Source organism: Mizuhopecten yessoensis, unplaced genomic scaffold (genome assembly GCF_002113885.1).
Source record: "Mizuhopecten yessoensis strain PY_sf001 unplaced genomic scaffold, ASM211388v2 scaffold10867, whole genome shotgun sequence".
Classification (NCBI taxonomy): Eukaryota; Metazoa; Mollusca; class Bivalvia; order Pectinida; family Pectinidae; genus Mizuhopecten; species Mizuhopecten yessoensis.
In genome coordinates this window covers 962,213-1,106,391 of record NW_018408761.1, presented here as the reverse complement: position 1 = coordinate 1,106,391, position 144,179 = coordinate 962,213, and the positions used below count along the sequence as shown (strand labels likewise).

At 36.2% G+C, this 144,179-nt stretch overlaps 7 protein-coding genes across 12 annotated transcripts in view; 4 read left to right on the top strand and 3 right to left on the bottom strand.

Annotated features, from left to right (window-relative positions):
* Positions 1 to 10,147, bottom strand: part of LOC110463088 (DEP domain-containing protein 5-like) — a 60,436-nt gene extending 50,289 nt beyond the window's left edge. For all 3 annotated transcript variants that reach the window (XM_021517430.1, XM_021517432.1, XM_021517433.1), the window contains exons 1-2: positions 9,991 to 10,147; positions 6,415 to 6,502 (exon numbers count right to left, since the gene is read on the bottom strand). In XM_021517430.1, coding sequence (XP_021373105.1) covers positions 6,415 to 6,502; positions 9,991 to 10,039 — 137 coding nt within the window. In that variant the 5' untranslated portion in view covers positions 10,040 to 10,147. The remainder of the gene's footprint in view (positions 1 to 6,414; positions 6,503 to 9,990) is intronic.
* A 133-nt stretch (positions 10,148 to 10,280) lies between these two features.
* LOC110463095 (INO80 complex subunit E-like) lies at positions 10,281 to 17,870 on the top strand. The gene is made up of 8 exons (XM_021517440.1): positions 10,281 to 10,392; positions 10,984 to 11,072; positions 12,001 to 12,071; positions 12,750 to 12,857; positions 13,409 to 13,520; positions 14,909 to 14,975; positions 15,591 to 15,747; positions 16,408 to 17,870. Exons 1-8 carry the CDS (start codon positions 10,377 to 10,379, stop codon positions 16,472 to 16,474), a joined length of 687 nt encoding a protein of 228 aa, XP_021373115.1. The 5' UTR covers positions 10,281 to 10,376; the 3' UTR covers positions 16,475 to 17,870.
* A 3,150-nt stretch (positions 17,871 to 21,020) lies between these two features.
* On the bottom strand, positions 21,021 to 30,084 carry LOC110463104. The gene is made up of 7 exons (XM_021517451.1): positions 29,934 to 30,084; positions 28,958 to 29,150; positions 28,509 to 28,699; positions 27,247 to 27,367; positions 26,633 to 26,823; positions 25,859 to 26,011; positions 21,021 to 24,283 (listed from the first exon to the last, which is right to left on the bottom strand). The coding sequence occupies exons 1-7, from the start codon at positions 29,949 to 29,951 to the stop codon at positions 23,528 to 23,530; spliced, it is 1,623 nt and encodes a 540-aa protein (XP_021373126.1). The 5' UTR covers positions 29,952 to 30,084; the 3' UTR covers positions 21,021 to 23,527.
* An 11-nt stretch (positions 30,085 to 30,095) lies between these two features.
* LOC110463105 (probable NADH dehydrogenase) lies at positions 30,096 to 38,146 on the top strand. Its single transcript, XM_021517452.1, has 10 exons — positions 30,096 to 30,170; positions 31,751 to 31,917; positions 32,095 to 32,620; positions 33,146 to 33,371; positions 34,046 to 34,216; positions 34,619 to 34,778; positions 35,250 to 35,380; positions 36,190 to 36,297; positions 36,644 to 36,791; positions 37,366 to 38,146. The coding sequence occupies exons 3-10, from the start codon at positions 32,277 to 32,279 to the stop codon at positions 37,494 to 37,496; spliced, it is 1,419 nt and encodes a 472-aa protein (XP_021373127.1). The 5' UTR covers positions 30,096 to 30,170; positions 31,751 to 31,917; positions 32,095 to 32,276; the 3' UTR covers positions 37,497 to 38,146.
* On the top strand, positions 30,117 to 31,738 carry LOC110463106 (tRNA-specific adenosine deaminase 2-like). Its single transcript, XM_021517453.1, has 2 exons — positions 30,117 to 30,151; positions 31,083 to 31,738. The coding sequence occupies exon 2, from the start codon at positions 31,084 to 31,086 to the stop codon at positions 31,603 to 31,605; it is 522 nt and encodes a 173-aa protein (XP_021373128.1). The 5' UTR covers positions 30,117 to 30,151; position 31,083; the 3' UTR covers positions 31,606 to 31,738.
* A 7,333-nt stretch (positions 38,147 to 45,479) lies between the features above and the next one.
* LOC110463085 lies at positions 45,480 to 105,725 on the bottom strand. 4 transcript variants are annotated; one of them, XM_021517429.1, is made up of 38 exons: positions 105,492 to 105,725; positions 103,899 to 104,056; positions 103,082 to 103,280; positions 102,618 to 102,760; positions 101,181 to 101,282; positions 100,618 to 100,788; positions 98,908 to 99,045; positions 97,506 to 97,682; positions 96,649 to 96,809; positions 95,799 to 95,927; positions 95,515 to 95,613; positions 94,784 to 94,967; positions 94,250 to 94,409; positions 90,380 to 90,507; positions 89,078 to 89,204; positions 88,691 to 88,782; positions 86,694 to 86,858; positions 86,043 to 86,165; positions 85,704 to 85,838; positions 84,973 to 85,092; positions 84,514 to 84,654; positions 77,291 to 77,478; positions 76,325 to 76,424; positions 75,135 to 75,305; positions 71,392 to 71,472; positions 70,929 to 71,009; positions 69,174 to 69,275; positions 68,231 to 68,338; positions 67,431 to 67,577; positions 66,726 to 66,813; positions 66,087 to 66,263; positions 62,119 to 62,219; positions 56,216 to 57,580; positions 54,586 to 56,146; positions 53,177 to 53,207; positions 51,421 to 51,508; positions 49,800 to 49,899; positions 45,480 to 48,337 (listed from the first exon to the last, which is right to left on the bottom strand). In XM_021517429.1, exons 1-38 carry the CDS (start codon positions 105,652 to 105,654, stop codon positions 47,970 to 47,972), a joined length of 7,872 nt encoding a protein of 2,623 aa, XP_021373104.1. In that variant the 5' UTR covers positions 105,655 to 105,725; the 3' UTR covers positions 45,480 to 47,969. The 4 variants fall into 4 exon arrangements, with proteins under 4 accessions (XP_021373104.1, XP_021373102.1, XP_021373101.1 ...); XM_021517427.1 differs by adding an exon at positions 74,221 to 74,348 and having other exon boundaries at positions 54,586 to 57,580; positions 75,263 to 75,305; XM_021517426.1 differs by having other exon boundaries at positions 54,586 to 57,580.
* Positions 105,726 to 106,209: 484 nt separating this feature from the next.
* LOC110463131 (caldesmon-like) lies at positions 106,210 to 107,737 on the top strand. Its single transcript, XM_021517497.1, has one exon. It carries the CDS (start codon positions 106,294 to 106,296, stop codon positions 107,584 to 107,586), a length of 1,293 nt encoding a protein of 430 aa, XP_021373172.1. The 5' UTR covers positions 106,210 to 106,293; the 3' UTR covers positions 107,587 to 107,737.
* The last annotated feature ends 36,442 nt before the right edge of the window (positions 107,738 to 144,179 follow it).

The window sequence follows — 144,179 nt, the reverse complement described above, 5'->3', positions numbered from 1 at the left end:
ATGTTGATCTCCTACATAATTGTAAGTTATACTCCGCCTTATATTTCGTTAAATTATCAAGTTTACGTAACAAGTGCAAGCGAAATCCTAATTGACTGCCATGTTGGAAACTTCCTCAATCTTTCCGATATAGGTCAGACGTCTAAATATGGGTGTCATGACCAAATATGGAAATTGTAGTAAACATGACCGCATCAGTAGTAATACTATATTTGGCCGTGAAGGCCATATAAGGAAACGGATAACATCACGCGTGATCTAACATGGCCGTCGTTTCTTTTTTTAGAGTTTTTAGTAAGGATTTGTTATTTTAACGATGAACGAATATGCAATATTTTGATAACATTATAATCATATGAAGCGTGAATCAGATATATTATTACTGATTAGCACTTTTGATTATCCTCAGTTAGTTGGAACAGGACCGCTTCATAGCTCTGACCACGCAATATATAATTGTAAACAGGGACGTAAATGTCACCAATTTTAGCCAATCACAGGACAATATTTCCGTGTAAAGGGTTAATCCAGCGACAGTTCCAAGAGTAAATACGAAGTTTTAGAAGGATACTTAGTTCTAACTAAGAATAAGATTATATCCAATGACGTTTGAGTGAACTTGAGTCCGTGGTAATGGATTTTATTTGCAGTTTGTTTAGTATTACTAGAAGGTGACGTTATGTCTCGTTTATGAATATCTGAGCTCATTAACTGAAGTATTTTTACCGGAAGTTGCGTGTAGCATGCATGACCTACATTCAAGTAGCAGTTCCCGATTGAGATAAACAGGGTGCATTTTCAATAAGAATACGACGTTGTGATAAGATCATATGTTCTATAAAGAAAAGTAATGATATTTACAAGCCATTCAAGTGCATTTGAGTCCAAAGTTACGCATAATAAAGACAGTAGGTCCGGTATATGATTCAATTTAGTACCAGTGACTACCGCTAGAGGCCGTCTGTGTGAAATCGACATTTATGAATATCTGAGCTCATTAACTAAAGTAATACCAATAGCTGGCGGCTAACGCCTTAGCTAAAAATAGCTACGACCGAAATAGCGCAATATCCGGGCCTTTCAGCGAGAAGTAAACATGTACAGCATTATGCTGTTGACCGACAACACATGTCAGTTACATGAGTCTGAGTTCACACATAACACATTCTTGAATTTACACTATACATCGGGAGTAAGAATTATAAGTGTCATAATATATACCTCTAATCAGATATTTCTGATCACATTTGGATTTGAATAAAAATGAACAGGTTCAATTAGAGCATGCACGCATTGAGAGGGTGCCGCAGGGAGAATTTCAAACCGCAGAAAGTATGATATTAATAGGTTTAAACGTAAAATAGATCACTCATTTAGAACGATGTTGTAGATGCTGTTGGAAGATGATTTTGATCCAGAATAGATGCATATACTTGTATTCAGAGAGGCTAGGCGCATAAAACAAGAAGTTACCTATCTCTCCTCAGCTGGAAAGACATTTTTGTTAGCTAGAAATTCAACGACAGCTGCCACTAACAAGAGGCCCAATGGGCCTGCATCGCTCACCTGTTATTAATCTAACACTTGTAATCTTAAGATTTCATAAGAACCTATTAAAAGATTTAAACATATGACGCCTCTGACCTTGATTGTTGAACAAGGACATTAGGTTGAAAGTGGATCAAGGTCAATCATTTGAACTAAAATGGTAGTCCTTCATCCCAGCATGCTACAGGCCCAATTTCAGTACCCTGGCCCTTTTGCTTATTGAAAAGAAGTCGCTTGAAGATTTTACGACATTTGACCCCTGTGACCTTGAAAGTTGGTCAAGGTCATTCAGTTGAACAAACTTGATAGTCCTTCATCCCAGCATGCTACAGGCCCAATATCAGTACCCTGGGCCTTTTGGTTATTGAGAAGAAGTTGTTTGAAGATTTTAAGACATCTGACCCCAGTGACCTTGAAAGTGGGTCAATGTCATTCATTTAAACAAACTTGGTAGCCCTTCATCCCAGCATGCTACAGGCCCAATATCAGTACCCTGGGCCTTTTGGTTATTGAGAAGAAGTCGTTTGAAGATTTTATGACATTTGACCCCTTTGACCTTTGAAAGTTGGTCAAGGTCATTCATTTGAACTAACTTGGTAATCCTTCATCCCAGCATGCTACAGGCCCAATTTCAGTACCCTGGCCCTTTTGCTTATTGAAAAGAAGTCGCTTGAAGATTTTACGACATTTGACCCCTGTGACCTTGAAAGTTGGTCAAGGTCATTCAGTTGAACAAACTTGATAGTCCTTCATCCCAGCATGCTACAGGCCCAATATCAGTACCCTGGGCCTTTTGGTTATTGAGAAGAAGTTGTTTGAAGATTTTAAGACATCTGACCCCAGTGACCTTGAAAGTGGGTCAATGTCATTCATTTAAACAAACTTGGTAGCCCTTCATCCCAGCATGCTACAGGCCCAATATCAGTACCCTGGGCCTTTTGGTTATTGAGAAGAAGTCGTTTGAAGATTTTATGACATTTGACCCCTTTGACCTTTGAAAGTTGGTCAAGGTCATTCATTTGAACTAACTTGGTAATCCTTCATCCCAGCATGCTACAGGCCCAATTTCAGTACCCTGGCCCTTTTGCTTATTGAAAAGAAGTCGCTTGAAGATTTTACGACATTTGACCCCTGTGACCTTGAAAGTTGGTCAAGGTCATTCAGTTGAACAAACTTGATAGTCCTTCATCCCAGCATGCTACAGGCCCAATATCAGTACCCTGGGCCTTTTGGTTATTGAGAAGAAGTTGTTTGAAGATTTTAAGACATCTGACCCCAGTGACCTTGAAAGTGGGTCAATGTCATTCATTTAAACAAACTTGGTAGCCCTTCATCCCAGCATGCTACAGGCCCAATATCAGTACCCTGGGCCTTTTGGTTATTGAGAAGAAGTCGTTTGAAGATTTTATGACATTTGACCCCTTTGACCTTTGAAAGTTGGTCAAGGTCATTCATTTGAACTAACTTGGTAATCCTTCATCCCAGCATGCTACAGGCCCAATTTCAGTACCCTGGCCCTTTTGCTTATTGAAAAGAAGTCGCTTGAAGATTTTACGACATTTGACCCCTGTGACCTTGAAAGTTGGTCAAGGTCATTCAGTTGAACAAACTTGATAGTCCTTCATCCCAGCATGCTACAGGCCCAATATCAGTACCCTGGGCCTTTTGGTTATTGAGAAGAAGTTGTTTGAAGATTTTAAGACATCTGACCCCAGTGACCTTGAAAGTGGGTCAATGTCATTCATTTAAACAAACTTGGTAGCCCTTCATCCCAGCATGCTACAGGCCCAATATCAGTACCCTGGGCCTTTTGGTTATTGAGAAGAAGTCGTTTGAAGATTTTATGACATTTGACCCCTTTGACCTTTGAAAGTTGGTCAAGGTCATTCATTTGAACTAACTTGGTAATCCTTCATCCCAGCATGCTACAGGCCCAATTTCAGTACCCTGGCCCTTTTGCTTATTGAAAAGAAGTCGCTTGAAGATTTTACGACATTTGACCCCTGTGACCTTGAAAGTTGGTCAAGGTCATTCAGTTGAACAAACTTGATAGTCCTTCATCCCAGCATGCTACAGGCCCAATATCAGTACCCTGGGCCTTTTGGTTATTGAGAAGAAGTTGTTTGAAGATTTTAAGACATCTGACCCCAGTGACCTTGAAAGTGGGTCAATGTCATTCATTTAAACAAACTTGGTAGCCCTTCATCCCAGCATGCTACAGGCCCAATATCAGTACCCTGGGCCTTTTGGTTATTGAGAAGAAGTCGTTTGAAGATTTTATGACATTTGACCCCTTTGACCTTTGAAAGTTGGTCAAGGTCATTCATTTGAACTAACTTGGTAATCCTTCATCCCAGCATGCTACAGGCCCAATTTCAGTACCCTGGCCCTTTTGCTTATTGAAAAGAAGTCGCTTGAAGATTTTACGACATTTGACCCCTGTGACCTTGAAAGTTGGTCAAGGTCATTCAGTTGAACAAACTTGATAGTCCTTCATCCCAGCATGCTACAGGCCCAATATCAGTACCCTGGGCCTTTTGGTTATTGAGAAGAAGTTGTTTGAAGATTTTAAGACATCTGACCCCAGTGACCTTGAAAGTGGGTCAATGTCATTCATTTAAACAAACTTGGTAGCCCTTCATCCCAGCATGCTACAGGCCCAATATCAGTACCCTGGGCCTTTTGGTTATTGAGAAGAAGTCGTTTGAAGATTTTATGACATTTGACCCCTTTGACCTTTGAAAGTTGGTCAAGGTCATTCATTTGAACTAACTTGGTAATCCTTCATCCCAGCATGCTACAGGCCCAATTTCAGTACCCTGGCCCTTTTGCTTATTGAAAAGAAGTCGCTTGAAGATTTTACGACATTTGACCCCTGTGACCTTGAAAGTTGGTCAAGGTCATTCAGTTGAACAAACTTGATAGTCCTTCATCCCAGCATGCTACAGGCCCAATATCAGTACCCTGGGCCTTTTGGTTATTGAGAAGAAGTTGTTTGAAGATTTTAAGACATCTGACCCCAGTGACCTTGAAAGTGGGTCAATGTCATTCATTTAAACAAACTTGGTAGCCCTTCATCCCAGCATGCTACAGGCCCAATATCAGTACCCTGGGCCTTTTGGTTATTGAGAAGAAGTCGTTTGAAGATTTTATGACATTTGACCCCTTTGACCTTTGAAAGTTGGTCAAGGTCATTCATTTGAACTAACTTGGTAATCCTTCATCCCAGCATGCTACAGGCCCAATTTCAGTACCCTGGCCCTTTTGCTTATTGAAAAGAAGTCGCTTGAAGATTTTACGACATTTGACCCCTGTGACCTTGAAAGTTGGTCAAGGTCATTCAGTTGAACAAACTTGATAGTCCTTCATCCCAGCATGCTACAGGCCCAATATCAGTACCCTGGGCCTTTTGGTTATTGAGAAGAAGTTGTTTGAAGATTTTAAGACATCTGACCCCAGTGACCTTGAAAGTGGGTCAATGTCATTCATTTAAACAAACTTGGTAGCCCTTCATCCCAGCATGCTACAGGCCCAATATCAGTACCCTGGGCCTTTTGGTTATTGAGAAGAAGTCGTTTGAAGATTTTATGACATTTGACCCCTTTGACCTTTGAAAGTTGGTCAAGGTCATTCATTTGAACTAACTTGGTAATCCTTCATCCCAGCATGCTACAGGCCCAATTTCAGTACCCTGGCCCTTTTGCTTATTGAAAAGAAGTCGCTTGAAGATTTTACGACATTTGACCCCTGTGACCTTGAAAGTTGGTCAAGGTCATTCAGTTGAACAAACTTGATAGTCCTTCATCCCAGCATGCTACAGGCCCAATATCAGTACCCTGGGCCTTTTGGTTATTGAGAAGAAGTTGTTTGAAGATTTTAAGACATCTGACCCCAGTGACCTTGAAAGTGGGTCAATGTCATTCATTTAAACAAACTTGGTAGCCCTTCATCCCAGCATGCTACAGGCCCAATATCAGTACCCTGGGCCTTTTGGTTATTGAGAAGAAGTCGTTTGAAGATTTTATGACATTTGACCCCTTTGACCTTTGAAAGTTGGTCAAGGTCATTCATTTGAACTAACTTGGTAATCCTTCATCCCAGCATGCTACAGGCCCAATTTCAGTACCCTGGCCCTTTTGCTTATTGAAAAGAAGTCGCTTGAAGATTTTACGACATTTGACCCCTGTGACCTTGAAAGTTGGTCAAGGTCATTCAGTTGAACAAACTTGATAGTCCTTCATCCCAGCATGCTACAGGCCCAATATCAGTACCCTGGGCCTTTTGGTTATTGAGAAGAAGTTGTTTGAAGATTTTAAAGACATCTGACACCAGTGACCTTGAAAGTGGGTCAAGGTCATTCATTTGAACAAACTTGACGCCGGACAGACGGACGACGGACGACGGATGCCGCACCATAACATAAGCTCACTTGCCCTTCGGGCATGTGAGCTAAAAAGTACGGCTGTACAGTTAAGGATTTCTCCGTTACCGATTAAAAACATTGTCTCTTTGTCAATTTCCCGACATGAATTGTTCATAGGGAGTATTAAACTATATAATCATGAAGAGTTTTGTAGCAAGGTTATACAAAAACTTACTTCACTAAGTTGTCCCTTTAAAGTTATATATATGGTATGAATTTTTCAAATTATTTGTTCATGTACATTCACAACATGCTGCAATAGTCACAGATAACTGCATTTAAATATTACACTTAAAGTTGAAACAATACCTGTTTCATTGAAATAACCTAAGTTCATGCAAGAGAAACAATAAAGCATATATGCACATCGTCAAAGTGACAGATCATATGTCCTTATACCATTTTGCTAACCTTTGTAAAATTATATACATCTATTGCGTTACCTATATTCATCTTCAGGGTGATAGATTTCCAAGACGTCTCCCTTGCCGACGTCAGGAAACTCTTTTGGGTTGATAAGGATGTCATCACCTGAAAGCAGACGTAATAAGTTAACGTCGTCTCCTGTCCTAATATGACCACTTACATAATTAATGGTTTTCATTTTGTAAGACTTTCAACATGTACAGTGCAAGGCCTATGTTCTTTTTGAATTTTGAGAGATTTTAATTGCCCCATCCCACAGTACCGTAGAAAGCTCTCCATATCTTTCTATTTTAGATTTCAGTTTCTCCGTTTTGGTTAACAGCTGTATTATTTAGAAATATTTGCTCCAGACTTGTTTGGAAATTTTCCAATTTGAAAATTTTGATACACACATTTCCAATTCAACAAAACATGAAAACGAATCAGGAAGAGGATTGTCTTTCCCATCTCCAAATCTCATTCAAACAAGATTGTGCAGCTAAAATGGGACTGCATCGCTCACCTGGTAATGATCTCACAATTGTAACCTTAAAAGTCATTCAAAATAATCTGTTAAAAGATTTAAACACATTTGACCCATGTGACCTCGAAAGTCAAACAAGGACATTGTTGAATTTTTTGTATAGCCCTTCGTCCCAGAATGAAACTTGCAAAATATTATAACTTAGTTAACCCTATACTTTTTGCCCTGACTGTAACATTGTGGTCCGACATTTTGGTGCTTACCAAATAAGAACTGGTCATTTTATAAATATACATCGTACATAACTGTTATGTTTCATATAGCAAATAAAACAGAAATTAATAAATATACATGTATGGGAACTTTCTGTTTGGTATTTACATGGCCAAAGCTTCCGATACTAGGGACTTGAACTGGTGTTACATTTGCATGTTAAGCTTAGTGGTAGGAGTAAATGAAGCGGAACTGAACTGGGTTGATCATCGGCGACTAGGCAACTCAATTGGTAGAGTATTTTTCCGTTCCTATTACATGTACATATAATTTAATCAGGGTGATCATATTGTGGGGAAACTGGTTGCTCATCTAAGTGTTTATTTTACTGTTATCCTTGTGTATCCCTTTATCGCCATCCTAGCTAGTACATGTGTAAACAAGAGGCCCAGAGGGCCTGTATTGCTCACCTGGCTATCAAAAGTAATCATGGCAAAATATTCTCCAAATAAGATCAAAGGGAATGGGCCAGACCCCAAGGCCAATCCTTGTATCATATCTGTATTAGATTTTTCATACCCAGCAATTTTATGTATGGTTATGGGGTGGGGATCTCAACTGTTTCCAAGGTGTGACTCAGAAATTAGGTCCCTAGGGTTGTGGCCAGACCCTAGGATCAGTAATAATATCATGACTGCATTAGTCTCTTAATGCCCAGCATTTGTATACATAGTTTTGGGGTGGGGATCTCAACCGTTTCAAAGTTATGACTCAGGGACTTAATTTCTGACTATGTCTTCAAGGGTGGGGACAGACCCCTTGGCAATCCTGGAAGCCTATGTGCATTCTTCTCTTCATACTCAGCAATTGTATATATGGTAATAGGGTGGGGATCTCAACCATTTCCAAACAATAAACTATTTTTGGCCCCACCCTTTAGCCAAGGGGGTCAGCCCCACTACTTGTACAATTTTAATCCCTGCCTCCCATGAATGCTTCCAACCAAATATGATTGATATCCAGTGCATAGTTCCACAGAAGTCATTTATAGCAATATAGCCAAATTGACCCCTTTTGGCCATGCCCCTCCGCCCCCTGGGGGTCAGCTGCACCATTTGTACAATTATGAATCCCCACTACCTAGGGATGCTTCCAACCAAATATGGTTTATATACATCTCTTAGTTCCAGAGGAAAAGTTGCTTAAAGCAATATAGCCAAATAACCCTTTTTGGCCCTGCCCCTCAGCCCCACCATTTGTACAACTTTGAATCCCCGCCACCCATGAATGCTTCTGACCAAATATGATTGATATCCATTGCACAGTTCTACAGAAGAAGTCGTTTATAGCAATATAGCCAAATTGTCCCCTTTTGACCCCACCCCTCAGCCCCCTGGGAGGTTAACCCTACCATTTGTACAATTTTGAATCTCCACCACCTAGGGATGCTTCCAGTCAAATTTAGTTAAATTCTAATCAGTGGTTAAGGAGAAGAATTCATTTGAAGAAATTGTTGACGTACAGATGACGGACTAACAACACGGTATGGCATAAGTTCACCTTGGTCCTTTGGACCAGGTGAGCTAATAAAAGTGCAGTACACGATTCTATCAGCATATGTAGCGGCTATCACTGGTGCATTTGTTTACATCGGTCTTTATTTTTGAGACAAACAGATTTGGTGAGTAGCTGGAAGAGGTTCCGAGCTGAATGCACATATGCCATAGATTTGACCATTCAGAATGGGTGTGTGGTGCAGGTTACGTACGGTCTGGAGGCTGGGGTGTAAAATGAGATGCACAGAGATGATCAGTGACTTGCATGACCAGAAATTAAAGCTGGCTATACTTCTCCAACCAGGCACTGAGCAGCAGTTCTACCCAGTGTACTGACAGCAGTACAACCATGTTAGGATAAGCTCAAGGCTTGTTAGCTTAATGTAGGTCAGTGTGCTTGGAAGGGGTTGATTATCATTAAATAGTTAAAGGTACCTACAGGCCTAGCCCGAGTTTCCTCTGGCCCCGACACCAGACTTAGACATATGTCTGGTGTGGGGCCAGAGCGCACTGCTATATGAAAACATGGAATTCTCCGACAGCGTTTGGTATCCGAGAGTTGTTCAAAATTTCCATTCTGAGCGAACACCATTTTTGTAGGTCTTGGGGAGACTAATTAACAAACCGTACTGATCCGGAATATATAATTGTTTAGAAGATTTCCGGACCGCTCTTTTTGTTGATTAGTCACTCCCCGATACCAGGGGTATCGGAGAATTCCATGTTTTCATATAGCAGTGTGCTCTGGCCCCACACCAGACATCTATCTGTCAAAATGTCTAAGTCTGGTGTCGGGGCCAGAGGAAACTCGGGCTACTACAGGCCTAATTTTGGGGGCTAATATATAGGTTTACTGAACTTCACCTTTTCCTTTACAATGTTTAAAACGGCTACTTAGCCGTGTGATATCAAATAGACATAAGTACACTTTGAACAAGGTGTTGATTGGTTTATGACTCAGATACCCCTCCACATCTGACAGAGCTGTGTCCGACTGTACACCGACACACTGTGACAGCAGTAGATCCTTAGGGATTGCGACAGGTCAGTTTGTCCACAGGTGTCTAAAATTCTGTCAAATACTTTTAAGCAAATTATAGATATTTTTTTGTATTAATTACTGTTATTATTATTTTTTGACAGAACCTCAGGCTCCTGAGCTTATTTCACATATAACAGCTCTAAATAAAACATGGTAACTAAACAGGCGACCGATGGTAATTTTGACCACTAAATTTTAGCGGACTACAGTAGGCCTAGTATTAGACCGAAAAGCACGGCACAGAAGGACGGTACTGTGAACTGCAGCGCAGTTCTAGGATATAGCACCTTCGAAACCCCTATTTCCACGTCTAACAAACCTGTGTCATTGTAACTCCTGTTATGGACCCATAACTTCAATGTCCTCATCGTCGATTCGACTCAAACAGTAACGTATTCTAAGCTCATTTTTAGTTTTGGACGTGAACTTTGCAGAGTTGCAGACAAACTCGCATCATTTTTTACAGCTGACTGAAAGTTTTCTCTAGCACTCTTACATGGATTTTGATTGGACAAGATATATGTGTAAAAAGTTTTCATTGGATGATATACATAAAATGTCAGAATCAGCATTATGCTTGTCATAGATCTTTCGAATATACTGATTGGAACAAGCATTTTATTAACACGGAAGGGAATCAAAACCACTAGACCCCAATCAATGGAAATGAGGAACCCTTGAAAATTCTAGCAAACAAAAGCGACAATGATGCCAATCGCAGGTTAATTTATTTTAACAAATCATTTCTAGGGAAATTTTAGACGCCTAGGCATCTTGTTAGTGGTGTCCTATGGAAGAATGTCCTATATCTGTGACAAAATAGAACTCGGTTTCAACGATACATTTACATGTGCCTGTGTGAGTCTTTGCTGCGTATCATCGATTGCGATATATTTTAAGGACGAACGTTAGTGTCACAGTAACAGTAAATTTTTTTGATTGTAATTAAATTATTCATAATAATATTATGAGCATATATAGAATCATCTTGATTGGAGTGTAAATCAAATTAATTTTGTCATAGTTAGTAGATAGTCAGATAGTATCGTATATACATGCTTTTATTAGGACTAGGAACTTTATATAGCCCTTAGCTGAAGGATCACGGACTTTACCTTTGTAGATAGGAAATAGGTCAGAGGAAATAACCTTAGGTTTTTCCCAGTCAATTGTGTTACTGCCTAATCAGCATACCTCTGGTATTTCCCTCTCCTGCTTGAACGAATAATGTCTTTTCTCTTATGAAGTGTTTCAGCTATAATATTGTTGGTTTAAATACCTGGTAACCCTGATGATATTGTTGTTATTTCAGATAACCAGATTCCACAACCGGAACAGCATCAAGTGGACTACAAACAAAAATACAAGGCGTTGAAGAAAAAGCTTAAGTTTCTTGTTTATGTAAGTGGTAATGTTATTGTAATTAAAGTCAATAAACTCATAATATACAGTAAAGATGATTCAAAAGGAAGATATCATGGTGACACAAAGTTTAAATCACCCAATAGATTAAATGACCAAGATGATTGTTTATTTGACTTTATGTGTTAATAATCAACTGAAAGCAGTGAAATTTCATTATAAACATTAGTGGATATGGACTGAATCCATCATCAATGACCAGATAGCTAATTTTGTCCAGTGTTTGTCAGAGGTTCATGGTTAAAGTCTAGGTGTGGTTGTTGCATTTTTTTAAAAATATTCTGTAATAAGTTGGTACACTTAACAAACTTGTTACAGTTAACGATGTGTAATAAAATCCCACCAACACTGTTGGGTTCATTCTTGAGTTTAATTCTGATGTCGTTTTAAAGAAAACACTATAAGTACAAACAAATGACACATTACACGCTCACTCAAACCTATCATTATAGTCTATTTAAATCAAGGGACATAACTCTTACATATACTATAACACACAAGTGCTATAACATATAAGATAGATACATCATATTTTATCATTTGTATTTGTTAAAATGAACTTCATATTATACTATTGTAAAAGGAAAGAGAATAGTTTGCTTCCACTGGGGATCAAATCCAGGTTCCTAGTCGGACGCTCTACCACTGAGCTAAAAGGAAATTCCTCTAGCTTGAAGCTAGAAGGCGACCGTAATCCCATGTACAATTGAAATCTGTCGCACTATCCAATCTGCAGTTCAATTTGCAATTGACATGCATGGAATTGCATTACATAAACATAAATAAATATTTTCCTGTTACATACTTGTACAAATAACCCTGAAATTATGACAGCCTTCATTGTGCTAGGAAAATCATGTGGCCTTGTTACTTTCATGGTGTTTCTATTTTTTTATTTTTTTTTCAGGAGCAAGAATGCTTCCTGGAGGAGTTAAGAAAAGCACAGAGGAAATTGTTAAAGATATCTAGAGACAGAAGGTAGTAATTTCCATACATTGTGGATAAAAGAAACAGATAATTCTCAGTTCAATTTGAAAGCATGTAGTGAGCTTCAGCTGGGTTCAAAAATAAATACTGCATTTATTAATGTATTTTTTTTAGAGGCAAATGCAAATGCAATTTTATGATTCATTCTTCCAATTTGATAGATGTGTTTGTTGGAGATGTAATGATGTTCGCAGAGTTAAATTCTGTATATTGGGAATGTTGACAAAAAAAATTCATTGATATATATTGGTATGGAGTATAGGAAAATTCAGCCAATAATCTGTGGCTGTTTTGACCCAGGGAAGATGAATGTCAGTGTTTCAGTGCAGTGGGTGGTTTCAGTTGTGTGGTTGTTACGGTCTCTGATAAGAGTGTAGGTATGAATTAGAGTAAAATCTTAGACTTGGTATATCATCCATTGTTTTAGTATCAAAACTGTGTTTCTTGCTTATCCTTTCAAGGCTAGGGAAATTTAACTTTTCCATGAAGTATATTATCAATGCCAGACTCCATTGTATGAGTTATAAATTCATTGTGACATCACAATTATGACCACACAGCTAGTGGATTCATTTATCTCGCACTACATTCTTAATTGGATTACTCTGTATCAAATATTTATATATGTTGTCTTAGATACCAGGCTTTGACGATCTATGTTTGTTGTAGCTTTCTGTTGGATAGACTCTTGCAACATGAGAAAATAGACGAATCTTCAGGGGATTCCGATGCTACTGCTTCCAGTGACAGTGAAGCAGAAGGTCAAAGTTCAAGAAAGTAAGCAGAAAGTGTACTGCTTATTCAGATTCACATACAGTTTAAACCCACTTGTATCATAATCGGATGTGTTAAAAACCTTTGTAACCTGGAATTTGAATTGTTTTGTCATATGAACTATGGATGTTTAACAGATGTGTATGAGGAGTCAACCTTGCAGAATAAAAATGAAACATTTGAAGAAAGATGATAATACATAGAGTGGTAAACATGTTGAAACCATAATTATGTTAATGTCAGATGTTTCAGTTGGCTGATATTGTTGTATATTCTATACGACTATAGTATATAAGTGTATTGAGTCAGAGTGTTATTTATTTATTAACCCAAGAATTTATCTTTAATGGTTATTGTTAGCTGTGTTTCATCCTGTAGTCCTTAACAATTATTCTTATATTACATTATATAATATATTTCGATAATTGAGACTATCGGTATGCATATCAATCCATATATATCTCAAAATGTAAAAATATTCATCAAAGAAACAGATATGAAGAAATGAAAAAGTGTTTTTACTTTTATTCATTTTGTGTAATTTGATGTTGTAGAAGGAAAGCTGGTCTGAGTCCAGGTCAGATTGCCCAGTATGGTGGAGACCCTGCAGCCATATTGGGGAGCCTTGGGGCAACTGGAACTCCTTCTGGTGCATCTAGTCTGCTGGTATGCTATTAGTCTTAATGGTCATCATTATAATGTTTCAAAAGTATAGTGCTATAGTAATAGATATTACCTCAAAAGTGTGAATGCTTTAAATTGTTTTTAACCTCACCTGGTCCAAGGACCAGTGAGTTTATGCCATGGTGCATTTGTCAATACACGTGTACTTTCCTTTAAAACCTCTGTATGACTGATAGTATTTCATCAAAAGTTACTGTAATGCATTCTTTGGACCATAGAATTGAACTTGTAAAGGACAGGCATTGCTCCACATTGGGGCAGGAACCAATAGGGGGAAGTTTGCAGACTGAAGCTTTCAAAAACTGTTTTCCTTTAGAGCTTAATTGATTTTAACCAAAGTTTGCATTTGACACCAGTAGGACAAGTGACAGCTGTAACCCTCTATGGGTCAAAAAGAGGCACTTTAATCTTCAAAAGCTTACCTTTCCTAAAGTGTACAGACTGTTACTGTGCTTGGTCTGAAACATCACTGGATAAGGCTATCATGTGTTGTGAAGTTTGTGTGTTCTCTGGGGTTAGGGGCGAGGCTTAAAGTGTGTTTTTTTTCTTTTCTTTTTTTTCTCTCAATACATTTTTGCCTTGCCTGTGACAGATGTCGAGTAGGCGGGACTTAGGTGTTACTTTTCCGGCGGCAGTGGCGTCAACATTAAGTGTTTGAGTTTAGCTCAGTTACTCAAAAAGTATAAGTGCTAGACCAACCAAACTTGGACTATAGATGCGTCTTATATACTTCATCTCAATCCATGTATCATATGCTGAACGTGTGCTATATTTCACGGTCCAGTGACTTTCAAAGCATCTATCTGTGTGTTTCATGCTGTATCTCAAAAAGTTAAAATGTTGGACTAAATAAACTTGGACTGTAGTTGTTTTAGACCTAGTGCATTTCAAACCATGCATCATATGCTGAATGTGTGCCCTATATTTCGCGACATCGACATGAAAATTCCGAACTTTGGGTCGAACTAACAATGCATCACACATTGAATGTTATGATCAAAGCGGGGACAGGCGTTACTTTTAAATACGTGTAATTCTTGTTTTGCTATTTGACTTGTGGCTTGTTGGAATGAATAGCTATCAAATGAATTATTTTTTAACTATAGAAGATCTGATTACCTAGCTAATGTGCTACAAAGACCAGAATACTACTTAAAATTCTAATTATATTACATATATAATCAAGTGAGCAATACAACCAAGTGGACCTCTTCTTTGTATTCTTCAAAGTTTAAAATCCTTTCCTCAGGAAAAACTTTTAAAACAAAGGAATCTTTTAAATATCCATAAAAATTGTTATTTGACATCTTTGTTATACATGTTCTTTACTGTGTACCATTTAACAGTAGTGTCATTATTTGTTGTGATAGGTAGCAGCTGAACCTGCCAAGAAGAAGTCTAAATCAAGTGCTAAGAAAGGAGTGCTTTCTAAGGGAGGTAAGGCACTAAATGATACACACTGGATATTTACTGTACAATAGTAATTTGTTGCTTGACTTAAGCTCACACTATTCATATCAGTGGAGGAGTGATAATCTGTTATAATTTAATATTTGGTTTGTCTTTAACCTATTAAAGCTTAAAACTATAACCCTGATGATATGCATCTGTATAATAGCTACTTAATCCTACATACCTGGAACTGCAAGATCATGTATGGTATGTCAGGGAGCACTGGAAAGTCTGTCTACAAGAAAACCTGAGTCAATATAATTGTACATGATCAGTCTGTAATTTGAGTATATACTTCACCAACACATTACCCACATTTGAGGCATGAACCCTGTACATGGTACTTCAAAATGAATTATACATCGTAGCCTGGGTAGTTTCAGCTGTACTCATGACACATACAACTTTATTTTCTTAGTGTTAGATAGGTCGAAGTGAAGGTCACTGTGACTCTCTGGATCATAACTAGTGCATATGATCAACTTTCTGTTTAAGCTTTCCTTGAACACTACACATGCTAGGGTCAATAACCTGAAATCAGTTGCCAGCAGGCATAGATTGCTTTTGATTTGACAAATGTTTATTTCTTTGTTGTTAAAGGTAAGGTATCTCAAGGTAAAGAAAAAGTAGCAAGTCATATGACCAGGGAGGAGCTGGAGCGCCACCTAGAGTCACGACAGAATGTGTTTGGGATAGAAAAAGCCCCCATGATGTTGCCAATGGAAATCTTCAGTAATGATAACTCAAATCCAGACAGGTAAGAAAAAAACTGTCAATTCAAGAAAGGTCACTAACTATGTCCTTTCAAGACAGATTGGTAACAACTGCAATGCCATTACAGAGAATATTTTTTTGCTTGTTTAAGAAACGTATTCAACCCTGATAGCACAACTGTACTTATCTAAAATTTTAGCTCAATTGGCCCTTCTGTGATATGGCACAGCATCTGTCGCCAGCTTTTCCTTTAAATCCTACTAGTCCAGAAAGGCTATAAGGAGGTTTGACTCAATTTGATTTGGAACATTCTTGGGCAAGGGAGACTTAACTTTGTATAAAACAAAGGGTGTGTCCCCTTTGGGTCAGTTCTTAAATATAAGTAGTTGCAATAGTTGGACATTTTTGCTTCCAGATCCTAACTTCCTAAACAAGAAAATATTTGGTTTGAAGTTTCATATGAATGAGGGATGTTTTGTGTGTACAGCTATACCATATATGTAAACAATGTAAGATCCCCAAATATATAACCAAATACACATATAGTAGGCAAAATAATTTATGCTCCCAGGATTAGTCCTGGGGTCAAGCGCAATCACAGGGATTTAATCTGAACTGAAAAGTTGTCAGTGTTATAGTTAAAAATGAATCCTTGGTTTTGATACTACAATGTACAAGACTTGTTTACTTTATTGGTTTGTAGTGAATCTGCTCTGGAAAATCTGAAAGAGGAAGATGAGTGTGACCTTCTTGTTGATTCTGGACAGTGAAGAGTCCTGGACACATACAGATGGTATATCGGGTACATTACCACAGGAGTACATTACTGTGGTAATGTAAAGTAACTTGCGGATGAACAAGTGACGGGGCCAGACAAATTTACAAACACGACTCAGAATCTCAGGGGGAACTGCTAGAACTAGGGTTTTCACGCCAGAGGTATTTTTGTGTTTTTCTGTGAATTTGCTAAAGCAAGGAACATTTCTAAAACATATCATACAATATACCTATCAATATCGAAGCTTATACTAAAATACAGCACAAAAAGATATTGATGTAGAGTGAAATATAGCAATATTGTGTCTTCATAATAAAGTAAGAAGATACTTCTGTGATCTAATGAACACAATGCGCCTTATGGAATTGCATTGTTTTGAAGACCAACCCCAATGGAACGGATTTATTGTGAATTTGCCAGCTATGTAATAAAACTATGCTGTTGGACATCTATTATTTACAATAAGCAAATTCTGGTTCTGTGCCTGATGTGACTTGTATTAAATCAGTACTAAACTGTATTTATACCTATTTTGGTGTTATATGTGTGTTAAGGTGCTGGACCACAAGATGTCATAGTATTTGATATTGTGCAGAAGTAAAAACGCTGTTAAAGTTGCATGGTCAACTCATAGGCATGTGAGATTTATGTTGTGAAATAGAAATGAAACAGCAAAATTGTAATATGCCCTTGATCACTGAGTGTGGAAAGTCTGCCAAATAAATAACAAAATTGATTCTCTTCTTTCAACAAAATGTACTACACTGTCTATTTGAGAAAGAGTTAAAAAGAAATTCTTTATATTGTACCAGATACTCATGTGAATACAACTTACCATTTAGTCCCGAGAGAATATTAGGAGCATATATACTAACAGGAAAAAATAGTTTCAACTATTCACTGGTAAAAATCCCATTTTCACAAAAATTTACCTATGAGTATATGCTGTTGTTTCTTTATATTATTGTTAGAGTACTTATTTTAGTGGTCACAGAAGTATTCTATCTGCAATAGAAAAATATAGAAACTTCAAATAGTGCAGTCATAATTTAGCACAATGTTTCAAGTGTGAAAAAAAGCACTAAGATTAGAATATGGCTAAAATATGTATGCTAACAGTATGTTGATTTTGTGATGGGGTACAGTTGAATTTGCATGGTTACTTCTCAAACACATTAATGCTCCACTTAGGTCAGGTTTTCACTTTGACATAGCAAGGTACAATTCTGTGGAACTATCTCTCAAATTTTCTGTCAAGTCACATACGATTTAGATGGATGCAACACGATAGCACCTGGCCAAGTAAATGAAATAACAAGAGTTGGAGTAATTTAATATTGTAAACTTCTACTCACTGAGTAGTTACTGAATAAATGTATACATAAAAATTAAATATATTTGTGTTTTTTTTTAAAGTGGGATTAAACAAGTGTCGGTGTGTATTTACCAACTCATAAATTTGAATCCTGGTCACGAAGCCATTAAAGAGGAATAAGAGTACCGCGGGGCGGAAACATTATACGCCAGTCGAATGCCATATAGTGTTATACACTTTCTTACATTGAAATAAGATCTGCATCATTCTAAGAGTGGTAAGCTGACATGCTATAAATAAGAGGCCCAAGAGGGCCTGTATTGCTCACCTAATATTTAAGCAGTCATAGCAAAATATTCTCATTAAATATTATATTGCACTAAAAATATTTCCCTCGCAAATTTTGTTTGCTCCATCTGTTGAAACTACCAGCAAAATATTATTATAAGATTCTATGCTTTTTGATTCTTCTTCAGAAGTCATGCTGTGAGCTTGTAAGTAGGTCAATGTCATTTTCCTTCTCAAATTGGTTAGCTCTATTCCAAAATGCTACCAGCCAAATCTTATGAATCCATTCCTTTTAGTTCTTGAGAACAAATCCTTTAAAATGTTGTTGACCTCTGTGACCTCTAAAGTAGGTTGAGATCATTTTCATTCGCAAACTTTGGTGAGCTCTATCCCAGGAAGTCACCAGACAAATATTATAATTTTTTGCCTTTTAATTCTTCAGGAGAAGTAGTTTGAACCGTTTGACATATTTGAACGCTGTGACCTTGAAAGTAAGTCAAGGTCATTTGCATTCACAAACTTTGTTTGGCTCTTTCCCAGGAAATAACCAGCCAAATATTCAGAAGAATCTTTTCTAAGCGTTAGACATATCTGACTCCTGTGACCTTGAAAGTAGGTCAAGGTCATTTACGTTCTCAAACTTTGTTGGGCTCCTACCAACAAAGCTTTCAGTTAAATATCATCACTTTAGGCCTGTCTGTTCTTCAGAAGAAGTTGTTTAAAGGAAAAGTTGACGGACGATGGACGCCGCACCATAACATAAGCTCACTTGCCCTTCGGGTAGGTAAGCTTAAACTGAAGAAGAAAATCTCTGGACAAAAAATCAAATACTGAAATGAACAAAGGGCAATAACTTTTGAAAAATTTGTAAGATCAAAATTCTTTTTAGGGAGACACAACTTCATATCATTATTATAATGTATACCAAGTTTCAAAGAGATCCGTTAAAAAATGTAGGAGGAGATTGCCAGACAAAAATCAAATACTGAAATAAACGACGGGCAATAGCTTTTGCAAAAATTGTTGAATCAAAATTCTTTTCAAGGAAACACAACAACATATAATGATTATTTAGCCTACTAAGTTTCAAAGAGATCCGTCAAAAATGTAGATCTCCGGACAAAAAATCAAATACTGAAATGAACAAAGGGCAATAACTTTAACAAAATTGTCAATCAAAATTCTTTTAAGGGAGACACAAGTTCATATCATGTTTATAATGTATACCAAGTTTCAAAGATCGGTCGAAAAATGTAGGAGGAGATTGCCGGACAAACAAAAGTTTGGTTGGAAATTTACCATTTTGAAGGAAATAAACTAAACACTCTTCAATTTTTTGAAACCCTCAGCACGCAACAAACAAATGTTTGTCATGCTTAAACCCTTTTTCATACCAGTGTTCATTTGTAGTAAGGATGTTTTGTTTGTCACATGTGAAGGCTCTCATTTCTGCATGCTAACTGTCCAAAAACACCATATTTAAGCTTTTTCTGCATATCAACACAATTTTGTTGCTATGGTAGGGTATCTACCCATGTGCATTGGAAAGTATGTGCACCAAGAAAGGTAGCCCCAATTAACCAAAATGATGCTTATAACAGAAAACGGTCAGTAAATTAAAGTTGAAATGTTTGCTTTTTATCTGGACGAAAATGGCCCATAACGCCCTAAATCCTAATTCACTACAAATCGATAAAGTAAACAAGTCTTGTACATTGTAGTATCAAAACCAAAGATCCTGGTTGAAATGTGGCTTCAGTTGTGTGCAGTAAGGTGTGTCATGTAAATGATTGTAGGAAAGTACGTAAAATGTGTGTTGTACCTATAATTATGTCAATATGAACCACTCATGAATAAAATGTGCTGATGAAAATCAGTTTGCAATTGTCAGTAACTAATATTTCATTTTTGTCTGAATGACATTGTACCTACTACTGCACCACAGTTTTGGTTGGCCAGAACAAAAGGAGAAAAATAGACATGCAAAAGTAATAAAGGTGAGCAGGGAAGGAGAAATGATTGTAAAGAAAAACAAATAATTTATGAGCAAAGTTTATTATCCAATGGCTCACAATAATCAAGTAATTAACTATGGGTTCAATAATTAAATAATATACTTGAGAGTACCTTTATCAATTACTATCAACAACTTAATAAACAATTTCAACATGTATACTCTTTTCCTCCATATTTTAGCCATATTTTAAAATTCATTAAGAAAAATGAAACGCATACCGTGATACGATCTGGAAGCTAAATACGAGAGATCCCTGAGGGATCTTGGCACCCACCATTGTACCATCTTTATTAGTTCTTTGTCAGCTTGATCTTTTCTCTTTTTTTCTCTAATCTATTTGATTGAGTGATGTTAACAGTAAATGCACCTTGAGGTAACTTTTGATCAAAACTTAATACTGCTGTGTATAAAAGACGACCTTCAAAGTGAGTGTCATTTCACATATTTACTAGTACAGTACTTAATGTGAAAGAAATAGAACCGATTATTGCAATGTGAGAAAGATCTGTTTAGTTATTCCTTCGGCCATTTTGTTGCACAACTACAGATAAAGGGGAACCTAAATGTCAAATTTGAGAGAGATCTCTTCAGTCCTTATTGAGAAACAGTGTTAACAAACCTTCACCGTCGAAATTCAAGATGGCTGCCTGTCGGCCATTTTGTTTATCTGATCAGTCTCAATAGTAAACCTGCACAATGAGGGACCAAGGGGACCTACATATCAAATTTGAGATAGATCCCTCCAGTGCTTCCTAAGAAATAGCGATAACAAACATTCACTGTCATAAATCCAAGATGGCTGTCTGTCGGCCATTTTGTTTTTCTGATCAGTCTCAAAAGAAAACATGAACAACAACAGACCAAGGGGAACCTACATGTCCAATTTGAGAAAGATCTCTTAAGTAAATATTGAGAAATAGCAATTACAAACCTTTAATGTCACAATTCAAGATGGTGGCCTGTCGGCCATTTTGTTTATCTGATCAGTTTCAATAGTAAACCTGCAAAACGAGGGACCAAGGGGACCTATAAAGCTACATATAAAATTTGAGATAGATCCCTCCAGTGCTTCCTAAGAAATAGTGATAACAAACCGTCACTGTCATAAATCCAAGACGGCTGCCTGTCAGCCATTTTGTTTTTCTGATCAGTCTCAAAAGTAAATATGCACAACTAGGGACCATAGGAAACCTACATATAAAATTTTAGAAAGATCCCTTTTGTACTCTCTGAGAAATAGCGATAACAAGAATTGTTCAAGGACGGACGACTGACGACGGACGACCACGGACGCAGGACGATTTGAATAGCTCACCATTAGATGATGGTGGGCTAAAAATACTGATTACTCCGGAAGGGCCCCATCGAGTACATGTCAAACCATATAATACCTGTTCAACAAACTACTGTATTATAGTTGTATCATATACGTTTTGGTATGTTTAAATAAATCATTCAGGAAGTAATTAAATTAAATTCATTAAATACATACAACTTACTGTTGATGAAAAGTCAATGTGATTAAAAGATTTAAATACATTTTTCCTAGACAGGATCAACAGAATGGAGTGGATTCCTGGAAATTACTTTAACTTGTATGTCTAACAAATTATGCAATTAACAAGAAAGTGCATTTGCAATTCCAATTACAATATATATAATAAATAATGATGCATTGGAAACGGTTTTCCTGAGTGACAATAGCTTCAATAAAAAAATCATTTCTGAAAAGAAACACAAACATTGCAGAACTTCTGTGGGTAAAATAGTATGAAATCAACAATAAACAGTATGGCCGGACTATGTTAACCCTTGAGTTCTCTTTAACCAACTGAGCTCCCTGATCAACGGTCAGACCATGGCACAGTCTTGCTTCAGTTATATAGAAAATTAGGGGGAAGTTACTGTATGTAAGAAAAACTAGAGTGGAATTCACAAGTGACAAGTGTTTTGCCTGCAGAGGAAAACATCATCAGCTCATTAATTTCATAAAAGTAAGTAATGAAGATATCAATTTATTACATTTGTATACCTTTTTCTGACAACTACAATCAAAGTCGAATATTTTCAGTTCAGATGCAGATGAGGTAACAGTAAAATAAGTGATTGTTTTGGTTTCATTTACAGTTCTTTATACACTATTTCTGTCATAGTAATTTTGCTGTGGTATTAGAAAATCATACATGTGCCAGCTGAAGTTTTTATTACAACTGCAAGCAATTCATTTTAACACAAAGCAAATCAACTGGAAGAACAAACAGATCTGTACAGGCCATCCTATCATAATCTGTTGTATATTGTATTTACAGTGCTCACACCTAAAATTGGACACTTTTAAGGGAATAGCACATTAAATAATTAACCTTATATTTGAAATCGGTGGCACTTAAAACAAATGTCCTGAAGACGCCCATTGTAATTTTTAAAAAAACCTAGGCAAAAGCAATAAAAAAAAATGTATTGCTTGGACAAAACTAAAACCATGAGTAAAGAACTGGAGATCAACTTCTGCTACAGTAAATAGAAATATTTGTGAGATGTATTTTAAACACAATCAGGCTGTTTCTTTGATGATGTATAAAGTTTAATATTATTTAGATTTGATAACACGACAGCATGAACATTGTAAGGATTTAGCTAAACATACTGGATTGTTGTGTTACTTAACTCATATAGTGTCTGTAGTAAACATTTTATGAAATATTCTTTTTAAATCTGAATAGCAATGATGTGATAGTTTCTATGTAAACTTTGGTCTTCATGCTATATATCAGTAGTGTGAATTAGCTGTGCACAATGGTTAATCCAGCCCAATCAACTGACATTAAAAATATTTCACTAATAAAAAGTGCAGGGACCATTGGCCATTTTGCACATTTTAACTTAAAAACAAACATTAACGAGTTTGTTATTGACATTAAAGATATGATTGACTTAAATTACAGAAAAATAACACTTTTACATGACACAGTCTTTATTTCTATTTTTACTGAGATATATGTTAAGGTGAGGTAACAAAGAGATCTATGAAAAATGAATGGAACTTGAGTCTGTCTGTATACAATTTAGTCTGTCTATACAAATGCCTTATGTTTTTGTAAAATACATATTGTTTATTTTCCCTATGGTTTTGTAGTTTATTATCAATAGCATTTATTGGATCACAGGATATCAAAGACATATGAATTAATTTGAATTATATATATGACAAACATATCAAAACATACAAAAATATGTTTTACAATGAACGAGAACATGAAGATGATATGAACATAAAAGTGTTGATGCATTGTAGGTGTCTTAAATATTCCATGATCCATAGTCAATAACTGATATAATAAACAAATATACAATTAATGGTATAAATATATGAATTTATAACAACACAATGGAAGATTTTATAATGGATGGTACAACATGGTTTATCAGCATGGTTTTTGCCGTTTTGCCTCTGGCTCCCCACAGGCATCTCCCTTATTGACTATAGACATTGGTTGCACTATCTGTGATCCATTATAATTGTCAAGAACTTTGAATGTGTTTTCCACAGGAGTGAGTGTTACTTCAGAGGGGTATTCTATACACACAACAAGAGGGTTGTTTTTGGGGTCTGTTTTTCCCTCTGATTCCTCTGCCTGTGTCACACAGTAGGAGTACCCTTCCCCACCAAGCTGAAAGCTCAGGTTTCCTTGTTGGGTGCTATCTAAATTTGATAAAATGCTGTCCTGGAGGGCTTTATTGACATCACTTTGACTAACTTGTATCGTAGAATCCTCCACATTCTCCTGTAGAGATGATTCCTCGCCCGTGTCCATCAAAACTGTGGGACTATCTGCTTCGTTGTCCGGATCTGAGTCACCCGGTTTGGAGGGGTCATCAAGTTCATCTGGTGCTGGATCCGAGTCTTGTTCCTGGTTACACTCAATGATGTAGCGTTGAATGTTGCAGTTAGACTTGGGCGAGGTTTTGACCTGCCCATCCATTACAACATTGGGCAACAATGTCTGTGGCTTGTACTCCCGCTTGATGACAAGGAGCTGTTGGTGGAGTAGGTCCCTGTGCTGAGTCTCCATGTTCTTTAATAGGGTCTCAATGTTACGGTCCAGTGGAACGCTGACCTGCTCAAGGAGCTCTTCCTCACGCTTCTGGTAGGATAGTACCTCCTTTTCAAAGGACTCCACCTAAAAATATACACCAACTCCACGGTCAAACTACAATACATACCAATTGTCGAAAAAAAAACGTACTTCAATTGTATTCCATTGACAAAAAATAAAATTAATATTCATATATAAATATCAACTCCACAGTCAAACTATCAACATAAACCACATCCATGGTCAAACAAAACTGATCATATAAATGCATACTAGTGATGGGCAATCAGTTTAAAATCACAACCAGTTTATTAGTATGCATGTATATGAGAAAGAACGCCCAAATAAAGTGACAACACTACAATGTATTTTCACATCAATAGACAGAGTAAGTAAATAAAGTCTGTACATTAGGTTTCCTTTTTTATGATGAATGCATTACAAAAAACTTTAAGATAGTTTTGATTTTTGTTTAAATGAAATCAAATGATTTTCAATACAAGTTTACATTGTATACATTTGACACTCAAGTTCAATAAAATGTACCGATTATGAAAGGGACTATTTCCAGCTTTGTTAAATTTACATAGGAGCCTGCCCCCTCATAACTTTTGTTTCAGAAGTACTACGAGATTTATGCTGTTGTTTTAACTGTTTTCAATCCTTTTATCTGATGCTATTACTTTGAATCACTCTACTAATTTTTTAGATGATTAATTAACCTTACTACAGCATAGGGGTCGAAAAACGGAATATCAGCCTGAAAGTATTTTTCTGGAGAAAACAAAATCGTATTTTTTGCATCGTAATACTTAGGAAAGAACATTTTCTTTCATGTAGTGCTTTAATGATATTTTATCATCTAGAATATGAGTTTAATCAATCATTTTGTAGAATATGAGTTTAATCAATCATTTTGTAGAATGTGAGTTTAATCAAACATTTTTTGAAAATTTTAATGTAAAATATAGGATTTTTCATTCTTATAATTCTTGTATACCAAAAATTTTCATAGTATAAAGAAGTGGTGTTGTTTCAAATACATATGCAAAATTTCTGTCTTAAAAAGTGGTGGAAAGTATTCATTTCGCACAACAAAGTACCCTATGTACCCAAAAAGGTGAGGGCATAAGACACCTCCCTGGCGTCCACCAAAAGCAATGTACCTGATTACAGGCAATTGGTAATGAAATTCATTGCAAGTCTTCAATAAACCTTTCAGTGCATGTTAGTTCACAACAAATTCCAAATTCTTTTTGAGAATTTCAGTTTTATGCTTCTACGAAAAACGAACCAAGTGCTCATTTGAATTTTTATGGATGTTTTTGTTGTGATAAGGTTTAGGTCTTCACCTCACCAAAGGAAAATTGAAACCAAAGGAGAGGGAAAGTTGGAAACCCCCCCTTTGTAATTGATAATCCAAAACGGAAATAATCGATCATCAGCCCATAACTAGTGCAGACCCAATCCTTATATATGTCCAATGATCAGTAAGTTCATGTTAACTACCTACTGGTAAGTATGATTAAAATATTGTTGTTTCATTAAAAAAGTTAATTACTACACGGATAGACAAAACACAAACATATATTGATATCTATAACACCAATCTCTATGTTATCTATAACACCTTTACCAAGCGGAATGGCTCTCTCTTACCTGTGACTTGAGAGAGAGAATTTCAGTTCTCAGTATGCGTTCTGTTTCATCCTTTTCTGCCTCCAGCTGTTGGTATTTCTGCTGCAACTCCTCCAGTTTGTTGGCTGCGTTTTGGTGATTAGACTGCTCCTTTTCCTCAACCATCCTCACATCCTACAATATCCACAAACAAACTGTAGATCAGCAGCAATGTAATGCTTACTATAAGCTGTAAAATACCCTTGTATAGAGTCAATTGATGGGAACCAAACGTTGATCTGTGGAAACAACTATGAATCATACACCGCTTCATCTTCATATAAACAAAAGCTCAGTAGGTCAAGTGTCCCTCAGTGTCACTGTGGGCATACAGTTCAACAAGAACATTTTGTCTTAATCTACCAGTAATTATGTGGTTTGAAGGTTTGTTCTAATAGGTGACCCCTTGCTGAACTCCCACCTAATTTTGGGGTGACAGTCCCTTTTTAGGTCTAGATTCTGATCATCATCATCTATGAATAATTTTGTGAAATGTTGGTAAAAATTACCATGTAAAATTTCTAAATTTTGGACTTCTGGCTTCAGTGAGAATCGTTTAAAGCAAAAGCGTGGATGAGGGACAGTCGGACAGACACTGTGATAACTATACAGCACCTTCATCTCTGATGTGAGGTCCTAGATATGAATCTTGTGTCAAGAAATAGGAGTTAATTTTTATAAACTCCTCTTTAATACCTTGCTGGTGATGATCTTGTGTAAATGGAGTTTATGTTTTATAGAGATTTTTAGAGTTACCTCACTGGTGATGATCTGTGTGGTGTAGGTACTACTGTTGTTTTCCAATGGTTCCTCCTGTATGATCATAATGTGATGTGTCTGGCCGTCTGAACTGTCCACAGTCTCGTTGGCAGCCACGGACACATGGACAGAGCCCTCTGGTACCTTACCATTGGGTACAGTCACCTGGTGGGACTGGCTCATCAAACCTGTACAATAATTCAATCATTTGTCCAGTTAGTACTTTGAAACCTTCAATTGAGGTTGGTATAGATTTAGCATTCTATTAAAGTTCAACATAACCAAAAGTCTTTTTTTTATTGTTTTACTGTAAGGGTTGTGTGTATAAATATCTGAGTTGTGTACAACCTACCATACTTCTATACCAGACTTGGTGACATCACAGCCTCTGTAATGGTTGTGTGTGTATAAATATCTGAGTTGTGTACAACCTACCTTTAATACTTCTATACCAGACTTGGTGACATCACAGCCTCTGTAAGGGTTGTGGGTATAAATATCTGAGTTGTGTACAACCTACCTTACTACTATACCAGACTTGGTGACATCACAGCCTCTGTAACTTAGTGTAAGGGTTTTGTGTGTGTATATGAGAGTTGTGTATAACCAACCTTGTTCCTGTGCCAGACTTGAGGACATCACGGCCTCTGTCAGGGCCGGGTGTATAGATATGCCTCCCTGGTCTATAGTTGCTGTACTGTCACAATAGCCAGAACTAGGATTGTTCACTTCCTGGAATAAAGAGGTAAAGAACAACTTAAGGAATAAGTTTGTTTAGCAAGGCAAAGAAAGTATTGCAAGCATTCCATAGACCCCATCTCAAGGCAAGCTAAGGCAGCAACAAGAGTACCGCGGGGCGGAACAATATACGCCCGTCGAATGCCATATAATGTTATATACTTTCTTACATTGAAATAAGATCTGCATCATTTTAAAAGTGGTTACTAAAAAATGTAGAAGAAAATCTCTGAACAAAAAACAAATACTGAAATGAACAAAGGGGCAATAACCTTTGCAAAAATTGTTGAATCAAAATTCTTTTAAGGGAGACACAAATTCATATCATGATGATAATGTATACTAAGTTTCAAAGAGATCCGTTGAAAAATGTAGGAGGAGATTGCCGGACAAAAACAAATACTGAAATAAACAAAGGGCAATAACTTTTGCAAAAATTGTTGAATCAAAATTCTTTTCAAGGAAACACAACAACATATCATGATTATTTAGCCTACAAAAAATCAAATACTGAAATGAACAAAGAGCAATAACTTTTGGAAAAATTGTCGAATCAAAATTCTTTTAACATAACTTCATATCATGATTATAATGTATACCAAGTTTCAAAGAGATCGGTTGAAAAATGTAGGAGGAGATTGCCGCACAAACGAAAGTTTACGCCGGCCGGACAACCCCATACCATAATACTTCCGTCAAATTTGACAGGCGTATACAAATGAACAAAGGGCCATAAGTCAGTATGTGGCCCTTCATCATCCGAAGAGGTACTGGTTACCAACCAACTCTTGCCAAGTACCAATTCCCACCATGACCTTTGTATGATGCTAAAGTATACACAGAATGTTTACCAATCAGAATCTAATGTGTTTTACAGTAATAGGTAAATATCCATGCCTAGCTATAATTGATACTTGGCAAGATATGGGCAGATGAGGAACTCACGTACAAAATTTGACAATGGTAATATGAAATACATAGATCTAACAGAAGTGATGGACATTGAGAAAAGGGCAATAACTCTTGTACTGACTGGAGCACCTGTATCATACACACCTGTTCACCTGTAACAAACAATCACAGCTGTTTTACCTGTATTTCATCCACACCTGTTCTACTTTTATTTCATACACACCTGCGCAACCTGTATCTGAAAGGTTGTCTGTGGGTTTCGGAAGTGGGTTTTGTAGTGTTTGATAGCCTCGTCTCTCCTGTTGAACCCATTTCTACACCTATAGCAATGCCAGTGTGCTCCTTTGAACTTCTTCTCTCCTTTGATCACACCAACAATGTCACAGTGATCACAACACCGTAGAATCTTTAGACCTATTAAATACAAAATTTACAGGTATTTCATTACACTCCTTTCATTAAAACTAAGGAGACATTTTCGACATTTTTTTAGGTATATGTGTACAAGGAGTTATTTACAGTAGCTGTTGAAATCAGAATGAAATAGTTTTAAGAAAATGCTGATCAACACACTATAGTGCTAACATTTTATTTTTTCATGGCCGTAACATGTTTGATTGATTTCCTGTTAAGAATTACCTGTAATTTGAAATAATATGAAAATACATTTACCAGCAAAGTCTATGCCTTTGTCAACATGTTTAACCCTGTAATGAGCCTTCAGTATTACTGGATCCTGGTAGATGTCCGACTTTATACAAAATGGACAGTGCATATGTGCACTCTTGTTAGAACACAGCTGGTCATAGCAGGGAGCAGGGTTATAGTTGTTCTCTGTTCCTTTAATTCTGACACTTGGATGAGTCTACAAATTTAAGACATAATAAATGAAATGCATTTAAGCTTTGACTTCATGTTGATGGTGTAAAGTTTTAATGATATCATATTTTAAATAATTGAATACAAGTTTTACTATCACACTGATTAATCATATAATATATAATACAGTCCTGTGCACTGCTGTATACACTTAAAAAGTTAAATCACACTACTGGCACTATACTAGAAAACCTTTCCCCTTCCATTTTCCTCCTATAATTAAAAGTTTAATTTCACATTTTAGGACTTGTTAAGTTATATCTCTCCAATGTCTCTTCTGAAATGGCATTGCAATGATTACTTTCCATGTTGTTTTATATTATTTTTTTACAATTCATACCTAATTTTACTACCAGAAACACACACAAAAAATATGATAACATTTACATTTCAAGTTCAAAAAATCCTTTCTATATCACTAGTAATAATATGCGAAGTTGGAACGATTTCTTGTTTAATACCCTGATTTGAGAGGATCCAGTGCGTCCTAAGAACGATGTTAACTACCAACCTGTTATACAGGATTATTAGTGCTTGCGGTGTTATCGAATATTACCAATTAATTAATGAAAAACAGGATTTGTGCATACATTAAAAGAATAACAAACTGGCTAAAATACAATCATCACTCAAATAAACACATGTACAGTGTAAACAAATATCGTGTGCTAGCCGGATCATGCGTCAATCGCCTTATAAGCACTTCATAATGCACCGACATTTTGGTACGACCACTGAACTGGTTATTTTACGTTGTTAAGATACTTACCACAAACGTATTCATCATCACACGGTGCGATGCAATCTATAATTGCTTTATGCAAAAGTTTTTGAAGGGTTTACGCTGTAGTAAGTTGCATTTTGTTATTCCCTCGGTTCCTCCTTGTGCTCACGTCATTGAAATTTGCCTACATAGAAGCCTTGTAAGTACGTCACTTCCGTTCTTTACAGCGTTGCTTTGCAGGTCACGAAGAAGGACATCGGAAGGTTCTGCACCTTTTATGATGTAACTGCATTTAATTTGTTTAATAGAAATTTATATTAAGCTGATCTAACGTGCAAACTGTGTATGTATGTTTAGGTAAACTAATTTAAATTAAGGAGGTCGGTAGCACATAATATTGAAGAGTTATCCCCCTTCTGTAATCATTATATTAAGATTAGGTATTCCGGTACAGGATTTGAATAACCTTCTTCACTGGACTCAAAATCGTACAACATATAGTACATAATAATACTAATGATGTAAACAAAATGAACAATGTAATAAAAATAATATAGACAGTTAAGTTCCGTTAAATTTTGATTAAGGTTCATATTAAAAGTTTGGCTCTGTAATTATAAATCAGCTCTTGATTTTCCTAAAACTTGTCTAGTCTATTTTTAAAACAGTTTGTGTTTGGAGCAGATATCACAGATTGAGGTCAATATATGTCTCCGAACTCGAGATCTCTGATTCAGTAGTCTAACGACTACTGTGACGTTAATGTTCGTATCAAGATACATTTAATTCAGTATGCCACAAGCAGTACATGTTTTTGTATATTTGTGTTGTTGAAAATTTGGTAGATTCTCCTACGTTACGAGCGAATGGGCAGCTACACACCTGTATTTGTACTAAAGGTCACAATTGATAACTGATATTTTTCATAAAGGTGCATTTTTCAGAATTCATTGATAATTGACTTTTTAAGGATTTCTTGTCCTTTTTAAAATAACTTCTGGCTTCATGAAAAATGTGTCAGAAGAAAAAGTTTTAATTTCAACTGGAGCAGATCCATCAGTATTTTTCCACATTTATTTAAATAGATTAAATAGATATTGATGTTTTCATATTAATTATTTTTATTAAAATATGTCTTTTAAAATCTTATTGATGCAATAGAATTTTGTCAGAAATATGTAGATTTTATTTCAGTATGGATGAAATTCATCAGAAGTGGATGGAAAAGTCTTTTGATTATGCTGAAGATGCTCTTAAGAGTAAGGAAGTGCCTGTAGGCTGTATTCTTGTGTACAGAGGAGAGGAAGTCATAGGTGTTGGTAGGAATGAAGTGAATGAGACAAAGAATGCTTCACGACATGCAGAAATTGTTGCCATTGATCAGGTGTTGTCTTGGTGTGTCCATCGTGATATGAATCCCAAGGTGGTCTTCGGACAGAGTGTCCTTTATGTGACTGTGGAGCCGTGTGTGATGTGTGCCGGTGCGCTCAGACAAGTAGGGGTCCCCCTGGTGGTGTATGGATGTGCCAATGACAGATTTGGAGGATGTGGCTCAGTTCTGTCTGTCAATGAGGATGAGTTACCTACCCTTGGGCCCAGCTTTCAGTGTATCAGTGGAGTAATGGGAGACAAATCTGTCGTCATGTTGAAAGACTTTTACAAAGGGGAAAACAGCAATGCACCTGATGGCAAGCGAAAGATTAAAAACACAGATTAACGAAAGTAAAACGCTGTTTTAATTTTGTATGAGAGAAAAGCAGTCTTCCAGCAAGTTAGTTTTGAGATATATCGACTTTAGGGCACTTCTGTCTGTGTGAAAAAGCATAAATGCATTAAATAAGCTGTGCTGTATTGCTTTGTAGATTATGATTGCTGGAGCTCAGAAAACATTTGCAAAATGAAATGATGTGAAAATATTAAGGAAAAGTAACTCATTCTGCTGGAAACAAGGGTAACAGCTTGAACATGTACCCGGGAAATTGAATGTGTCTAACTTATTAACCATCTACTGGAAAGACTAGACGAGAAGGTAATTGTCCAAGCAAGAAATGCACATTACTTTGACTATTTGTGAATTTCCTGTTAATAATGTCATTTAAAAATTCATTTTACACATCTATAATTTTTTATAATTACTTTCATACATAGATTTCGGTATACACAAGATAATTATTATTTTTATTTTTTCCCTCTTTATCATGCTTAGGTGGAAGAAGGTCGCCTGGATTTAGGACAGTGGCACTATGTTCTAGTGTATGTACAGATGCTGCTTCCGGTAGACTGATGGTGCATGAGATTAACCTAAGGACTTTCCAAAACATCAAGGGAGGCAATTTTTTAGAACTGTGATATACTATTATATTTGAGGTGGAAATATTCTTTGACACCATGGCAACTAATATATTTCAAAGAAAACTTTCACAAATTGGGAGATCTGGACGATTGCGAAATATCTATACATCAACATTTTGTTTAAGGTCAAGGCAAAATATAATTGTTGTTAACATGAAAACCGTTCAAGGTCAAAGTTCCCATGATAACTCACAGGTGAGAGCCTACTGTTCCTCAACTGGGAGACAGAAGTTGGTGATCCTTGGGTCAGGGTGGGGCAGTTATGCTGTCCTTAAGTCCATAGACAAGAAAAAGTTTGATGTGGTAGTGGTGAGTCCACGTAACCATTTCCTGTTCACCCCACTGCTGGCAAGCACCACAGTCGGGACCTTGGAGTTCAGGTACAGTTCAACAATTAATTACTTCAAAAAGTATTTGAAGTAATGACCATAATAATCAGGAAAATAATTTGAATTAAGGATGCATGATCGCTTTTATATATTGACATTATAATACTCTCAGCTATGTTATAGCAATCACAGTTCATTTGAACCACCCCATTATTTTCAATGTAATTTAAGTCTGTGTTAGTTTATTCAAATTAATTCTGAAATTATTGATTTTAATACTGTATACCAGGAAATTTTCTATTTCTATTTTCTCCCAGTGTAAATTTCGCCCTTGACATAAAATTACCATGTATTTTATGTTGTCTATACCTATCTTCGCTGTAATAATAGATTTGTCCTTGTTAAAGAGGGTGATAAAAGCAAAAAATTAAACAGCGGTGAAAATATCCTGGTACACAGTAACACTTTGATGTAGAACAGTGTTGAAAGTTAACATCCAATGTAAATATCCAATAGTGATGACATTTTCATTGATTTAGCAACCTCTGAAGTTATTTATGTGTCATGTGTTGTCAGATCAATCATTGAGCCGGTGAGGAACACAGGATTCCGACAGACTGACCATTTCCATCTGTCGTATGCTCGGAGTTTGGACATGGAGAAGAAACAGATAACATGTGAGAGTGTTCTGAAATCCGACCTAACTTACAACCTTGATTATGACAAGCTTGTCATTGGCGTTGGAGCACTCAGCAACACATTCAATATACCTGGGGTCATAGAAAACTCTTTCTTCCTTAAGGTATACTTCTATCTTTATCCCTCTTTCTTTATACAGCAGCTCAATTTTTCAGGTAGAGTTGCCTTAGAAATATTGCCTTCCCTGTATTTTGTAATTACACGATACATTATGGTAGAGAGATCTATAGAAGACAGTGTTTTCCTGTCGGAAAATAATTATGAACTGTTGATGAAGTTGATACATTGTTACATGGACCTGCAAGAGTGATAATGACCGAGTATGAAGTCTGAGGTTGAATAATTTCTTTCAGTTCCGTATTATAACTTATTATTTATTATAACTTAATTTTTGTTATTTTAGCATCTGTTCTTTACTGATAGAACATCAGTTCTGCCTTCAAAACCATTTTGCTCCATTGCTCACAATAATGTAATAGCACAATGCATCAGGATTAGAAATTGTGAGTCTGTATCTTTTCTGTATTAAGAAACATGCAGTGACTTAAATATCATATTTTTGAAATTTTGCTATATTTTCTTTTAAAATTTATGAACTTAATTTTCTCTACATCTGTAAAATTTTCCCTTGGTTGAACTTATCATTGTGGTACTTGTTCAAATATATTGCATAATAAGTATGTTTTATTTCTTTTTAAAATAAGTCATGTTGATGTTTAAGCTTATTACTGTCTTATATATCATATTAACAAATCCACACAACTTTGTTTTATAAAGGAAGTTGCAGATGCCAGGAAGATACGTAACCAGATTCTATCTAACTTTGAGTTGTCAACACAGCCTGGAGTTAACTATGAAGAGGCGAAGCGTCTGTTACACTTCGTCATAGTGGGAGGTGGACCAACAGGAGTGGAGTTTGGAGCAGAGTTGTATGACTTTGTGGAACAGGTAACCAACAGACTACAGTTATTCCTGGAAAATTTGAATACATTATTTTCCAAACTGAATGTGACATATTTTCCCCCATTAATGACTAATAGTTTATATCCACTTGATAGCTATTTAGTTCCTGAAATAGTTACCCAAAACTCATTAGAATACATTAGCTTTCCTCAGATTAAAAAGGTAACACTGTATTTAGAACCCAGAGATGTCTTAAAAGCATGATTATCTACAAAAGTAATGAATACCATACCACTTCAGTCTTTTATCTAAATTCTAAAATACGTACATGTTATAGCAGTGCTGATTAACCTTTGTTAACAAAGGAGATTCAAAAGGAGTTTGTCCTAGAGATTCGTTATGAGTGAGTAGAAAAAGGAATAAGTTATTACCTTTTCAATTATGTAGGACGTATCTAGACTGTACAAACAGAAGCAATATGAGGTCAGGGTCACGCTCATTGAATCCAACCAGATCCTTGGTGCCTTTGATGAACGCCTCAGAAAGTATGCAGAAAAGAAGATCAGGGAGCGGAACAGGTTTACCCTGTTACAATCATCTGTAACAGGTAAGGTTCACTTAATCAAGGTAATGGCACCAGTTACACCTCTCGTCCAGTTTAATTTTATCTGGTTAAGTTAATGGCACCAGACCAGAACTGAACATCTTTGCCCTGTGGATCAAATCTGATGAACTCTCTCAATGAATTGTAAATAATTATAAATTTTAAAATTGAGAAGTGTCTGAATATTTAAAAATATGCTATTTTGGTATTTCTTGTTTTTGAATGGTAATTTTGACTCCATAAGTATAGATGTAGTTTTGAATTTAAGTACAGTGTATATAAAAAAAAGGTGATGAAACTAATATTAATTGGTCCATATTAACATTGTGTGTACAGTTTATGTTACAATTTTCATTTAAATAAGAAACTGCAGTTAAGTGTGTGAAATAAGTCGACACTTAGAAATATTTACATGGTATTTAAAAGATGTTTTTTACAGTTTATAAAATAATTATGAAATTCTATAATTTACAGAAGTAAAGTCAGACAGGGTAGTACTGACGGATGGCAGTACACTGCCTTGTGGTCTGGTGGTCTGGAGCACGGGTGTGGCTCCCAGACCTTTTGTTAAGTCCCTGGACGTCCCTAAAAATAAACAAGGACAGGTAGGTTAATCCAAACTTTAAAGTTTGTTATTGCTGAGCAGTTACAGTTAACTGATCTGTCCCAGGGTTTCTTTAGCTACACTGTACTCATTTCTATGATCTCCAGGTGACTAACACCAGGAAAAACATTTACCAGGTATATGTATGTACGTCTCAACTCAAATTACTTGCAGAAGGAGTTTAAATTCAAAAGATAAATCAATTATTGCATTACTTTTGAAATTACTAAGATATCTACAATAGTCCATATCTTTATCATTCAACTGAAAGAACATCATTATTCATATTTATTTTAGATTTTCTGACCACTACACCGCATAATGAATCGCATGAAACCCCCCACAAAACACACCGAATGTAATAAAGATAATGTTTATATATGGGACTGTTGGCTCACAAATCTTTCTGAAAAAATAATCTGACATAATATTCTTATGAAAACAATCACATTCTTGCTAAAGGTGTGTTCGTGGAAGATGATGAAAAGATATAAATTCATAATTTCATCACATAATCATGTGATGCAAATATGTTTTTTCCAATAATCTTGAAATGGAATAAGTTTCGTTTACTGAGACATACGGAGGGGATAGAAACGCATCCTGGGAGGGATTGGAAATTGAGGTTGAGGTTCCTTGTACTGCAGATGGTGTGTTTCAGAAATGTAAGAAAATTAATAATAAGATTGTTAATGAGGAATAAACAAGAGGATTTGTTGAGTCTGGTTGATTTAGATAAATTTGATTTTGATCTATAAAATAAGCATTTGTTACATTTTGATTCCAAACAGTATGATATGTTTCTGCTAGATACTGACAGACGAGTACCTGAATGTATTGGGTGATTCCACCAGGAGTGTGTTTGCCCTCGGGGACTGTGCCGATATAGAAACCATGCCCCTTCCATGTACTGCACAGGTAATCTCCAATATTGGTAGCTTAGTTAGAGTCATGTTGTCATATCGATTGCCTTTCCGATAACTTTGAACAACTGAATGTTGTTTTACAGAGTGGAAGACATTTATAGTTTTTAAAAAGTGCCACTTTCAACATTAGCTGTTCCAATAATCTGAAATAGTCAGACACTTAAAACAAGGTGCTATTTCATTGAAACATCTTATTTTTAAGAATTAGGTGAAGAAAATTGGGTCTTTTGAGTGACAAACCCTGTGAAAACATTCAATCTTGTTTGCTTAGTAGATAAATTATAGGTTTTGTAGGAGTGCAATGTTTTTTTAGTGTTAATGGAAGCCAATTTTTGAAGGTTGCTGAGAGGGAAGGAAGATACTTATCAGCACAGCTAGCTAAAGCTGATCCCACAACCGAGCCTTTCAAGTTCCAGAGCATGGGAATGTTGGCCTATATCGGTCGGTACCAAGCTCTGACTGATGTCCCACAGGTCAAGATGCAAGGTAGGATTCACATATTCACCACTTTAATGCTGAAAAAAATGAAGTTTAAAATACTGTTCTTTCTCGTCATTACCTCATGTGAGCTATTGCTTTCTGCTTTTGTCCGTTGTTTGTTAACCTTTTAACATTTCAATCTGAAATTCCAATTTTACCAAACCAGTTTACCAAAACTTTGTGGGTATAACCAGCACATAGTCCTGACCAATTCTCCTGAAGTGGTTTCGTCCAAACATTTTGGAACTGATTAGTGTTCTGGACAAGTTGATGTTATTTTGTGGCCAATTTGAAATCTATTATGGTTTAATACCATGGAAGGCTTCTTGAAAGACTATTTTGAACTTTCAGTATGATCATAATGGTGTAAACAAGATTGTTTAGGTGTTATGATATTAGTGGCTTTTAAAGTGTTAGCTCTTCATTACCGATTAGGTCATAAATCTTGTGTGAGCATGAAGGCCCACCCCTTTGGGCCTATTGTTTTACGATCTATTTTGATTGAAAGATTAAATATGTGTAAGGTGGCTTCAATGTTAGAGCTTTCTGGTGAGAATATTTATTTTTGTGATGATTCCAGGGTTTACCTCCTGGCTACTATGGCGGTCGGCCTATCTCACACGACTTGGAAGCTGGAGACTGAGGATGCAGGTACCACTGGATTGGTTAAAGACAATTCTGTATGGGCGCGATGTGTCTAGATTTGAGTGAGAACTTCTTATTGTGAAAAATTCATCAGGACTATTCTGTAAGGACGGGATGTGTCTGTGTTTGAGTAGAATGTCATCAGAACTATTCTGTCAGGACGGGAGGTGTCTGTGTTTGAGTAGAATGTCATCAGAAATATTCTGTCAGGACGGGATGTGTCTGTGTTTGCGTAGAATGTCATCAGAACTATTCTGTCAGGACGGGATGGGTCTGTGTTTGAGTAGAATGTCATCAGGACTATTCTGTCAGGACGGGATGTGTCTGTGTTTGGGTAGAATGTCATCAGGACTATTCTGTCAGGACGGGATGCGTGTGTGTTTGAGTAGAATGTCATCAGAACTATTCTGTAAGGACGGGATGTGTCTGTGTTTGAGTAGAATGTCATCAGGACTATTCTGTCAGGACGGGATGTGTGTGTGTTTGAGTAGAATGTCATCAGAACTATTCTGTCAGGACGGGATGTGTCTGTGTTTGAGTAGAATGTCATCAAAACTATTCTTTGTGGACATGGCATATCTCAGTTTGAGTGAGAACTGTAGGAATACATAATTATACTATACCCTCGCAACAAAGTTAGGGGGGGTATACTGGAATCACCCTGTCTGTCTGTCTGTCTGTCTGTCTGTCCACAGTAACTTGTCCTGAAAACTCCTCCTTAATTAACAGGTGGACTTCATTGAAACTTTGCATGAATGATCAGTATCTTATGTAGTTGTGCACTGGCATTTTACTTGTGGACTTCAACCCTTTTTGATGGTGTTATGACCCTTTTTGCGAAATACTACTCCATGCAACTCCTCCTTAACTAACAGGTGGAATTCATTGAAACTTTGCATGAATGATCAGTATTTTATGTAGTTGTGCACTGGCATTTTTGTGATTTTGACCCTTTTTGATGGAGTTATGTCCCTTTTTGCAAAATACTTGTCCGGAAAACTCCTCCTTAATTTACAGGTGGATTTCATTGAAACTTTGCAATGTATGTAGTTGTGCATCGGCATTTTAATTTGGGATTTGGACCCTTTTTGATGGAGTTATGCCCCTTTTTGTGAAATACTTGTCCGCACAACTCCTCCTTAACGAACAGGTGGATTTCATTGAAACTTTGCATGAATGATCAGTATCTTATGTAGTTGTGCACCGGCATTTTAATTTGGGATTTCAACTCTTTTCGGTGGAGTAATGCCCCTTTGTGCGAAACACTTGTCCATGCAACTCTTCCTAAACTAACAGGTGGATCGGTGCGAAATACTTGTTTAATTTTTTTGTTATTTCATTTTTTTGTTTTTAATAAAATAGTGATTAACTCATTACTGGTGGGAGTATATATAGCTTTACATTAGTAAGCCTTTAGATTACAGTTCTGGTTTATATAGGAGTGGGGGTATTAGTTAGCCTTTGACTTACAGTTCTTGGTATGTACTAGAATCATCCATAATTCTACTGAGAACATATTCAATGAATCCTCCTGATTTATTATCAGCTTGTTATGTTGACCATAACTTTTTACTTGGTAGCTATGATGACCAACTATATATATTAGTAAACATTTAATGGATAACCAATGTTTTTTGATAATTTGATTCAATCTTATTTCTAGGATATATTTTGATTCCGTTGGATTAGTTTTAGTGAATTCTTAATGTCTGAAATGTCCTTTTGATTATGAAGTTTTTCAGAGTTGTAAGAAACGAGTGCAGAGGTATACATACCTAATATGAATCTGTGATAGATTGATAATGATTGGTGGGTAACCCTCAGACTTAGTTAGAGACGGACCTATATCATGTGTTATTGTGATTGATAGTATGTGGTGATCAATTTGGTAGGTCAGGTGTAGTTTGAGCTACTGAACATTTCTGTTCTAAAATACATGTTTAATTTCTCAAGTTAGTTATGGATATTGTGATTTTTTTTTATTGACTTACAAAAACTGTTTGTTAGGTTTTGTGATGATCCATTGTCGTCCCTGCAGGTAGGGTGTAAGAATTGTACCTGCTGCCCCCATTGCATGATGGCAAAAGGAGACTAAATTTTGGGATCTTATCTTTTCTCTTCTTTCTGATTAACTTTCATCTTCCTAATGCCTCCCTTGACAATGCCTCACTTTTGGCCTTTAGTTGAGCATTCGCCCCTGTGAGGAAGGCTTTGGGTTCTGTCCCCTGATCGAGACATACCAGAGTCTGTAAAAATGGTAGTTTCTACTCCTGATGAACGCTCAGCAATTTAGGAGTGGGACGACTGGTTCACCCGTTATAATGTCAATATAATGTGACCTGGTGGGGTGTCCTGCTGGGTGTCTTCGGCAGTATGTTTCAGTGAGGTAGCACTATAAAGTTGGCATCAGTTCCGCACTATCACAAGGAGACAAACACGAACATATCGCAGCCTCCCAAAACACACATGGATGCATCTTGCACACAATCTCTGTGAAAGATTAATAGCAAACTTTTATCTTATTGTGTATCAAATTTTGCTGATCATGTAAGTAAGCTAGTCTATATCTTTTGGTTTGGTTTCTCAGTCTGAGAATGTGGATGTATTATCTAACCTATTTTAACGCTTCTTACTAGACTACTCAAGTGACTATTTTACCTTTACACTTGACTTGTTTATTATTATTGATAGTAAATCCACACACCTGCCTATGCATGCAGATATTTTTCCACAGTGAATGTGATTACTGATAATTATGGCCATCTTGTGAAACGAGATGAAGAGTGTACATGCTAGTGTCACGCAGACAATTCAGTAGTATAATAAGAGAAAGTTTGGGTTACTTGCTTGTTTGTATTCACTCAGTGATTACTTTGATACAGATCTATTCCTATACATACAAACTACGGGTTCTTCTTTCTTTAGGTTTTAACTTATCATACAAAATAGATATGCTGTAAACCAGTATGTGTGTTCCTCATCTGTTAGTGTCATCTAAGTTTTGTAAAAATTATATATTTTCTACCAATTTTTCAATAATTTATCATGTTAATAATGTTGGTACATACATATTATAATCTTAATTAAATTATACAATGTATATTGGATAAGAACCACTTGATAATGTCCAAGACTTTTCTATACTGGGATTTTTTTTCCATGATTAAAAATAGTTTATAGAATTTGATTTGGAGTTTGTTTTATACTTAAATTTGGCTTTTAAGTACATAGGTAATTTTAAAAAAAAACATTTGTCACAGAGATGTCTAAAGAGTGTATCACAAATAACCAGACTATTATAAAATTGAATGATATATAAAATTGAATGATATGTTAGAAATCAATGACTTATTACCACTGTTTAATTTATTACTCTTACATGAGGAATTCTTTTTGTAAAATGTAAACATATATACAAATTTTGTGTCGTATTGATAATCAAAAATCACCAATCAACTGCCTTTGTGAATGTCTTCAAATATATTGTATTTTATTTGTTTTATACTGAGATTATTTTGAAAAATTGATTATTCTTTTAATTCATCAGCATGCAAAAATTCCAAAAATCGTAATTACAGTCGGAAAATGAGCCACAGGAAAAGGGTTACCCTTAAAATTGGTAACAACTAGGTATTCACTAAAAAAAACTTTAATTGAACAAAACTCATCCTAAATAAACAGAAACTGTTTTAGTATCGAGTGTGACACCCATGAGCATCAACTACAGCTTTAGATCGCGTATCCGGTTTTGTGGGATAGCGTTCCCCTCAGCTACCAAAGCTGTTCCCAGCTTCTGGAGTGTTCTTGGCCGAACATTTCTGGCAGAGAGAGCTGTCTGCAGCATGTCACACACAAAGATCCGGCAAGCGGGCTGGCCAATCCATTCACTGAATAGTCTCTTGCTGTATATACTGCTCAGTCACCCTTGCTCTATGTGGCCTTGAGTATAGCCTATAGCATTATCGTGCATAAGGATGAAGTCGGGGCCGATAGCCCCAGCATAGGGTCTGACATAGGCATCAAGGATTTCATGGCAGCAAACCCGGGCCGTAACGGTACCATTATTATGGAAGACACGGAGGTCAGTTTTCCCACGAAGGCTTATGCCTCCCCACACCATCACTGAACCTCAACCATATCGGTCATGTTCCACAACGTTACCTGTCTGGAACCTCTCCCCAGGTTGCCGCCATACTCAACGTGCCTATCGGTTAAGTCGAGACAGAATCTGGACTCGTCAGTAAAAAGAACTGGTTCCCATTCCTAAAGAGTCCAAGTGCTGTGAGCTTGGGTCCAATCTAATCGGTCGTTAACATTGCGGGCAGTTAAGGGAACTTGTATTGCTGGTCTATGTGACCTTAAACCAGCATCCTGACTGTCTGAGTGGCTACCCGGGTACCAGAAGCATTTAGGAGGTCATTTAGTAAAGCTGTGGCAGTCTTGAACCTGTGACCCTTTCCTGTATGAGCAAAAATCGGTCTTGGCGCTGCGTTGGAGCCCTAGAATGACATTCAGCATGACGTCTGGAAGGGTTTCCGTTAGTTTGGAAATGATTCCACATTCTTGCCACCACACTTTGAGACACCCCAAGGTCTGCTGCAACCCGAGGTTGAGACATGCTAGCTTGCAGCATTCCAATGCCCCTATTCATTTAACCGTTGTCTGGTTTGTCTTTGTGCCATATCAAAACAAACACACACAAAGAATATTCATCAAATTGATTTCTTTAACAATTTGAACGTCTTACTAAGCCTAGCTTAGCTTTTGAAAGGGGTGTACACGTGGAAGAGCATGCACACACTTTTATGGTTGACTGAACACACCCACACAGGACGATTTGGAAGGCTAACATATTCGCCCAAAACAGTATGGAAGGAAAATAAAATATCCTTTCTAACATTTTGATTTTTGTTTTCAAAATATAGGTGATCCTTAGCAAAATGTAAGTAGTATATATTGCTCCTTTTAAAAAAAATGATATGCAGTGTTTATCAAAAGTTATGTTCATGATCTAGTAGTGACAAAACATAAATTAACATAAAACAAAACCAATATTTGTGTGTATAATTTATTAATTACCACAAACAAGTACATTGTGTATGGCAAGTTACATATCTACTTATTGTCGACGTAACTGTCTACAAATTTCACTGATCAATATGACTAAGACACTCTTGGATATACAGTAATTTAATTAAATTTCATTTTCAGGGTTAAACACTAACTATTGTTGCTTGGTTATTTACTAGTCCTTCGTCAATGTAACTAGTCGAAGATTTCCTGAAATCTACTAGTCCAGGACTAGCAGACTAGTGTTAGTGTCGACCCCTGATTTGATGTTCATCACTGCACCAATATATTATATGACCCGTATTGCTATGGGGCATTTTCTGCTTTATCAAATGGTATAACAAGAGGCCCAGAGGGCCTGTATCGCTCACCTGGATATGTTTAAAGTACTTAATATGAAGTAAAGATAGCACTCCTTGGTTGTTACTGTATGTACATATGAAATTTCAGAAAGATCCATCGAGTATTTCTGGAGATAGAGCGAGAACAAACTTCAATTGTCAAAATCCAAGATGGCGGCCTGGTGGTCCTCTTGTTTTAATGAATACATCCTAATAGTAACAGGCACTACTAGACAACTTGATGGAGACAACATTGGGATAAAATCTTGAATCACTATTGTAGGAGAAGGATTTCAAACGTTTTACCTTATTTCTGACAACGTAACCGACGCTGCCGCCAAAGTAATACGTGTACCTATATGTCGCCTTGTGATGCCATCAACACAATCAAAGTAAAACATGTACCATATGTCGCCTTGTGATGCCATCAACACAATCAAAGTAATACATGTCCCTATATGTCGCCATGTGATGCCATCAACACAATCAAAGTAATACATGTCCCTATATGTCGCCATGTGATGCCATCAACACAATCAAAGTAAAACATGTCCCTATATGTCGTCTTGCGTTGCAGGCAACACAAAAATGATACGGTGATGCCATCAACACCATCAAAGTAATTTATAATGTCCATTAAGTTTATATATAATGGCACGCCTCGGGCTTAGTATCATCATCAATGTGATGCATACACATTTGAACATAATTAAAGAGGCTTGCACATAATTAAAGAGGCTACCTCATTCTGATTGGTTAATTTGTTCTGTGCAATTACTACATCGGAAATAGTTTAGTTTTAACCAAATTATGTATCCACTTACATAATGGCAAGTCCCCTAATAAGTTCAATCACTACTGTGATGCATGGATACTTTGCCAATAATTGGTTAATTGGTTAACATGCAGTAACTGCACTAGAATGGTTAGATTTCAAATTCAGAATTAAAGATACATACTGAACAAATCTAGTATGCATATACATACTGATGTGTCTTATGCTGAGAATTTCTACACCAAACCTCAACAGTGGACTACGTTAGATATTTTAAGTGAAATCCCATTTCATATTCATGGAGAATCACCAAAAAGTTGCGAGATGTGGAATAGAGATTAAGGAATCTTATTAAAGGGACATCACGTGAAAAGGCGTTTTTTTTTTAATGAATGTATGTATTGTATGCACTTCCACTTATGTTACCTCGCTATCCCCATATTCATAGTCCGTTCCAAATGTCCAGTTTGACCACTTGAATTGTTCGGGAAAGCCCTGCTAAAAATAGCGCCGATAACGTCACCTGACTAGGCAGTAAACACAAGTGGTGCGAGCGAGATGAAACGGTTTCCAAAGGGGCCCCCAGAGAGGGGCCGTCAGGCAACTGCAACTTCTTACCGCACTATGAAACCAAGTTATATGATTTCTAAGTCCGTATTCAAACTTATTGAACAGTAATTATTCATCATTAGAAGTTAATTGCACACTTGCCAATATTCAGAATTTAAATTTATTTAGCTTTAAACATAAATTTGTTGCCAATAAAATTAAACAAGGGATGGGGCACAAGTTTTTACAATTTATCACAGCCTTCTCCCGTCATACATTTACAATTAAATGTCAACAATGATAATAGGCATAAACATAAAGTAGATATATTTAAATATATATTGAATTTAGTACCGGAATGTGGCCGGTACAGATGGTACGTGGCTAAACACCTTCCCTACACCAAGGGACAAACCTTTCTGATTTTTTTTATATGTTGCCGGGGCAGAGGAGGCCGGGTATTCATATTAGTACTAATTTAAATCTTGCATGTAAAAACAAAAATAATCGTTTAATTCAGCAATATAATTAAATCATACCATTTTATTGAACCCGGTAATATTATAAATTATGTAAATCCACGGACTTCGATAACACGTATCTCGGTGACCCAGAAAATACGCCGTGGGCCATCACAACAGTTATCCCTTGGAGGGCCTCATGGAAAAATCAAACTAACCAGTCACTTATCCCTTCCTTTCGCATAAACCACTGTATAATTATAGAAACACAAAGTAAACTCTCTCCAATACATGCCCATTAACATATTAAACTAAGTTCATCTGTGTTCAAACTCAGACAAAGATACTAGCGAGCTTAATAGTTTTAGATATTTATTCATAACATAAACAGCGCTAGCATTTCTGTCGATTCCATTTCAGCTTAACCGGCTATCCGGAAGAATACATGCACCGTACTAACTGCTACGGCAGTTATTTTCTCCTTTGAATACTGCCCACCTGCAAAAATGATACCGTAACGTACTCCTTGCGCTATCTTTTGACCATTTGGCAACTTTTCGTTTCGTAGCTGACACGGTACAACACTTTTCTTTCGCTTACTTCACACGGCCAGTCATTTTGTTTACAAAGAAATGGTGTGCTATGCGCATGCGCCAGTAGAGGGAAATCCCTGAACAAAACGTTGGTCAGACAGGTAGAAATACCGATGATTTTCTTAGATTTAATCATTTTTATGAATCTATTTCAGCCAAATCCGATCGTTTTTTTCCATAAGAAGTCTCACTTGATATGTTTATGTAGTATTTGAAAAAAAGACAAAAAATAAAGTTACTTCACCGTGATGCCCCTTTAAGAAAATATTTAAACATATATAACTTTTTGCTCCTTCTTGAATCTGAACCTTCATGAATATTATTTTGGATGAATAATTCTCAGAAAAAAAGTTTTTACAAAACTGTAGTATGGTGCTTAATATTTTGAACCTTCAACTAGTATAAAATAATACTGCACATCAAATTCTGTAACCGTAACACAATATAAAACCTGTAGTATGTTAGTTTTATGGTTTCCATGCTGCAGTAGTCCACTGTTAAAGCATGATAAATGAGCTGTTAAAAATACTGACGCAAAACAAGCAGAACACCTATACATCCTTTAATACACACTCGCACACCCTCACAAAGGCACTAATGAGAATCAAGTTGTATGATGGGCTTCAGTAAGGATGTTCCCACACTCTTCTGTGTGGAATGCTGTACATCATTTCTTGAATATGAAGCACCTTAGAATAATTTCGTTTGAAGTAGTTTGGGTTCCACACAATTATGTTATATAATAATAATAACAAGATACACAACTGAAACATAATGTATATCATATCTGTGTAACAGTAGAAAGTCTGAAATGCAACGGCCAGACTGGGGTTCGAACCCTAGTACCTCCGAACTCTTGACGGACGCTATACCAACTGAGCTACCTGGTCGCCGAGATCGACCCAGTCCAGTTCTGCTATATTTAACAATCCTTTTCCTAAGTCTTTGCCCCCGAAGATATAAACTATTTACAACACGTACCTCCAACTCTCATTCCCTAAGCAGTTACACTGTATATCGGGAAATGTTCGGAGCAGTTTAACTTTAGCCTTTTTAGCTGTCCATAATGACTGCAAATTTATCCTGACAGCAAATATTAATTCACACCATAAAATAAACGGTCTGGTGGAGGCCAATGTAGATAAATTCACAATATTCGCGACTGGACAGAACATGCACAACACTAGAGGACACAACAAAAAACGTTTTGGAACAAAACTAAGAGGAAACGCTTTTTCACACCGTGTGACTAAAGAACTCTGGAACAATCTAACACCTGAAATTGTAAACACTGCCTTTATTGAACGGTAGTCAAGACTGAACCGTGCATGAAAGGAACACCCAGGCAACTTTAGCCCCGCATGCTACAGAGCGGGAGGTACAGACCGGGAGTGTGTACCAGTTACACCAGTAGATGTGTCAATAGTATAGTCGTAGATCAATGGTATGGCGTCGACAACGGTGAGGTAACGGTGAGTTGATTATATATAATTATAACATGTGAAGGGTAACATTTTTGATGGGCGAATATAGACTTCACTAGTGACGTACCAAAAGTTCCCTGTATACTGTGATGAGGGCGACTCCTGATGGTATCTTATCACAGACAATAGGCTTGTAGTTATGTAATGGTACTACTCGGTACATACACACTAAATAGAATGGTAAGCAGTGACTTGCAGACATATTCAAAACTTATTCTAATATACTCTACTATATACTTATACTACATGTAAGTGTATTGAAATTCTAAATAGATGCCATATATAAACCCTATTGCACTTCATACAGACATGACAATTCCCAAAAAATATACCATTTCATCTTTAAATCTTCAATGTATACTGCTATGTATGATCTGCAGACCAGTACAATACAAAACAATTTATTTTATCATAATGTCACATGTTAATACATACTAAAACAATGACATTTTAAAATGGAAAATTAAAATATCTTCATTTCTAATTATATATCATGATGTATTAACATCCGGCCATAGTTGGCCTATGAGACACTCTAAAAAAATGACGAAATGTACACACTTAAAATATATCAGATATTATATAGGCCTATGATAATACATTCTAAAAGATGATGTTATATTAAAATGTACATGCTTAAAATTAATTAATATATCAGATAATATCCACGATATTGTATTAAGTCAAATATATATATACACTTAAATACTTAGCAACCTGGGTCTACGCATCATGCTATATATACACTAAGCTACTTAAAGCTGCAGGCCTTGCTCATTCATCAGGAACTTAAGTTCATCTTCTCTGTTCATTTCAATATAAATACAGCTTCTATCTTTAGCATGGTTAAACAATACATCACGTAAATTGAAATAAGCTGAACATTCAAGAAGGAAATAATAAAACATTTATACTTAAATGTATATGGGATACCGGTAATCACTATACAAAAACAAGATTGTCATGTTGTTTATATGTATACATACAACATGCTCTAATGCAAACAATGCGAATGAGAGGTCTCTCTGATTATATGTAGGATATGTTGTACTGTAAACTACATTATCACAATCACTGCAATTAAAAAAAGGAACAATCTCTCAACAGTACCATTCTGTGATCTCAAACCAACATTATAACATCATACTTTAAATAACAGAATTATCTGAAACTTCACGAGGATTTCCATTTCAGTTGCATAGGTTTTGTTCAAATGTATATGCATGTCTTTCTTCCTTTTCAAGGATATAAATGAAAATTTAACAATCAGACTGGCTTTTCGTTGAGAGCACAGAAAAGGTTCCAAGTGAAAGTTTGTAAGGAATGTCCTAGTTCTAACTGCCTACAGAGTCGTTCATGTTCACCACGCTTCTCGGTCAACCATTTGTGAACACCTGATATTTCATTGTGGAGATACAACACCGCTGAGCATCCTGTTGACCGCGTAGTATCTAACTTGATGGACAGGGTATTGTTACAATTCAATGTCCAGTTCATCAAGTCCAAAGACGCAAATCCGGCCAGGTCCAATTTCAGTGGTTTTCTGTTCATCTGCTGGTAAATGATCTGTATTATCTTGAGGACCACAAGATATGTTGCTACCATGTTTTCTCCTAAGGATGCAGCATGGCTTCCTACAACACAGATTTATTTTTACAAGTGACTACATTTCATACTGTAAAACCATACTGTTTACAGCTGGGAAACTGTCGCCATTTACTTGTAAAATTTTTCACCAAGTGTTATTTTTGCCCTCTCATGCAATGGCTATGTATAGTATAGCGTGTATCAATAGTTGCTGTCATGATAAATTTGCTGTCATTACCGAGGGCAAAATGGCTTAAGTTAAACTGCATTGAACAATATACAGTAATTCAAAGATTATCTGAACTGTAATAGCATACTTCAATTTAAAGCTGATTATTCTATATTCTCAGAATGCTTTTGTGTATTTATATAACATTGTTATGTATTTATTGTTCAAATTGACCTTAGTTTACACTATTGAGCCCCACACCATTGTTCCAAAAAAGTTAAGGCAGGCAAACAATTTGTTTAAATAACATTTTAAAAGAATTCCCCATATTTCCCTATTGTATGCCCCTCCTCTCTGCTCCAAGGGGTCCACACCCTTCTTTTACAATAGTATTAAGTTCCATGGTCAAGAGATCATTTCAAGCAAATTGGATTAAAACTGTTTCCCTCCTACTGGAGGCTTAGTATTTTAAAGATTTAACCCCTATTATCTGTATCTGGACCCACCCCTCTGTCCCCATAGGGAGCAAGAGTCTTCCCTTAATAAACATAAGGGCCTGTTTGTTTATGCGGAACAATCGGTTTGTCTGTTTTTAAATGTGACATTTTCAGGTATAAATACTGGCTGACCTGCAAATATAAATGCAGGCCTTGCAAGGCATAGTCAAAGCTCGCCTGAAAACAGCATCAGATTACTAGGTCTGACTTATTTCATAAAGGAACAACAATGGTCCAAACCTGTTCAACATTTCGAATCGCGATTAACGAAAGCAGCCCTAGTCTCCTTGGTCAAGGGATCCTTTATTACTTATTACTTAAAATTGATTCCCTTCACTAATACTGAAGGAGAAGTCCTCTGAAAATTGAACTTCTATTTCCTGTATCAGGCCCCATCTCTCTGCCCCCACAAGCATACTTGTCAACTCTCCTTATTTTAGAGGGAGACTCTCGATTTTGGACCCAAAAATGATTTTTAACCATTTAATTTGCTAAACTCTACCTATTTTCTATGACCTGATGATACACACATTTTATTAATGGTTTTCATTCTGAGCATGCATTATCTCCCCCATGGAAATTTCAAAAAGTTGGCAAGTAGGCAAAACAACCACACACTAAGTTGATACAATGTTGAGTCCCATTTACAAGGAATTGTCCACATCATATTTAATTGAAATCAGTTTAACTTTTCTGGACAAGGAGTCATTTAAATAAAAAGTTGACAGATGGCTGATAGACGATGGATGTCAAGCCATATTGAGCTCAAGACGTGTGAGCTGTATGACCAAAGACGTATATTGTGACATAATTACGAGAACCCTCAAGGGTCTGTATACATACCTAAGGAGTACAGGCCATGTAGCTTCAGCTGGTTGGTGACCTTGATGTAGAAAACACCGAGGGTTTGACACAGCTCTGGAGTCAGTTCCCAATATTGTCCCTGTGAAACACAAGAATATACAAAATGATTTTCCAACAACACAGAAATAAACAAGAATTCCACGGAAGTGGATGTGTCGCCTGCACAGCGCTTTTAGTAGGAAAAGTGTTTTGGCTTGAGTTATCACGTAAACAGATATGCCAAAACGCGGAATGTTGAAACTCGACAGAAAAACCCATAATATATGTTGAACATTATTGCTTCTAGCATTACCGTACAAAATTTGAAAGGAATTGATAAAATAAAAAAGTTCTTGCATAAATTTACAACACAATGCCCTTATCTGGCAATAAAAGGGGCATAACTCCACTAAAGATGCATGTAAACTTCTGAAATACGTACCTGTCTGAGTTTTGTTGGTATGCCATACGTGTACCAAAGTCGAGTTCAATCAACCCAAAGGAACTCAAGTTATCACACCGAAACCTTGTTTCTGACGACGCAGACAAAGTAATACCTATATGTCGCCTCGTGTTGCAGGCGACACAAAAATGCGACTTTTACAGAGTTACTCAAGAGTTAGTTTCCAGTGCAGGACCTCTCCACTAGACCCGATCATTGTATTGCACCAAACTTGAAGTCTGCTTTCAATCAGTGCTCTAAAGTTTTACAGTATATACGGGGCAGTCGGATCAAGATAAGGTTTTAGATGAAACTTGAAAGATGGACAATTCTCCATTTCATATGCTCACTTGATCGGCAAGGTGATCTAATACCAGTAAACACATTAAATCAGTAGGATCGAGTGTTTTATTTCTCAACTGAGGACCGACTAAATACTTCTTGATGTACCTTACTGATAAGTAACACAGGTAGTGACCCTGTTTCTTAACGTACCTCACTGAAAAGTGAGATGGACTAACTATTTCTCAGTGTATCTTACTTATAACGAGAAAATGTCTATAAGACATAAATGCCCCCACTGCCATGTGAAATTAGTTTCTGTGTTCTATAAAAAGTTACAACCACTTTGATCTTGATACCCTGAAACATGCACACACACAAGGTACTACACTTAAAGTTGATTTTAATATTCATATGTATTTTCTGTATGTTATTACCATCTCCATAACATATTGAATGAAGTTGCTAAGCATTTAAATTTAATCAGTAGATGATTTTCTATATATAGCAACATTGACCTGGGCCTTGACCTTGGAACCCTGAAACACAACAATGTCCGAAGTATACTCATACTTGACCTTTGCATAAAGTTTGACCAAAATCCTTGAAAGAATGAAGTTGCTAAGTGTTTAAATTGTATCAGTTGATGATTTTCTATATATAGCAAGTGTGATCTTGGCCTTGACCTTGGATCCCTGAAATAAAACGATGTCCGAAGTATACTCATACTTGACCTTTGTATAAAGTTTGACCAAAATCTGTCGAAGAATGAAGCTGCCAAGTGTTTACATTGAATCGGGACGGGACGGGACGCGACGGGACAGACATGGGTAACACTATATATGCCTCCCCATTTTATGGTGGGGGCATAAAAAACAAGACTAACTATTTCTGTACCGTATTAATGTGTTGCAGGAGATCCTCAGTGTTAGGGACTTTTGAAATCTTTCGTACAATGCCTTTCCAGATCCCGACATCCTCACAACTGAAAGTGAATTTTGCATTCAAATTTAATTCAATTTGATTTAATGTGTGATATATCAGCAGCAGAATTCTGTAATGTTTCCAATAATTAATGAGTTGAAATCAAGTGTAGAAATCGAATATCCATTATACATCGAAGTATTACATTCTTCTTCTAGGTTTAAGGAGGATACCTAGTGGTATACAGAAGCCCTTGTAATAAAAAGCAAATAAATAAGAGAATATTCTCCTGAAGGCTGGTTTCCATTACAGTTACTCATGAACAAAACATTTAAATAGCTATCCTAAAAGATAATAAAAGAAAACAAAATACTTCTGTATGCATTATTGTACTTAAAACATAATTATAACAAGAGGCCCATGGGCCTTAACGGTCACCCGAGTCCTACAGTATTTATTTTTGTTGTTGAAATATGTACCAATTTGAGTAAAAAATAGTTAAGTATAACGTTAACTTAAGTTTGTCAGGACCATGAGTCAATAATTCCTAAAAAGATTCAGTTAAATCGGCCTAGCAGAACTTGACTTTAAGTTTGAAATAGTTATTTTCAAAATGGCGGCCTTGGTGGCCATATTGGATTTCTGATCGACCCGAAAAATAACAACACTTTGTCAGGACCATGAGTCGATCATTCCTATTAAGTTTTAGTTCAATCGGCCCAGTAGAACTTGACTTTAAGTTTGAAAGAGTTTTTCAAAATGGCGGCCATGTCGGCCATATCAGATTTCGGATCAACCCGAAAAATAACAATACTTTGTCAGGACCATGAGTCGATCATTCCGACAAAGTTTCAGTTCAATCGGCTTAGCAGAACTTGACTTTAAGTTTGAAATAGTTTTTCAAAATAGCAGACGTGGTGGCCATATTGGATTTCTGATTGACCCGAAAAATATTAACACTTTGTCTGGAAAATGTCAGTAAACTTCCCATGAAATATTAATGAAATCCCTTTGCCAGTATTTCAGCTTAAGTTGAAAATGTAAAATGACGACACACGACTGACGACGCACGACGGAAGACGACGGACAAAGACGGATAACAATAGGTCAATTGAGCTTAAGCTCAAGTGACCTAAAAACTAGAGGCCCAATGGGCCTGCATCGCTCACCTGGTATTATTTCACACTTGTAATCTTAAGAGTGGACTAAAATACAGCTACAGGCAGAATATCAGTGTTTGATTCATAAGATCCTATTACAAGATTTAAACATATGACGCCTGTGACCTTGAATGTCGAACAAGGATATTGGGTTGAAAGTGGGTCAAGGTCATTCATTTGAACAAACTTGGTAGCCCTTCATCCCAGCATGCTACAGGCCCAATATCAGTACCCTGGGCCTTTTGGTTATTGAGAAGAAGTTGTTTGAAGATTTTAAGATATTTGACTCCTGTGACCTTGAAAGTGGGTCAAGGTCATTCATTTGAACAAACTTGGTAGCCCTTCATCCCAGCATGCTGCAGGCCCAATATCAGTACCTAGGGCCTTTTGGTTATTGAGAAGTTGTTTAAAGTAAAATATTGACGCCGGATGCCGCACCACGGCATGGGCCAAGGGGCCAGGTGAGCTAAAAACCACAAAATTGATTTTCTTAATAGTTTTCTTCATTTCTTCAATAAGTAAGTTTAATATTTCTTTAGACAGTCCAACTTCAACATTGTCATACTTACATCGCAGGAACTGAGGAGGGAGCTGCTTCACCTGTAACAATAGAACAAATGTTATTATTCTCTTTTCTTTTTAATTAGATGTTCTAGATATACCAAATGATTTATGATACTTCTAAACTGTAGTTTGTTATCTATTCTAGGATATTTTTTCCATATCCAACGATTAAGGTTTGTTGAATGAAACTTAATGATCAATATGGGAAAAAAGTGCATGACATCAGATTCTGTTTTAACAGTTAGCCTTTCCTTGAGCATGCATTTGGTTGTTATGGACAGTGTAGATATATGTATAATAACAAGAAACGAAATAAGCTTTAACGCTCACATGAATTACATTTTTTTTAAACAATACAGGAACATTAAATTTGAATCATTTAGATTAGTTAGAAGTCAATTGCTACTGTTATAGAGAAATAGCAACTGTCTGCAAATCGGAGCCATTGGTGGCTATCTTGTATTTTTGTCATGAAAAGTAACAACATTATTTGAGTTTCACATAAGAAACATTTTCTAGTATACAAAAATTGAAAATGTCTCAGAGGAAGGGTTTTACCCAATGAAAAGGATAACTAAGGGCAACCATCTTGGATTTTGAGATTACCATGAAATATAACATGGACACAAGTTGGTTTACACAAATCGATTCTGAGACATGAAATGCTGTAGGACTGTATATATATAATTACAAGATGATTAAGACAGGTGAGTTCTTAGACAAGTTTTACTGTAGGGCTGTAACACTACAAGATGATTTAGACAGGTGAATTCTTAGACAAGTTTTACTGTAGTACTGTAACACTACAAGATGATTTAGACAGGTGAATTCTTAGACAAGTTTTACTGTAGGGCTGTAACACTAAAAGATGATTTAGACAGGTGAGTTTTAAGACAAGTTTTACTGTCGGACTGTATATATATAATTACAAGATGATTAAGAGAGGTGAGTTCTTAGACAAGTTTTACTGTAGGGCTGTAACACTAAAAGATGATTTAGACAGGTGAGTTCTTAGACAAGTTTTACTGTAGGGCTGTATATATATAATTACAAGATGATTTAGACAGGTGAGTTCTAAGACAAGTTTTACTGTAGGACTGTATATATATAATTACAAGATGATTTAGACAGGTGAGTTCTTAGACAAGTTTTACTGTAGGGCTGTATAAATATAATTACAAGATGATTTAGACAGGTGAGTTCTAAGACAAGTTTTACTGTAGGACTGTAACACTACAAGATGATTTAGACAGGTGAGTTCTTAGACAAGTTTTACTGCAGGACTGTATATCATTACAAGCTAATCAAGAAAGTTCACTTAAGCTCACTTGAATTTGTAGAAAATTACAGATCTTTTGTATATAAAAGAAGATTGAATCAGAAATATACTTTATGAATTTCACAATGTCCTTGCCTGTCTCTGATGTTACATCCCAGACTTTCAAAGTTGGTGCCATGTCCACTGTAAAGTCCATTTTCTCATGATCATCATATTCCAACTTTCCTGACAGGTTCTTCCCTCCAGTTTTGACAATCTCTTCATCATCCCTTGTCTGTTCCCTTTTCTTCCCTTTTTTCCCAAATGTTTTGACAACCTGTTCATCAGCCTTTGTTTGCTCCTTCTTTTCATTTTTATGCTTTATCTGTTTCTTACTTTCTCTTGCAGGATCTCTGTCTATTTTGCTTCCTGCTTTGTCCCTATTTTTATTCCTACTGTTTGTATCATTATTTCCACTTGATCTGTGCATTTTTTTATTTTCCTTTCTTGCTCTATCTCTACTGTAACATCTTTCCAAGTCTCTTCTCCCCCTTCCTCGACTCAAACTTCTACTCAAACTCCTCCGCCTTCTGTCTCGACTCAAACTTCTACTCAAACTCCTCCGCCTTCTGTCTCGACTCAAACTTCTACTCAAACTCCTCTGTCTTCTGTCTCGACTCAAACTTCTACTCAAACTCCTCCGCCTTCTGTCATGACTCAAACTTAGTTTTTTACTCTTATCCAGCACAATAAGCTCACGAGATTGTTCCCTATTTCTGTCTCTTGATCTTGCACCATGCATTGCGCCTCTGACTGACTTTAATGACCTTCGACCTTGTTCTTTGGTTGTTTCAGCAGGACCCTGGTCATTCCTTGCAGTGAATCCAGAACCTCCTCTTCCAACAGGAGGAATTTTTCTCTTTTGTTTAGGTAATAAGGATTCATCAAAGTCTGGTGGGAACATTTTATCCTGTACATGTCTGAAAGGCTGTGAAGGCAGATCCTTCTCTGTTACACTGGAAGGTCTTCTGTCATTTTCCTTCAATATCCTAGTTTTTGGATCATGTTTTGCTAAATTCAAGTCAAGATCCTTCAAATATGTAAATGTTGGTGCTGTTTCTATGTAAGAAACATGTCCATCTTTAGAACCAGCAAGTCTAGGACCACCACGTCCCTCACTGTCACCTCCATAACCACCACGTCCCTCACTGACACCTCCATAACCACCACATCTAACACTGACACCTCCATAACCACCACATCCCTCACTGTCACCTCCATAACCACCAAATCCCTCACTGACACCTCCATAACCATCACCTCCGACACTGTCACCTCCATAACCACCACGTCCGACACTGTCATCTCCATAACCACCACGTCCGACACCGTCATCTCCATAACTACCAAGTCCCTCACTGACACCTCCATAACTACCAAGTCCCTCACTGACACCTCCATAACCACCACATTCCTCACTGACACCTCCATAACCACCACATCTAACACTGTCACCTCCATAACTACCACGTCTAACACTGACACCTCCATAACCACCAAGTCCCTCACTGACACCTCCATAACCACCACGTCTAACACTGACACCTCCATAACCACCACGTCTGTCACTGTCATCTCCATAACCACCAGGTCTAACACTGACACCTCCATAACCACCACGTCTGTCACCGTCATCTCCAAAACCTGCTGAATTTGAAGCTCCAAAATAGAAATCTTGGGTTGGTATATTGCATCGTTGGGACTGCATTTGAGCGCCAAAGGAAAACCCTTGACTTGTCGTTCTGCTTGCTCCGGCTGGTTTTGAAGTCCCAAATCCAAAACAATGGCTTCCTTTACTGGTAATGCTCTGCAATGTTTGATTCTGAGAAAAACTGAAACCTTCGGCTGGTGAAGCGCTTTGAGTTGTTTGCATTCGAGCTCCAAAGGAAAACCCTTGACTTGGCATTGTGTTTGGTTCTGCTAGGTTTGGAGCCCCCAATCCCAAACTTTGTGTTGATATATTTCTTGATGCTGTTACTAGAGGAGCACTAAAATTGAACCCCTGACTTGGTTTACCGCCTAGTTCTGCTAGGTTTGGAGCCCCCAATCCCAAACTTTGTGTTGGTTCATTGCTTGATGCTGTTTGTAGCGAAGCATTAAAATTGAAGCTCTGACTTGGTTTACTGCCTGGTTCTGCTTGCACTGGAGCTCCACACAAACCATGTTCACTAGATGTGCTGCTTGACTTTGCTTGTCTTGAACCTGAAACCACAAAATCTTTATTGTTTGATGTTGATTCATGTTGGAAATCCTCAAATGTTGATTTGGCTCTTCGTGCTCTTCTATTTGGTGAATAGGATGGAGAAGTTGGTTTGTAAGATGGGGAAGTGGGCGAATAGGATAGAGAAGTTGGTTTGTAAGATGGGGAGGTGGGCGAATAGGATGGGGAAGTTGGTTTGTAAGATGGGGAGGTGGGCGAATAGGATGGGGAAGTTGGTTTGTAAGATGGGGAAGTGGGCGAATAGGATGGGGAAGTTGGTTTGTAAGATGGGGAGGTTGATATATAGGCTGGAGTGTCCTGAGAATGGCCTGCCATTGAAGGTGAAAATATGTCAGATATTTCAGAAGTGAGAATGAGGAATGCCGGGTCTTCAGTATCTAAATCAATCTCCATGTCTTCATCTAAATACTGAGAGATTTCAAATTTTTCAAAGTTTGTACCAAATGAATCTGAACATTTTGGAGACAAGGGGCCAAACTGTGTTGCTGAGAGTGGAGAGTCTGGTATTCTTCCTACATCTGACACTTCCTGTTTCTTGTTCGTAGCATCATCAACCACGTTGTCATCTGGAAGTGCCATGCAGCTAAAGTTGCCCATCTTTTCAACATCATCATCATCATCATCATCATCATCATCATCATCACTGTCATCCTCATTCTGCTCCTCCTCATTTTCATCAAAGTTTGCAGGTGCAGATTTTCTGGCAGCTTTGGTTGCTAACTGTTTCCTTGGAGCCATCATTCGTAAGGATTGCCTAAAAGGAGAAAACAATGAGGACATCTTCACCGGGTTTTTTCCATCATCAGTACAGCTTTTGTCCTTTTCCGTATGCACCTTCTTACCATATATCTGATCATACTCATTCATGTCCTGAAATACAGAAATGTTAATACTTCACATGTACCTGTACTGTACAATAGTAAACTCATGAATCATTGCTTCTGTGGTTTTTGTGGGTATTATTAAGAAGTTTACATTGAGTATAGTGACTAAATATAGTTTAACTGACAAAAGTAAAAATATTAAGGCTGATTAATCAATGTTCACTAAAAATAGCTAATAATTTACCAACAAACTTCATATTTTCCCCATGTAAAGGATATTCTATATCACATGTCTGAGAATTTAACCACAAATCTACATGTTATACAGCAAGTAAAAGAGATTCTATATCATATAGCTGAGAATATAACTACAAATCTCCATATTATACACCAAGTAAAAGAGATTCTATATCATATAGCTGAGAATATAACCACAAATCTCCATATAATACAGCAAGTAAAAGAGATTTCATATCTCATTGCTAAGAATTTAACCACAAATCTTCATGTTATACAGCAAGTAAAAGAGATTTCATATCTCATAGCTAAGAATTTAACCACAAATCTTCATGTTATACTAAGTACCGGTGAGTAAGAGAGACTTCATATCTCATAGCTAAGAATTTAACCACAAATCTTCATGTTATACTGAGTACCGGTGAGTAAGAGAGACTTCATATCTCATAGCTTAGAATTTAACCACAAATCTTTATGTTGTACAACAACTAAAATAGATTCTATATCGATGCCATGCCATAACAAAAATTGAACTGAATTATTTTCTGCTGAGGATAAATAAACAAGAGGCCCAGAGGGCCTGTATCGCTCACCTGGATACCTAAGCAATCATGGCAAACTATTCTCCAAATGAGATCAAGAGAATATGCCAGACCCCAAGGCCAATCCTTGTAGCATAGCTATATTAAATTTTTCATGCCCAGCAATTTTATGTATGGTTATGGGGTGGGGATCTCAACTGTTTCCAAGCTTTGACTCAGAAACTAGGTCCCTAGAGTTGTGGCCAGACCCCAGGATCGATTCTAATATCGTGACTGCATTTGTCTCTTTTTGCCAAGCATTTGTATATAAAGTTTTGGTGTGGGGATCTCAACCGTTTCAAAGTTATGACCCAGGGGCCAAGTCTGCAAGGGTGGGGCAGACCCTGGGATCAATTCTAATGTCATGACTGCATTCGTCTCTTTATGCCCAACAATTGTATATATAGTTTTGGGGTGGGGATATTAACCATTTCAAAGTTATGACCCAGGGGTTAAGTCTCCAAGGGTGGGGCAGTCCCCAAGGCCAACCTGGAAGCATATGTGCAATCATCTCTTTATACTCAGCAATTGTATATATACGGTTATAGGGTGGGGCTCTCAACTGTTTCCAAGCTGTGACTAAGAAACTAGGTCCCTAGGGGTTCGGTCAGACCCCAGGGTCTATTCTGATATCATGATTGCATTCGTCTCTTTATGCCCAGCATTTGTATATATAGTTTTGGGGTGGGGATCTCAACCGTTTTAAAGTTATGGCCCAGGGACTATGTCTCCAAGGGTGGGGCCAGACCCTAGGGACATCCTGGAAGCAAATGTGCATTCTTCTCTTTATACTCAGCAATTGTATATATGGTTATATGGTGGGGATCTCAACCATTTCCAAGTAATACATTTTATTGGCCCCACCCCTTAGCCCGGGGGGTCAGCCCCACCATTTGTACAATTTTGAATCCCTGCCTCCCATGAATACTTCCGACCAAATATGATCAATATCCATGGCATAGTTCTGCAGAAGAAGTCATTTATAGCAATATAACCAAATTGCCCCCTTTTGGCCCCGCCCCTCAGCCCCCTGGGGGGTCAGCCCAACCGTTTGTACAATTTTGAATCTCCACCACCTAGAGATGCTTCCAGTCAAATAAGGTTGATATCCATCACTTAGTTCCAGAGAAGAAGTCACTTAAAGCAGTATAGCCAAATACCCTTTTTGGCCCTGCCCCTCAGCCCCCTGGGGGGTCAGCCACACCATTTGTACAATTTTAAATCCCTGCCTCCCAGGAATGCTTTTGATCAAATATGATTGATATCCAGTGCACAGTTCTACAGAAGAAGTCGTTTGTAGCAATATAGCAAAATTGCCCCCTTTTGGCCCCCCCTAAGCCCCCTGGGGAGTCAGCCCCGCCATTTGTACAATTTTTAATCACCACCACCTAGGGATGCTTCCAGTCAAATATGGTTGATATCCAATTCTTAGTTCCAGAGAAGAAGTCGCTTACAGCAATATGGGCAAATTGACCCCTTTTGGCCCCACCCCTCAGCCCCCTGGGGAGTCAGCCCCACCATTTGTACAATTTTGAATCCCAACCACCTAGGGATGCTTCCAGTCAAAATTAGTTTAATTCCAACCAGTGGTTAAGAAGAAGAAGTCGTTTAAAGAAATTGTTGACGTACGTACGGACGACGGATGCCATGGTATGGCATAAGCTCACCCTGGTCCTTCGGACCAGGTGAGCTAAAAGCTGTTATAACCATAGGAAATGTAGCAGAATTTCCCCCTTCCCAGTGGTGAATGGGAGACATCAGGGTAATTGCATTCACAATTTAAAGGTACTGAAGAAACCTATCATTCATGAAGAGTAGATTTAAAAAACAAGAGGCCCAGAGGGCCTGAATCGCTCACCTGGATATCTAAGCAATCATGGCAAAATATTCTCCAAATGAGATCCAAGGGAATATGCCAGATCCAAATGCCAATTCTTGTAGTATGTCTGTATTAGATTTTCCATGCCCAGCAATTTAATGTATGGTTATGGGGTGGGGATCTCAACTGTTTCCAAGCTGTGACTCAGAAACTAGATCCCTAGGGTTGTGGCCAGACCCCTGGATCAATTCTTAATATCATGACTGGTTTCTTCTCTTTAAGCCCAGCATTTGTATATAGTTTTAAAGTGGGGATCTCAACTGTTTCAAAGTTATGACACAGGGGTTAAGTCTGCAAGGGTGGGGCAGACCCCAAGGCCATCCTGGAAGCATATGTGCAATCATCTCTTCATACTCAGCAATTGTATATATGCATGGTTATAGGGTGGGGATCTCAACTGTTTCGAAGCTTTGCCTAAGAAACTAGGTCCCTAGGGGTTCGGTCAGACCCCAGGGTCTATTCTAATACCATGACTACTTTTGTCTCTATATGCCAAGCATTTGTATATATAGTTCTGGGGTGGAAATCTCAATCATTTCAAAGTTATGACCCAGGGACTATGTCTCAAAGGGTGGGGCCAGACCCTAGGCCATCCTGGGAGCAAATGTGCATGCTTCCCTTTATACTCCACAATTGTATATATGGTTATACCGCGGGGATCTCAACCATTTCCAAGTAATAAACCTTTTTTGGCCCAACCCCTTAGCACAGGGGGGTCAGCCCAAACATTTGTACAATTTTGAATCCCTACCTCCCATGAATACTTCTGACCAAATATGATTGATATCCTTAGCATAATTCTACAGAATAAGTCGTTAATAGCAACCCTCACCCCTTAGCACGGGGGGTCAGCCCAACCATTTGTACAATTTTGAATCTCCTCTTCCGAGGGATGCTTTCAGTCAAATATGGTTGATATCTATCCCTTAGTTCCAGAGAAGAAGTCGCTTAAATTAATATAGCGCAACTGCCCCCTTTTGGCCCCGCCCCTCAAGTTCCTGGGGGCCAGACCTCTTGTTTATACAAAATTGGTTCCCCTTCACCGAAGGATGCTTCCGACCAAATATGGAACAAATCCTTTCATTCCTACAGAGAAGAAGGATTTTAAAGAAATTGTTCAGTTTCCCATACTGGGCCCCGTCGCTCAGGCCCCTGTGGGGCCAGACCCATGGTTTATAAAAAATTGGTTCCCCTTTACCCAAGGATGCTTCAGACTAAATATGGAACAAATCCTTTTATTCCTACAGAAGAGGAAGGATTTTAAAGAATTTACTATGTGATCCCTATAGGGCCCCACCCCTCAGGCCCCTCGGGGGCCAGACCCGCGGTTTATACAAAATTGGTTCCTCTTTCCCTAAGGATGCTTCAGACCAAATATGGAACAAATCCTTTCATTCCTACAGAAGAGGAAGGTTTTTAAAGAATTTACTATGTGTTCCCTATTGGGCCCCACCCCTCAGGCCCCTCGGGGTCCAGACCCACGGTTTATACAAAATTGGTTCCTCTTTCTCTAAGGATGCATCAGACCAAATATGGAACAAATCCTTTCAATCCTACAGAAGGAGAAGGATTTTAAAGAATTTACTATGTGTTCCCTATTGGGCCACACCCCTCAGCCACCAGGGGGGCCAGACCCACCATTTATACAAAATTTGTTCCCCTTCCCATAAGGATGCTTCTGACCAAATTTGGTCAAAATCTGCTCAGTCGTTTATGACTAGTAGCGATTTTTAGGAAAAGTTGAAGGATGCTGGACGCCGCGCCATGGCATAAGCTCACTTGCCGTTCGGGCAGGTGAGCTAAAAATGTCCAATAAACCACTTTCTACCCCACCCTTAGATTTTTGAGAGTGGAATCCACATTTTATGTCTTATTGTCATATCATACGTTTTCCGCGAGAATACGCTTTGTTTTCAAATCTTCCTTGAGACCAAAACTAAGTCCCCCTCGCAGCCTTGGTAACAGGAAGACAGCATTATACTCCAGATCTGAAGAATATAGAAAAAAAATACAATTGTTATATAGAGGCTAACTCATGCCCTCACATAACGTTGTATCAAAACAGCTGCCACCTCTAAAAGCACATCCTCTCAATCAAATATGATGTATTCTTATGGTAAACAAGAGGCACAGAGGGCCTGAATTCCTCACCTGAATATCTAAGCAATCAAAAAGCAAAATATTCTCCAAATGAGATCCAAGGGTATATGCCAGACCCCAATGTCAATTCTTGTAGTATGTCTGTATTAGATTTTTCATGCCCAGCAATTTAATGTATGGTAATGGGGTGGGGATCTCAACTGTTTCCAAGCTGTGACTCAGAAACTAGATCCCTCGGGTTGTGGCCAGACGCCAGGATCAATTATAATATCATGACTATATTCGTCTCTTTTTGTCTAGCATTTGTATTTATAGTCTTGGGGTGGGGATCTCAACTGTTTCAAAGTTATATTTACCCAGGGGTTAAGTCTGCAAAGTTTGGGCAGACCCCAAGGCCATCCTGGAAGCATATGTGCATTCATCTCTTTATACTCAGCAATTGTATATATGCATAGTTATAGGGTGGGGATCTCAACTGTTTCGAAGCTGTGACTAAGAAACTAGGTCCCTAGGGGTTCGGTCAGACCCCAGGGTCTATTTTAATACCATGACTACTTTTGTCTCTTTATGCCAAGCATTTGTATATATAGTTCTGGGGTGCGGATCTCAATCGTTTCAAAGATATGACCCAGGGACTATGTCTCAAAGGGTGGGGCCAGACCCTAGGCCATCCTTGAAGCAAATGTGAATGCTTCTCTTCATACTCCACAATTATATATATGGTTATATGGTTGGGATCTCAACCATTTCCAAGTAATAAACTTTTTTTGGCCCCACCCCTTAGCACGGGGGGTCAGCCCCACCATTTGTACAATTTTGAATCCCTACTTCCCATGAAAGCTTCTGACCAAATATGATCGATATCCATGGTATAATGCTACAGAAGAAGTCGTACACCAATATAGCCAAATTGCGCCCTTTTGGACCCGCACCTCAGCCCCCTGGGATGTCAGCCCAACCATTTGTACAATTGTGAATCTCCACTACAGAGGGATGCTTCCAGTCAAATATGGTTGATATCCATCTCTTAGTTCCAGAGAAGAAGTCGCTTAAATCAATATAGCGCAATTGACCCCTTTTGGCCCCGCCCCTCAGATCCATGGGGGCTAGACCCCTTGCTTATACAAAATCGGTTCCACTTCACCCAAGGATGCTTCAGACCAAATATGGAACAAATCCTTTCATTCCTGCAGAAGAAAGATTTTAAAGAATTTGCTATGTTTCCCCTATTGGGCCCCGTCGCTCAGGCCCCAAAGGGGCCAGACCCACAGTTTATACAAAATTGGTTCCCCTTAACCCAAGGATGCTTAAGACTAAATATGGAACAAATCCTTTCATTCCTACAGAAGAAGGATTTTAAAGAATTTGCTATGTTTCCCCTATTTGGCCTGTCGCTCAGGCCCCTCAGGGGCCAGACCCCCCATTTATACAAAATTGGTTCCTCTTCCCCCAAGGATGCTTCAGACCAAATATGGAACCAATCCTTTTATTCCTACAAAAGAAGAAGGATTTTAAAGAATTTGCTATATTTTCCCTATTGGGCCCCACCCCTCAGCCCCTAGGGGGCCAGACCCACCATTTATACAAAATTTGTTCCCCTTCCCATAAGGATGCTTCTGACCAAATTTGGTCAAAATCTGCTCAGTCGTTTATGACAAGTAGCGTTTTTTAGGAAAAGATGACGGATGCCTGACGCCGCGCCATAGCATAAGCTCACTTGCCCTTCAGGCCGGTGAGCTAAAAAGCATAGATCTGCTTTTAGATATGACTGTGGACGATATGATTGGCCACTGCCTTAAAGAAAACGACATTAACCTCTTTAGCAGTTCGTGTTTTATTTTCCCCATTAATGCTTTATTTTCATTTTCACATCTTTCTGTCTTTTAAAACAAGAGATCCCCGGGGGACCTTGACACCGACTATCGTACCATCATATTTCTATCATAAATTATTATTTTTCACACCACCGACTTCTTTGTCTCATTTTAATACACACTATATTGGACTAATTGGTGTATATCTTGTCATTTTTTACGCTTTGCCATATTAACATATTATGTATATTTGACTATGCTTTAACCATATCATTCAGTAACACTCGTGTGATATGCAAGTGTTCACTATTAAATTCTAATTTAGGATTACTTAACTTCAAGTTACATTGACTGTGATGATACCATATACTGCAGTGTTATACTGTTATCTTAAATTGTTGTCATGCTTGTATATATAGTTTGCTTCAGCGCCATATTGTAAACTAGACATTGTCTAAATATGTAACCCTGGTTAAATAAAAGATATTATTCTTATTATCTTCATAGATTCTATGTAAGATTCTTCTTTTCTCTCTTATCTGTAAGATTGAGTCACGTTAACAGTAACGCACCTTAATTGTGGTAACTTTTGAGCAAAGCCTTCATTCTGCTGTGTATGACACTGTTCTTTCAAAGCGAGCTGGTTGTTTTACCTATTTACTAGTACAATGCTTATTGTTTAAGGACTTTATGGGAAAAAGTGACAACAAACTGAACTGTTGAAATCCAAGATTTTTTGTTGTTGTTGAAATATGTACCAATTTGAGTAAAAAATAGTTAAGTATAACGTTAACTTAAGTTTGTCAGGACCATGAGCTGATCATTCTTAGAAAGAGTTTCAGTTAAATGGGCCTATTAGAACTTGATTTTAAGTTTGAAATAGTTATTTTCAAAATAGCGGCCATGGCAGCCAAATTGTATTTCTGATCGACCCGAAAAATAACAACACTTTGTCAGGACCATGAGTCGATCATTCCTACAAAGTTTCAGTTTAATCGGCCCATTAGAACTTGACTTTAAGTTTGAAATAGTTTTTCAAAATGGGGGCCGTGGTGGCCATATTGGATTTCTGATTGACCCGAAATATAACAACACTTTGTCAGGACAATAAGTCGATCATTCCTAAAAAGTTTAAGTTTAATCGGCCCAGCAGAACTTGACCTTAAGTTTGAAATTGTTTTTTTTCAAAATGGTGGCCATGTCGGCCATATTGGAATTTTGATCGACCCGAAAAATAACAACACTTTGTCAGGACCCTTAATTTGATAAGCATAACTAGGGAACAAAGGGAACCTTCAGGTGAAACTTGAGAAAGATCTCTCTGAGAAATAGCACTATCAAGAATTGTTTAAGGACAAATGGATGGATGGATGGACTGAATGATGAATGGAAGACAGACCACAGATGAATAGTGATTTGAACAGCCCACTATTTGATGAAAAAAAGAAAAGCAACACTTCAGAGTGTGGTGTAAGATTACATTTGTTGAGTTTCATAAAATAAAAAAAACAAGAGGCCCAGAGGACCTGTATAGCTCACCTGGAAATGTTAGCAAAATTGAAGTTGAAATAGCCAGATGATGCTGGAAATGTACATGTATTACATGATTAGTCAGGGATTATATTTATATGCAATTGGACAAAATCTTGTCATTCCTACAGGAAAAGGAGGATTTGAAGAATTTGCTATGTTTCCTCTATTGGGCCCCGCCCCTTTGCCCATAGGAGGGTTAGACCCACAATTGATACAAAATTAGGTCCCCTTCACCCAAGGATGCATTAGACCTAATATGGATTTCCCTTCCCCATAGGATGCTACTGTTCAAGTTTGGTCAAAATACCTTCATCCCAACGGAAGAAGAAGGATATTAAAGCCCCGCCTCTCTGTCCCAAATGGGGATCAGACCCACCGTTTATACAACGTTATGTGGGGTATAATTACCAAGATCGGAGAGAACAGCGAGATCCTTCAGCGGTTTCCCACCAACAATCAATCTCTGCTGCTCTGGGTCAAGTCCATCTATCTGATGGATCTTATTCTTCAAGTCAGACACGGTGTCGCCCTCGGACACACTCACGGGGATAGTCCTACCAGTCAGGGTGTGTATCTCGATTGGGACTGCAATGGGAATAAATGTAAAACTTTCATCAATTCTTTTTTCAAAATATATTTTGATATGAAAAGAGTATTATCAACATCTGGTACACAGTAACTACAGACATTAGAAGGAAAGGCTCCGTCTAAATCTCCATTTGTTTGTGTCGTGCAGTGGGCTGGTGTATTAATTAAATCTTTCACCACAGTGACATCTCACTTGATTGTTACATCCCAGTCACTATAGCACCCACTGCAGACAATTTAATTCTCCGTCTGGATTATTGGAGAAAAACATGTTCTCTGAAAAATCTATGCTGCAAAAGCTCTGAGGAATGAAAATCCATGCTAAAATAGCTCAAGGGATTGCATTCCAGCGTTTGTGGGAGACATGAGTGTTAACTTCTCTGCCAAATCTGCACATACAGGATAGTCTGTCTAGCTTATCACTCATTTACATATTAAGTAACATATTTTAATACTTACAAGGAAAACTTTTCCGAAACTCTGCCAACATATTTTGGCTAATGTCATCTTTAGAACAGGAGAAAAATCTTTCAGCTGCTTCCATAACCTTTGAAAACAAAAACATACAAGGTAAAAATATATACTTCCCAGCTTGTTCAACACTTGATTTAAGTATATATGTATATAAGCTTTACAAGGACTGTCTTGACACATTATTCAATTTAGTCTATGAACTTACACGTTAATCAATGTTCAATTTCACTAAGGCGGCCAGGGTTCGATTCCCCAATCAGACGTGAAAAGGTATGGGTCACCAACCCGATCATGTGGGTTTTCTCCGGGAACACTAGTTTCCTCCAACAGTAAGACTCCCTGCACGCTAACATCCGGGCCAACAAGAGTGATCAGTATGAGTTGTAACAAGGGCCAACAAGAATGATCAGTATGAGTTGTAACAAGGGCCAACAAGATCTAGAGTGATCAGTATGAGTTGTGGCAAGGGCCAACAAGAGTGATCAGTATGAGTTGTGGCAAGGGCCAACAAGAGTGACGGGATGGGATGGGACGGGACGGGTGTTTACATTGAACCGGAACGGGACAGGACAGACATGGGCAACACTATATATGCCCCCCCCCCCCCCCATTTTATGGTAGGTGCATAAAAAGCAATGACAAATTATAAAGTATGGCTGACTTGTTTTTCATCAAATTCAGTGCAGTTACCTTTTCTTTGAGTTCGTTGTTGGCATCGTTTTGAAGACAGGATTTGTAATCTAAGATAGAGGCATAGGTTCTATTTGCCTCCTGTTGTGAGAAGCTCTCTGCAATCAAAGCTTTTCTTAACAGTTCCTCTACAATTTCTTCTGGCTCCTAGATCAGAATCAAACAAGCAAACAAAATTAAATGCTATGTTGATCTTATTGTACTTCACTTTTATTCATAATTTTGTTGTGCTACACACTTAAATGTTTATGCAACAATCAATTCCCTCCCCTAAGCCCCAAGACCAAATTTGGTTAAAATCCCTTAACCAGTACTGAAAAAGGAAGAATAACATTTTATTTTTCGAATTGAGCCCTGCCACTCCACCCTCAGAGGGTCGACACCCTCCATTAATACATTATTGAGTCCCCTTAAGGAGCACAGAATAACTTTGGTAAAAAGAACTTAACCAGTATCAAAGGAATAGGATTTTCAAGTTTTTATTTGACATTACTTCCCTAACTGAGCCCTGTCTCTCAGCCCTAAGTGGGTCCACACCCTCCATTAATAAAAAGAATATCCTTACATTGGTACTAAAGGAATAGAATTTACAAGATTTACTTTAAATCCTCCACTGGGACCCAATTATTTCTACAATTTTGAAGTGAAAATTCTACAGAATTTCTTTTAACTAACATATCCTGACATTTCACCATATCAAAATATTCAAACCTATTAATGAAGAATTTTGAAAATTTAAAACAAACTAAATCAGGTATCATCAGGAATCTAACAAAAAGAGAGAGTTATGGTGAACTTACCTTTTCATCAAAGAAATCAGGGTTCTGCCAGCCTACATAATCCAAAATGTCTACAGATTCCTCAGCAACCAGGTCATCAATAGATGGTCCATCTGTTATCTGCTCATCCTGACAATGGTAAGAAACACAAACAATTTTATGTTTTCATGTGCTGTTTGATAAAAAGTTCAATAATATGATAAAACAATGTCAAGCAGCATAAAAAAGTCATTACAGTTGGACAATTTTGTGTGTTATTTCAGATATCAACAGATGTTGTTTCATATGTAAGATGAGTCGTCCTCAGTGGGCCTAGTTATTCAAGATCGACAAGGTATTGTATGGTAAAACCTGATTTAGGGATCGTCAAAAGTGGCTGCTGAATACAAGTGGCTATTATACAAGTTCTAATTAATTGTTTGACTATAACTATAATACTGTATAACACAAAATGTTCGTGGCTATTTTCCTTAGTGGATTGAAGCCATTTAGATCGTTTCATGGTACAAACTTTTGTGGATATCCTATAATAACAAACAGTAGACACTTATATCATTCAAATTTGTTTGAATTTATTTTCGTGATTCAATAGAAACCACGAAAACCTCGAATGTTTATACACATCGAACATTTCATGTTATACAGTACTATATTCCTTAACAGTGGCAGGATTAGAGAAGTGTCTGCTTATTAACAGAGGTGCTGACAAAGACAGGTTGACTTTAATTTGCATCTGGTATATAAATATATATATAAGAAGCATTCACAGGATTGCTTAGGGATAGGAGTGCCGTGGGGATCATGCATAGACACACATGACTAGGAGGGTTTGTAAAGGCCACTTAACCCCCCTCCCCCACACTGACTGATAAACATGTGAACCAACCAACCAAAGGTTGTAAAGGAATCCCTTAATATTTCCCAGATCTGTACAAGAGATACAAGTTATTAACACTGTAAATACCTGATCTCTTTCCTCAATGGCCACAAAGCTGGTGTAGGGGGTCACAATGGAGTACTCCGTGCTCAGCTGTATAATGGTGTTCTTTCTCTCCTGTTTCAGCACCTGAAGAAGCACAGTTCATACTGAAATCAATTCTGAGAACTTATTCAGCTAGTACTGGCTTTCTGATTGTCAAAGTAGAGAAGCATCTAATCACTTGTTGACTCTGATAATTAGGAGAAAGTTTAGAATGGATTTGAATTTTGTAAATCTGGATTAGAGACCTAGCGGGTGAACTTGGAATAATAGAATCTCTCACCCCTTGCGGGTGAGATAGCGGAATCTCAACATGATGGGGACGATTCTTAAGTTGACAAACATGAGGTTTTGCCGAGTGTAAGGCAACTTAAGAATATTTCCCCAATCTCAACCACAAGCGGGTCAATAATTATTTTTCTCTTAATACCCTGTTCACTCATTGTGTATCATATAATACGTTGTTGACATGATGCTGATGTAATGTTGACGTAACGTCATACAGTTGTTATGAATAGGGGAATCCCCCCGTCTCAACCCTAGGAAAGACAAGGATTTCTCTTACCCTGGACAGGTGTATCCACACTTTTACCGGTGTGATATATCAATGTCACACCCTAGGGTTGAAACGGGGGGATTCCCCTATTCATAACAATGGTATGACGTCACATAAACAATCCATCAACGTCACGTCAACCCTGAATTTAGCCTGTAACATTACAATATGTATATTATACACAATGCAAGAACAGGGTAAGAGAAAAATAATCTCTCATCCCCCTGGGGGTGAGATAGGAGAATCTCAACCCTCAGGGAAAGAATGGTTGAGATTCTCCTAAGTTGCCGAACCTGAGGCTTTGCTGTCAACTTAAGAATCTTCCCCCTCGGGTTGAGATTCCCTCATCTCACCCTTTGGGGTGAAAGATTCTATTATAAACTCACAACAGGAAAAGTGTGTATACACCTGTCCAGGGTAAGAGAAATAAGGATCTCAGTTACGTATACACTGGTGCTTACAATGTGATCACAATACTATGTTTTATCATCTCTTTAGCCTTACTCTTAAAGGCATAATTATGGTTGTCACTGAAGTCTTAGGGGTCAGGTCCTTCCATGGAGGGCTATGTCAAAGTGGTGAATTATTTAGAAACTTTGTTACTGATTCGGCTAGATGGAATTTCTCTTCAGGTTAATCTATAGAACAATGGGATAGTAACCGTTAACCAAGGGTTTAGCACAATGGAAGCACTTGGAAACAGTGATCTTGGTCAGAGTTATCTGCAGTATAGAGTCTATAAGATATCCAGCATGAGTTGGCACCAAACACGTTAAAATTCTTTGATCATGGAGAAACAGGTTATACACTAACAAAACTTTGATAATACTAGATCTGAAATATTGGTTGTATCCATTCATCATGACTAAGTTAATTGCAATGATTCAATCATTACAACAAAACCTTCATGGGAATCATTGCAATATCTTTGGCTAGTTGATGTATAGAGGACCAAACCAGAAAGGACAGCTTTGCAAACAAGTTTTGTATGTTTGGTAAGTACCATCAGAACAACAATCCACCTTTTGTCACGGTCAATGACAGCCAACAGCCAACTCTGTATTATTTCAATTATTCAAAAGTAATTTAATGTTATGATTTTTTTTTTTGTGTTTCTTGAGAATTTGTACCAATAGCATTTGAATAATTGCAAAATAAGAGATTATGTTTGCACGAGTACCTACCCGCTGTTGTATCTTGTCCTCACAAAGGATGCCATCCTCGTAGTCACGGATCACCGCACGAGCCGTCAGCTGATGCAGCATCTGGGGACAAAATATATCCAATCAGGGGAGAGAACTACATGTAAAACAGGTAACATTGTTTTCAATGCTGCTATTCCATCAAACTTTCACACAGGTTGTAGAATTTATTTACTCACATAAAAATCACCAGCTAGGGCCCTGATAATCTGATTTAATTAACTAGAAAGCTTGTGGTGTAAAGTACAAAATATCAAGTAAATATAAATGACAACCAAGAGAAATGCTTTGAATTCACCTTTGGAAGTCTGATGTAAATGTTATGCTTCTGGTAGATAGACTTTAATTTATCTGAATGAACGAGATGTTGAAAAAGGAGTTCTGTTCACAAGCAATGAGATATTATAATAGAATACATTTTCCATTTCTAATTGATGTTGATTACCTCTCCTTGTGTAATGTTGAGTTCTGTTGTTGCTACCATCGTAGAAACCTCCATGTTGTCCACAGTTGCCTTCAAATAGGCCTGTAAAATAAATGATGGTTGCTGTAATTTGTTATTGTTACAAAGAGATATTTACCTTGTTATGATCCGACATTGTAAGTTTGTTATTGTTACAAAGAGATATTTACCTTGGTATGATCCGACATTGTAAGTTTGTTATTTGTCCGAGGCAAATATTACCATCTATATATATCTCTAACAGACTGACAACATTCTGAAATGGAGAAACTCTTTAATCATTTTACAAGAGGCCCTCTTATCACTCACCTGGTTATTTGAGCAATCATGGGAAAATATTCTCAATAAAAGTACTTTTGTAAATATTTTAATATATTGAGTTTCCTTGGCTTAAGAATGCTCCAGACTAAATGAAGCTTTATACTACTCTATCCCAGCATGCTACTTGTCAAACATCATCAATGAGGGCATCCTGGTATTGCAGAAGAAGTATTCACATATTTGAACCCTGTGACTGTAAAGGAGGTCTAGGTAATTTATATGAGGAAACGTGATAGCATTCTGTCCCAGGTACCTACTAGCCAAATATCATTGCTCTAAGCCTCTTAGCTATTCAGAAGAAGTTGTTTAAAGATTTTTACAATTTTGAACCCTGTGACATTGAAAGTATGTCAAGATCATTTATTTGAGGAAACTTTATAGCACTTCATGCCAGGTACCTACTGGCCAAGTATTATTACTTTGGGCTTCCTGGTTATTTAGAAGAAGATGTTTAATTTATTTTTTACATATTTAACCCATGACCTTGAAAGTAGGTCAAGGTTATTTATTGGAGGAAAACTTATAGCACTCTGTCCCATGAACCTACTGGCCAAACCAAATATCATGACTCTTAGCCTACTGGTTATTCAGAAATTCAGAAGAAGATGTTTTAAAGGTTTTTAAACACATTTGACCCCTGTGACCTTGAAAGTAAGTCAAGGTCATTTGTTTGAGGACACTTTATAGCACTTCATGCCAGGTACATACTGACCTAGTATTATTACTCTGGGCCTCCTGGTTATTCAGAAGAAGTTGTTTAAAGGTTTTTTTATATATTTAACCCCTGTGACATAGAAAGTAAGTTAAGGTCATTTATTTGAGAAAATATTACAGCACTCTGTCCCAGGTACCTACTGAACAAATATCATGGCCCTAGGTCCTCCAGTTCTTGAGAACAAGCCATTCAAAGAAAACGTTGATGGGACGATGAACGACAGACTCAATGACGGGCGGATGACAGACGAGTGACAACACGCCATACCATAAGCTCATAGGTGAGCTAATATAACCTTTTTACCTTCTTCATTAAACAGACTAACCAAATTACAACCAGACACAACAATACATTTGTTGCAAAACAGAAATGCAATGGCCAGACTGGGGTTCAAACCTGGAACCCTCACAACACTAGACAGACACTACTATTTGAGCTACCTGGCCACCGACAATCAACCCATTCCAGTTCCACCACACATTAAAAACCCCTTTGCAAAGAACTTAATTCTGCACTTACAGTCTCCTAATATAATCAATATTGATATTGATATTGAATACATCATTTTTGGTCCTGTCAGCTTTGTAATGAACTCGTTTTATTTTATCTAGATATAAAGCGTGATATAACTTGTCCCTACCGATGTGAGTAGTTGAACCCCTGCTTACCAGCACATCAGTGTAATACAAAGTCTCACCTGTGCACAGTTAGGTACAAAGCCATACAAAGATATAACTAGTTGAACCCCTGCTTACCAGCACATCAGTGTAATAAAAATTCTCACCTGTGTGCAGTTAGGTACAAAGCCATACAAAGATATAACTAGTTGAACCCCTGCTTACCAGCACATCAGTGTAATAAAAATTCTCACCTGTGTGCAGTTAGGTACAAAGCCATACAAAGATATAACTAGTTGAACCCCTGCTTACCAGCACATCAGTGTAATAAAAATTCTCACCTGTGTGCAGTTAGGTACAAAGCCATACAAAGATATAACTTGTCCCTACCGAGGGGAGTAGTTGAACCCCTGCTTACCAGCACATCCTCGTAATACAAAGTGTCACCTGTGTACAGTTAGGTACAAAGCCATACATAGATATAACTTGTCCCTACCGAGGTGAGTAGTTGAACCCCGGCTTACCAGCACATCCTCGTAATACAAAGTCTCACCAGTGTACAGTTAGGTACAAAGCCATACAAAGATATAACTAGTTGAATCCCTGCTTACCAGCACATCAGTGTAATACAAAGTCTCACCTGTGCACAGTTAGGTACAAAGCCATACAAAGATATAACTTGTCCCTAACGAGGTAAGTAGTTGAACCCCTGCTTACCAGTACATCAGTGTAATACAAAGTCTTACCTGTGTACAGTTAGGTACAAAGCCATACAAAGATATATCAATATTGATATTGATATTGAATACATCATTTTTTGTCCGGTCATCTTTGTAATGAACTCGTTTTATTTTATCTAGATATAAAGCGTGATATAACTTGTCCCTACCGATGTGAGTAGTTGAACCCCTGCTTACCAGCACATTAGTGTAATACAAAGTCTCACCTGTGTACAGTTAGGCACAAAGCCATACAAAGATATAACTTGTCCCTACCGAGGGGAGTAGTTGAACCCCTGCTTACCAGCACATCAGTGTAATAAAAATTCTCACCTGTGTACAGTTAGGTACAAAGCCATATGAAGATATAACTTGTCCCTACCGAGGTGAGTAGTTGAAACCCTGCTTACCAGCACATCCTCGTAATAAAAATTCTCACTTGTGTACAGTTAGGTACAAAGCCATACACGACCTGTCGTGACCCAGAAAACAAACTTGGGATGTGATTTGGGGCCTGAAGAGGTCTGTTGGTCGTGTCCATGTTTTGCTGCCACTCCACTTTAACACCAGAAATAAGTAGTTGAACCCCTGCTTACCAGCACATCAGTGTAATACAAAGCCTCCCCTGCCTAAATTCAGGTACAAAGCCATACAAAGATATAACTTGTCCCTACCGAGGGGAGTAGTTGAACCCCTGCTTACCAGCACATCCTCGTAATAAAAAGTCTCACCTGTGTACAGTTAGGTACAAAGCCATACATAGATATAACTTGTCCCTACCGAGGTGAGTAGTTGAAACCCTGCTTACCAGCACATCCTCGTAATAAAAATTCTCACCTGTGTACAGTTAGGTACAAAGCCATATGAAGATATAACTTGTCCCTACCGAGGTGAGTAGTTGAGCCCCTGCTTACCAGCACATCAGTGTAATACAAAGCCTCCCCTGCCTAAATTCAGGTACAAAGCCATACAAAGATATAACTTGTCCCTAACGAGGCGAGTAGTTGAACCCCTGCTTACCAGCACATCCTCGTAATAAAAATTCTCGCCTGTGTACAGTTAGGTACAAAGCCATACAAAGATAAGATATAACTTGTCCCTAACGAGGTGAGTAGTTGAACCCCTGCTTACCAGTACATCAGTGTAATACAAAGTCTCACCTGTGTACAGCTAGGTACAAAGCCATACAAAGATATAACTTGTCCCTACCGAGGGGAGTAGTTGAACCCCTGCTTACCAGCACATCAGTGTAATAAAAATTCTCACCTGTGTGCAGTTAGGTACAAAGCCATACAAAGATATAACTAGTTGAACCCCTGCTTACCAGCACATCAGTGTAATAAAAATTCTCACCTGTGTACAGTTAGGTACAAAGCCATACACGACCTGTCGTGACCCAGAAAACAAACTTGGGATGTGATTAGGGGCCTGAAGAGGTCTGTTGGTCGTGTCCATGTTTTGCTGCCACTCCACTTTAACACCAGAAATACCTGGACGGCATGCCTTCTGAACTTGAGTGTTCATCTGGAGAGTATTAAAACATAAAAGTGACATAGAAGTACAAGACTACCTCTTAAATATCTCTTAAAGATGAAATTTTCAGAGATCATATTTAACTCAATTACCCCTGAAGACACATTTGAACTCTTCCAATTCAAAGTTTGGAATAATTCATTATGAAATCAGGGGTGAATGAGTTAACTAAGGGAATGGATATTGATTGACAGCTTTAAACACGTATTTCCTGTAGATTGTCTCTTTGTAATGCTATATTTCAAATCTATATGTATAATTGTTTCTGTAAATCATACTGAACCACTTCTACCAGTATTCCAATATGTAATGTGATGATTTCAGTAGCAAAATTTGTTTTTAATTTGTGATCTAGTCTGCATGTTTCTACCCTATTAAGCTTTAATCATTGACTAAGCTCTGATTTGAATTATGTCCCTGTTTTTTGAGAGACTTCAAGAAATTCTTGAAGAATTTGGGCATTATCTTCTGTTCCAATAGGTTCAGTGAAATTATATGGCAGGAAAAACATGAAGTTTATCGCTCAACACGAAAGTTGCGAAATTGTATATTAGAGTAAAGACATTGAGATCACTATGATATAGTTTAACCACTAAGTTTGTTACCTGTAATTTAGACTCACCCCCTTTCCTATGCTAAAGGAAAGCTCGTTAACATTATTTGCAAAAAGAAATTTAACAAGGAACTCAGTGTTATATTTTTTGTTCATTCTGACTTAAATGACTGTTTGCTTTGTAGTGAACTTTGTGAATATAAATGCCTGAGTCATTCTACTAGTATGAGAGTTCAAACCAAGGTCTACAGTATAGTAATGTTTGAAACAAAAAAACGTCCACCACTTTAGAAGAGACCCAGTACTGTGTTAAAATTACAATCCTTCATATGAGATTTGTTAGTGCAGATGCTTGGGTCAGATTATTTTCTCAGGATGATGCTGAGAGTTTCTCCCTTGCTTACAACCAACAATAACAAAGCCTCATACAACAAGGTGATGAGACTGGATCACTCACCCTGGCCTCCCAAACGGAGCGTGTCTTATAGTTGTAATGGTAATAGGTACCGCCTCCTCGTGACGCCAGGCTCCGCATCAGGTGGTGGTTCACGTTTTGTCTTCATAAAAACATCAAAGTTCAAAATATTACTTACTTTACACATAAATACCTTTATATACATTTTGAAAAAACCCATCATGCTTCAATTCCAATTGATAATCAATAGCCTACACCTCAACATCATACGTCCTGCCTCTATCCTGTGAAACACTTGCACATCCATTTACATACTGTATAGTTGTTTAATTTCAAATCTAATTTTAAAGGGCTCATGTTATGCAGCTATCTTGATTGGAACTATTTCACAGGGATGAAAATTTTTGAAACACCAGCAAGTCAAAACTTCAGTGTCACTGGCTACTTTGGTATAGGTACTAGCACAGACTTAGATAGCAATCCCATCTAATTCTCTGAAACTAGGTAAAATTGATTTATAATACTGTAGGCAAGTTAGATTAGTACCGCACAACCCTCAAGTCATGGACATGTCCAATTTACAGGTGAGGTTTATTTACTTTTCAATAAAAGCGTGTAAATCACATTTGTTTTTACTAATTGTTTAATAACAACCTTGCTTGGGAAAGGTTTGAAAACAAACTGACATCGACAACACCACAACATGGTCAGCTGGTTGAAGTTTGGTCACCTGTTTTTTTAGCAGTAATTATAAGCATGTCTATACACTCTATGTGGGCCTGTTTATAGTCACAGCAGTTATAATTGACAGCAATATTAAATATTGGCTAGATGTTAAATTTTCATAATTTTGAATGGCCTTGAAAATAGCAAAATTCAATCTTCCATGAATAATACCAACTGGTTAGTAGAAATTCAACATAAATGAAACGCACCGATCAAACTTAACTTATCTTTTTCATATAAAATCTTAATTTACAAAATAATCATTACATATACCATATTTACCCAACACCAATGGTGAAGACTCTATTTTTAGCATTTCCTTTCCTGATTGTTGACAGCAACACATCACTGTTGCTAAGGTAACCATCTGAGATGAGGAAGACACTCCTGCTGCCCTCTGCTGGACTGAGAAGGAACAAGGACTCTACTGGGTAATCAACATTGCTTCCTCCCAAATGTGGCTGCACAGCCTGAAATATCATTATAACATTATAATCAGTATATTTGACGTTATTCAATAATCACATCAATTCAAAATTTAAACATCCCATTTCTTTCATGTGATATTTACTGTTGCAATGATTTTCCCAGGTGTGAATTATACCACAATGTTTGTCGCAGTATTTTTAATTTTAAATTCTGAATGGATGCTTGATGATGAATTAAGTTACAGCATAATCATTAATGCTGTGTTATGTGCAAAATTATTTTTGAATAAATATTCATTAACTATGCCCTTGAAAGTGTTGTTTGGCTTTTTTAATGCAATTACATTATGTATAAGGAAAAATCAAAATTATTTTGGGGTAATGCAGTATATACAATGCGATTTATGCAATGTGAACACAATTTAGTAGGTATTTAAATCAGGAACCAATTACATAGAACTCAGATATAGGTCAGCAAATAATGGCCCCATCCTGACAGTTTATCTAGAATGCAAAATTGCGAAGAAAAAGTCTTATGCAGTGATCACTAGGAATTTGGAACATTGTAATAAAAAGTTACAGACTAGGTAATATGACTTCAAAGTTGAAACCCCAGCCAATGAGAAACTATGTCAGCCAACTTGTTTCATGGGTATCGGACAATATGTTCATATTCACCATATGGACTGTCCCTTATAAGCATCATTTTCCATGACATATGAACAAAATTGTATTAACAAAACAAAAGTTATGTCTCAGCCAGTCAGAAGCAATAGATGTCGGCCATCTTAGATTTCAGGATTAAGGAAATATGGCATTATAGATGTACAGGATATCTGCCAAGTAACATTTGCAATCATAACAAACACTGACCAAGTCATAAAATGTAGTTTTAACAGTAAATCACTCCTGTTTTATTATTAGTATCAGTGACCTTGACCTTGACTTGTTGCAATCTTGGATTACGGGTTCAAGGTTATATGGTGCTACAATGTATAAATGAAGCATAACCAACAATTAAAAATGCAACACTGACAGGTCACACAGGCAATGAAGTTTTAGCAATAGTGACTGACCTTACGCTCTTTTTAAACTCCCATTGCACATGCATGTGCATATTGACTTTGACCTTATGAACTTTTATAACTACCATTGCATATGTGCATATAACAGTAAATCACCATATAAAATTTCATAAGTTTTGGACTTCTGGATTCTGAAATAATCACCAAAAACTATAAGTGTGGACAAACACTCCTAGCTAGGACCAAGCAATGATAGCCGATTTCCTGCATGTTCTGGATGGTAGATAGTCTAATTGTTTAACGGTATAATAGATTTTCATTGCTGGAACCAAATTCTTATTTTAGACAAAATAAAAATCTATATTTGAACCGCCTGGTTTAGACAGTGAAGTAGTATTTAATATTTTATCAAATACTTAAGTATATTTAACAAATCAAAATTATACAATTTTTTGATAAGAAAAAACCTTTCTTTTATTGAATAAATATTTTCAAACTTTACGTTGAATTACCGTAAAACCCTCTTATGCTGCCTCAATTTGTTCATAAAAATTATTTCCTAAACACAGTTTTAATGAAAAAAGAGCGTTACATTGCTCCGATGATTTAGCCACAGCTACAGAGATATCTTATATCACTGTTTAGAAATCCAGTTGAAAAGCTGTCACAAATAACATTAACTGACAAGCACAAAATGTGTATGTTAACAGGACGGACAAATACTGGTGGACTTTTAAACTTCTAAACAATTTTACAGAGATGTGTATGTTTAATTCATACAAATGTAAACAATGTTCACAAAAAGACCATACAGCACCAACAGTGAACCCTGAGAACAAGCCAATTTCTGTATCGTCACGAGTTTACCAAATTAAGGATATTGTCACACATAATCATAAAAATTGCTGCATATTATATAAAAACAACCTATAATTTAAATTGATAATGTTAACAAGGTCAAAAGCTAAATATCTGTTTTTATATATATTTAATTAAATAATCACTGAAGTGTTATATTACCAGAACTACAGTTGCAGTTCCGTACAGGAGGGTCAAATTAACATAACTCAAACATGAAGTCTGAATACGGTAAACAATCATTTTTAAATTAAGAAAATATTACCAAAATATATGCATATGGATCAATAATGATTTAAAGAAGACAAGACAAACTTACAATACATGTCTGTAATAATCACTTTTAACATGGGCCACCCAACACAGAATAAATACACTTAGGACTAACCAGTCTTAGTCTCATCTTCATATAATAGATAACTGTTGAGAATCCATCTACTACATCTCAGTAATAGACAGATTTGTAGCCATGGTTGTAGAAAGATATTGCGGGCTTCATTTTCTTCTCAAAGTCCTCTAGGATAAACAGCTTGATTATAAACATTCAAGACGAGGAAAACCACTATGTGCATACAGGTAAATTTGTTATTAAAGTTACAAAAGGTAAGCGATAAGCAACATGCGATTCATGTGTAATGAAAAATATGTTTGTCTTCCAGATTTGATTTAAGAGTCAATATCATCATTTTTGAATTTTTTCAAATTCCAACATTCTTGCTGAAAAACACAATTACAGGAAAATGCTGATAGGTAAACATGTTTAATGATAACAATTTTCTTCATAGATTTGCATCAAGAATGGTAACTTTACCAAGTAAATTTTGTAACATCATTTTTGTCAAAATATATAACCTCTAATTTTATTTCGCCAAGTATTTCTATTTATCATCATTTGTTATTATAGGAAAAGGGTTGAGGCCAAAAGTGATAGGCTCTAAAAGAGGTGTCATTTTATAACATATACTTCAGACATCACTAGCGTACTTGATTTACTAACCAGTTGAGACAAAACAAATCAAGAATTTCCTACAGAGATGGATTCCCGCACAAACAAAATTTTGATTCTCATCATCTCATCTCTGGCGTTGACCTTTGACCTAATTTGTGATTGGCTGTTTTATTATGAGGTCAGTGGCCTGGAACAAGGCCTTGTATTTGAACCATTTCCTAGTACATGTAGTGTGATGTCATCACTTCTTGCCTTCTCTGTTATAGGAACCATGACTTACATAACAGAGGTGATTGTTATAATTATGGATGTGAAGGATGAGAGTCACCTCCCCTCATGGCTATTGGACGGAGCAAATGTGATTTTGGTATGGGAAAATGTTCCATTGATATTCCTTAATGTCTACATTGCAGGATGTTGCAAGGTGGCAGTCAGTATTTTACAAATGGTTAAGGCCATAGCAGTGATGTTAGAGGTCTTGACCATAATCAGTGTCACATTTTCGAAAAAGGATTTGCAGAACACGAAACTATCAAAAAACAAGAGAAAAACTGACACAAAATGTCTGCTATTTACCAAGATCCTTGGACTAACAATTATGTTAAGTGGTTCTATTCTTGTGTTAGTGTTATTGACTCAAAGAATGTTATACAATTCTCGAGTCCAGATAAATTCAACCGTGAGAAGTACATCATGGAAAGCCATCTAAGTGAGGCAGGGATTTATATGAACTTTTATCCCAATCAAGAGGACGTTGCAACAATGGAAACAACTGAGTTGCTCAAACTGGCTGATTTGTCAAAACTTACTACTAGTCAGTCAAAAACTAGTGTTACCATTTTAAAATTTGACAAGAGGCCAAACAAACAGTTTGGATTTAAACAACAACAGACATCATCTCGTGGACAAATCTCACATCGACATGCTATTCCACTGATGTGATACCACTACAGATTGGCACCACATGCAGTGCTGACCTATCACATCCCACCGCTGCCACCACAGCGGTAGTGTTTAAGTTTGTGTACCAGGCTGGCAGCAACCGTGTCCAACTAGGAGATGTACACTACAACTACAGGATGTACCAGATGAGTACTGTAACACAACCCTTAACACCACCAGTACACCCAAGTTCTCCATCAACTATTTCAAGGTCAGTTTTATTGCATCTTAGCGTTTTTGTTTTTTAAATAAGTTTTTCAGTGTAGAGATATAATTTGCTTGGCCCCTTAGCCTTAAATCAGCTTAAACCATGTGTCTGTCAGATAACTTGAATTTTTGTTATATACTAACATTGTTTTCTAATCTTACACAAAGAATACAGGCCTTTTTCAGAGTAAATCCCATATTCGTGGTTGTCATCAATTGAACGACTGAAACTTCTTTTCAGGTTCAACTAGAAATGTGTCTGTTAGACAGGGATGTCCACTTCCCACACTTAAGACCCAAAGCAATTTCATAGAGGTCAAGGTCATAGTCAAGGATTTAAAAATATTGTGGGACATTTTCTTCTGATAAAAGCACATAAATATGTAAAGTTGCATGAACCTTAATGCAGAACATAGTCAACAAACTGCCCAGGGGCCTTGATAGCTAGCTCACCTAAATTTTATTTTTTTTAATTTTTCAACCTTTTGGATACGATACATGTTTATCAAAGGGAGTATCAGAAACTCATTTAGCTGTTAAAACAGGCTATACACTTTTTTGGGTCTTCCTCAAAACATTTTATTACTCTACACCTTATGTATCTTTGTGAATCTTTGTTGGAAGATTTGAACATATTTTATTGATCTGAACTAAAGATGGTTAGTCTAGTTATTTATTCACTTTTAACACATCATATAAACAAATTTGACCCCTGTGTCCTTGAAAATAGGTCAAAGTCATTCATTCGAACAAATTTGATAACCATGCATTGCAGTATATTACTGGCTAAATAACATTACCCTATGTCATTTGGTTATTCAGAAGAAGTTGTTTGAAGTTTTTAACAAATTTGAACCCTGTGACCTTGAATACGGTTGAAGTTCATTCTCTTCAACTTGATAACCTTTCATCTCAGCATGTTATTGGCCAAATATAACCTCCCTATGCTTCTTGGTTATTCAGAAGAAGTTGTTTGAATTTTTTCAATAAATTTGACTCCTGTGACCTTGACTATTGGTCAGGGTCATTCATTTGAACAACTTGCCAGTCCTTTATTCCAGCATGCTACTGGCCAAATATCATCACCCTAGGCCTTTTGGTAGTCAAGAATGAAAATAATGAAGGTGATGTAATAATTGACCTAAATCTAACAGGTGGTAAAAAGTGCCTGTATTCCTCACTTGTCCAATGTGTAAAGTGATTTGGTGTGCAAGATATTAGTGGACGTCTGTAATATTTAATTGGTTTATTTCAACAATACCAGTAATATGAAATTGTGAATGTACTTAATCTACACCTTATTTGCCCTAAATGACTCAGCACAATTTTATGTTTGTGACCTGGATAGTCAAAGGTCAGTCATTTCTTTTTTCAACCTATACATTCTTGGGATCATTCAAATTGTCATGATTCCAGGCCTTTTGAAAGAAGTCATTTGAATTTCTTGACATATTTGACGTCTGTGACCTTGAAAGTATGTCAAGGTCAACTCTTGACATGGAAATGATGATGGGCTCCATCCTAGAAAGCAACCAGCAAGATACCATGACTCTAGTTATTTTATATCTGACTCTGGGGACCTTCAAAGTAGGTCAAGCCCACTTTTTCCCCCCACACACATTGTATGGCTCTGTCCCAGAAAGCTACTGGCCAAATATCATGATTCTATGCCTTCTTTTGAACCCTTTCAACTTGAAAGTAAGTCAAAGTAATTTTATTTAGCAAACTTTGGCTGAATGTACCCCAGAAAGCCTATACCCAAATATCATGACTCTTGGTTATTTTTGTTTTTCAAAAGAAGTTGTTTGAATATTTGGCATGTCTGATCCCTGCAACCTTGAAAGTGGATCAAAGTAATATTTGTTTGCAAACTTTATTGGGCTCTTTCCCAAGAAGCTGCTTGCCAAATAGTACAATTTTTGGCCTCGTTTTTTTAGAAAAAGTCGTTAGAAGTTTTTGACATAGTTGACTCCTATGACCTTGAAGTAGCTTAGGGCCAATCCTGGTAGGATGCATTATTCCAATCTAATATTTATTCACTTTTAAACTCGACAGGCGTATAACAACTGATTCAACTACTCATTCAACAACAACTGGTTTAATACTTCGGGATTCAAACCCTATGGATCCAACAACATTACCTGTTGAATCATCCACTACTGGTTCAACGAACATAATTATTGGAGATGAAAACAGAAATTCCACAACCTTTCCAGGTGTAGATCTATAATGCAAAAGGAGCAGCGATTTGGTACACTTCCTCAGTTATAAGGAAGAAGTTTTTGTTTCAGCATAGTTCTTCTTTTGTACAATGTTAAAATTCAGTTTCATGTTATATTTGAGTAAAACATTGATGGGATTTTGGAATTTCCTCTGGAATCTAAACTGGGAAATATTAATGTAATGTAGTATTGTTAAACAACTAGGCAGAGATACATTGTAGACTTGTAACATGTGTATCCCCATTTAACTATCATTTCAACTTATTTGTGGTTTATTCAAACTTACAGAAGTACTAGAATCATCTGTCTGAATTCACTTTAAAAACTCAAAATCCAACTTTCTAGATTAAAAAGCCACCAAAATGCTGAATAAAATTAATCAAAATTATATTGAAAATGGACCCATCTGTCACCTTGATATTCCTTGATATTTTCCTTAATTTTGAAATATTTGCTGTAACATATTTCTGTTTAAAATGTTGATGTAAAGTTTGTGTTGTAAACTAAGTAAAACAATTGCACTGTAACTATAAACCATAAATCTACATACTTTTCAGCTGTTTTGGGCTATATTATATACAAAGTAAACCAGGTTTAAAATGAAGCACAGAAAAGATACTTACAATTAAGGTGGTTTTCTCTAATACATTTCATCCGATGTAATATATTGTAAATAATGCTCATATAAGTGATGGTTATATATTTTCTACCGAAAAAATCATTCAAGGAGCATAAAAAAAATCCATTATAATGAAGTGATCGAAACTAAGCGTGAGTGAGCATGTTTCACTGGGTAAGTCCTTTCTGTTCTGAAATGTGAAATCATTGTAAGATAATGCCTTGAACAAGAAATCATACAAAGTGAAAATCTTACCTGTACAAATTCTGTAACTTTCTGTAAAGTCTGTTTTGTCATCTTTTGAGGTGAAGGAAAGAGTTCCGAGTAAGATGTGCCAAAACTGACTACATTGATGAGGGCTTTCTCTGGTAACTTTTCAACAGCTAACAGGAACACCTGTTGGTTAAGTAATCACCTGTATACTATTGTTTGTTATCACAATACCTGATCTCATACCTTATATTCAGCTAAAACAGATGAGTTAAATAAAGATTTAAATATGGTTTGCCTTATCACAATACTTTTCATACCCAATATACACCTAAAAACAGATAACAGTTTTAATGTTTTCCCCTTATGTTAACCTTTAGGTACAATGTAAAATTTTTATCATTTAAAGACATTGGTTCTGACATTCTAAATTGATCAAAATTAGGTTTCAAACTTTTCAATCTATCATGACCTTACTTGAACTTGCTTATCCTTGTAACCTACCTTTTTTGCATCTCGAGCTGACTGACCCTTCATGGAATTAGACATGTCCAGCAGGAATACAATCTCGGGGTCCTCCTCTAACTCCGCCTCAAACTCGGGGTAGAACGCCAGCATACAAGCCTATTGAAAAGCCACAAAAATCTAAAATCGTTTATCCAGGGCAAAAAATCACAGATAACTCCGACACCACTCATTACAAAAAATTATATAAACATTTAAAGACTGCCTCAATAAAATTTCCTTTCAAACTGTTCAAGCTGGATTTTGACATCTGGGGCCTGTTTGTTTATGTGGAACAACCTGTTTGTCCATTTTTAAATGCAACAGTTTCGGGTATAGATCCTGGCGGACCTGCATATGTTTTAAGCAGCATTAGATTACTAGGTCTGACCTTATTTCATGAACGAACAACTGTGGTCTGACCAGTTCAACCGTTTAAACGAAAACGGCCCTGGTCGAGTAAGGAGCTGGATGTTCATGTTTCTCGCATCCTAAATAGTTCAGTTGGACCAGAAGTTTTATTAATCAAATAGATATATAAACCCAGTTTGTTTTTTGATGAGCCATGACAATGCTTGCATAAACCTTTGCAGGTTTGCCAGATTTAACCCCTTGAAAAAATGTTTTTTAAACATAGAGACAGCAATCATTCAGGATAAATGAAAATTCCCCATGTAGACAAGCTTAAGGTCCAATGGGTGTTTTTCCCAATGACTGATCATGTCACTTACCTGACTGCCCTTGGTTGGATGTCTCTCCACCCACATACGGGGTACATGGATTTCAGCCAAGGTGACCAGGAGAATAAAACCATCGTCCAGTCGGGCATTCCTTGGGAGCTCTACTACGGCTTTTGTGGCTGTTTTCTATTCAAAAAAGTATTCCAATGTACGTAAAATTACACCAGAGATGTATGATAGTTTGGAAATATGGTAAGTAAGCTATATAATCGGTTTTACATATTAAGTATAAAAACCTAACCTCACTTTCATATAACAAAACAAAATCTTAATCCCAATGGGAATTTCCCTTGTATTTAAAGGTATGACAGCTCTATCTACAATATTTACCTTGTATTTGACCAGGTGCGTTGGTGACATAACATTGCGTATATCAAAAGGCATCTCCATGGAAACCTGTAGTGACAGTGATGACCTTCCACCATCTTGGATCTTGAGTGTGTCAAGGTCAACCTTGAAAAGTTAAATAAACATCTGTAATACTTTTTATGTTAAATTTTTAGATATGAAAAAATATTTTCAAAGATGTGACTGCTTCCAGACTTAAAATTTGTTGGTCGATAGAGTCGGAACATTTTTTTTCTGATATTGTGAACAAGCTATATTTGCTTTAAAGTAAATAGAATATAAAACTTTCCCAAGACAAACGTAAGGACAGCAGCTTTCTACATATTTCATATGTTGCTCATCTCATTAGTCACTCTTGAAGTAAGCAGCCTCAGTAATGATATCAACCTCTACAGATGTCTTTTACATGCATTGTAACAAAGAACCTACGGCTGGGAGTTATAGCTGATGGACTATTCTGGTATAAAGCTCTGTGGTAGACTGGAGATAATAAACTTTCTTAAAAGTACATCACATTTGTATGAGGCATCAAGGTAAGCTGACTGCATATACCAGTACCTAAGTCCATGTGCTGTAATAAGATAATTTGGACAGCATATATTGAAATTATCTCTATACAAGAGAACCACTCACCTGAGTCTGCTGTGCCAGTGCTGTATCTTTGACCCATGGAGCAACAGAGGCTGGCACTCTGAACGCGATGCTCTCTCCCTCCACCTGTAGCTCTGTGATATAGGTAATCTTGATCAGGACATCTGACTTAGGTGGCAAGTTACCCACGCTAACTGTAAACACATCCTGTCATACAAAGACAAAAATCACTGACATATTTCTAACTCATCTTCAGATTTAGAACGTAAATTCTTTTCCTGGGAAAAGTCTATTTATTCAGGAATTCTTTTTTTAAACAGTGCTTCGGCAAATCTGTAATACAATTTGATTTTCCTACCTACTTAAGGTTCAGGTTTACAGACAATGTTTAGACAAAAACTGTAAAGCATTAAATTTTGTAAATACTTCTTTTCATGATTGTTTTTTTCAACAACTTACTCCCAAGGATAATTCGGAATTAATTAGATCTTGCAAAAGGAATAAGAGCAATATGTCGCCTGAATTAATTATTTTTTTATAAGATACTGGAAATGAACATATTTTAGCAGTAATTTCACATTTTAGTGCTTCTTAGTGTAATTTTATGATTGCACTAAATTGAAGTTTATTTGGTTGATGTGCCCATTCATCAATGGATTAGTCCATTAAACAAGAGGCCCAATGGGCCTGCATCGCTCACCTGGTATTAATCTCACACTTGTAATCATAAGATTTCATAAGAACCTATTAAAAGATTTAAACATATGATGCCTGTGACCTTGATTGTCAAACAAGGACATTAGGTTGAAAGTTGGTCAAGGTCATTCATTTGAACAAACTTGGTAGTCCTTCATCCCAGCATGCTACAGGTCCAATTTCAGTACCCTGGGCCTTTTGGTTATTGAGAAGAAGTCGTTTGAAGATTTAAAGACATTTGACCCCTGTGACCCTGAAAATTGGTCAAGGTCATTCATTTTAACAAACTTGGTAGTCCTTCATCCCAGCATGCTACAGGTTCAATATCAGTACCGTGGGCCTTTTGGTTATTGAGAAGAAGTTGTTTGAAGATTTTAAGACATCTGACCCCAGTGACCTTCAAAGTTGGTCAAGGTCATTTATTTGAACAAACTTGGTAGCCCTTCATCCCAGCATGATACAGGCCTAATATCAGTTCCATTGGCCTTTTGGTTATTGAGAAGAGGTTGTTTGAAGATTTTAAGACATTTGACCCCTTTGACCTTGAAAGTTGGTCAAGGTCATTCATTTGAACAAACTTGGCAGTCCTTCATCCCAGCATGCTACAGGCCCAATATCAGTACACTGGGCCTTTTGGTTATTGAGCAGAAGTTGTTTGAATATTTAAAGACATTTGACCCCTGTGACCTTGAACATTGGTCAAGGTCATTCATTTGAACAAAATTGGTAGCCCTTCATCCCAGCATGCTACTGGCCAAATATCATCATCCTAGGCCTTTTGGTTACTGAAAAGAAGTTGTTTAAAGTAAAAAGTTGACGCCGGACAGACGGACGACAGACGACGGACGCCGCACCATGGCATAAGCTCACTTGCCCTTCGGGCAGGTGAGTTAAAAAATCAAAAGTTTGCCAAAATGTGTATGTTTACAGTATTCAATTAAAACAAAATACACCACGACTCATGAATGAACACAAAAGTCTGCCCTGTATTTGTAGGTGTCAGCCTCTGAAACCTCCAATGACAGGGATCTCTCATTCCACATTTCAAACGAGGGGGAAAGTGTGTGAAACATGACAGAAACTGATTTGCTCAATTTATTTTCCCCTTTTAATGCATCAAATAAATAAGCTCCAAAAAAACTTCATTTGATTCACACATACCTGTTAGGATCGTCTCAACCGCCCTGCAGTAACTAGGAGATCATTTGACCACAGGATGTAGATTTTGCGTTTGTGTGAGTTTGGACTTGAATGAGGGAAATTGGTAAATTTTGGTCAAAATGAGGAGGTCTTCCTCCTAATGAGGCAGGGGTTGACAGTTATGGGTGTTTATATAATCTTACCGGCTCCTCCTCATCCATGAGGTAGGCACCATGTCCTTTACTGATAGCCTCCTTGTACTCTTTGTGGGCAGTCTTCTTTTCCTTCACCTTACCTGAAAACGAATCAGTCCACAAAATTTGGTAATTTTCTTTTTCATACAATAATTAGTTATTTACCATTTGTGTAGAATTCAGTATGATATTTAAGACACTCAAAATCTTGCCCACAAAGTGCTGGCAAACATGTCTCACTAGCTTCACATTGATATGGTATAGAGTTTAATACAACTAATTAAAATGTACAATCCTACAGTCCTGATTCAAAACATTATTAAAATCTCTGGACACTGTTAATAAGCAGACCATGTTTATCTTAAAATGTTTTTAATAATCAAATGTATGACTCACCAACAATGTGTTTTCCATTAATGAATGCTTCAAACCCACAAACAGCTGCTGTGTCATCCAGTGGGAAGATGTACTTGGCCTCGATCGCCGAGTCGTTGTCATTTCTGTATTTCTGGAGAACCACAACCTGGAACAAAGAGTAGTTCTTGTGATAAAACATTAACAGTGTTTGTATGTATCTGTGATAAAACATTAACAGTGTTTGTATGTAACTGTAATAAAACATTAACAGTGTTTGTATGTATCTGTGATAAAACATTAACAGTGTTTGTATGAATCTGTGATAAAACATTAACAGTGTTTGTATGTATCTGAGTTGATAATTGAAAGTAAAACAAGAGGCCCAGTATCGCTCACCTGGATAATAAAGCAATAATGGGAAATTATTTTTATTACATAAAATCCCTCCAATGGAGAAGAAGAAAGAATTTAAAGATTAAAACCTCGAATTTCTCTTTTGCCTATTTGGCCCCGCAACTCTCAGCACCCAGAGAGGCCTCACCCGGAAATCCATTGATCCCTATTGTATAAGCAGGATTTCAAAGTTTTTTACCTCTATTTCCCCTATTGGGTGATGCAACTCTGCCCCAGGGAGGTCCAAACCCACCAATTATATAAAATTGAGTCCCCTTGGCCCAAGGATGCTCCAAAAATAAATTGGGATGAAATCCCTTGATCCCTATGGTAAAAGAAATATATTAAAAGTTTACCTCTATTTCCCCTATTTGGCCCCACCCCTCTGCCCCAAGGGGGTCTAAACCCACCGTTTATACAACATTGAGTCCCCTTAGTCCAAGGATGCTCCAGACCAAATTAAGATATAATCCCTTAATTGCTATGGTAGAAGAAGGATTTTAAATGTTTTACCTCAATTTCCCCTATTCGTCCCCACCCGTCTGCCCCAAGGGAGTCCACACCCACCATTTATATAACATTGAGTCCCCTTAGCCTAAAGATGCTCCAGACCAAATTTAGTCAAAATCTACTAGGCCATTCAGGACAAGTAGTGTTTTAAAGGAAAAGTTGATGGATGGATGGACGAAGAACGACGAACGCTGTGCCATGGCATTAGCTCACCTGCCCATTGATTTAAATGATCCAAAGAATTTACAGATCAGAGTAAGACAGAAATTGTGCAAAAAACTAATTGCAGCAGGTGGGGACACAAAGATTAGTACCTACCAACTCCATCTCCTCATATTTATGGACCAACCTTAAACCATTCACTTATTACTTACAGAGGTCTGATCTGTAAAACTATGGATTTACTTTTAACACAGATGTTTCTGGCATTTCACTGACCTTAGCCACCATGTCCAGCATACTGGCCCTGATATGGACACACTTGAGAGGTACTGATTTTTTACCCCCAATCAGGCCCCCAGGGACTTTCTGGAGAGGGTCTGGAAGGTCTTTAACATCAGATATGTCTGAAAAATTGGTTAGTTGAAAAATTAGGATTTTACAATCCTTTGATAGTCAGCTCTTAAATAAAAAATATTTTAATAAAAACATATTTCACAAGTTTTGACATTAAGATTTCGATTTTTTCTTCAACACTGTATTTCTGCATTTGGTGTTGCCAGTGTTCATCTTATTGTTTATATTGTTTAACTATGCTTGAACCGGCAACATTAGACGGAAGATTGTTCTATAAATCAACAGTTCTCTGTGTAAACAAAATTTGTCTAATATCTAATCTTGAATGCGATTTGTAAATTTTAAAGCCATGTCCACTATAGATGAACTTCATTTCATTAACAGAGAAAAAATGAAATTGAAAGCAATTTACAGCTTGAACAGTTGCTCATTAAAACTATACAGATTCCTCCAAAAAACACTTCATTATAAATGGTTTTAAGAAGTGTGAATTAAAAATCTGTATTACAGTTTTGAAGTGGTCAATCTTACAATAAATACTAGAATAGTGATAAAAGTCTGTTAGATTAATAACCCAGCAGATTCCTAATCAAATGGTCTATGGTGTGTGAAGTTTCGTGACAATCGGATAAGGTTTGGTTTGTATTGTTTAACTACTTCCGTACCGCAACTCCAGTCCGGATTCCGTATCCGATGTCCTTACTAAAATCGCCCCCGCACATATAAAAAAATGGCGGATTATTAATGTACTTTTAAGACGAGGTGTAACTGCTGCAAGAAATAAACAGGTAACCGTGAACAAATGTTGTTACTGTTTTATGGAATTGTTTAAAGACATACACATCTTCATTTCTGAAGCATTATGACTAACTTGCAACTGATTATGAATGAGAAATCGACATTTGTCCGGCACGAACAATATGATTCCTTTTGTTTTTTCTAAAAAAAAAAATCAGGTTGGTAAGTATGGATTATGAGAAGTTCTTTTTACACAACCAATAACATTTTCTATGTGACGTTTCGATGACTAGTACGATATGTACACTGTCACCTTCATCAGACAAATGACCAATGAAGCATATGCACACAAAGGTGTAAAATGTGTACGAGTTATCCATAAAATCTATGTCGATTTCGGCTACGCTGGAAACGTATATGTACAATAGTTGTTATATATGTACCGAAATGACTCAGTTCAGCTACGCTTTGTTAACACTTGGTCATAGACGTGAGAGTCTTTGAGCCCCCTCGTCTCGATTTAGAACTGGCCCACTGCGGCGTATCCAGATAGCTTCCTTTCTTTGGTACATATATAACAACTATTGTACATAATATTCCTATTTACTTCCAAAAGTCTCATTACATAATTAGTGATAATATTACGAGTGTTCGTACCGAATTAAGTCGCCGCCATATTGTGTATGTTGGAGACCAGTAAATGCAAAAATCTTGTGGGAAATTTGAAAACAATAGGTCACATGATGAAAAATGTGTACCCTGCACCTATAAATTTTTTTTTTTTTCCAAATAGTGGGTGGTGATTTTAGCGACAATTAATTTGATTACGCGACTTTCGTGTGCAATTACTAGCTAAAAATAAGGCAGGTAACACCAAAGTCTCTTAATTGTCGTGTATACACGACATTATACACGACATCAGGGATGAGACGGCATATATTTTTGTGGTGTGCGAGATGCATGCGTGAAGTGTTATGTTCGTGTTTGTCCTCTTGTGATAGCGCGAACTGATGTCAACTTTATAGTACTACCGCACTAAAGCATTCTACCGAAGACATCCAACAGGACACCTCACCCGGTCACATTATACTGACATTGGGCGAATCAGTTGTCCCACTTCCAAAATGCTGAGCGCTAAGCAGAAGTAGAAACTACCATTTTTTGAATAAGAAATGATGTTTGCAAAATGTGTGTAAAATTTTGTGAAAAACAAATAAGAAATGAAGTCTGTAGAGCAGTGACACCATTTGGGACACCTATGTACGTAGGATGAAAAAATGTACGGGCAGATCCCTATATACCCTCAACGATTAGTTGACTAGGGTATAATAATCTGGAAAATATTTTAGAACCAAAGAGACTTGATTAATGAGGTTTGATGGTATAGGTTTTTTCAATTCATTTAAAAACAAGAGGCCCAAGGGCCTTAGCGGTCACCTGAGTTATATCATAGGTACTGGTAGCTTTATTTTATTGTTTAGATGTGAAGTGGAAATCAGCATGTAAACTAAGTGAAATACAATACTTGTCATGACATCAAAGGATAAGAATTTGAAAATATTGGTAAATGTTCCCTTTGGGGCCCCGCCCTAGCCCCTGGGGATGGGACAGGATTCCCAAAGTAATACTCTCATTCACCAAAGATGATTCTGACTAAGTTTGAGTAATTTTCTGCTGAAAATGGATAAAATATATATCCAAAAGTGTTATTTCCCTATATAAACTATAGTAAACTTTACCCCCTCCCCAAGGGAGAACGGATAGCTCGGGGGTCCTGAAATTTACAATTTAAATAAAACCCCTGGTGATCTTTCCATCCATGCAGAGAAAATGACTGTAATACCTCTGAGTCTGGAGAAGAAGATTTTTGAAATATTGGTTAATTTTCCCTTTGGGGCCCCGCCCTGGCCCCAGGGGTCGGGGTAGGAATCTCAATTTTACAATTTGAAACCATCTACCTCCAAGGATAATTCTCACCAAGTAAAAATAATTTCCTACAGAAAGTTGTCAAAATATACCCAAAAGTGTTATTTCCCTATATAAACTATAGTAAACTTTACCCCCTCCCCAAGGGAGAACGGATAGCTCGGGGGTCCTGAAATTTACAATTTAAGTAAAGCCCCTGATGATCTTTCTTTCCACGTAGAGAAAATCACTGTAGTACCTCTGAGTCTGGAGAAGAAGATTTTTGAAATATTGATTAATTTTCCCTTTGGGGCCCCGCCCTGGCCCCAGGGGTCGGGGTAGGAATCTCAATTTTACAATTTGAAACCATCTACCTCCAAGGATAATTCTCACCAAGTAAAAATAATTTCCTACAGAAAGTTGTCAAAATATACCCAAAAGTGTTATTTCCCTATATAAACTATAGTAAACTTTACCCCCTCCCCAAGGGAGAACGGATAGCTCGGGGGTCCTGAAATTTACAATTTAAGTAAAGCCCCTGATGATCTTTCTTTCCACGTAGAGAAAATCACTGTAGTACCTCTGAGTCTGGAGAAGAAGATTTTTGAAATATTGATTAATTTTCCCTTTGGGGCCCCGCCCTGGCCCCAGGGGTCGGGGTAGGAATCTCAATTTTACAATTTGAAACCATCTACCTCCAAGGATAATTCTCACCAAGTAAAAATAATTTCCTACAGAAAGTTGTCAAAATATACCCAAAAGTGTTATTTCCCTATATAAACTATAGTAAACTTTACCCCCTCCCCAAGGGAGAACGGATAGCTTGGGGGTCCTGAAATTTACAATTTAAGTAAAGCCACTGATGATCTTTCTTTTCGTGTAGAGAAAATGTAGTACCTCTGAGTCTGAAGAAGAAGATTTTTGAAATATTGGTTAATTTTCCCTTTGGGGCCCCGCCCTGGCCCCAGGGGTTGGGGTAGGAATCCCAATTTTACAATTTTGTAGCCTCATCTACCAAGGATGATTCTGACCAAGTTTGAAAAAAATCCAACCAGGTGACCTAAAAAATTGACAAGGGTTAAATATGTGCCTGACTGCTATTTGTTAGATGACCAAAAGAGAAAAAATGGTAAAAAATATAGCTCTTACCAATATCAGCTAGGTTGCTGGAGAGGTCTTCGTTTTCGGTGTCTTTGTCAGACTGGAGGCTGAGCGAGGGGACGGCCACCTTGGGATCCTCAGGGAGAGAAAACTCCACCACATACCGGATCCTTTGTTGTCTCGGACTGTACACCACAAACTCATCATCCTGGTCAACAATTAAAGGACAGACATTCAAGGATAATATCTTAACCGATATTTTCCAGATAAAAGGCAAAAAGTTAAATATATAAGAATAACTTGAACTATCATTTCCATGGTCAAAGAACAAATTTAGTCCTACATTTGTAGTTAAAGGTTTGAAGTAAAAGCAAAGGGTCCCATAAAGGACAGACAGATGGACAGATGAATTGCAAACCTATCTTAGTCCTTCACTTAGTACTAGTAGGGGACTCCAAAAAACATAATTGAGCAGAATGATAGAAAAAAAACATAATCATTATTTTGCTTACAGGTTAGAGGTAAATTGTACCTCATCTGATTGAGATAAAATATCATACTAACATCAAATATCATACTGACCTCAAAGTGACTGTTGACATCAGATGACCTTTTGACCCCATGGGTGCTATGGTAACCAGTGGGAGATGCTGTGAGGGAGTAGTCAGTACTTGTGTAAGGACACTGTCGGCCCAGTGCCACCTCACATACCAGGAGAAGGCGACACCCATAGATGGGACTCGGAACGGAGTACTTTAAACAAGTGCTGTACGACAGAGAAAGTGCATTAGACATTACAATCAAATCATTACAGACAAAGATTGATTATTTGAAATGTTTCCTTTGTATCTTCACTGTCAGCTATAGATATAGGTCTGAAAGTATATTGTATATATTTCTTAAGATATTAACTATAGACATAATTAAATTTTGTTCAATAATTCGAAATTACATTTAAATAATTTCAGAAAGGTGAGAATGATCAAGTTTAGAAAACAGAATCAGATACTGAAATTTGATTGTATCTATATCTCTAGATATCAGAGTAGTTTTATTATTATCATTATCAGTAACTTCATGCATATATAGCAGATAAAATTACATAGAGAATAATATAGTCTAGCAATATTCCAACAGCAACAGACAACTTTCTCGAGATGTTGCACAACATCGGTTACCCAGGGCAACTGTAGATGTTACTGTTTGTGTCCAATATAATTTTACACATGATATTGAGACGTAATTACTTATAAATAAAAACCTATGCAATTATGTTTATAATGGTTCTGACTTAATATTCAATCATTAATTACCTGGCAGAGTTAGAGAAGTATATTCCACATCCCAGCATGCCTCTATCTGTTCGGGTGACCCCAAATGAGCTTTCCACAAGGTTCGGCAGCAACAAACCCCTAAATTGGAAAAAATTAAAGGATACCATTGCCATTCAATTCATATTTTCTTTTTGTAGAAAATAAAGTTTGTCATACAAAACTTTTCTCAAAAACTTAAAAAGGTTACCTAGGTGAAAATATGATTTGACATGATTTTAGCTACCTTGTCCTTGTGTCAATATAGTAAAGCATGATAAACTCACCTAGACATTATTCCTAGGAAGTTATGTGTGGAAGATGCGTGCATCAGTGAGGTTACATTTCCAATGTCCGACTGAAATTCCAGCTCCTCCAATGTGCGACAGACACTGTAGATATTCTTCACCTCAACACTGAGGACAAGGAAAATTTGGTTACGAAAAGAACACCTTAATTTCTTCTAAAAGTTTTCACATTATAAGTAACTACGAGGAATTTTCAAATGTGAATCCAAGTTAAGTCCTCGAAAAAAGTACTTTTAAGTGGTGTATTTACTTCTTAGCAACTATACACAACTTTTTATTCCCTGTCCAACAATGAAACACACACAATAATGGTATGGAATGACAGATAAGTTAGTGATGATATCTGCTTTTGGAATAATAGTATTCTAATGAAAAAAATATTTCACAATGGTTTGGTTTGGTTTAGTATGTTTAACGTCCTATCAACAGCCGAATTAAAGCAGAGAGTGCCTTAATAGAAGTTTTTCAGGTTTAATAAAGGACTCCTGATTTATTGAATGATGTGATTTTAATGGGCTATTAATTTCACAAAGGCATAAGGAGAGTCAAAACAGTCATAGAACAGGCAAATAATTAAAGCAAAAATTAATGAAAAGAGGTAGAAGAGAAAATGTTTGATTTAGATATTGACACATCCATAAGTGGAGACTGTCGAGAAAACACAGAGAGCTGGTATTATAAAAGGTGAAGAAAATTTGATATTTTTGGTAGGTTATCACCAAAACTCAACTTGTTTCTAATCAGCCTTGCACAAACTGATTGACTTTAGAAATAATATAATGGATTCTAGTGGTATTTATTTTATTCAGGAAAAAACCTCATTACAAACCTTTCCGATGTACTTGTCACCATTTCAGACACATTTTGGAACTCTTTTGATGATTGATCCAGACTGGTCACATGACATCGAAGAGCTCTATATTTGGCATTGGTTGTTGCCTCATCGGACCAGTCTGTCGCCTCACTCACACCTAGGATGTCATTAACAAGCTACGGCCAAAAAAATGTTATTTTTTTATTCATTCTGTACTCATTTCTTATAGCATGGACAGATTACAAGCTTAATCCTCGAGAATTCAAGACATATAGATTAAGGTCGCATTTGTGTATACGAGTCTAAACGGTTCAGGTGGCCCAGAAATATTCCACCATAAACAAATGCACTTGGACCGAACTGAAGGTGGAGCTAAAAATGCAGTTTCGGAGAACAGAAAACAATACATCTAGAATTATATGTTCTTTTTTCACGCGTCAAGTAAATTATATAACGTAGCTTAAAATCTATATGTGGGTTGACCTTGTTTTATAAAGAAATAATGCAAACTAAAAATAGTCAGCATTTTAGTTTCGGTCAGGCACCTCTGGAACCCACAATCTACACGTGCCAAATATTCCGGAGGTCAACCTTGGTTCAGATCTGCGCCTGTCGTTTTCTTTCAGGTTCAACCGGATACACGAAAGGGGCCTAAGACACATAATTGTTTAGGACATAATATCACAAGATATTTGAAATCTTTGAACACCTGAGTGCGTACTTGAATTGACATCAGAAGACAATTGTTATCTCAGAATATTTCATAGTGATTTCAAAAGTTCAGAGCGTTAAATGTGATCTGTCAGGACTGAAGTGTTAGTTGGGGTATCCCACAGCTGTGTGTATGTGATATGATGGTGTAACCTATATACCTGACAGAGATCCTGTTTCGTCGAGATATCTTTAAGTGACATGGTATCCTTTCTGTACATGTCTTTATGTGGCATTGCAGAGTAGAACTCCTCCAGTAAACCACTTATCTTGGTGTTGTCAGCTCCTTCTATCACTGAGGCCTTCAGTTGTAACAGTGCTGCCTCAGCTTCTTCAACCTGTCAACACAGTAAAATATGTTTAGTAATTTAATGCATCTTATCAGGGGTGTCACAATACCCCTAGAGTGTATCAAGGTATTTTGCAATACAGAAGGAATGTACTGTGATACATATCCCGATATATTGTCATAGGAAAATCTTATTAAAAGGTGTTCAATTTAAAAAGAAATTGTGGTCAGATATCAAACTGAAGCATTTATTATATGGATTTTAAAACTGTCAGTAGTAATTTCAAAAGCTAAAACACACAGCAGGTACATAAAAATAAACTTTTGGAAAATATTGTGATACAGCCATATTTCATTTCTATATTGCGATACGATATGGTATGCCTGTGAATTGCGATATATACTAGTTTTCCAATATATTGTGATGGCCTTAAATGTTAAATAATAATATTCTTATTGTAAATTATTACTTGTAATGAAGTGATTTGAACACCAAACTGTATAACATAATTCTATACATACTGTAAAGCTGGACATTTTTCTTGCAGAAAGTGTTTGAGTGGGCAATGTTTTGGAAATCTGTATAGTATATATTGTGTACATCTAAAACCTATAAATAAATGTTCATGTGTTCACACTTAAATCAAACTTGTATCCGAGGTCCCATGGGTTCATTACCAATATGTTTTACTGGACCACTGGAAGCTAGTCACTGAAGACTACAGGATCAAGGTTAAGTCAGGGTAAACTCATATAATACACGTTTTTTGTGATATCCATCACCCTAAAGTTTGTCTAATAAAGTATCATTTGATACACCATCACCAATATATTTTATAAATCATTTGTGCCCACCTCGATTCTTATGAATCCTAATAAATTCATATCTGGAATTGCCCTCAATGTTTCTTTTACTGGCAGAAGAAGTAAACTAAAGTGATGTCATAGTGTTGACGCTTTATGTTGCAGAACTAGTGAGCATGTCCCAGGGTTATACCACATCGCTGGAAAGCTAGCTTGTCAGTAAGGCTGTGTAAGTTTCCCCTCATATTCCCTGGCTAGATTGATATGCCATATGGGCATACATGCTTAACAGGTAAAACAAATCAATATTGACATTCAAATATCTAGTTTTCAATTTCGACAAATTTTACTGACAATAGTTTCACAATATTGATAGAACAAGACAACAGGCTTATAAGACCTATGATTCATGTAACCAGTCTTGGTCAACCAAAAATTTTGCACAACTTGGTGTATGCTAATTCTGTCACCTTTTCTTGCTTGATGTGCTGGAGTTTCGTGTTCAGTTGTGTCTCAGCCTCGTGACTCGCCTCTGCCCAAACCAGTTCCACCAGCTGACCAACCTCTGGACTGATCTCCGTTGTCAGGGTACACAACTCTCCCAGCAACTGTGACAAATATGATATGATGTAATACAACACCTTCCATACAGACTGATCTCAATCCTTTACAAAATCTATAGGATGGATTTCATACTGTTTTTCTCTTTACCAAAGAACATTTTATTTTCTTGTATATGTAGAACAACTGGTTCATCATCTAATAAATGATTGGAAACATTTACAGAGGAAAACCCTCGGAGATTTATATAAATATACATTAAATGATGCATTGAAAGTCTTTGTCAAGGCTCACTTGAAAACAACATCAGTCAACAATTTCATGAACAAAAAGTCTAATCCAACAAGTCACACCATTGAGAACGGGATAATGAAAGTGACCCTATTGAAATACATTTGACCCTTTCTCTTTAGTTTTAGAACTACAGTCAAACTTTCTGATGTTGAGAACTTTGGGGGACCAATGAGAACTTTGCGGGACCAATGAGAACTTTGTGGGACCAATGAGAACTTTGTGGGACCAATGAGAACTTTGGGGGACCGATGAGAACTTTGTAGGACCAATGAGAACTTTGGGGGACCAATGAGAAACATTTGCAAAATCACAACTTCGGCTCACAAAAGTAGAAATGAAAACATCTTTGAGATCCTGTATATACTGCATAAGACCAAATTTGATTGTTAAGTAACGCAACACAATGCGAGAAAAATTTGGAATTGATAAAAATTGGATTCAAAGTAATTAGAAAATATTTTTACATAAATTTATACACTGTAGATTGCATGTTTAGGTGTTAAAATGACTGTGGGACATTTCAATGTTCTTGTACAGCTAATTGTTCTACTTCAATCTGTTAGTAGTTATTTTCAATGTTATCCTTATGACTGGGTATTGATTGTAGTTCGAAACAGTGAGAAATTTGACTTAATAAAGTTTAATTCATAAATGGAATATCAGTATTGTTATATAAGGGGAAAATCTGGGCTCTGTCAAGTTGGACACATCAAGAAATTTGAATCTTTGAATTTTGATTTATGGATGTTTGACTATATCGCATGTCAATACCAATAATGTCACAATGTAAACAATGTCAGACATGTTACCATAGCATTGCCATGATAATAATATACAACATTTATATAGCGCCCTATATAATTTGTAAAATTACTCTAAAGCGCTTTACAACATATTGATAATAGTATTAGTTATAATTGTGAAACAAAAACAAAGGCTTACAATAACCATTATACATTAAGCAAGCAGATAATCATCTCAATGTGTACATAAATGAATAAATAAAGGGTGGTATTTACATGACGTCTTTACAGAGACCCTAAAATGCAGACGTGAAGAGGTGTGTTTTGATGTCGATGTGAAGAGGTGTGTTTTGATGTTCTGCTTGAATTTAGCCAGGGTATTTGACTTTCTAATAGCATATGGTAAGCTATTCCAAAATGCATAGAGATACATATGACAAAATAACAGAACCACGGCTAAAGTGAAAGAATCTTTTAGGTTTCAGGAAATGAGACATCAGTATTCATTTTATTCAAAAAAGGAAAACTGATCTCCAGTATGATGTTCTGAGAGAAACATTTCTGTGATGACAAGCTACCTACCAGTCGGAGTTTGGGAGACCCCAAGGTACTGTTAGTTAGCACAGGGTTATCCCATACAGACATGTTATAGGGATGTGAGGTGTATTGCTGGTACAACTGTTCATATCCACTCACAACCTCCTCGGACGTGCTCACATACCAGGCTACAGGAGTGTCTTTGTTATCACTAGTCTGTCAAAACATAAAACACTTACATATATCATGTTGTCGTGAGTCTGTTTAAACAAAGCAACACTGATATTCAGTAAAACTGTGATATAAAGCACCATGTTCCTTTCCCCTTTGCTTACTGCTAACATATTTCAAGGTTCCTATTTCTCTTTTTCTTAAAAATTCCCCTCAATTTATTGGCAAACCTCTTTATAATGTAATCATTTCTATAGACAAATGCTGGCTGTATAACATGCACAAAATGTACCAATATTTCTTGAAATTTCTTACTAAGATATAAATAAACTGGCTAATCAAGAGGAGATGTCTGTCTTTCCACTGAACAGCAGTTACAATTGAATCTCAGTAGGATTACAACAAGATGTTTTCTTGCAAGTGTTGCCAAACCATACCATTTTCTCTGACAATGATCCTGCCTGAGAGTATAGACGGTAGGGAAGATCAACATCACACTGGCTGGTGTGTACCTCCAGGATCTGGACAGACTCTTTAGACTGCAAAAGAGAACATGGGACACATTTTTGTAAGACATTTTTAGAAATGTTTATACAGTAAAACCTTGATATAATGCCCCTTGTTTCATTTGGCACCACGTTTATCGCCAAAAAAATTCAATGACCCTTTTCTCGTTTTCTTAAGAATTATTTTAAACAATTACTCCAATTTATTGTCAAACAAATGGTGGCAGTATAAAAAGGTTTTACTACATTTACTTTCACTGAGACTTCATTATACACAAGTCTTGTTCAGGCTATCAAAGACATTTATATATGTAGGCCCAACTCCGACATATATTTATTTCTTCAGATTAGCCTTCAAAGTCTTCATCACAGCATTGTTTTCTTTTATAATCTGGTTTTGAATGTAAGAAAAAATAAATCTTATGCTTTTCATACATCAATCTCTGATAAATAGAATTTGGATTTTGTTATCTGTGATATCATACAAGGCCACACTGGGTAGAAATACCAGAAACATATAAGAAAAAGAAAAAAAAGGTTGTAGCACATGCAGTTTTCTCCAATTTCCTCTATTTAGGAGACATAAAGGAAAACATGAAATTCTACATAAGACCCATACAGTTAGATAACAAAAAGGTTAATTCTTTCCCCCAAAAACCTAAAGGGGATTTTACCATAAAACAAGAGGTCCATGGGCCTTAACGGTCACCTGAGTCCTACAGTATTAATTTTTGTTGTTGAAATATGTACCAATTTGAGTAAAAAATTGTTAAGTATAACGTTAACTTAAGTTTGTCAGGACCATGAACTGATCATTCCTAGACCAATTTTCAGTTCAATCGGCCTATTAGAACTTGACTTTAAGTTTGAAATAGTTTTTCAAAATGACGGCCGTGGCAGCCATATTGGATTTCTGATCGACCCGAAATATAATAATAACACTTTGTCAGGACCATGAGTCGATCATTCCTACAAAGTTTCAGTTCAATCGGCCCAGTAGAACTTGACTTTAAGTTTGAAATAGTTTTTCAAAATGGCGGCCGTGGCGGCCATATTGGATTTCTGATTGACCCGAAAAACTATCAACACTTTGTCAGGAGCTAAAGCTAAGTTGACCTAAAAATGGGGTAAATTAGTTACTTAAGTACTTAACCTGTTCACAAGTTTGACCAAGTACAAGTAATATTTAGCAAATATTTCTATATGACACTAAAGGAAGCTGGCTTTAATACTGAGTGTACATATGAATGAAGTTTTATAAGCAACTTTCTCAAGAACCATACACACAATTTAGTATTTGAAATCATCAATAAACATATTACTGATATCATTTTGATTTTTCGTGGCAGACTAGAAGTGAGTACCTACTTTGAGAACCGCCCATTTGGCCACAGAGTATCCCTCCTCGTCATACTCAGGACTATCTGGGTCACCAAGGGGCCAGCACTCTAGGCTGTTCAGGTTCATATGTATTTTCCGTTTCTTCTTCCGTACTAATCGCTGCTGTGGGGCTGTCAAATTCAAACCAAGTGCATGTGAAGTTCAGGAATAAAATAAATGCAATAGTGTCAATACGTTCAAACTAACATATATCTAGATCACAGGTCAACAAATGTTACACAGGACTGGATGGAAAGTGGAGCAGAAAATCTAAATGATATTTCTGTGTATAACACCAATACTTCCATGGAAATTGAATTAGAAATAATAATGTTTTACAAAACTCATATAAAGCGGACCTTTTTTTTTGTGTTCAAATAAAAAGATATGTTGCCAATATGTACAAGATTTTTTTTTATATAAGATGTAAGGTTAAATAAGAATTGATTTACTCATTATTTTTCCCTTCTGGAAATTCTTGCCCTCCATAGCCTCTCCAGCAATATAAGTAGTCATGGACAGTCTCTGCTGCTGCTGCAGACTGTCGTCAATAAACTCGGCCCTCAACACGGGCACCCTGCACCTTCTAGCCTGACGAACTTTGTATGTAGATTTCTCCAACATGTCGTTAAATAAAACCAGGCAGGATATCTGTAAACAAATCACAAATGTTGTCAAAATGTCATCACAGAATCTGAGAAGGTTAACGTTTCTAACAAAGGAATAATAAACAAAGAATATCAGAAGCACAATTTTGTTTGATATGAATCATGGAAAAACATTTATACAAAAAATGTATGTTTTTATTCTAAAGTTAAGAAAACAAAACCGTAAAGAGTTTGGCTAACAGTGTTCAGGGTGGAAAATTTCACGAGATAGAAACAAATCTGCCTGCTGGTTAGTATACAAAAATTAAAATTGTATTCCCTAAATGGTGGCACCTGGAGTGAAATGCAAGTTATATTGCTGCTTAGGAAAACTATAGCTATATATAGTTTTACACATATCCATACAGTCAATAGACTTCATCTAGAAATAGTAGATTTCAGTTGAATCTCAGGACCATTTTTTTAGTCCTGTTAATTATAACTCTTCTCTGACAGCCTCAACAAACAATAATCTGCAGGACATTGTGCAAAAGTAGGATGTTGCAGTGCAGTTGCATTACCCTTGTGAGCGGTAGTGTTTCCTGTAACTTATGTTTTGTACCATACTACTTGAGACTAATATGTATACGTAGCCGAGACAATATTCTAAGTTTATGCTCACCTTCTTTGTTATGATATAGGACACAGTCCCACCATTGTCCGTAATTTTCTTGCGCCATCTGGCTTTTTCCTTGAATGGCATCATTGAGTTGAACTCAAGCACAACAGTAAGACGTCGGAATATGGAGGAATTCATGGTTTTCTTCTCTAAAGGGTTTTCTGGTTGGTAGAAAGGGAAAGAAGAAAAAAGATAATGAAATTGGGAATTCCCTTAGCTTTCCAAGATTGTCATGCATTTGCAAGACTCCTTTATCTGTTTATGCTTGAATGCACATCAAATTTCCAATACAAAAAACAAATCAAATTTTGTATTTTGTTTGATAATATGTCATTTTGTAGCCCAAGTTTCCTCTGGCCCCGACACCAGGCTTAGACAAATAGATGTCTGGTGGTGTGGGGCCAGAGTGCAATGCTATGTGAAAACGTGGAGTTCTCCGACACTGTTTGGTATCAGAGAGTTATAAGGTGCTGACAACAAAAATCTACTACGACACAACACATATCTCGCATATAATGACAAATGGATTATTTATTGATCAAAATCAGCTCTCATATCACCAACAGCTGCTAAATTTATTCAGTCGAGTCTTCGATTTTCATTCATTAAAAATTTCTCACCTGAGCGAATGCCATTTTTGTAGGTCGTGTCTAATCAATAAACCGGGACTGAAAACGGAATATATAATTATTGTTCAGAAGATTTCCGGACCATGTCTTTTTGTTCACCCCCCCGGATTAGTCACTCCCTGATACCAAACGGTGTCAGATAATTCCACATTTTTATATAGCAGTGTGCTCTGGCCCCACACCAGACATCTTTCTGTCAAAATGTCTAAGTCTGGTGTCAGGGCCAGAGGAAACTCGGGCTAGTCATTTCGCAGCATTCATTTTTTTCCCAAAGAGACTGACACACTATCAAGCCAATAAGTATTTTTTATGAAGACATTGATCCTTGTGCCATATTATACAGACAATGTGTTAATGTCAACATGTGTCATTTGAAAAACTACAGTACTATACAAGTTCTATTAACATTTAAGATGTGTATCTTAATTCCAACATTTCATCAGGCTTTCAATATGACTCATCAGGTGTTAAAATTTTGGGTGACTACCCAGTATTTACTGTAAAAGTGGAAAGTTTTGCAAGTGACAACTATACCAACTGATTAACTCACTCTTGAAACTGATAACAGAGTGGAAATGTCCATGCTAGCACGGACTTAAATTCCGTGATGTTAGCAATAATTCTGAAATCTTTAAAATATTCAACACATCTTTTATCTAAACATTATATGTATAGCCTATAAATAAATACCGGTATTTGCGTGTTGCTATTTTTTCACCATTTTTTGTAAAATGTATTCAGGCAGTCAACATTTATTTCCGGGGTTGTCTGCCTGATGGCCATTGATTTATATAGGAAAGTGAAAGTAAAGGTGAACTGCATTCAAAACCTGATACTATTTTAGTATAACTGTAACAGTTTTATAAACTTTTATTGTCTAATATTGATTTGCTCAACACTTGGCAAACCTCGTGCAAGTCATTCATATAACAGCATGCATTTTACAAATCCACAAAAACTTCCGTACTAGCAAAGGGACAATGCAGTGTACCTAGCTCTCCACTCGTGGGTACTCCTGCCACTACGCTCGTGAGATGCAAGTTGCTACTGGTCCACTTCGGCCAAGAAAACTTCTGGACTTGGCATTTGTCAATGTCTGTCATCTTGTCAGGTGGCCAAGATACCTTCATATTGTTTTGTAGAACTCAAACATTGTGATTTAACTTTTTGCAAATCAAGCTAAATCTAAATTTAGAAATGACAAAAGCAGACAACCCCGGAAATAAACATTATATACTAGCTCTGCCATCTGGCGGTAAATATTACAGATGACAGGATCGCCTCCCCTAGACCATTGTTGTCGTGGATGAACAAATATTTCCTTATTTTTTTTCATTTGATAAAACCTAGGCACCTACCTACAAAGAAATAGACACACAATAAAAAAATAAACAAAAAAGAACTCATCCTTTTTATGGTCCCTCCAAGCGGACTTTCCATAGCTTTTACACTGAATTCTTTTTATGAAAATTTTATATTGCACTTCTGTTCATGTTTGGTTACATCTCCACAACTTCTAAACAGTTATATAAAGTGTATTGTCATTTCAAGGTTTCATTAAGATAAACAGTCTTTATTCAGAAATGTCAATGAAAGCAATGGAAAATATGTACTTGTTTATTTGGGCTGCGTCATAGACTGAATGGGCCACGTCACAATTAATCACCGGATTATTATCTATTGTGACGTCATCCTCGGGGCTACTTGACGACGCATCGGCTGCCGTCACACGACAGTTTCGCGTGTTGTGTCTATATACTGTCAGGAAAATGTCGTCGGATAGCGATTCTGATTCGGATAGCATTGAAGAATTTCAGATAAAGCGTTATTTGAACAGAGATTTTGGACAGGGTATTAGACAGGCGAAAAATCTACAAAACAACTACAGCGGAATAAAGAAACAACCCGGGTTTTATGAATTACGGGATCGCAAGCAGAAATCACTGGATGAGAAAACGTACAGTGGAAATCATTGGGATGTCGAGGGGATGGCTCCTATGGCCAGAGCGACTCGACGCCTGACACTTCATCATATTAACGCCGAGGTTGACAAGGAGAAAGACAGGAAGGTTCATTTTGAGGAAACTGAGAAGTTAATGGCAAGTGAAGCACTTAGTCCCATGAACAAAGAATTCGATGATACCATGAAATTCAGCGGGAAAAAGATGAAAACGGAAACAGCATCTGTGAAAAACCACCAGGCAAAGGTCAAAGATGACATGCAGCTTCAGCTTCTGAACTACACGCACGCTGGTCTGGTTGCCATGGAAACAGAAGAAGAGCGTTTTCATCAGATTAAATTGCTTCGAGCGATGTTAAGCAACGTTGATAAGTCTCCAAGTGTTGAAGATTTAGTCGACGCTATGTCTGAAACGAATCAGAAGAGGACCTACATCAATCGTGATCTGGAAGAAGCGTTCGGAAGGCTTGTCGACGACGAAAAGTGTTTGGATGATGATTACCGGGGAGCCATGATGGAGATGCTGGATGAATCTCTTATCAGGATTGTTTTAAATATGGATAGAGATGTGACGAAGAAGCTGTTTGAGGATGAACAGAAGGAACGTGTGATGGAACAGAATAACCTGCTAAAAGACAAGGAAAGAGCCAAAGCAATTCAAAATTTTGATAAGGTCCTGGACAACATGAGAAGGATGTATCAACAAGTATTAGAGGAGGAAGAAAGGATAGAAGAAAGCTACAAGGAGAAAGTTAGAGAACTAAAGTCTAGAGTAGAGGAAGAGCTTGTTAGGAAAATTGCTGCAAAATGGGTTGAGAAAGCATGCGCAGATGAAAAAACGCGTCGGATACAAGAATGCGAAAACGTCGATCGAGAGAAAAACGTGGCTTGGGAGTCTATGAAGAATCTGATGAGTAGGGTTCAGAGGCAGATGATTCTATCAAAATTTGACGGAAAATGGGTCGATTTTAAAGAAGAGGCCAGAAAGGAGAAAGCAAAGATAATTGAGTTGCTTCCGGAAACTAATCAGGACAGGAAAATGCGAGAAATGAGAACAAGGTCACGCCGGCCATCGTGTGTCGTGAGGGGTGATGAAGATTGATATCTTTCTGTGGTAAAAAGGTATTCTAATAAGCGAACATTTGTATCTACCAAGATTAGTAATCCTTTTGATATTATTTCTACGGAAAACTTCAAGCTGATTATGTCTTTGATAACACGCACATAAATAAACTGCTTTACGTAAATAGTAATTTACTGTTTTGTTAATATATTACTGCAGAGAAACATGAATCTTTGTTTCCCTGAGATCAATCGTATTTCACGAGGGCGAAGCTACCAGAATATTTTTATCAATGAATTGAATGTGTTTAAGAAAGTTCGTCATTTCCCTGAACTTCCATTAAGTCTCCCTATCCTTGTTAGATTCAAAGATTCAATAAAGGACTTCCAGATAAGATGAATTAACAATTGTCTTGATATTACGATAACAAGGTTGGGCTTCATGCCTTTAGTGGGTTTTTTTATTCTTAAAAAAAAAATCTGCACAAATTATACACACCTGTGGGGCAATTGGATGTCAATGACTTTTAGCCTTTTTTTTCTATATAAAAACGATAATAGATTATTGCTTTGATTATTATAATAAAATCAATTAACCACTTAAATAATCACTGATCTATCCAATAATCATCGTTTTCATCTTTAAATTGTATTTCGTTGTAAACTAATATTGTGTTTCCGTGTGAATTGCACAGAGATAAATCTGGTTTGGTCCACACAACACTGCGCTTTCTCTCTCGCGCTCGAATTCCCCCGTCCTTTTCCCTTATTCGGACTCTCTCTGGAAAATGAGTTAGATGCACCACAACTTTGTTCTATGTGACTGAAAGAGACGGTACTAATGGTGCGATTAAACTCAGGGAGAGAAAGAGTCGTGTTTCCATAAATCAAGGGCAATACATGTTTGATATTATAAAGAGAAATGGGTCTCCCTTATTTATGCATTGTGTAGATTAGTCTCCCTTTGGGATACAAAATATAACGTCTGGTCTGTAATTTATAGCTGTACTTGACTTAACCAATGGTAAAGGGGTATAACAATAAAGATGCTAAAGATGCTATAAGATATTAAAGGTTATAAAGATACTAAAGATACTAAAGTTTATAAAGATATTTATATATTAAAATTTATAAAGATACTCAAGATATTAATGTTTATAAAGATACAAAAGATATTAAAGGTTATAAAGATACTAAAGATACTAAAGTTTATAAAGATATTAAATATATTAAAATTTATAAAGATACTCAAGATATTAAAGTTTATAAAGAACCTAAAGATATTAAAGGTTATAAAGATACTAAAGATATTAAATATATTAAAAATTATAAAGATATTAAATATATTAAAATTTATATAGATACTCAAGATATTAAAGTTTATAAAGATACTAAAGATATTAAAGGTTTTAAATATACTAAAGATATTAAACTTATCAAGATACTAAATATATCAAACTTGTTAAGATACTAAATATATTAAAGTTATAAAGAAACTACCGATATTAAACTTTATAAATATATTAAACGTTTTAAACTTTATACAGATAATTAATATATTAAACCTATAAATATTCTAAATACATTCAACTTTATAAAGATACTTAAGATATTAAAGTTTAAATAGATATTTAAGTTTATAAAGATACTAAAGATATTAAAGTTTATAAAGATACTAAAGATATTAAACTTCGAAACCATTCGTCCTGTGCTTTTTTGTTTTTTTTGTTTTACTTTTTCATGTTTTGAAAATACTTGACGCTTCAGTAAGAGAGACACTATTTTCTAGTGCGTTAGATTCTGTATTATTATTAAGTTTTTATAAAATGTTGAAACATATCTAAAATATTGTTTTTGATTGCATTCTAATTCCCAATTCTAATTCAAGTTTTCTATACCAAGTGTTTATTGACAGCCTACTTTGCACCCTAGAAAAGAGCAACCAAGGAGCTAGAATCGTGTCTATACCGGCAGGTAATCCTACTCTCGCTGATGATGTTGCCTTTATTGCTATAACACCAGCCTCGCTACAAAATAGGTTAAATATGTGTCACACCTACAGCACGACATGGCAGTATAGATTCTATAGTTCCAAATGCTCTATCATCGTGATAGGCAGATTCATTCCAAGGGAACCCTCGTTTTCCTGGTCAATAGGAACCAATCCTATTCAAATTGCATTATCATATCTACATCTCGGCGTCCCAGTTTCCAATAGGATGAACACTGAATGGCGAACGGATAGCTAAAGCATGTGAAAAAGGAAGAAGAGTCATCCATGCTGTTCTTGGAATTAATGCAAAGTCGACTTCCATGAATGCTTTAGTGAAAGTTAATCTATACAGGAAATTCGTCATTCCATCAATTCTCTTCGGATGCGAACATTGGTCGCAAATCAACCAGACGGACATCCGTAATTTAAATACGTCCCAGCATTACGCTTCAAAACTTATCCTAAACGTAAGGAAAGGGACACGTTCAGACATTGCAGAAAGCATATTGGGGATCCAGCGAATAGGCGCCACTATCGACCAACGGAAACTCATCTTCTTAGCACAACTGATCCACCTAGAGTGTAGATACATTGTAAAAAGAATGTTCTTAGTACGTCTATATAGCTACATTATTGGCGAGGAAGACGGAAATACAACACAACGTGGTTTCATCCCGGATATAGTTGCAATACTTCACAAATACAACCTAAGATCCTATCTCGATAAGTACCAGCGAGAGTTCTAATTCCCGGGATAATGTGAGTGGAAACGTGTCGTAAAGAGAGCCATTAGCCGTTTTGAAAATATTGCCTTAAGATCGAGGCTATCCAACGATGATGACTTTATTAGATTTAGACGAATTCATTTGACGTACCATCCCTATGTTCTGTGGGCTGCTTGCACATGTACGAAGCATATAAGACAAGTGTTCTTCCTGTTTAATGTTTTGACCTGTATTAATTCACATCAAATCCGATGTACCTGTTGTCAGATAGACGTCCAAGACACGACACGCCATATATGTGTGTCGTGTCTTTCAACCAGGCCACTGAAAAACCGCTTCTTGACTTATGCTATGCTTGAGTATGGACCACAGGTTTATAGTTATTTAAATGACATGGAAGACGAAGACTTCATGTGTGCACTTTTTGGGGCCGATTCCCTACTCCCAGACTTGCCAGACCACCCCACCAGAGACGATTTCAGACTTAAGTGTGCAGCCTTCATCAGGGAAGCTATGCACATCTATTATAGCAATAACTGAGCAGGCACTGCTACTCATCTATTTGCTGAACCACACTTGTGTTTTCTTACCAATAATATATAAAGTAATATAACATATATTGAACTGTGACGACATATGATGATCATTCGAAATCGTTTGGTCTGAGAAAGCATATTTGGCTATTATCCTATCACTAATTATTGATTAATTAGTATGTGTGAATACTAGCTGAATATTGGTGGTAGCGCAAAACAGTGATATGTGCGTGCGTGCGTGTGTGAGGAAGGGTGCGTTCGAGTGTGTGCGAGGATGTGTGCGTGCGTTTGTGAGGTGTGTGTTCTTAAGTGTGTGAGTGAGGGTGCGTGCGGGTGTGAGGAGGTGTTCGTGCTCGTGTGTGTGATGATGTGTGTGTGCGTAAGTCTGATGATTGGTGTGTGTGCGTGTGCGTGTATGTGCAAGGAAGTATGTGCGCGTGTGTGATGATGCGTGCGCGTGTGTGTGTGCGTGTGTGTGTTTGTGCGTGTGTGAGGATGCGTGTGTTTGTGTGTGTGTGAGAATGCGTGTGCGAGAATGCGTGTGTTTGTGCGTGTGTGAGGATGCGTATGTTAGGATGCGTGTGTGAGGATGCGTGTGTGCGTGTGTGCGTGTGCGTGTGTGTGTGTGTGTGCGTGCGTGCGTGCGTGTGGGAGGGAGAGAATGTGTGTAAATGTTCACCTGAGATTTATATTCTGAACCAAGGAAATTGTTTTCCTCATTGTCTACTGTTATTGTAAATGTGTATATATATAAATCATGTGTTTCAATGTTTACATTATATGTTTATGTACAATTTATCTCCATATCAGGGGAAATAAAGATTGATGATGATTGCATTATAATTCCCCGTTGTATTTCTCTAATTTTGGGGAATTATCATTGATAGATAAATTCAATTTTCATGCTAAAATATAGTCTAGCTAGTTGTCTTTCTGTCTTAAGCTTCCTAAACCCATTTAGCGAACTATACAACCTAAATAAAATTTGTGTAGTCTAATACTAAAACTCTTTTTCAGTTCATTTTTTGAAATCCACATTATAACAGGCTTTAAGGTTTTGCATACAATACTCAAGCTTAATATAAGATTTTGTTTTGTCACATGAAAAGTGAGAAATACTCTTGCTAATAATGTCAGTTTACATAGCTTTTGAAAAGGTGGATAATTGAATTTGAATTTTATCTTTAAGCAAAGAATAAGTTTAATCTTATCAGGTTTATGAATTGGAAGTGTTTTTTTCTTCTATAATACAAAAATAAGTTTATTTAAAGACTTTAAGAGTCATGTATTTTGTATTAGAGAGTTATTACTTGTTTAAATCTTTGCCTGCTTTCATTTACGTTAATGTCACGTTTGCTTCTGAATGCTAGCCAGACTCAATATTTGAAATATACAGACTTAAGTAAAATGTGTCAGAAATAAGAAAACAAGTAAATTCTAGCTCGTTTTCCTCAAAGTTCATTTTTTTGGATGTCGCTCTGTACAGTTGTCTCAACTTTGCATACCTTCTCTCAATCTGATTAAACCAGATCTTTTATTCCACTCCGATTGACTGGAACATAGAGTATCGGAGTGGAATAAAATATCTGGAAAGATTCCCGTCAAACCGTTTCCTCCATACAAATTTTCTTTAATATAATAATTTCCATCCATCATTCTTTTCCATGTGACGTCAAAGAATAAAAAACCCACCCAACTTGATTTCAATGATATCATTACTAAGATATATGTCTTGTAAATAATGTTAAAGTTTTTGTTTTCTTTTTACGATAAGAATAACAATCCTCCCTTTTTATACCCAACGGGTGACCATTTGTCGATATTATTGAAACCTTTGACAATGGATATATGGAAATTAAAGATGATGAGCGCTTAAATAGAGTTTTACAATACTCGATTTGTGCTTGTGTTCAATACAGATCACAGCAAAACAAAGATTGGGATGTGAAGCGACTGACGAATATCATGTCTTTGGACAGCTATGTAGCACCCTTATAATATAACCAACCACTAATGATGCTTTCCTAAATTATATAATTATATCATTGGGAGGTTTAATTTTGTTGCGATCTGACTGATTTAACACTCTTTGCTAGTCAAAGGAAAAAGACGTTTTCGAAAGCTCGCAAAATATGTTTTCAATTCCTGTTTGTGTTCAAAACAAACTAAGCATCTATGGTCTATTCCATGACTTCCAATGTTCTGCGAAGTACTTTCGTCATTAAATTCGCTCTAACGACTTTGTCCGAAAAGGACACTATGACAAAGAACTCGAATTTGAGCAAGAAATATGTCAGAAAATCAGGAAACCAATCGCAATGGCCATATGCATCCCAAAATGTTTCCAGCATCCGGACGAATGGACATTCGAATTATTTTACTACAGCCTGATAAGAACACATCTAGATTTTTCATGCTCTGTGTGGTCCTAATATGAAGTCAAATCATAAGCAAAAATAGGAGTACAGAGATTTGTTGTTTAGACGACAGCACGGAAATATGAATAAAACCATCAAAATCACAGCGAGACATGCATGTCAAGGAAAGAAACAGTAACAAGAGGTATTTAGGTTAAACACATTTACACGTTAAAGAAAGAACTTTTATAGTAAATACGTTTACTTTTGAACAATCTATCATCAGTGGTAATCTACTGATAATTTACAGTGGTGGACCTCTAGACCAATCTATCATCAGTGGTAATATACTGATTATTTACAGTGGTGGACCTTTGGAACAATCTATCATCAGTGGTAATCCACTGATAATTTACAGTGGTGGACCTATGGACCAATCTATCTTCAGTGGTAATCTACTGATAATTTACAGTGGTGGACCTTTGGAACAATCTATCATCAGTGGTAATCTACAGATAATTTACAGTGGTGGACCTTTGGAACAATTTATCATCAGTAGTAATCTACTGATAATTTACAGTGGTGGACCTTTGGAACAATCTATCATCAGTGGTAATCTACTGATAATTTACAATGGTGGACCTTTGGAACAATCTATTATCAGTGGTAATCTACTGATACTTTATAGTGGTAGACCTTTGAAACAATCTATCATCAGTGGTAATCTACTGATATTTTACAATGGTGAACCTTTGGAACAATCTATCATCAGTGGTAAACATACCATCCTTTAATTCATTTACGAATAGAATAACGAAATGCAGAGGAAACTTAGAAGTATTATTTATCTTTAGAGCACTAATGTAAAGCGGACTCGAAGTGTGGTACAACGAAAATAGTTCAATGGGGAGAATCTATAGGGTCTGTAAACTGACTGAAATTAAGTAAAACTCTTTTCTGCGTTCATGAATTTAAAGGCTGTAATTGTCCTTCACGTTTTTAGAATTTTTGTTGTTCACTTTCGAGTTGCAATTTACACTAACTTACATTTTACCGGATATAGAAAAGTTGTCTGGTTTCCGACCATATATATCTATTTGTAATAATTGAAAGCCAAGTAGTTCATGAATGACTCTAAATGGTTCACATACAATACACACAAACGTTGTCCTAATACTCATCTCTGTGGTATTCCATTCTGGACATGGATCCAATCTGACTTATCTTTGTTTAGGACGTTCTGTTTAACTTCCGATCATAAATGGCGCAATCCATGATGAAATATGGCGTATTTTGCGAGTTGAACAGAGGCCAATGGGAAAGCCTGTGGAAGGCTATCATCTATCAATAACGTTAATAACTTTGCCCTTGATTTCCCATTGATGAAAATGAGTTTTGCTAAAATCCTGGTTATTGCTTGTATATTTCATAACTCCATCTCTTATCACTGATTCCAAAACAACAATGCACACAGCACTTGATACACTCATTGGCAAGTCTGTAATTTGAAGCATACGTTCTGTCTTCTATTTTTTAATATAACTGTTTTGTTCACAAACTTTCAATCTACTGGCAGTTTCCCCGTATTAATTGACGTTTTAAATGCTGGACTGATCAATCCCGACTGTGCATCATGGGTTTTTATGAGAACAATATTCTAGATCTGAAACGAAAAAACCGAAAAACAACGTGAACACTTGATGAACTCGTGTAGAGGTGCCGCTGTTAAAATTTACAGAATCATTCATGGGAATCCCTGAATAGCATGGTTCCATTTTGCGATTGGTACAGTAAGGTAACGATAGCAGCAATCAAAGCCGGGACCCAGACTACTAGATTTTTTTTGAAATAGTTAACACTTATAACCATTCATAAACAAATTACATGGCAGTAAAACACGAAGCTTCATTGGCAAGAAAGGGTTGGTGTTTACTTTGTTGTATGGTGGTTTTATCAGGTTGTACGCTTAACCAAACGTTATCTGGGTCTAGTGTTGACGACACGGATTTAAATTATATCGACGAATTTGCCGGCACGTGACAAACCTTCCCTATATTTCATAATTTTACTTATGATATCAGTAAAACTTCATAAGACTTGCTTCCAAATTGAAAAACAAGCTAATGCATTAAACATAACAGTTTATAAACGTTTTTATCCATAACATTTAAAAAAAAAAATTATCCACAAAAGACCGAAGTCATTTACATGTATACTAAACATGTAACTGACAAAGATGAGGATTTGGAATAAGACATTGATGAGGGAAATTATGAACTCTTAATATCTTTACCAGTGTATTCAGTTACCTTTTTATGGTTTCTTAAATCAAAAGATTTTATCAGGTTGTACACTTAACCAAACGTTATCTGGGTCTAGTGTTGACGACACGGATTTAAATTATATCGACGAATTTGCCGGCACGTGACTTGGACGTGGAATGATTTAATTATACCTTCATATCTTTTTAAGGAAAAATGCATGCTAGTTTCTTTGTTCTATAGTCGTTTTGAATGGTCTTATTCATTGGCAAACCTTCCCTATTTAGAGGTCTCCATATTTCATCATTTTACTTATAATATCAGTAAAACTTCATAAGACTTGCTTCCAAATTGAAAAACAAGCTAATGCATTAAACATAACAGTTTATAAACGTTTTTATCCATAACATTTAAAAAAAAAATATCCACAAAAGACCGAAGTCATTTACATGTATACTAAACATGTAACTGACAAAGATGAGGATTTGGAATAAGACATTGATGAGGGAAATTATGAACTCTTAATATCTTTACCAGTGTATTCAGTTACCTTTTTATGGTTTCTTAAATCAAAAGATTTGTTATTTATTTCTGTTATTGCATGGTTTCCTCTTGTACCCGATTTGTTTATATTTTCGCTTGTTGCATGATTTCCAAGAATACTGGTTTTGTTAATAATTCCAGTCATTGAATGGTTATATATAATGCAAGCATTAACTGTATTAATTGCACATATACCCGTAGTTATAAAAGGCGGTTTCTTTCTAAAATTATATAGTTATATAAATAAACTTTGTTATTAACAGAGTAGCTATGATTGGGAACTATGTAATACACAAACCTTTTACCAAAACTGTTATTCTAGAGGAATGTTACCTAGTTATAACAGGGAAAAATGATAAACAAAACAATAAATAAAACCCCATTAATAGTTAATCATAAAATAAACAAAATGAAAATATCAAGTTATTGAAAAACACATAACTGTTATCACAGAACACTACATTAATCAAAGTCATTAAGGAAGCTTCCATAAGAGGGCATACTGTAAGAAACATGAATTATGCAATTAACAAAGTTGTAAACAAAACTTGAGTTTAAAGGAATAATGTACGAAACAGATTCATTATTGAGAAATTAACAGGGAATTATCAGAAATCTCATCTTTATATATATATAACAAATATTAGTTAAGATACACGAAATAATCAGAACGGTACCTTGTTTTCACTGCATTCCAAGCCACAGATTTTCAGATTCAGATGCCTATCAACCTAACGTAGTTTAAAAAGAGGTTGTTTTGTTACAGTACTTAATGTACATCATTGCTATATTGCCAAGTGATGAAATCTTTGTACGTTATCTAACCAGAAAATAATAGAAAGCAATAGAATTGAGTTGAGTAGCCAATTAAAAATAGCGCGCTGCCTTGTTGTTAAGCGTTGCGTCAATGGGATAAGGCGTGGAATAGTATGCCGTTAATTCCTACACGTTTTTTGATGGCTTAATATTTTCGTAGTTGTACTTTGAAAAGTAATTTATATAAAACGTAATGGCTTGACCGATGAATACTAAGTGTAATTTACCCATTTCGTTCAATATACAAATATATTGTATTCCGCAGTAAACCATTAAATTCTGTAAAAACAAAACTATTTAACAAACAAAATCGTGAACAAAGCTGCCATTACTGGGGACCATAAAATGTTATATATCTAAAATAAAAAATCTATTGATAGATTACAAAAAAGTTTATATACTGTCGGAATACACGAAGCTATTAACGAAGCTGGACGTTATAGGGAAACGTGAATAAGTGAAAAAGAAATGTGTTCAAAGAAAACGATACAATGTATAGTCACTGAAAAAGCCGTAATGATATAGAAGAAAACTATTTTCAGTTAAAGGAAACAAAATTTATTAACATGGCTGTCATAGTGTATGTTTACGAGAGATAATTGTTTGTGTTCATTCGCGTCGAGATTCATTCATGTTTTTCAATCTTTCGCGATTATTAATAATATTATTATTAATATAATTCCGTAAAGAGTGAATGTCAAACATCAAAGACATTCATTTTAAAACAATGTGAACGATACGATTATAAAAAGACATCAAGGCCTTAACAGCTTACTTGGTATTTTACTTTCAATTTCAAACATGCTGAATACCATACCAGTTTATCAAGGACTTACAAAACTATAATCTGTAAGAAGGGCTTAATCCCCCTAGTTGGGAAAGACACCAAAGACATTTGTGCATTCTTCATACCTAGCAATTATATAGTTATGGGCTGGGGATCCCAGAGCTCATATTTAAAGAAACCTTGCCACCAACAAAGTTTTTTTTAAACAAATCTAGAACTATAAGGAAAAAGAAATGAAAACAAAACCGTAACTCGAACTCAAAATTTGTGAAGCGTGTGCAAAATGTCAACAAAGGAAATAATTGCATGAGAGACACCCGGCAAACCGGAAAGAGAATAAGACCAAGTGTTCCTGACACGCAATCATCTTCTATATCTCCGTGTAAATCTAGGCCTAATGTACTTAATTTCACGTCGTTAAAGGAAGAACCGACATAATGACAACAAAGCCACATAAAGGCACACTAATTAGCATAACCCAAAACGTAGATATTCATATATCAGAATGGAAATGTATTTCCCAATGAAATCATGATGATGGCTGTAGAACCATTCATCAAAGTGACATATATTGAACTCCATTGTCCTTATTTTCTTCATTAGCATTCTAACATCTGACACGGAAAAAGGGATATTCAAAGCAAACCTGTTAAGTTGGAATCCCTTGTGACAAAAGATGAACACAAAACACACTTTTGTCACTGCACCTTGATCATATTTGCAATGAATTCAGGTTTAAACTGCATCCTACAGCTCTTTTCGACTCATCGGAGAAACTTTGGGGCCAAAAAGGTGAAAACCCAAACTGGTCTCAACTAATGAAACAGAAGGGGAGGTGAATAAAAATATGATTTTCAAATATTAGAGGAGTACTGACTAATTTCAAATTAATAATAAGAAAAGAGTTTTTATGTGCAAAGCGAAAAATGTGTTTTGAAGTTAAAAACAAATCTATAAATAAAATGGTAAATAAACGAAATCATGAAATGAATAAATCTATTGACATCAGAAAACCAACAATGTTCAATGTTATTGAAAAAACTATAATTAAACGACATCGTGCTAGAAACGAGGCTGCCAACAAAGAAGTAAACCCATATATCGTGGTAGGATACAATAAACAAGCTGGGCAATTTCGACCCAGTAATATACAGTATATAGCAAGGCCATTGTTCTAGGAAACATACAAAGAAACTATGCATAAATATATTAATCCTGTCTTTATCACTGTAAACATGCATCACCAAAGCAGTTATAGTCATCGTAACCCATTAAATCAAAAACTATTAAAAGCTAGTGCAATGTATGACAATCGTTAATACTTTAGACCATGCGTTAAACTGACCAATATTACTATGTCATAAATATGGTATTACACACCTGTAATAAAACCTAAATGTGCTGCGATTGGTCAAAACCTAGGGAACATATTCCTTCGCCACTACAGGTACTACTTTTATTTAACTGCAGGTTTTTTGGAGAAATTTTAATGTTTTTGCTATTAATTTATTCATTGCATTTAAAATTGTTCATTATTTAAAAAAACACCACAAACTATTTTGCATTGCGCGAAACGACAATACTGTGTTAGTACTTTGGTTTTGAGTCAGCTGATAACACATCATTGTGTTTGATCTTTTTTTCTTCATAAATTCAATATGACATGGTTACTCATATAAGATCCTCTATATATGAACAAAGCTGTTACTCTAGTAGAATGTAAAAATCGGAAGTATCAAGACTTTAGGGGAAAGACGAAGGAAAAAGTAACAAGGCTTTTACTATAGGAAGCAATAAATAAACATAACTAAAAGCCAGATTTGTATTAAAGCACATGTAATGGGCATCTCTATTAACTAATCTTCTAAAAAACAATGTTATCAATAAAATGTTATTATAAGGAACCATAGAAAAATAAAGTAGCAAGCAGTTGTCAAAACTGCATTAATAGGCACATAGGCCACCTAGAAAAATAATTTATCAACGGACAACAAAATCTAAAGTTAAAACGATGGTCTTATAGTAACATACAATAAACAGATATGTTACAGATCATTTATAGGAAACACTAATTATACTGTTGCAGCTATTGGTGTCATATAATTTACTTTGGGATTTATGTGTGTTTACCTACGTGTTTATAGTATATATATTTGTTATCGATATCAATGTGTATATTGTTATGAAATCGCTACGTTCAGCTGTGTAAGTATTATATCAAATATCAGTTGCTGTAGAGACCTTTGTGCTTATTGTTTTAGCTTTAGTATTTCGTTTTGCGTTCTAGCGTTATTTATTATTGGCTATGCGGTTATTGATTCGGCTTTTGTTTTATTGACTATATGCTTACTATTGTAGTTTTGTTTATAGTTGGCTACCCATTTATCGTTTTAAGGTTGGTAATGGTTGCATATGCGGTTATCTATGGATCTCTTGCTATTGCTGACTATGCGATCCTTTACTTTTATTTATCGTAGGCTATATGCTAAACATCTACCGTGAGTTATGGCTGGCTATTCCCTTTTTTGTCGAGGAATCACTTATGGTTGGCTTTACTGTTATTTTTGCATTTTTGTTTATTGCTGGCTATTTGTTTGCTTTGCGGTTAGTGGTCGTTATTCGGATATTTTCCTTAAACCTGTTATTGAAGCTTTGTTTATTGATACGTATTGTTTTTTTTGATATTGTTTCCATGGTTTGAGTTTTTTTTTTAATTCCAGCCAATTTACTTTGGTTTGCTGTTTTTTGTTATTGTCTATATGCGTATTGATTTACTTTTTGTTTTACACGGTTGTTTTTGTGTGTATTACTTTACTTTCCGTTTTACACGGTTGTCTTTGTGTGTATTACTTTACTTTCCGTTTTCCACGGTTGTCTTTGTGTGTATTACTTAACTTTCCGTTTTACATGGTTGTCTTTGTGTGTATTACTTTACTTTTCGTTTTCCACGGTTGCCTTTGTGTGTATTACTTTACTTTCCGTTTTACACGGTTGTCTTTGTGTGTATTACTGTTGCAAGAATGTTTATTGATGCATCGTTGCAGCGTAAGTTGTTATTGCCAATACATAAATTGACGTTGCCTAAGTTCTAGTATTGTCTTTTGAAGCTACAGTACCATGGCCGCTTTAACTCAGGGTACGACGTTGCAGGACCTGATGAAAATTATTTGACAGTAAACAACATATTACTGCACCATATAGACATTTAGTCCATTTGAGATTTATCAGTCGTGGTAAAGATCAACATAATGAAAAATTCCATGTCTAAAGTGGTCTCAAAAAAATGTAGAATACAGAGAAAATGGAAAGGCGCCTGTTACACACTTGACGGCGTTACAAATTAACAACGTTTGCCTACAGATAATTTATACTTTAGGTAGTGTTTCACGTAAACCGTGTCAGAATACGTGCCCACTTAAAGCTCGAAGAACAACTCGATCAGCGAGACTGTTTGTACCTTATCAGGGAGATATATCTGGGGAATGTAACTATAAATATTTCAGGGATAGACATCAACGTCATACTCTTGATTAAGTTATATCTTATTGATATCAACATGTTTGTTTTAGCGAGTCTGTGTATCAACAGTTTTTTAGCGAGTCTTTGTATCTACTTACGTCACACATGTATACTCCATACGTATTAATAGTTAAAATGTAGACTATTTAACAGGAAATTCTAGAAGGTAACTACCGTCAGGAATCTATAAAACCTACATGTCTTAAACCAATACACGATAGCGTTCTCTTTGTGTTAGCTTAATATTGTACAGTTTCCTTTATGTTAACGACGAAATTATCCCGAGGTAAAATCCACAAAGCAATTTTCTGAACGCCCGAATGAGTCATCGCTTGTCAGATGTTGTTTCATTACCATAGACTAGAGGGAACGGGCGGCAGGGTATAGTCTGTTTCAGAAATATGTGTACTTCTTGTGTATGCAATCTACGTTTTACATCGTTACAAATTTATAACGATAGTGAGATTTACACTTCGAGTCGCAAACTGATAAGCATACCATCATGATGGTGCTGTCGAATTATAAGATTGATGGAATGTGATAACATTATCATGCAGTGGGTTTCAATAGTGTTTAATCGTTATGTCATCAACAGTCTGCTAGTTCTAAATTATTTTATAATACAAAACCTCTCTAATTCGTTATTGAATGTGTAAAAATACAGTCAAATGCTGATCATATTGGTTATAGAGTGTGCATAATCGCAGCGCTAGGTTATATAACGTACGGTGTGTTACCACAGGGTTAAAGCTAGGATATAGTTTGTCTCAACAATTAGGTTATTCTGTCTTTGCGTATTGCAGAGTTGTCTTCTCTTGTGAGCAGGTATTGATTGTTTCGTCATTAGTTTGTGTGAGAAAATTACGTCGTTTTCTCAAAAATTGATGACGTTACTCTCACAAACAAATGACGTAGCAATCAATACATGCTCACAAGAGCAGATAACTCTGCAATACGAAAAGAGGGAATATCTAAAGTTTGTTGTCTTGTGAAAGAAGCAAGAAAATACCAAAGTGTCAATATAACCATAAATCGAACTGGAATTCGGTAAAACTAGGGCAAACTATCAATAAAGGTTAACATGTGACCCATTGTAAAACTAGGGCAAACTATCATAGAAGGTTAACATGTGAACCATTGTAAAACTAGGGCAAACTATCAACAAAGGTTAACATGTGAACCATTGTAAAACTAGGGCAAACTATCATAGAAGGTTAACATGTGACCCATTGTAGAACTAGGGCAAATTATCAACAAAGGTTAACGTGTGACCGATTGTAAAACTAGGACAAACTATCAACAAAGGTTAACGTGTGAACCATTGTAGAACTAGGGCAAACTATCAAAGAAGGTTAACATGTGACCCATTGTAAAACTAGGGCAAACTATTAACAAAGGTTAACGTGTGAACCATTGTAAAACTACAAGAAGAATAATACCATGTGCTCCACAAGGGTCACCGTCATTTGCTTCATCGACGACACCCGACATGCAAATCACAGTCATGTAAACACCGTAAGTGGGAGAAACAGGGATGCAACTACCAAGGAAGGGAAGGTTTACGTTGGTAATTTGAAATTGTCCCGCTTATCGAACACCTTAGTGGTAAGCTGTCCCTGTTGTTTAGGATAAAGGTAAAATACTGAATCAAGTTGTGGAGATTTTCCATGCTAAAAATAAAATTATTTATATAGGATTCATGTTTGTGGATAACCTACAATGATACAATGAATGCAAAATAATCACTGGAAATAAAGAAAATAGAGAAAAACACATATAAACAAGGACAAATATGACATTATACACTAGTTCAATAAACCTCATTTACATTGGTGGTTTAACTCTTATAATTCGTCAAGTTGATTTAAGGATGTAGGTTTTTGCTTAACCGCCATAGTCTTAAATTCCAAATATGAAAACTTTAACTAAAAATCTGGGTTCGAACTATTCCACCGAATCGCATAGCCGAGAAATTCTAGCGACTTAAACGACTACACAACAGCCACCGCCCTTAAACAAAAATTGGAGGTTAGAATGATGTGTTATGGTTTTATCAATATTTGTCATCCATCATTTATCATTGGTCATGTCATATACGCTATGGTTTAGGTTGTCTTCCTGTACGTGTTGCCGTTTCGTTTGGAGAGTTAATTCCAGTTTTGTCCTTGAGTGTTGACCCTGGGATGTATTTTATCGTTGTGTATTGACATTGAAGTGTGCTTTACCCTTAATTTTGACGACTTCAATTGTTTCTCCCCTTTGCGGTGACACTGTGGTACTTCTGTCATGATTCGACTCTGAGGTATATTATTCTCCCCATTGTTTTGACGCTGTGGTATATTTGCTTTTTGTTGTGACGCTGTGGTTTATTTTGCCCCTTCGTGAGACTGAGGTATATTTTGCCCTCATGTTTTGATGCTGTGGTATAGTTTTTCCTTTTCTTTGGACGCCGTTTTGACCCAATAGTATATTTTTGCTCTTTGTTTTGACGATGTGGTGTATTTTGTCCTTTGTCTTGATAATGTAATGTATTTTTTCGCCTTTCGTTTTGACGCTCTGGTATGTTTTTACCCTTTTTTTAATGATATGATAAATTATGCCCTTCGTTATGACGCTGTGGTATTTCTTGCCATTTGTTATGACTCTGAGGTCTATTTTACTCTTTGTTTGGACCCAGTGGTATATTTTTGCCCTTTGTTGACGATGTGATATATTTTTCTCTTTGTTTTGGCGATGGGATATATTTGGCCCTTTGTTTTGATTCAATGGTATATTTTTGCCCTTTGTTTTGACACTTTGCTATTTTTGCATTTATTTTTATGCTGTGGTATACTTTGCCTTCTATTTGGACTCAATGGTATATTTTTACCCTTTGCTGTGACACAGTGGTATATTTTGACTTTCTTTTTGACGCTGTGGTATTTTTTTTTGAATTTGTTTGGACGCTGATGTATATGTGGCCCTTTCTTTTGACGATAAGAGATATTTTGTCCCTTTTTGACACTTTGGTATCGAGCATGTTTTTGTCCCAGTAATATGTTTACAATACAATACTCACAGGAATTTTGCAACCAGACACTCAGCGCAAATCGAAAAAATCCCATTATTATGTTTTAACAGAAGCCATTGTAAAGTTAATCAATCTACATCATGTGTAATAATAATATTGAAATATCTTGCTGCATAGCGACACAGTGAAACATTCTATTTATCTTGCTTCGATTACGTCGATTCGTTAGGATACAATTAATGGCTCTGATGTTCACAATGACACGTTTTTTTACCTAGAAATGTTACACAATAGGTTAAGATATGGTTTTTGAAGTGTTTTTTGAATTCATTATACACTGCACACGCCTTTGTAGCCAAACTCTATAGATGGTTAATGTGCGTGAAATGAACTATTGTATCAGTCCTCTAGGTAAATTACACAATTGCATGTCTTTCAGGTAATAAAGGTAACTTTATTCAAAAATGGCATCCCCAGCCACTTAAAAACGGGCAATAACAATGATGTAAAAGATATCACGACAAAGTAGAATTAAGTCTATTGTCAATATTTGTAATTACACTGTGAAATTAATATAAAAAATGCAATGATTTGTAAATAATTTGCAGAAATTGGTTGGTTATTTAAAAAATATGAAACCACTGCACAAATATTAAAAGCCACTTTTTTTCACCTTTCACTTTCAATAAGGACTCAGCACTGATCACTTCTATATATGTACTTGGTTCCTTCCTTTTCTATAACATTTTGACCTCACCTCCTGAATCGCTGATGTAATTTTATTATTAAAGAAACGCAGGTTATGTGTTGTAAACTGGATATTTCCCTGTGTTTTCGTACACTGATTAAAAAGAAATGCTGTATTTTTTTCCGTCACGAAGGGGAATTTCGAAATTCAAATATCAATAACTCTTTTAAAGGAAACTTATCAAACGATAAGGATTGATCTTTGAATTAAGATGTTTCCATATATAGATATATATTGTTATAGGATAGAAATTGACGTTTGTCAGAACACTACCAAAGAGTGTTAACCATTATTAGTAAGTTATTAATAAAGATAATAAAACAGTAAGACGCCTACCCTTCCGGAACACATGGTCCCGTATTCATCAAGTCGTTCTCATGCTCAAGCATAGATTATGTGCTCAAACCAACTTTCTTGTAACTTCCTTAAATCATGTCAAACGATCAAAAAGTCTCATGTAAACACTGAAAACAGTATCTGGCTTTAAGTTTTTAACCAAAATTGTTGACAAAATAAGATTTTATTATTTATTTATAAACAGAACAAGACATTAGGCTTGAGCAGAAAAAACATGTTTGAGCATGAGAACGGTTTCATGAATACGGGCCCTGGTCTTAATTTCCTTGCCCTTTTGTAAGCATCTTCATGTAACTTAGATATTCTCTTGGGCTTGTTTCGATAAAAAATGTTTTTAATCTAGGGTATTGTTTAGTTTTGTAGTAATGCGAAATGCCATGTAATGCCTCTTAAATGTGTAATATTACAAGAGATGACAATAATACTACAAGAGATGACAATCACTCTTGTTTGATAACATGACTCAATTATTTTGTTGATACTTTCCATAACAAAATCCGTTTGTTAGCAAGTGTAAGATAAAAGGTCAATGGACAAATGCAAAACATTTCATTTAATGTTCTCAAACAATGTCATTGGCTCCGGTTATAATGCTGTATCTTCACAACTTACGCTTCATTGTCAGTAAGTCATTTGTGTTCGTATTCTTTACCAGTGTTACTATTTTATGTTGATAGCAATGCAAACATTATAATGAGATCAGAATTAGCTGTTACCCTTTAATGTAAGTAGTATATCAACCATTGTAAGGAGCCCAGAACTAGCGTTTCTGTTTTGTGTAGTTAATGTATTGTACTTGAGTCATGTACTTGTTCATGAGTCATTGACGAGTGTTAGTGGCTTAAATGGTGATAGTATTACAAAATTATATATATATATAGTGAAACTAGGACTAAGAACCGGAACTAAAGTTTACATTGTACTGGTGAGATCGTGTAGGCTTTTACCAGCATATTGTCAACAAATACATTACAAATCTGTCATGCTACCAACGCTAAAGTATATACATATATAATTACAGACGAAACAATAAACAAACGTTTACACAATCTCTAAGAGTACGGTCTACACGTAAGCTATTCAACAGATAACTGTAATTCTCTGATGTACATTTAAACATCATTAATCTTTGTCAGAATGAATCAAACATGTTGGTGTGATTAATTACCTACAATACAAAGACAGACGATTTTACTTGAAGGACACTGTTATAAGTTCACATAATTATTATAATTATCAGCAATAGAAACACATATGTAATGCCGAAATAACAATGAAAGACATTGTTAAAATAAAGAAACAGACTATAACGTAAACAAAATGATGTCCTATAAACTAAAACATTGTTATAGAAAACGTGCCTCTATCATCATAACTAAACCTCGTATCACTGATTTAGACAGACAGTTTGAAAATTTGTTAAAATCGCTGTTGAATGAGATGTTTGGGAGTAGATAGTATTCTTTATTGACGAAGAAAAGATATAGGAAATAAAACGCAGGAAATAAAATATAGCGGCGGCCATTTTTTGGAGCGTGACCCAGATTTTGCAAGTAGAGGTATATTACGGCGTGCAGAAGATCGATGGAATTTAGCTGTTACCGGAGTGTTTATTACAGGTCACGTGATCAAGTCTGTCGGGCAGCTGTGTATGATCACAGTGTACCAGAAATACTGGCTACTGCCTTCCCCGGCTGCCCGACTACACCACATACACAGCCTACAAGACCACTACCTCCGATACACAACATACACCTATGATCCAACTCCTAGCTGTTGCCTCTGTTGTGGGCAGGAGACGCCATTTTTAATATATCTACGGGTTAGGTCTTTGTAATAAAAGTTAATGATTAAGAATACTTAAAACCTGCAAGCTACGATTGATTAAATTATCGTTTGCACGACTTCATAGTTCTAATGTTTGTTTTGAACAAATAAACGTTACTTGATATAGATGCTTTGTGTTAATTGTACTCATGGAGACGGTCGACCGTAATTGTTTCCTTGAACAAGTAAATTATTATTCAAACCGGGTTTACATGTACAATGATACTTATTGTTTTAATTTAATTTACAAAATAGTCTTTATTTAATGGAATGTTACATATGTCAATACACCCCTTTGTATTTGTGTCTTATTTATATACAATATATCTGATGTATTTATTGGTAGAAGTAGCAATATGATTAACAAAAATTCACCTACACCATCCTCCAAAACACTCCTACACTTTTTGACATATTTAACGAATTCCTTATTCATTGAATAGACCACTGGTCACAATTCATGGCTGTAAAGGTGTATTGTTAAACAAGAACATAACAAATGCTCTATAACCCTTGCTTTACAAACTATGGCCTTACGCTGATAAGAACCAAAAATTATATTCTGAGGCGTTTAACCTAAAGCAGATGATTTATTATCTTCTTTAGTACGTTGTGTACCAAGCAAATGCCATGCAAAGTTGTGTCGGTTTCTATCAGATGTAGCATGCTGAATACTAATTCAGTAAAGCGTTTTCAGACAGAACGCCATCTTGGAGGTTACATTATTTGTTTGACAGTCGATTTTGACATCAGGTATTGAAGACAAAAGACATGTTATATACTCAGGCTGTTAGATAGTGTACTAACAACATCACTAATGCTCTCCTGTGTAATATCACCGATTGTGACGTCACAATGTAAATATCACAACAAACCAATTTCATATACATTAGTTAAACCTATGACAAAAAGGACATTAAACTCGTTCTCATGCCCTTTGATATTTTTTCAGTTTATAAAACTCCATTTGAAGGTAATTTTATAAAAAAAATACACTTATGGAAATGGGAATTTGTAAAGGATCCCCAGTGTATAAATGTTGCATAGAATCGACCAAGTCTATAACAATGTATGCTAAACCGGTGTTGTATGGAATCGACCAAGTCTGTAACAATGCATTCTAAACCGGTGTTGTATGAAATCGACCATGTCTATAACAACGTATCCTAAACCGGTGTTGTATGGAATCGACCATGTCTGTAACAATATATCCTAAACCGGTGTTATATGAAATCGACCATGTCTATAACAATGTATCCTAAACCGGTGTTGTATGGAATCGACCATGTCTGTAACAATGTATCCTAAACCGGTTTTGTATGGAACCGAACAAGCCTATAACAATGTATCCTAAACCGGTGTTGTATGGAATCGACCAAGTCGGTTACCGTAGTAGCACTACACTAGTGATGTTTTGTACACAGTCAATTATGTTCTACATAATGCTATACATCACAGCTTTTCGTGACTTGAATATTGCTTTGATATAAATTTTTGCCTTACGCTATATGAAGTGTGTGCATACTATCTGCTGTCATGCAAACACCACGTAAATAGCTCGGTTGTTATACAATAGGTCATAGAGACAAGGTTTAGCAGCACCCACCTTCTGATCATATCCTTTATAGTCACTCATTCATAATCTTTTAACTGTATGATATATTCTTTGCATGTATTGATAAATAGCACTAAAGTGGTTATTTAATGAGCCATTGTGATTTGACCCCTAATAATTTAAAACACCGTTATGAATAGGGACTAATTGTGTAGGGTTACAGGTCAAGAAAATTTGCTTTTTACCTTGTCTAAAAGATTTTTTTTAATAAAAATAAAATACGTTTACTATGATAATTTATACAACTTTTGTCGTAATTATATTCACTATTTACATTTATTCGATCATAACGGCGACTGTTTGTTCATGTTTCACGTATAACGAACGTTGTCTTCAATAAGCTGTTAAAAATGTTATTATTATCTTTTGTGAAAGTCATAACAAATACTGAAATCCGATAGTGATAGAATTAATCTTACCATAACACTTTACATGAAATAATGAAGTCACGAACACCGGAAATGCAATAAGATGGCCTGCATAACAATTTTAACAAAGACGGCATATTACATTGGGGATAGACAGTCACAAAAAACATCACTTCTGTTATAATTTTGTCACTTTTTTTTTGAAGAAAAAAAAAAGTAAAAATTGATAGTTGGTTGAAATGCTATTAATTTTCAATGGATTTTTACATTTTACATATTGATTCCTTATTCCATATAGAGAAAGTAGTGAACCTGTCAATAACCATAATAACGAAGTTCTTTAAGCTAATATATAACTACTCAAATAAAGGCAAAACGTGTCCGTGCTACAGAGACAGCAGTCAATATTAACTATTAGGTTTATTGTTTAGGAAGACAATGCTGTATAAGTAAAAATTGTTCGTCTTCTGAAGGGTAAGTTTTTGTTTTTATTAGCTATGACGGACTACTTATGTCCTCGTTAATGACGCTGTGTTATCAGTTTCGTTGACCGCTTCAGGTGTCGGTATTAGTACACAGGATAATTCTTTACGTGTTTTGAGTATATTAACAAGGAAATCGGGATGATTTCACTCAAACTCTTAAAGGTTGATAAGACAAAATATTGTTTTTTTTTAAGGAATTCCCTGAAATATGCGATAAAGTAAGAAAATTCGGTAGTCTTCCCTTGTTAGAAATCGAGGAATGAAAGATAACGTTTTATTTCTGTTGTTTGTAGGAGTGAAACTACCCACACACACGACTCACACACCTACATCAAGAAATACAATTTCAAAAGTAATGAAATATGAATCAGAAACAACATCGCATGTCAAAAGTACAATATGAAAAGTACCTTGGAGACGGCATCCTTGGCTATCTCCTTTGGGTCATCAATAAACAATGCTCCGACGGCAAACCCAACAAAAACTCTTGCATCATCAGCTAACATTTTTTTTTATACAACTTACTGGCATAATGCAGCCTTCTAAGACAATTATTAAAATATTTCATCTGCATGTGGAAATCGTTCACTGAAGTAAAACACTAAAAATGGCTCGGGGGTGGACACCCTTACAATAACGAAAGAAAATGAGCCCATAGTGACAGATCAGTGGATACTACATGTACTAGCAGGGACAGACCGACACCTCAAAGAAAAATAGCAATGACCTTTACATCAAAAGGCCTACCAACTATTAGCCAGTTAAACTGACGTCAGGAAAATAACTCCCCCCCCCCCAAGATATCCTACCTTCTGACACAATTTAGGGCTGCAAAATCCACCTGTTTTGTTTGTTGAACATCAATTCTCTACCCTTGCGATATTTATACGTCACTCTGAAATAAGCAAATATCCAAAATATCAAAGAAAGTTTTTAAGGTAGAAGAAAATATCAACAGATAAGCAAGAGGTGGCATATTCTAATCTTTTCAATGACATGCAAGAAGGAAACAAATTGAAAATGACTTTTATTAGCTACCTCTTTGAACAAGTGTAATTCAATACCTATTTTAGATCACAAACGTGACATAGATATTTCAATTAATTAAACATCATTAGCTGGATAAAGATTGAAATAGAACTTCTACCATTTACGTTGATAAATTGACAACCAGGTTTAGTGAGACTATAGGCCAGCGGTATAATATGAATGAGGACTATTGCAATAGAAATACATTTATGTATCATTGATATAAGTTTACAAACACTGAAGAACAAACTGGTAAATGCATTACAATGGTAATACACAGATTAACGGATTCACGTTAACCGTCGTTTGTCTGTCATCACTCCTGAGCCTTTATCGCGAAAACAGCTTGAAAACTGACCTGAATTTGTTACTTCTACCCAAAAGTTTTGTCTGGTTAATGAATGATTCCAGTCACAATATCATCTATGTCTAGTCTAAGGATACCGTAGGTACGCATGGTTTTTGAAATAAGCTACATTTCTTTATAGTATAGCACCACAGAGATAACTGGCGAGTGTGATAAATCCTCGTTTGTTGTGATTTGAAAACAAACCCAAAAAATAAAGAATCCGTGTTTAAATAATAACGAAGAAATTGCGTTACATTATGTACTTGGTCTTAAAAATACATGTGCTGCTTGACCTGGCATATAAATGTAAATGGAATATGGTAGTTGCGGTGATTATGTGAGTAGAAAATCGATTAATGATCATCTATCAGCTTACGTAATGGTAAGCGAATGTCAATAATGAAATCGAAAAGCACCAATCTACTTTAGATATGCGAAATCAATTTAAGAAAAGAATCTGGTTTCCTAATTGTCTCCAGCAAAACGACGAATATATTTGTTTTACATTTTGCTAAATTCCTGTACAATAAAGCTCCGTTAATCAGCTCCGTTAATCAGCAGTTTTCCTGTTGTCCAACCTTTTTCCTCTACGATTTTCTTTACCAATTACAGTCTGCGGCTTCAATGTAAATCAATTAATCTTACCTTCATCGTTAGCAGGTAAGCTAAAGCATGTTACAAATGTACAGAATAATATTAGCAAGATGGCTTTCATGAGAACAAAGCGAGTAACCTTTGTTAAGTCCGACGACACCAACATGTCAACTACTATAGAATGAATGACAAAAACATCTTCCATCTGATGAACATAAATAGCATGTCCTCCTCACACACATTCTTTTTTTAACAAGCTGTACCGCTGGATGTGTCCGTCCATGTGCAATCTCGACGGATAAATTAAAGTCTTACGAGGATATCAATGTCGATAAGACGATGACGCCTAGTCTTTCAAAATCAGTTGTTCTCCTTAAATAAATGTCCTTAAACTGCCGCTTGGTGAAAAACTGTCTACCGGAGATTTCATATCCTCTCGGGAAATGGTCATTCTGATGATAACTTAGACTTCGTTCACGCGTTTGTACTAAAGTTTAGCTCAGTTAACACATAGAGGCTTCGAAATCCTTGAACATGTCAGACTTGGTAGAATAAATTAATAAACACTTCGAAAACAGAACTTAGGCTGCTAGTGTTGACGATACAAAATTATAGTTGTATCTTATCGCAATTTGCTCGCCAGTTGCATAAGTAACTGCAGTATTTGACAGAAGCTACCCACACCAATGGCCATACACAGTGATCATCACAAGGGAAGACAGTTCGGATATTTCAAGGTGGAATATTGCGGCAGTATATACGGGTCTGCATGATGGTAAGGGATGTCAATCTGATGACCATTTTGCTGACCATGTCACACTTAGTTGTTGTCAACGAAATCATTAAAGGAAGGATGTTAGCGTCCAGAAAGGCCGCGAAATTTCATAAATGACATTCAGTCTTCTACAGTACTTATTTGTACTGAAAGTTAAGTTGCTGATATTGCTAAAGCATATATCACAAGGTATAATCTTCAAAGCTCTGATTACGAGGCATATACCTCAGACAAAGGCAATAACTGTGAGCCACTAAGCCCCTTGATACAATGAACACATCCACAAGGGAAAGAGAGACACATAATATAAAGAGGCGATGGCGAAGGACAAAATTATCATCTACATGTAACACGAGAGGATCTGCTGACAATTATTCACTATTTCCAATACTATAGTATTACACCAAGCGAAATATAAGATGTTTAAAGTACATTGAAAGAGTAACACTAATAACCACAGAGGATATGACCTGGACGACCAGCCATTGACGTCGTGTACTTTAACGTGTAACCTACTTATTATAATAGGTTCACAAGACATACGCATAACGCATTTTTATTCGGCAATACTAAAGCTGCAATGGTTGAATGGCCTCTAAAATGACTGGCTGAGTGCGATACGAGTGTCATTACCTTGCTGTCGTGATAATCTTATTCGCACTGACTGAACATGTGTACTTCTGCTAGTGTGAGTTTAAGTTACTTCACCGTGCATTATATATCTCGTTAAGTGTGAGACGCACTTTTAGAGGAATCCTATACATTCTGTGCAATGGCAACATGAGCACTTGGTACCTCCTTAACGATACAAGTGCTGTGATAAATATAAAACTTTACTCGGTAATAGTACTAGGTTTCCTGCGCCATAAGTGTCACTGGTCATGATGCTTTCTCTCCGAACCAGGAAAGTATATAGGCCAGCAAGAATCCGAAACAGGGCATAACTGTGATTAGGACATAAGGACAACCGTTTATATCTTTTATAGAAGATCTATATGAGAAAAGAAACAACAGAAATACACTGCGAGTAACTAAATCAGGCTTTTTAAAGCCGCGATCTGAGAAAAAACATCTTGCGAAATATCCATTACAATAGCCAAAATAGGATTTTGTCCACATTAATTCAATGTATAACAATAATGGAGTATAGTAAATATTGATATCTTTATACGTTTTAAGTTTACCACTAATGGACATTAATGTATGTACTCACACGTGTGTATGCTACAAGCAAATGCTATGACGTTTCAAGTTGAACTTTACATGAAAAAAAGAAATTCCATTTAAATATTTTATTTATTGCATTCTCCTCTGATTTTTAGTTAGTGATGCTTTTCCGTTTGCTTTGGGATCCACCTAGTGCCTCTTCGTGGAAAATTTGAGTTCTAAAATATTAATTTTTAATTTTGTCCAATTGTGTGGACGCAAAGCGATTCATTTTTTATTTTGTCTATTTGTTTGGACGCAAAGGGATTCATCATTTATTGTTTCCATTTGTTTGGCCACTGAGGAATTGCTGTTTTATTTTGTCCTTTGTGTGGATGCTAAGCACTTATTTTTATTATCTTCTCCTTTTTTGTTGAAAGTTTTGTTTATATATTTTTATCATTAAATCATTTTGTGCAAACACCATGGGATAAGTTTTGTTATTTTGTTCCTTTATGTTGACGCTGTGACATACACATATATAACTGTGTCCCTTTGTATGGACTTCACGGGACACATTCTGATCATTGTTCCTTTATGTGGACGCTAAAGCATTTCAAAAATGAGACCTGCTGTAACATCAACAAAGATGAAGAATGACATTCAAAGTTTGGGTAGAAACTGACGTTCTCGTATAACATCAATATTTATATATTGATTTGTTTATGGCAATTAACAAAGTTTATTTGATATAATTGTGTCTTTACACGCATAGTTATCTTTGAATACTGTTACGTAATCTGTAATTCTCTTGTCTGATTCACCTTGTTGCCTATCCTATCAAACTACTTTCGCGGTGAATCAGACTTCAAAAGCGTCGATCTACGAAGCTTACAGTTTACGCTTATGTCATAACGAGCTCTAAGATCGCAGTGACTTCCTCTTTATCTAGGGCCATTAATCACATAATATGAACGTGGATTTCACGGAATCGTGACGGTTGTTTCTCTACCTGTTATTTACGTTGTCATTTCGTAAAATTGTTTGAGCTCGGTAGTATGAATATTTATCTTTTGTTATTTATGTGTTGATATATGGGAAGTTGTAAAATTGGAAATTAATATTCACATGAGCAGTCGTAATTTTAACTTTCGATGATTTCTAATGTCAGACAGAAATTACCTTTCCTGGTGTTATCGCCCATTCTCAACCATTTCGAGTTTAATGGCGTTGCTCCCATTTAACTAAAAAGTAATAAATCGTCGTATGAAATGTTCATGCAGTTGATGGAATTTATACATAAATATCCTTACAATACGATGCTAATGGATATCAAATTTGAGGTTAAGAGTATGCTTGCAATATAAAGGACCGTATTTCTCACTCTTGAAATATAACAAATTGTCATACACGATAAATATATATGTTTTTAACAGGAAACCATGTAATCAAATTTTATGTTTGTTTTCAATTTTCCAGAAATGTGGCATCTAAAAAAGACACCAACTGCAACTTTGACAGAATCCAATTCGTATTTAATCGATTTTATACTCAGTTATTAACGGCACACCCAATAATTCGTCAGATTTATCATGTTCACGATTTCTGTCAAAATTACAGATCTACATCTGGCAAACAGAAAAAAAATGTGTGGAGACAGGTCTTACTTTTCTATACTTCACTTAGTATGGTAATATAAACTATAAAATAGACGGAAATTCTGATAAATGTGGAATATAAACATTTCTGGCTTCTGACAGCATAAAAGACGATCCCGGGAACTGCACCGTGTTATGTTCTCTCGTTGGGAGATATGATGTAATGGACTTATCTCGGAAACATGTATCGTGACGCGAAGGTTTCCGTGATATATTTCAGTCATGTGATTGACTGTCCAGATTTAATAATGAATGAAATAAAGGCAATTGTCCTTGACCGGTTAAAATACGATATGGTGCCATATTGGATTGGTCGTGAATGCGTTAAATCATGAGAAACTTTATATCCTCATCAGTGAAAATATGAATTTTGTTCATATCTTAACTACAGTTGCATATCACTTTGCTTGCTGACTGTAGTCCAATTGACACTGTTATCATACTGATAAGTCGACATTTTTATCTGGTGAAAATATAATAAATTTATTTTTGATTTCGCCCAGTATTCCTTTCACATGCTATATGTTTTATGTAAAGTGCATATATAACTTATTCTAGGACCAAACTTATTAATTAGATAAAGAGGTGATTATGAATATAACACGTGTGTACTTGGAAACAGAGCCACTTGACTCTTACTAAATAATAAGGTATATGTACATAGCGATCGGTACGAGCCCTTGACTGTTCAAAGATGATATCTTTATCAATAATTTAATACTCTTAAAAATGCTCGACACACGGCATTGATTTATCATATGGGTTATAGTATTATAGGCGTATTTAACGGTTTTAGATTTGTGCTTGTAGCTTAAGTGCGGGTTTAAATATCCATATACAGCCATATCAGTAATAACCAGCGACCCAGGGGAAGGTTAACACAGTTTCTCTACATAGATGGTTTCTTAATACATTGTTGATAGTAAACTGTTTGTGGGAAGGATGAATGTCTCCCTCTAAAGAGAGAAAATCCCTTTAAAGGATACTCTCCTGAGCAGATTCAACTGTTTGTGTAAATTATGTAATAATTGGTATGAATTTCGGATTCCTTTACACGCTTGCGATAAGCTGAATTCTGTCAAATAACACAGTTTGTTTGACAATAAAAAACAAACACAGAAGGAAAATCCCATCTCATTCTTAATTGTAACGTTATGAGCGATTTCACTTATGTTACATTTCAATAAATTATGTGATGCTGTTATTATACTGAATATTATCCAGGTAAAATAATATTTAACTCAAAGATTTAAGGCAGTTTAAGAAAGAAAGTACTACTTACATTAAAGAAAAGCTTGATTGTATAAATTAAAAAACATCTTTTTCAATGTGGATATCACCTTATTTAGTATTTTTTCTAAGTTTGTGTTTAGCAATTTGTTGAAATAAGTTCAAAGAAAATTTAAAAACAACACAATGGTAAGCAATAACAAAGGCAGTTTAAGAAAGAAAGTACTACCTATATTGGTAAGCAAAAACAAAAAGGAAATTCCGAAGAGTCAACAAAACCATACTTAAAATGAAAACAAAGAACAAAGAAAAGTTTTATATGGGAATCCTTTAAAAAGTACAAGACCAGAAGGGTAAGCGTCTTCTGCTTCATCGACGACACCCGCCATATAAATCTAAGTCGGATCCAAGCAATGCTACGTCCTCAGGTCGATGATCGGGTAGTAGCAACAACATCACAATGCACTCAAATGAACATAATCAAAATATTGACCTTTATATCCCACAAAGAAATAGCATATTTCCCTGCGAGATCCCAATGGAGTCTATAAAACTTGTCAATAATCTTCATCTTTGGTTTAAGTGTGCACGGAAGTCATGCTATTTGGAGCAAGCCCTTAAGTACCGAATCAACTGCCTCATGTAAACACCGTAGGTAGGGGAAGCTTGGATACTGTTATCTAGAAAGGGAAATTCACGATGAGAGAGTCAAAATCGTCCGGCTTATCGACCAGCTTAATAGTAAACCGTCGCTTTTAGTCATGCTGTAAGTAACGATCGGGGAAAGCGGCTGACGTAGAGGAGTCTGTTGGGTCCTTAATTTCAATCGCTGTGGTATGTATATATACGATCGATGTGGTCATTGAATTTCTTTTTATTCAAAGACAGCACATTATCGTTATATTTGGACATGAACTTGAACCTCAACAATCAATTAAAGTAAAATATATCAGGGTTACATACTGGCAGACAACGTCGCTATATAGCTACAGGATAACGTGACGGCACCTGATTAAACACGTCGCGTCATGTTGACGGATTACTCTAACGACTTCCTTCGCTCGATCAACTGAAATAGAGAACGTGATGATGGGCCGGACAGGTAACTGTCGGTAAACTAATTCAATGAAAACAACGCAAATAGCCATGCAACGCAGGCATGTGTATATCGCATCAATGTTGTTGTTTGCGTTATAAGCTCTAAGCATTCTTTCTTATCAAGAGAACATTAACGTTGATGATATGTTTGTAGATAACAATTTGGCAAATTGCCTTCAGCACATCTGGCTGAGAACCAGGCACAATGGTGCGTGCGAGTATCACCCATTAACGAGAAGAGGAAGAGCTGTTATCTACAGGGATATAGAGAGCATTATCACATTACATAACATGTATGACAGAAGTCTCCAGCGATGCAATTCTATGTAACACGTGACTATTTAGCTGTACGACGCCAGTTAATTCTGAAGCATAGTTTTCAGTGTAATATTAATGTTATAATGCAGACAGTAATATCACAGTTAAAGCACATTTACTGTACAGATTCACTGTTCAATGGAATATATATAACTGAAAGTTTAAATATAAAAGCCCTTATTTCATCGCATCTTAACAGTTTAGTGCTATTGTAGACCTTTCTGTTCCAAAAGTCAAACTATCTTAGGTAGATACACGTTTTGATATTATTCAAGATATAATTAGAATGTTATTTGCATCCATCGGTTAGTTACAAGATCAGTCTGAGCTTTTCATATTTGCTTCGTTTCTACAGCTGTCGTTCTTTCGTTTTTTTTTCTATTTTAGAGGGGATAACAGCCTTTTTAAATTTTAGCAGAGTAAATTAACAAACATATCATTGGGAGATATCCTTTTGTAATATATTATATAAGGAAATATCAATCACACTATCAAGGTATGTTATTTTCTTATATCTTATCTGAGGAATATTAATAATTCTATCAAGGTCAGTTTTAACAGTTGATATCGGCTATCAATTGTGTTTTTAGCTGTTTAGCTATTTGAAAGCAATGATTTATAAAGCAAACATGTACATAAGAGTAAAACATAGGAATAAATGGAGAAAAGAAGACATTAACACGGTTACTCTAGAAAAAGTAAAAAGGGAAATAAGAACAATTGTTTTGAAAGGAATAGCATCTTTTCCTAACTCGACGACACCCGCCATGTAAATCTATGGAAAATTCAAATAATGTCACGTCATCAAAGCTAGAACGAAACCACAAGGAACACCACTTAGCATAATCAACTCAGCGCTGTTCATATCGAATCAGGAAATACAATGTTCCTAATAAGATCACGTTGGCGACCATAAAACCTATCGATTTGTCATCACCAAATTGCATATCTAGAAACCCTGCATTGTAGGTTTGTCCATAAGCTTTCGATATCTTTCACGGAAATCGTGATATTTCATTTCCATTTATGTGGTCACGCTTGGAATATTTTGCTGTAAAATTAATTATACTCATATCCTATCAGCTCATTTAAAAAATATCAAGCAAATGCTGAAATAATGCAATGGCAAACACAAAATTGTGAGAAATAATTTGAGGTTGTTAAGTGTTAAGTCACATATTGATATATGCTGTCGAGTGTTTGACATGATTAACAAGTTTATTTTTACCGATGATAACCAAATGTCATATGAAACGTGATCTGCGAACTCTGTGAAATTTGCTTGATTTGTATCTCCCAGTTCAAAGAGTCACGTGATGATACAACTTCCTCTGAATCTAGAACAACGCAACTGCCTTTACAATACATACCTGACTTATGTAACATACTAATCTATTGAAGTTTCATTTTCAATTTAACGATGCCACTTTCTAACTTTCAATATTTGTTCCGAATTCAGAAATGAAGTTATTCACTTGTAATCGTTATCGTAATACCAATTGTATACATTTGTATCTTCAAACAAATGGCGAAATGAAACATTCTAGTGGGCTTCAAACACCTTCACAAAAATAACTTCACATGAGTAATGTTTATATATTGAAACGGATGCAAATGAACGACAGTATCACGATTATTACCCTATAACTTTACGCCAAGAAGAACACGCTGCTGTATCAAGCTTCCTATGCGTTTCATCATTGTTAGAGGAAAAATGGTCTTCTCTCTACCACTCTCGTCAGACGTAATAAGGATCACCTATAAAACGAAGGAGACCAATATTGATATACAGCCCAATGTCCTACATTATATAAAACATTTATAGCTTTAATTGCAGTTTTATTGATTAAGCTATTAACATCATTTTGTGTGTCAGAGGTGTTTTGATGACGTAAAACTACAAACGATAAACAAATTCAATATGAAACGTAAAAGGGTAGCCTCTATGGCGACTGGTTTCATTACATAACAGCGTGTTGGCAAGGCTGTTATTATCATTGTTGCTCAGGCTGTGCAACCAGCTAGAAAATGATCTTCAATCTCAACAGCGTTGACTTTTGGTAGATATAAATTGGCAAATGCATAATCCTTGATGTCAAGAGCAGCACCGATGACTATTTACGTTTAAAACTGATATCCGTTTATGCAATGCACATAATAGATTCTCCCATTTCTCTTTTTTCTAAATTCTAATATGAACGTGTAGCTGCAGGCAATACCTTCCCAGATCTTTTCCCAATAGAAACAACTGTGCTACATATACATCCACTAAACAAATTGTAATATAGATAAATGTGTTATGACATGGGTGGTACAGTAGACACCAGATAATGGTGAGACATCTAAATAATATAAGACTCTTTCATGTCCAGTGGTGAAGGATTATAGCCAAATTTGAAAATCCCGAGGGTAGAATTTCCCTATCCGACACCCCTAAAAAATAATTACATCTTTCTAATGTATACGGTAAATACCTCGTAAAAGGTTTTAATTTTATCACGTCACCTTTTCCGAGGGTTAGACAACCATAAAAAATCATGTTTATTTTTCTCCCGTCCATTATTTCAGTCACAACTCCATCGACAGCAACCTGTTTGTAAACAAAAACACATGTGGGGTATGCATATCGTCGTCCACGAGGACTGCTCTATCTTACACACATGGAAATAAGAGAAAAGGAAATGTGTCATAGCCTAAACTATGTTTCCTGTGAAAAAAATGCGATGACAACGACTTTTAACTGTTCTTGTATAAACGGAATTCATTAGTAAAATTTATTCACTATCTTAACTTAAGTTTTGAAAATAATCGACATGAAAAAGAAGATCTTAGTGAATGTTTAATTCACATTTCCATTAACAGGGGATATATGTCAGTTGCATAATAAAGTGTTATTCTTACTTACTATGCTTCCTGTAGAAGAATATATTATATCAATATATATAATTACATTTCAGGTAATTTTGCTTTTATGTTTCATAATAATGATAATAAAGACATACACTATATAAACAAAAGCAGCTTCAAGTAACATAGACAGCTTCAAACACAATTTCAGAATACAAGAAGACAATTAATGTCTAAATGAAAGGCATGGTTTACCTTGACCTTAAAAGAATAGAACGAAATGGTTTAGTAAGTACAAGTTACCGGCAAGAACTATACATTTAATGTACTATAAATAATTATAATTAGCTTGGAAACGTAAGACGTAGGAGATGTAACTTGACGTTTAGATAAAGGTGACTCTTACCTTACATAACTATTGATAACTATATAAATACGTCTCAGGTCAAAGTTAAATTCTAATGAGTCAGTCTTGAACTACTAACTAGGTCAACAGTTATACAGTTATTACATGTATAACACTTTCAAAAAGTGTATCAACTGTGATTCATTTTGCAGAAATAGCCGGTTTCATTTTCATGCCCGTGAAAATGGTAACTGTTCCATCTTTTCTTTGAAAGATATATGTGAACCATTTGCCTTAAGACTTACTCCTTCTGAAAGTGAGTAAATATTATAATGTAAATTGAACAGGTCTACATAATCAACGTTTATTATTTTATTACATGTACAGGCTAGTGAGTCACATTAGCGTTACCAGGCATAAAAGCTTTGCCATGTAGTGTTTTTTTTTGTAGCACACACTTAATGATTTAGCGCGCAAACAAGTTAACATCACTGTAAATCATATTTTTATTAACGACGTATCTAAAAGAAAAAATATTCTTGACTTTCTATCAACCATATACAATGTATATAGCTTTTAATTTTAATGGAATATACACAATACTTCATACAACATTCACATTAACATAATGATATCACTAGAATAGAAGCCAGAGGGCTAAAAGAATGTGTATATCGTTGTACTAAGTGAACCGCAATCCTTAATCAAGTAATACGGTTTGTCTAAGTGTATGATTTTAACAAGGAGAAAACACTTAGCAATACTTCTGTTAGTGGTGCAATATAATATTATTACATCCCCTAAAACTCTCCAATAAATACCGGAACTTGGTCGTAGTTTCCGATTCGTCACTTGGAATGATGCATGCATTGTATGAAAAAGCTGATTTGGTATTAATTCAAATTCAATATATATATTTTTATTTTAGATTTCATCAATATATTTATCACTCGCATGAACATCAAGATATGATACGGGATACTTAGTGTTTTGCGTTGAAACATATTACAAATGTTAATAAATCTACAATTTCGCATGAAATATCAGCTTTGGCCCTACTGAAATTCAAATGACAAAATATGTTTTGCGCAAAAAAAAAAAAAATCAAAAATCAAAATAAGGAATATATTTCAAGTGATTGCAATCCACTGCAGTTAAGATGATATGGCAATGCTGCATTGTTTTCCTCCTGTATTAAAATTTTGATAAATATACATATTAACCTGTGTTTTGAAACAATTCATAAATTAACAAACCGTACCTTTTTCTCCGAGGCAACGTAAACAGTATTGACGTCATTTACAGGAAAGCGGTTTATATAAAACGGTTCCTTTATTTTGATGCACGGTTTCATAATGTCATTTTCTTGTTTTAGTAGATGTGCAGACAATGCTGCTGTGCTAGTGTGTATATTTTCAAATTCGACGTTTTGTGCTGATGTAACGATTGATTTTGTTTCCTATAATGAAATCAGACTAATTTCCAATTACGAAGAAAATTTCCATATTTACCATCGGAACAGACGCGGACGTCAAAAATATATTTAAACTTAATATTCACGTTTTGGCAAATATTGGTTTTGACAATTCTTAAATATTCACTTCTTCTAGAGCACCTTAAATATGAATGACTATTTCTAAGAACTTCTGTGTTAATGAACCCTTTTCTACATTGCAAAAAACCATACATCATTTTAATGCTAAATCGAGTTCAAAAATTTGGAAAACAGTCGTTTGTGTCTTTTTCATTCGATGGAAGAATGTTTCAACTCCATGTTCTCGTCGATAAATTCATTATGTGGCTGTCTATGACGTCTATCCTTTTCTTCCTATGTCTCCACAGGTACTGTTGATTTCCTACCAATCGACGCGATTGGGCCTTTGTTTGATGACGTCGTATGTTATGCGTTATATGAAATTTAATTAAATGTATTTAGATACAAGAGAGGTTTTCTGTGTGAGACATTCCATTGTTTAATATTTAAGATGCAGCAGCGAATACTTCAAAAGTATTTCGCTTAAGAGTCCTAAGTTATCTTTAAGTAAGACCATAACGTAAATCAAACAGTAATGTAGGATGAAACGAGTCATCATTTAATACTGACAGTGTATAAAATAATAAAACGAGTCATCATTTAATACTGACAGTGTATAAAATAATAAAACGAGTCACCATTTAATACTGACAGTGTATAAAATGATAAAACGGGTCAGCAGTTAAAGCTGAAAGTGTATAAAATGATAAACGAGCGATCAGTTAATACTGATAGTATATAAAATGATAAAAACGAGTCTTCAGTTAATGTTGACAGTGTATAAAATGATAAACGAGTCATCAGTTCAAGCTAACGGTGTAAAACACTATAAAACGAGTCACTATTGAATGCCGACAGTGTATAAAATGATAAAACGAGTCACTAGTTAAAGCTTACACTGTATAAAATGATAACACGAGCTACTAGTTAATGCTGACAGTGTATAAAATGATAAAACGGGTCACCAGTTAAAGCTTACAGTGTATAAAATGATAAAACGGGTCACCAGTTAATATTGACAGTGTATAAAATGATAAAACGGGTCACCAGTTAATATTGACAGTGTATAAAATGATAACACGAGCTACTAGTTAATGCTGACAGTGTATAAAATGATAAAACTGGTCACCAGTTAAAGCTGACAGTGTATAAAATGATACAACGGGTCACCAGTTACAGCTGACAGTTTATAAAATGATAAAACGGGTCACCAGTTAATATTGACAGTATATAAAATGATAAAACGGGTCACCAGTTAATATTGACAGTGAATAAAATGATAAAACGGGTCACCAGTTAAAGCTTACAGTGTATAAATGATAAAACGAGCCACCAGTTAGTGCTGACAGAGTATAAAATGATAAAACGAGTCACCAGTTAAAGCTGACAGTGTATAAAATGATAAAAAAGGGTCACCAGTTAAAGCCGAAAGTGTATAAAATGATAAAAAGGGTCACCAGTTAAAGCTGACAGTGTATAAAATGATACAACGGGTCACCAGTTACAGCTGACAGTTTATAAAATGATAAAACGGGTCACCAGTTAAAGCTTACGGTGTATAAAATAATAAAACGGGTCACCAGTTAAAGCTTACAGTGTATAAAATGATAAAACGGGTCACCAGTTAAAGCTTACAGTGTATAAAATGATAAAACGGGTCACCAGTTAAAGCTGACAGTGTATAAAATGATAAAACGGGTCACCAGTTAAAGCTGACAGTGTATAAAATGATAAAACGGGTCACCAGTTAAAGCTGACAGTG

What these genes read in the sequence shown, in the direction of transcription:
- LOC110463095 (XM_021517440.1), top strand. An exon ending in AGCTTAAGTTTCTTGTTTAT is followed by an intron (nt 11,073 to 12,000) that starts GTAAGTGGTAAT and finishes TTTTTTTTTCAG; the next exon opens with GAGCAAGAATGCTTCCTGGA. An exon ending in CTGGTGCATCTAGTCTGCTG is followed by an intron (nt 13,521 to 14,908) that starts GTATGCTATTAG and finishes TTGTTGTGATAG; the next exon opens with GTAGCAGCTGAACCTGCCAA.
- LOC110463104 (XM_021517451.1), bottom strand. An exon ending in CAAAGGCATAGACTTTGCTG is followed by an intron (nt 28,700 to 28,957) that starts GTAAATGTATTT and finishes TGTATTTAATAG; the next exon opens with GTCTAAAGATTCTACGGTGT. An exon ending in TTCTCTCTCTCAAGTCACAG is followed by an intron (nt 24,284 to 25,858) that starts GTAAGAGAGAGC and finishes GTATATTTTTAG; the next exon opens with GTGGAGTCCTTTGAAAAGGA.
- LOC110463106 (XM_021517453.1), top strand. Translation starts at nt 31,084, where the DNA reads ATGGATGAAATTCATCAGAAGTGGATGGAAAAGTCTTTTGATTATGCT.
- LOC110463105 (XM_021517452.1), top strand. Translation starts at nt 32,277, where the DNA reads ATGGCAACTAATATATTTCAAAGAAAACTTTCACAAATTGGGAGATCT. An exon ending in GTCGGGACCTTGGAGTTCAG is followed by an intron (nt 32,621 to 33,145) that starts GTACAGTTCAAC and finishes ATGTGTTGTCAG; the next exon opens with ATCAATCATTGAGCCGGTGA. An exon ending in AAAACTCTTTCTTCCTTAAG is followed by an intron (nt 33,372 to 34,045) that starts GTATACTTCTAT and finishes TGTTTTATAAAG; the next exon opens with GAAGTTGCAGATGCCAGGAA.
- LOC110463085 (XM_021517426.1), bottom strand. Translation starts at nt 105,654, where the DNA reads ATGAAGGTATCTTGGCCACCTGACAAGATGACAGACATTGACAAATGC. An exon ending in CGAAACAGGATCTCTGTCAG is followed by an intron (nt 96,810 to 97,505) that starts GTATATAGGTTA and finishes TTTTGGCCGTAG; the next exon opens with CTTGTTAATGACATCCTAGG. An exon ending in ATCCAACCAAGGGCAGTCAG is followed by an intron (nt 85,093 to 85,703) that starts GTAAGTGACATG and finishes GCTTTTCAATAG; the next exon opens with GCTTGTATGCTGGCGTTCTA.
- LOC110463131 (XM_021517497.1), top strand. Translation starts at nt 106,294, where the DNA reads ATGTCGTCGGATAGCGATTCTGATTCGGATAGCATTGAAGAATTTCAG.